Genomic DNA, 131,435 nt, shown 5'->3' with positions numbered 1-131,435 from the left:
AAGTGCTTGTTTAGCCTGTTCATCTACTGCCTCGTTCCCCTCCACCCCCACATGGGCTGGAACCCAAGTAAATCTTATCTGAATACCCATCTGTTTAATCCTGCCATGGGTTTGTAGCACCTCATAAAGCAGGTCTTATCTGCTACGTGAGCTAAAGGACTGGAGGCTCATTAACACTGCACATGAGTCAGAGCAAATAACTATTCTATCTGGCTTAACTTCCTCCACCCACTGCAAGGCCAACAGTATGGCCATCAGCTCCGCCGTATATACAGCCAGATGATCTGTAATACGTTTCCTGACTTCCACCCCACACTCCTGCACTACAAATGCTGCCCCAGTACGTCCTGTCCTTGGATCATTTGAACCATCAGTGTAAATGGCCACAAAATCCTGATAGACAGTTTCCAGGTGTCTCTTAAAGCAATCAACTGGATCAACCCCCTCCCTATCTTTCTGTAGTCTCTCCAACACTTCTAGATCAACTACTGGAGGTCGGGAGTAGCCATGGTGGATTTACAGGAATAACTACCGTTGGACTAAACTCCCTTCCATACAGTCCCATCTCCTTCGCCTGGGTATTACCCACCCACCCAAAGCTCGTGTTCGGTCTTCGCTCATGTTCCCAGCATGCCTGTAAAATCCCTTTCGCAGGATGAGACACCCCTGGGGGCGGGGTAATAATCAAGAAATCCACTTTGTGGGAAATACCCTCCCCATCTGCAGAGCATTTCCTGACCCTGACCATACTATTAACTCTTTGAGGCTCACCCTCCTCTGTGTCCACATAGAGACTGCAGGGGTGCAGGACGTGACAAATAAACTCGAAACTGGGAATGTTTACTGGTTGCTCATGAGGTCAAGGGGAAGTCAATGTGTGGAATAAATTTAACTAGTTGTGGAAAATATTATACATTATAAGCGTACCAGAGCGTTTGTTGTAACATTTTTTTACTAAGCCTTTATTACAGCAAAGACTAAAAACTGTCACATTCATTTGTGAATGCAATTTCTGAAATGTAACGGCTTATTGTTTAAGCTAATTATTCTAAGCTCGCTTTATTTTATTTTAAAACTAACATGCTTGATTGCATTTCAAATCATGAATGACTCATATGCTGTGTGATGACATGAACGAATGAAAGATTGATTGATACAGTAGCCTATATAAGCATTGAAATATAGGCCTAAATAAGTTACAGTATTAAGACTAAACAGGATATGCTCTTAGGCCTACAGCTCGGGCTGCTATACTAAGCCTACTAATGATAATGGCAGTACTTATTATAATGATGATCATAATAATATTAGTAATAATAACAATAAGAAGGATATCAAGAAAAAAGCAGGGTTATTATTATTATCATTATTATTAATTCTGACACTTTGGAACAATGTAAACAACACTAAATTAATTATAAAGATACCAGAGAGGCTGTTCTAACGAAAAAAAAGTGTAAAGCCTTTATTACAGCAAAGCAAAGATTAAAAACAGCCGAATTTGTGAAATCGTTTACTTGACATGTTGTTGTGTGAGCCTTGGTGCTCACCGAACCAGTAGGCTATTAAACAAACACTCAAACAGGCAACAGAAGCAGGATCTGACTTATTTCTGTAGATATACAGTTGAAGTCAGAAGTTTACATACACTTAGGTTGGAGTCATTAAAACTCGTTTTCAACCACTCCACAAATTTCTTGTTAACAAACTATAGTTTTGGCAAGTTGGTTAGGACATCTACTTTGTGCATGACACAAGTAATCTTTCCAACAATTGTTTACAGACAGATTATTTCACTTATAATTCACTGTATCACAATTCCAGTGGGTCAGAAGTTTACATACACTAAGTTGACTGTGCCTTTAAACAGCTTGGAAAATTCCAGAAAATGATGTCATGGCTTTAGAAGCTTCTGATAGGCTAATTGACATAATTTGAGTCAATTGGAGGTGTACCTGTGGATGTATTTCAAAGCCTACCTTCAAACTCAGTGCCTCTTTGCTTGACATCATGTGAAAATCAAAATAAATCAGCCAAGACCTCAGAAAATGTTCTTTAGACCTCCACAAGTCTGGTTCATTCTTGGAAGCAATTTCCAAACGCCTGAAGGTACCACGTTCATCTGTACAAACAATAGTACACAAGTATAAACACCATGGGACCACGCAGCCATCATCCCGTACATGAAGGAGGCGCGTTCTGTCTCCTAGAGATGAACGTACTTTGGTGCGAAAAGTGCAAATCAATCGCAGAACAACAGCAAAGGACCTTGTGAAGATGCTGGAGGAAACAGGTACAAAGGTATATATATCCACAGTAAAACGAGTCCTATATCGACATAACCTGAAAGGCCGCTCAGCAAGGAAGAAGCCACTGCTCCAAAACCGCCATAAAAATGCCAGGCTACGGTTTGCAACTGCACATGGGGACAAAGACTGTACTTTTTGGAGAAATGTCCTCTGGTCTGATGAAACAAAAATAGAACTGTTTGGCCATAATGACCATCGTTATGTTTGGAGGAAAAGGGGGGTCTTGCAAGCCGAAGAACACCATCCCAACCGTGAAGCACGGGGTGGCAGCATCATGCTGTGGGGGTACTTTGCTGCAGGAGGGACTGGTGCACTTCACAAAATAGATGGCATCATGAGGAAGGAAAATTATGTGGATATATTGAAGCAACATCTCAAGACATCAGTCAGGAAGTTAAAAGCTTGGTCGCAAATGGGTCTTCCAAATGGACAATGACCCCAAGCATACTTCCAAAGTTGTGGCAAAATGGCTTAAGAACAACAAAGTCAAGGTAATGGAGTGGCCATCACAAAGCCCTGACCTCAATCCTATAGAACATTTGTTGGCAGAACTGAAAAAGCGTGTGTGAGCAAGGAGGCCTACAAACCTGACTCAGTTACACCAGCTCTGTCAGGAGGAATGGGCCAAAATTCACCCAACTTATTGTGGGAAGCTTGTGGAAGGCTACCCGAAATGTTTGACCCAAGTTAAACAATTTAAAGGCAATGCTACCAAATACTAATTGAGTGTATGTAAACTTCTGACCCATTGGGAATGTGATGAAATAAATAAAAGCAGAAATAAATCATTCTCTCTACTATTATTCTGACATTTCACATTCTTAAAATAAAGTGGTGATCGTAACTGACCTAAGACAGGGAGTCTTCCCAGCCTGGTGCAGGTCTACAATTTAGTTTCTGGTGTCCTTTGACAGCTCTTTGGTCTTGGCCATAGTGGAGTTTGGAGTGTGACTGTTTGAGGTTGTGGACAGGTGTCTTTTATACTGATAACAAGTTCAAAAAGGTGCCATTAATACAGGTAACGAGTGGAGGACAGAGGAGCCTCTTAAAGAAGAAGTTACAGGTCTGTGAGAGCCAGAAATCTTGCTTGTTTGTAGGTGACCAAATATTTATTTTCCACCATAATTTGCAAATAAATTCATAAAAAATCCTACAATGTGATTTTCTGGAGAAAAAAATTCTCAATTTGTCTGTCATAGTTGACGTGTACCTATGATGAAAATTACAGGCCTCTCTCATCTTTTTAAGTGGGAAAACTTGCACAATTGGTGGCTGACTAAATACTTTATTTCCCCACTGTATGCTGGTTAAAAGTATAATTAAAGAAATGCACAAATTTTTTTGCCACGCATATATAGTCCATATATTTAGCTTTTTAATTGAACCATGTGTAGTACATCTAATAGAGACAATGAGAAATTCATGGTTCAACAAGACAACATAGCCATCAAAAGGGTAGAAATTTAGCATTGCACTTATGTCACAGTACTTTACAGCTTTGATTGGATACATAGAATATATGACAAAGGGTGATGTAATTATCTGAATTACTGTAGATTTGAATAGTTTAATCAGGAGTGAAGTATGGTTATAAGTCCAATGTGAAAATCTCAATTGAGGATTTCTTTATGAAGGATGTGTTATTCATATACCCTTCTCACAATAAATAATCAATATATTATACTGAACAAAAATATAAATGCAACATGTAAAGTGTTGGTCCCATGTTTCATGAGCTGAAATAAAAGATCCCAGAAATGTTCAGTTCGCACAAAAAGCTTATTTCTCTCAGAATTGGTGCACCAATTTGTTTACATCCCTGTTAGTGAGTATTTATCCTTTGCCAAGATAATCCATCCACCTGACAGGTGTGGCATATCAAGAAGCTGATTAAACAGCACACCTTGTGCTGGGGACAATAACAGGCCACTTTAAAATGTGCAGTTTTGTCACACGACACAATGTCACAGATGTCTCAAGTTTTGAGGGAGCGTGCAGTTGGCATGCTGACTGCAGGAATGGCCACCAGAGCTGTTGCAAGATAATTTAATGTTAATTTCTCTACCATAAGCCGCCTCCAATGTCGTTTTAGAGAATTTGGCCGTAAGTGCAACTGGCCTCACAACCGCAGACCACGTGTAACCACGCCAGCCCCTCCACATCCGGCTTCTTCACCTGCGGGATCGTCTGAGATCAGACACCTGGATAGCTGATGAAACTGTGGGATTGCACAACTGAAGAATATCTGCACACACTGTAAGAAAAAGTCGCAGGGAAGCCCATCTGTACTCACCAAGGTCTTGACCTGACTGCAGTTCGGCATCGTAACTGACTTCAGTGGGCAAATGCTCACCTTCGATGGATAAGTGTGCTCTTCACGGATGAATCTCGCGTTGCGTTGCCGAGTGGTTTGCTGATGTCAATGTTGTGAACAGAGTGCCCCATGGTGGCAGTGGGATTACGGTATGGGCAGGCATAAGCTACGGACAACAAACACAGTTGTATTTTATCGATGGCAATTTGAATGCACAGAGATACCGTGACGAGATCCTGAGGCCCATTGTTGTGCCATTCAACAGCTGCCATCACCTCATATTTCAGCATGATAATGCACAGTCCCATGTCGCAAGGATCTGTACACAATTCCTGGGAGCTGAAAATGTCACAATTCTTCCATGGCCTGCATATTCACAAGACATCTCACCCATTGAGCATGTTTGGAATGCTCTGGATCGACGTGCATGACAGCGTGTTCCAGTTCCTGCCAGTATCCAGCAACTTCGCAAAACCATCGAAGAGGAGTGGGTCAACATTCTACAGGCCTCAATCAACAGCTTGATCAACTCTATGCTAAGGAGATGTGTCCGCTGCATGAGGCAAATGGTGGTCACACCAGATACTGACTGGTTTTCTGATCCACGCACCTATCTTTATTTAAAAAGGTATCTGTGACCAACAGATTCACATCTGCATTCCCAGTCATGTTAAATCCATAGATTAGGGCCTAAATAATATATTTTAATTGACTGATTTCCTTATATGAACTGTAACACAGTAAATCTTTGAAATTGTTGGGTTTATATTTTTGTTCAGTGTAGATACATACTATTTATACACATATTGCCAGATTATTGCTATCAACTGCTGGCTGCAAGGTATATTACCCCGTTTGTATCTTTTGGAACAATGGTAGTCAAGTTTATAAAATGATGTAGAATATATGGGCTACCACAGGTGTCACAGGCATCCACAGGTCTTGACCACCATGTTACGATGCTTCTTTAGGATCACATTGTAGTTGTCGTCGTAGAAGAGTACGGAGATGGGACTGAGCTTGGTGGGTGCGCAGCACGCTTTGGGAACCTCGTCCGGCTTCAGAAGGTGAACCTGCCATGAAAAAAGGTCAATCAGACTTATTCATACATTCACTTTTATATAATCAATGATACTATCCTGTTTATAAAAGAGATATGGATTATTATTATGCAGATACTTCAGTGCTCTCCTACCTCAGTGGGCTGTGGCTTTGCCCCCCTTGTCTGAATTTGGTCAATATATTTTAAACCGGGTTGTCTGTGCTCCACAATACTTTATTATCCACTGAGTCAAAGCCTAGACTTTCAGAAGTTCAACAACAACTTCCATGAAACATGCTAAAACATTTCAATGGGCCATTGACCTAGCTAGTGACTTAAAAAGAACATTTGGTATTTTTGTTTTATTTTATACCAACAACATAGGAAATCCTCTGGTGACAAAATAGGGTCAATAGAATTAGAATGATGAGTAGGAATGGAATTGTTATAGAATTATAATGGTAAGCATAGAGTTCCAAACTCATTTCTATGGCAACACAGCTGTCAATTTTGTAAACAACAATTTTCAAAAATATGTGTTGCCAAGAGACATCGAACCGATAGAACATCTCGGCGTTCTATTGAAGTTTTCTGTTCGAAAACAACAACAACTTCAGTTTGCTGTTCAACAACAACAAACATGACAGATTTTTGAGACCTGAGACTGAAAGATCGACTGGAAAATGCCTGGGTGCTTTTCAAAATTGGTGGAGAGAGTGCGTGTACGTCGGCGGTCTACTGCGTCGACAGGTTGTTCAAATTCATTTGTGGGTTGTTTTTGTTGTCTTTTTCCGTTTTGCAGGGTTCGCAATCGTCGGGAGGTGGACAGCGACACCGACTTCGAAGAGGGTATGTTGAGTTTAAACTTATTATCTTACCACATTTAACAATATAAATGTAATTTGTGAAATGTTGTGTATTTCTGTAATCCATACTTGCAAGCTAACGTTGACTTTAGTGACTTTTGCTAAGAGATGCACTTTTGAACTAGTAGTACTAGCTAGCTCGCTACGTTTTACATCCTAACATTTGTTTGTTTGTATTCCAATGTTCCTAATTTTAGAATCAACTGTCCTGGATGAGGTCCAGTTGGTTGTGCCATTGGATGATGTGCCGGATGTACCTCTGCTGCCAGCCATCCTTGAGGAGGTGCCAGATGTGCCGACTATCCTTGAGGTACAATTTTCAGAAAGTTTAATGTTTGAAAAGTATCCCAGATATTCAATTTGTGTCACTTTGACATTCTAAAAATCTTTGTTGTCTGCTTTCTGCTTTAGGAGGCCACTGGTAATTGGCAGTTGATACCGATTAGGTTTAGCTCCCTGTACTGTGGGCCTGTTGTGATCAGGGTAAGAGACCCACACACACAGTCACATCACTGTTGCAATGTTTGCTGTTTCTAACCTGAATGTATTGTAATGTCAACCCCCTCTTGTGCAGAACAATGCCGGTCCGGTGGCTAAAGCTTGGAGAACTTTCCAGTTCATCAGCCCCATTATCACCTACATGCGTGGGGGATCCCAGGTATGTGTCTTTGTCACTACCTAATCCTAATCTACATCGTCAGTGTCATGTGATCTTGATGGAAATATGTTACAGCGATGGCTGATGTTGTTTTGTTGATGTTGTCTTGTTGTTTCACTCCACAGCAGGTGGTGGTGAGGATGCACCATGCGAGTAGGGTTCGAGGCCTGGAGACTCAACTGGTGTGGGCCATCTCCAAGGAGACACACAGACTTAGTCCAGAGGGCATCCCCTACTGTGCCACCAAGGTGCAGTCCATCTCTTGGATCCAGGTAAGATGTAAATACTACTGAATTAGTATTAGATTAGGCTTTTCTTCACTTATTCCGTTTGGCCTTAACATGTCGTTTCTCTCTGTCAGTATGTGGCTGGCAGGGTGACCCAGTATGCGTCTCACCTCCGCCACGAGACGTCTGTGGCCGTGACGCATGGCTGCTACCAGGTAAATAAACAATTTCCTATGTGTATAGAATAGAAATTACAGGGCATTTTCCATTAGATATGGTCTGTTTTCTATTAACGTGTGTTGTGTGTGTGTGTTTTGAGCAGCAAACTGATGTCTCGGTGGTGTACGCCACTCTCCACATGGGGCTGGATGGGCTGCTCTCCTCCTCGGCGTGGTCGGAGGCTGCCTCCGTCTCTACGCCCACCACTCAGCAGTTCACTGAGCCAGAGCCTGAGGGCCACAACTGCTATGAGGTCAGATGTTACACACACACATACTATTGACTAGTAGCATTAAGATCCTTCGATTTACCCATTGTTTGTCATGTCATTACATTGGTCACTGATGTTGAATAATTGTTCTGTTATTGTAGGGCTGGGAGGAGGACCTGCTGCCTGAGGAGAGGGAGGTTCCTCTGCTAAAGTGAGTCTAAATGTGTGTGTAGTCTGAGCTTGTCAGATGCTGAAGGATAGTGGTCACAATGCTGTTATCCCCCATTGACATGCTCCATTCCCTCTCTTCCACAGCCTCTACCTTACAACCAAGAGAGTGGAGGACATCGGCCTGAGGCTCGTCTCCCTGCGCCAGGCCTTTACTGTGAGTGGACCCACTTTTCTTTGACTCTCTGTGTCTTCCTGTTCTGTCTGTCTCCTAGAGTAAGATGGGTGTCTCACCCTAACTCTTCCCTCTTCTCTAGACCCTGCTCGGTTCCACCCTGAGTAGGAACCATCTGTTTGTGGCGGGAAAGGTCCTACTGGGCGCACTGGTTCAGGTCCACCAGATGGTAGCTCACTAACTCATTGTCCTTCAAGTGAAAGAGAGCGTCCTCGGTGGGAAATGTGTTCTGTGCACTAACATCACTGCTCTTTGCTTTGTGATAGGACGAGGCCGAATTCATCCGTGCCTATAACGACTTTGTGGACTACCTGAGTGACCCCTCCAAGCAGATTGATATTGAGAGGGAGCTGGCTGAGGCAAATGTGAGTTAATTAACTCTTTCAAGTCTCACTTTGAGTTCTTCCACATGCATGTCTTTTATACGGCACAGTAGCTGATCTATTTGAAATCATTCCTATTTTCTCCAAACCTGTTTTCTTGTCCTAGATCCATCATGTTAACCTGATAGATGTCCTTTTTGAGCTGGTGCTGTTTGGGATGATGACAGCTCAGAAATCCCTGATGGTGGTAAGTAGCATCTCGCTGGTAAATGTTTAGATGTCTGTCTATTAGCAATTTCACTTCAATTTCTCTTCTCTCCTCCTCTGTTTACTTTAGCAACCTGGTGGGTTCATGGAGCGTCTGTACGCTCTCCTGTACTCCTTCCTGCCCACTGTTGCCAGCATTGAGCCAAAGGCTGAGAGATACCTGTTGCTGCTCAATGTAAGAGTCAAGAGTTTACTTCCTGTTTTCTTCCTTATTACTAGTTTACTTCCTCTTTACTCGTTCCTGGTTAACAGGGTTTCAATGCCGTTTTAGGGGGAGTAACTCTCATTGTCTCTCTCCTCTTGATAAGCTAGTAGCTCAGAGCCATTTTATATGTGTTGTGTGGTGTTCCCTTCAGGGGCGGGCTGATGGCTCTGCTAGATGACATGTTTGGGCAGCAGCTGGCCTGGTATTTTAACCGAGAGTCTCTGGTCACTGAGCTCTCCAGCCTCCTCGAGTACCACCTCGAGTACCTCATGGCCAGCATGTAGTCCTACTGCAGAGACCTGAAGGGCCACACTCCTTCTCTCTCTCTCTCTCTCTCTCTCTCTCTCTCTCTCTCTCTCTCTCTCTCTCTCTCTCTCATTGAGGACTTGAAGTGCTTCGTTGAACCCTGATTAGTTCACACCTATTAAATTCATGTATTCTCTTGTTTTCTCTCCCCACAGGATTCTTCTGACACTTTGCTCTGAATTTTACATTTTTAAATAAAATAAATAGTAGTTCAAAAGCATTTGTCTCTGTCTTTTCATTTATTTGATTATTTCATCACTATTTCCTATTCCTGGAGTTGTTATGAGGCTAATATTACATTATTACATGAACAATTATGCTTTATTCTTTGCATATGGAAATAAAAACCAACTTTAAGTTGATTTACATGTACTACAGGCCCACGCTTTATGGCATTGTACTGTGATGTGTGATACTGTACTATTTAAAAACATGGAGGCCTACATACACTGAGTGTACAAAACATTAAGAACACCTTGCTAATATTGAGTTGCACCCCCTGTTGCTCAGAACAGCCTCAATTTGTCGGGGCATGGACTCTACAAGGTGTCGAAAGCGTTCCAAAGGGATTCTGGCCCATGTTGACTCCAATGCTTCCCACAGTTGTGTCAAGTTGGCTGAATGACCTTTGGGTGGTGGACAATTCTTGATACACCTACTACCATACCCCGTTCAAAGGATCATAGCTTTCACCTGAATTTACCTGGTCAGTCTATGTCATGGAAAGAGCAGGTGTTCCTAATGTTTTGTACACTCAGTGTATGTTAGTTGTGTAGTAACCTGGTACAGTATAAAGTCCACCACTATAGGGCACAATTGCTTCTGTCTTGAAAGGTACTTCTCACTATCCGTACTCTATTTTAAGACTGCCATTGTAGACTCAGGTAAATTGGTTATTTTAGTTTCAGTTTGCCATAAATGTCTGAGCCATTTACCGTCATATTAAACCAAAGAGTTCATGTAAGCCCTGGTTCACCCAAGTGAATTGTCGTATGAAATGACAGCCCCGCGATAAATTTTCAGGGAAGTCAGGAACCATAAAAATCAGTAGGAAGCAAAGGCTAGCTTAAGAGTGATTTTAGCATAATAAATTTTGAATGTAAAGTCATGGAGAATAAGAGCACCTCCTCCCAGCTACCCACTGCACTGAGGCTAGGAAACACTGTCACCACCGATAAATCTACGATAATCGAGAATATCAATAAGCGGCTGGCCATGCTTTCCACTTGGCTACCCCTACCCGGCCACCAGCTCTGCACCCTCCGCTGCAACTGCCCATCCCCCCACATCTCCTTCACCCAAATACAGATAGCTGATGTCCTGAAAGAGCTGCTAAATCTGGACCCACTGAAATTGTCGCAACCCCTATTACTAGCCTGTTCAACCTGTCTTTCGTATCGTCTGAGATCCCCAGAGATTTGGAAAGCTGCCGCGGTCATCCCCCTCTTCGAGCTGGTCATGGGTGCACCTCAGCCAAGCTCAATGTCCTAAACGATATGATAACCGCGATCGATAAAAGACAGTAATGTGCAGCCGTCTTCATCGACCTGGCCAAGGCTTTTGACTCTGTCAATCACTGCATTCTTATTGGCAGACTAAATAGCCTTGGTTTCTCAAATGACTGCCTAACCTGGTTCACCAACTACTTCTCAGATAGAGTTCAATGTGTCAAATCGGAGGGCCTGTTGTCTGGACCTCTAGCAGTCTCTAAGGGGGTGCCACAGGGTTCAAATCTCGGGCCGACTCTATTCTCTGTGTATATCAATGATGTCGCTCTTGCTGCTGGTGACTCTCAGATCTACCTCAACGCAGACGACACCATTTTGTATACATCTGGCCCTTCACTGGACACTGTGTTAACAAACCTCCAAACGAGCTTCAATGCCATACAACACTCCTTCCGTGGCCTCCAACTGCTCTTAAACGCTATTAAAACTAAATGCATGCTCTTCAATCGAACGCTGCTTGCACCCGCCCGCCCGATTAGAATCACTACTCTCGGCGGGTCTGACTTAGAATATGTGGACAACTACAAATACCTAGGTGTCTGGTTAGACCGTAAACTCTCCTTCCAGACTCACATTAAGCATCTCCAATCCAAAGCTAAATCTAGAATCGGCTTCCTATTTCTCAACAAAGCCTCCTTCACTCATGCTGCTAAACATGCCCTCGTAAAACTGACTATCCTACCGATCCTTGACTTCGGTGATGTCATTTACAAAATAGCTTCCAACACTCTACTCAGCAAATTGGATGTAGTCTATCACAGTGCCATCTGTTTTGTCACCAAAGCCCCATATACTACCCACCATTGTGACCTGTACACTCTCGTTGGCTGGCCCTCACTACATATTCGTCGCCAAACCCACTGGCTCCAGGTCATCTATAAATCACTTCTAGGCAAATCCCCGCCTTATCTTAGATCATTGGTCACCATAGCAACACCCACCCATAGTATGCGTTCCAGCAGGTATATCTCACTGGTCATCCCCAAAGTCAACGCCTCCTTTGGCCGCCATTCCTTCCAGTTCTCTGCTGCATATAGCTGGAACGGACTGCAAACATCTCTGAAGCTGGAGACACTTATCTCCCTCACTAACTTTAAGCATCAGTTGTCAGAGCAGCTTACCGATCACTGCACCTGTACACAGCCCATCTGTAATTAGCCCACCCAACTACCTCATCCCCATATTGTGATTTACTTTGTTATTTATTTTGCTAATTGTGTGTTACAGCAAATAAGGTGATACAATGTTAGATCATGATATTATCTATTCAGTAGATTGAGTAGTTAAGGGAGACAGAAGCTCACCTTCCAGCCTAGGTCACTAAAGCTCACATATAATTCATGTCTCTTACAAGCCTGACGCCCACTGTTGACGTGGCTGTGATCTGAAAGGGATCAAAAAAGATGTTATGAGACAGGACAGACTGTAAAGCATGCTTTGGATGCATTGGATTTAAAATAAAGACACAATTAAATGTAAACGCAAGTTAAGTAATTTTGTAATTTGGATGAACTATCCCTTTAAACTCTGCATAAAACAAGCTTAACAACAACACCGAAAACCAGTGTTGTCCCCTGACCTTGTATGACCTCACCATGTATACTGGGCAGGGGACGGTCATATTTGGGCTTCTTCTTGCGGGGGTTGGGATTCAGGGTGTGACAGGGGGCCTGGCTGGCCCTGAAGAAGGTCACCATGAAGGGCTGTTTGGAGCAGGGGCCCCTTCGACCCACCAAGCCTACCCACCCAGCTGACAAGGACTGGTCTGATAGAGAGAAAACAATGTGTGTGTGTGTGTGTGTGTGTGCGTGTGCGTGTGCGTGTGTGTGTGTGTGTGTGTGTGTGAGAGAGAGAGAGTGATACAATCTTGAGGTACACCAAAACAGCATATCTCCATTTCTATGTATTTACTAAACAATTACAAATACTATATGACATTACATTGCTACTGCACAGGTATTGGTGTAGTATTCTGAGTTAACTTGCCTCTTTATTCAATGGTATAATAATCAAGAAATCCACTTTGTGGGAAATACCCTCCCCATCTGCAGAGCATTTCCTGACCCTGACAATAGTATTAACTCTTTGAGGCTCACCCTCCTCTGTGTCCACATAGAGACTGCAGGGGTGCAGGACGTGACAAATAAACTCGAAACTGGGAATGTTTACTGGTTGCTCATGAGGTCAAGGGGAAGTCAATGTGTGGAATAAATTTAACTAGTTGTGGAAAATATTCTAGATCAAGAAAAATAAGGTAAGGAACAAGCGCTGCATGCATATTATGTGTGCCAAACAGGTGCTGCGTAGATTACAATATAATTTTCGGACCTTTTGGAACAACGTAAACAACAATAACTACATTATAAGCGTACCAGAGAGTTTGTTATAATGTTTTTTTTGCTAAGCCTTTATCACAGCAAAGACTAAAAACAGTCACATTCATTTGTGAATGCAATTTCCGAAATGTAACGGCTTATTGTTTAAGCTAATTATTCTAAGCTCGCTTTATTTTATTTTAAAACTAACATGCTTGATTGCATTTCAAATCATGAATGACTCATATGCTGTGTGATGACATGAACGAATGAAAGATTGATTGATACAGTAGCCTATATAAGCATTGAAATATAGGCCTAAATAAGTTACAGTATTAAGACTAAACAGGATATGCTCTTAGGCCTACAGCTCGGGCTGCTATACTAAGCCTACTAGTGATAATGGCAGTACTTATTATAATGATGATCATAATAATATTAGTAATAATAACAATAAGAAGGATATCAAGAAAAAGCAGGGTTATTATTATTATCATTATTATTAATTCTGACACTTTGGAACAATGTAAACAACACTAAATTAATTATAAAGATACCAGAGAGGCTGTTCTAACGAAAAAAAAGTGTAAAGCCTTTATTACAGCAAAGCAAAGATTAAAAACAGCCGAATTTGTGAAATCGTTTACTTGACATGTTGTTGTGTGAGCCTTGGTGCTCACCGAACCAGTAGGCTATTAAACAAACACTCAAACAGGCAACAGAAGCAGGATCTGACTTATTTCTGTAGATATACAGTTGAAGTCAGAAGTTTACATACACTTAGGTTGGAGTCATTAAAACTCGTTTTTCAACCACTCCACAAATTTCTTGTTAACAAACTATAGTTTTGGCAAGTTGGTTAGGACATCTACTTTGTGCATGACACAAGTAATCTTTCCAACAATTGTTTACAGACAGATTATTTCACTTATAATTCACTGTATCACAATTCCAGTGGGTCAGAAGTTTACATACACTAAGTTGACTGTGCCTTTAAACAGCTTGGAAAATTCCAGAAAATGATGTCATGGCTTTAGAAGCTTCTGATAGGCTAATTGACATAATTTGAGTCAATTGGAGGTGTACCTGTGGATGTATTTCAAAGCCTACCTTCAAACTCAGTGCCTCTTTGCTTGACATCATGTGAAAATCAAAATAAATCAGCCAAGACCTCAGAAAATGTTCTTTAGACCTCCACAAGTCTGGTTCATTCTTGGAAGCAATTTCCAAACGCCTGAAGGTACCACGTTCATCTGTACAAACAATAGTACACAAGTATAAACACCATGGGACCACGCAGCCATCATCCCGTACATGAAGGAGGCGCGTTCTGTCTCCTAGAGATGAACGTACTTTGGTGCGAAAAGTGCAAATCAATCCCAGAACAACAGCAAAGGACCTTGTGAAGATGCTGGAGGAAACAGGTACAAAGGTATATATATCCACAGTAAAACGAGTCCTATATCGACATAACCTGAAAGGCTGCTCAGCAAGGAAGAAGCCACTGCTCCAAAACCGCCATAAAAATGCCAGGCTACGGTTTGCAACTGCACATGGGGACAAAGACTGTACTTTTTGGAGAAATGTCCTCTGGTCTGATGAAACAAAAATAGAACTGTTTGGCCATAATGACCATCGTTATGTTTGGAGGAAAAGGGGGGGTCTTGCAAGCCGAAGAACACCATCCCAACCGTGAAGCACGGGGTGGCAGCATCATGCTGTGGGGGTACTTTGCTGCAGGAGGGACTGGTGCACTTCACAAAATAGATGGCATCATGAGGAAGGAAAATTATGTGGATATATTGAAGCAACATCTCAAGACATCAGTCAGGAAGTTAAAGCTTGGTCGCAAATGGGTCTTCCAAATGGACAATGACCCCAAGCATACTTCCAAAGTTGTGGCAAAATGGCTTAAGAACAACAAAGTCAAGGTAATGGAGTGGCCATCACAAAGCCCTGACCTCAATCCTATAGAACATTTGTTGGCAGAACTGAAAAAGCGTGTGTGAGCAAGGAGGCCTACAAACCTGACTCAGTTACACCAGCTCTGTCAGGAGGAATGGGCCAAAATTCACCCAACTTATTGTGGGAAGCTTGTGGAAGGCTACCCGAAATGTTTGACCCAAGTTAAACAATTTAAAGGCAATGCTACCAAATACTAATTGAGTGTATATAAACTTCTGACCCATTGGGAATGTGGTGAAATAAATAAAAGCAGAAATAAATCATTCTCTCTACTATTATTCTGACATTTCACATTCTTAAAATAAAGTGGTGATCCTAACTGACCTAAGACAGGGAATTTATACTAGGATTAAATGTTAGTAATGGTGAAAAACTGAGTTTAAATGTATTTGCTAATGTGTATGTTAACTTCCGACTTCAACTGTATATGGATCATTTATAAAGCCAGGCACATTTAACAGTTAAGCTATTGATTATTGACCTAATTAAGTCGGGGTTTCCTCTCCTCACTTTTCTTAGACAATAAGGCAAGGGCTGTTTTCTCATCTCTTCATTCTGCTGCTGCCTCCGCCACATTGTTCTCAACAACAATATGCGGATTAAATGTGCTATTATGCACATAGCAACATGGTCTAGGAAAAGGCACCAATTCAACAGAGCACTGATGTGTTTCAGAACTGCAGACAGTGACCACTATCCAACGCGGGAGAAAGTGCATTTGTTATAAAATGATATTATTTTTATTCTTGCACCATTGTTCTTATGTAATATAACCATATGCAATTTCAGTAACACGTCTTAGAGTGATGGACTGTGCCATCCCCACGGCCTCCACAATGGATTAGTCCACTCAGACTGGCGCGAATCAGACAGGTGTTTTGTACACCATGATATTTGTACATTAATTTTTTGCTACTGCTCCGCTAAAGAAATATTGGTCGACCAACAGCCTATCGACCAAACAATCGACCAGTCGAATAAATGGGGTCAACCCTACTAGCTATATAATCTTCCAGAACGATGAGTAGGTGTGTCCAAACTTTTGACTGTTACTGTACATACAGTATATCTATATTGCATAGTTATAACCCTTAACTAATACTGTTTACATGTGTGCATATCTTTGTCTTATAGAACCACAACAATAAGATTCCAAGTTATTCGGATTACCACAATCATATAAACATCCTCAAATACAAACAGCTGTGTCTTTATGTGTGCGTGTGGTGGTGACCAAGTGTTTAGTATGGGCCTCAACATCAATGTTCTAACCGGACAGCACTATAGTGCGCAGAACCAAACCAATCAGTTATAAGTATATAGCGGGTGAGGGCATTCACAGCCAACCGCTCAGACGGGTGAGGGCATACTAGCCAGCTGTTTTACGTGGTCTTTCTAGCTGGATTTGTGACTAACAGTATTTTACATGGTCTGTCATTTCTTTAGCGACCAATAGTTTTTACAGTCATTGTGATAACTATAAACTTTTATACTAACATCACCAATCTGAGGTAAAATGGATGTGTAATTCCACTACATTTTATGGGGTGAAAATGCAGGCTTGTAGTAACACAAACTGTCCACAGTCCACATTCGGGAAATTAGCGGAATATACAATAATTTACTATGCCAAAATAATTCAACATGTCAACTTAAGATGATAGTATACAGTATGTTGCCCACTCACAAACTATTGCAACAATGACATCTATTTCTCACTCAGTTAACCATTTGGAGAGTAAAATAATGCTCTCAAACACAATTTAGTAGACTAGAGCCTCCATAGTCTGTGCAGCAGCCTGAACGTTTGACGTCCCTACCTTTTTAGGTTTATTTTCATGTCTAGTCCATTGTACTGGCCTGTGTGAGGTGTAGTAGTTTGATGCATCTTCTTGCTTTGCTTATTTTTTGTCACCTGAAAATTCAGTCTCAGCCAACAATTGTTGATATCCTTCATTCCTTACCTGACCCTTACAGACACAGATACCGGACCCAAAGACATTCAAGCAGCACTTTGACAGCAAGCATCCCAAGTCCCCAATACCTCCAGAGCTGGTTGCTGTTGAGGCTTAAAAGACCACACACACACACAATGGACCTACAGCTGGGATAAGATGCTCTCATCATTCAGACTCACAGTATACATGTTAGCAGCAAATTCTTGCCCTATGCTTCAACTGTATTTCATATGGCTCAATATGTGGAAATGTTGTCACTCATCGCCTTTCATGTTGTGATTCACAGACACACGATGACCACGATTTGAGCGCTGCAACTGGGACTGAATGGCGTCAAGGGAAAAACACTGAGACCCTGGACATGGGTGGGGGAATATTTGTGTTACAATGACCTAAAAGGGGGGGGGGCAGAAGCACACCAGCACCCCATCTTATATGTCCAACCACCCCCTCAACTTCAGACTCTATTGAAGCACCCATCTTACTTCTATGAGCCCACTCTACCTACATCCCTTTTCCCTATGCCGCTTCCTTCATTCATTCCTGATTCAATACCATCTGACTGTTACACGTCTAAAAGTTTCATGGTGTTACTTTTATCTCATCTGTGTACCGCTGTCCTACTTTTGCCCCCAACTATTTTCTATACCTCCTCCCATACACTCTTGTGCAAATCATTTCTGCTTTCTTTGACAATGGTGTCATAGTGGAAAGGATTTGTTAGTTGCCCAAGACTGAGCCTTGTTCTGCCTGTAAAAGGCCCTGGTCGAAACAATGCCAAAATCACTTTTGATAGTCTCCGGGTCCATGTTGTAACAATTGTTTTTTGCATTTGACCATTTACAATAAATGTAGCAATATATATGAAAGCATTCCTCTGCCTGTTTGATCCATTCTGAAGGAAAGCAGTGACTACGTTTTGTGTGTGAGAGAGAATATGTATGCCTTCTAATGCTAGCAGAAAATCGTTACTTCCGAATGCAAGTTAAACGCCATTCCGTCTATACTGATACCAGACAAATGTATACTTATAAGTATTTCCAATATACTGCAATTGTCACAGTTCCCTCAGCCAGAACCCAGAAGCAGACCAGGACAAGGAGAGTTGAACGAAGGTGAGGGTTTATTTAGATACAACCAAAGGTGCAGAATAATCCAGGGACAGAGCGGGCGGCGTGGATGAGTAGTTGGGGGTGCAGCACAAGGTCCAGTGATGGCTCGGCAGCCGCCGACCATCAGGCAGAGGTGGGGTGAAGGTTCCGGACGTGTGACTGCAGGTGGAACAAAAACGGAGGTAAGGACACAAAAACTCAACAAAGTACAAAACAACAAAACTCACGCAAGAAACTCTAAACTGATACACAGAACACCTACTGTTCATGGCTAACGATCCGGCAGGAACTGGATGTTTGGCCAGAACCTAAAAAGGGTGATGATGAGGGCCAGGTGTGCAGATTGCTGACGGGATGCAGGTGCGGAAAACCAGAGAGCTCCCCAGAGCGTTCCCGAACCCTCGGGAAACAGGAGACTACGAACCCAAAACACTGGTCACCAGACAGGACCCGACTCAGACTGCCGGGATCGTTACAGTACCCCCCCTCCGACGAACGCCACCGGGCGGACCTCCCGGAGCGCCAGGATGGAGGCGGTAGAAATCCCTGATGAGGTCAGCATCTAGGACCTGTCGCCGCGGAATCCAACTCCTCTCTTCAGGACCATACCCCTCTCTGATCCGGACCAGGTGATACGCATTGCGTAGGTCTAGCTTGGTGAACACCGTAGCACCCTGTAAGGAGTCGAAGGCAGAACTCATCAAGGGCAGGGGATACTTGTTCTTGACCGTGATGTCATTCAACCCCCGATAATCAATACACGGTCGAAGAGAGCCATCCTTCTTTCCCACAAAGAAGAATCCTGCCCCCAGGGGTGATGACGAGGGACGAACGAGACCAGCAGCTAGGGACTCCTTGATGTAGGTCTCCAACGCCTCACGTTCAGGTCGGGAGATACTGTATAACCTTCCCTTGGGGTAGACAGCTCCAGGAACCAGGTTGATGGCACAATCATATGGTCGGTGGGGAGGAAGTGACAGAGCCTTCTGCTTACTGAAAACTTCCCCAAATCGTGATATGTCTCGGGAACCAGGGACAAATCTGGGGGTTTAGCCTCAATCACCTGACTGGGAACCGAATGGGGGCAGGCAGTCTTGAGACAGTTAGCATGACAATCAAGGCTCCAACTCGTTACCTTGCCCGTCACCCAATCGAACGTGGGATTGTGTTCCTTCAGCCAGGGGTATCCAAGGACCAGAGGAACATGGGAAGACGGCAGAATGAAAAATGAAATCATCTCAGAATGATTCCCCGACAACCGCATCTTAACCGGTTCAGTCCTCATCGTGATACGTGCCAGACTACTGCCGTTCAGAGTGGTCGCTTCAATGGCTTCCGGCAATTGCTCCTTGGAAAGCCCCAGCTGTTCCACCAACTCGGCATCAAGAAAGCTTCCATCGGCACCTGAATCGATAAAAGCGTTAAGCGCTAAGCTCTGATTCCTGTTCACAAGGGTAGCCGGGAAGCGGGGTCTGACAGAGGTACTGAGAGGTTGAAACTGGCTCGCTAAAAGTCCTCCCAACTTTAGCGAGCCGGGCAGTTTGACGACCGCCGGGAACAAGTGGAGATGTAATGTCCCGGCGACCACAGTAGAGGCAGCAGTTGGTCTTACGTCTATGTTGACGCTCCTCCTTGGTTAACCCGTGCCGCCCCACTTGCATGGGTTCAGAATCGGGAGAGAGGTCCTCTCCACTAATCCTTAGTGGTGGAGAATGATCGACGTGTTCTGGTCCACCACCCGACCCGACTGGGAACTGAGAAGCTGATCGATTGGACGGACCCCATTGCTTCTCCCTCCTTCGCTCTCGGACTCGATTATCCACCCGAATAGACAAGGCTACCAAGCTGTCCAGGTCACTAGGCTCGGATAGGAGATCAACTCATCCTTGAGCTGCTCCGACAGGCCCTGGTAAAAGGCCGCTTGCAAAGACTCCTCGTTCCATCCACTCTCCACAGCCAACGTCTTGAACTCGATCACGAAGTCGGCCACGCTGCGAGTTCCTTGGTGAAGAGAAAACAGACGCCTAGCTGCGTCCCTCCCTCGGACGGAATGGTCGAAGAGCTTCCTCATCTCGGCCGTGAACCCCTGGTATGAAGCCATGCAGGGATCCTGTCGTTCCCAAACGGCTGAAGCCCACTCCAGCGCTCGACCACGCAGCAACTCAATCCAAAAAGGCTATCCTAGCCTTGTCAGTGGCATAAGAGTAGGGCTGTAGATCGAACACTAATCCACACTGCATAAGGAAGGAACGGCATCTTCCCAGCTCCCCCTCATACTTATCCGGCGTCGGAACCTTGGGCTCACGGAGGGACACAACTTCAGAAGCGGCAGGCGAGAAGGGTGAAACCGGTAGTGGGTCCTCCACCGGACACTGGCGTTGGTTCTGGACCTCCGTCAGGCCGGTAGAAAGGTTCCGAACTGACAACGCGATCTCCTGTAGTACCATGCTATGATGGCCCAACATCTTCTCCTGCTGGGTAATGGCATGGCGGAACAGAGTCCAGGTCCGCTGGGTTCATATTTGGCCGGATCGTTCTGTCACAGTTCCCTCAGCCAGAACCCAGAAGCAGACCAGGACAAGGAGAGTTGAACGAAGGTGAGGGTTTATTTAGATACAACCAAAGGTGCAGAATAATCCAGGGACAGAGCGGGCGGCGTGGATGAGTAGTTGGGGGTGCAGCACAAGGTCCAGTGATGGCTCGGCAGCCGCCCGACCATCAGGCAGAGGTGGGGTGAAGGTTCCGGACGTGTGACTGCAGGTGGAACAAAAACGGAGGTAAGGACACAAAAACTCAACAAAGTACAAAACAACAAAACTCACGCAAGAAACTCTAAACTGATACACAGAACACCTACTGTTCATGGCTAACGATCCGGCAGGAACTGGATGTTTGGCCAGAACCTAAAAAGGGTGATGATGAGGGCCAGGTGTGCAGATTGCTGACGGGATGCAGGTGCGGAAAACCAGAGAGCTCCCCAGAGCGTTCCCGAACCCTCGGGAAACAGGAGACTACGAACCCAAAACACTGGTCACCAGACAGGACCCGACTCAGACTGCCGGGATCGTTACAGCAATGCTATGTAGCTGAAGAGGGGTGACACTGTCTAGGATAGGAGTGTCGATCAGTTTCTGGAGGTCTGTGTTCACTGGCATTTACTCTCACATCTGCATCAAATCAACCTCTACAAGAAATATTCTAGTTTATATTTATTACATATTGGTACTCCTCAGAAGGACCAGTCCTCCATAGGAATTAATGTTATTCTTCCGTTCTAAAATTCTACTATATAAGTATATTGGTAGTAGCCAACATCCCTGTTAGCCACACAGGTGGGATTGCAAATGTTCATAAACGCATGCGAAATAAACAGCTTTCCAAACATTGATCTCTGTTTGGGTCTTTTGCCTTATAAGCAGCCAGGGGCATAGGCCTGGGTGAACACAGGTCCACCCACTGGGGAGCCAGGCCCTGCCAGGCCCACCCAATCAGATTGAGCAAAAACAAAAAAATAATTCATTTTTATTTCAAAAATACTCCTCAGCACTCATTGTGTTACCGGTGAGCACGGTAAGAACTATACAATATGCTCTCCATATCTTTGCTAAGAATTTAACTACAGGGTTTAACATACTACAAAGAACTCTGATTGTAAAACGTCTACTCTTTTTAGTCAATAGGCTATGGCTATCCATACCTGTGCATCCCTACTTCCTGGTCACCTGTGTGCCTCTAAATACACTACATGACCAAAAGTATGTGGACACCTGCTCGTCGAACATTTCATTCCAAAATCATGGGCATTAATATGGAGTTGGTCCCCCCTTTGCTGCTATAACAGCCTCCACTCTTCTGTGAAGGCTTTCCACTAGATGTTGGAACATTGCTGCTGGGACTTGCTTCAGTTCAGCCACAAGAGCATTAGTGAGATCGGGCACTGATGTTGGGCGATTAGGCTTGGCTCACAGTCGGCGTTCCATTTCATCCCAAAGGTGTTCGATGGGATTGAGATCAGGGCTCTGTGCAGGCAAGTCAAGTTCTTCCACACCGATCTCAACAAACCATTTCTGTATGGACCTCTCTTTGTGCACAGGGGCATTGTCATGCTGAAACAAGAAAGGGCCTTCCCCAAACTGTTGCCACAAAGTTGGAAGCACAGAATCGTCTAGAATGTCATTGTATGCTGTAGCGTTAAGATTTCCCTTCACTGGCCTAGCCCGAACCATGAAAAACAGCCCCAGACCATTATTCCTCCACCAAACTTAACAGTTGGCACTATGCATTGGGCCAGGTAGCGTTCTCCTGACATCTGCCAAACCCAGATTAGTGCATTGGACTGCCAGATGGTGATTCATCACTCCAGAAAATGCGTTTCCACTGCTCCAGAGTCCAATGGCGGCGAGCTTTACACCACTCCAGCAGACACTTGGCATTGCGCATGGTGTGCGGGTTGCTCGGCCATGGAAACCCATTTCATGAAGCTCCTGACGAACAGTTCTTGTGCTGATGTTGCTTCCAAAGGCAGCAACTCTTGCACATCTATCATTCCAGTGTTCATACTAATTGTAATTATTTTGCACTATAGCCTATTTATTGCCTTACCTCCATAACTTGCTACATTTGCACACACTGTATATATATTTTATGTTGTATTTTTGACTTTATGTTTTGTTTTACCCCATATGTAACTCTGTGTTGTTGTTTTTATCGCACTGCTTTGCTTTATCTTGGCCAGGTCGCAGTTGTAAATGAGAACTTGTTCTTAACTGGCTTACCTGGTTAAATAAAGGTGAAATACATTTTTTTTAAAGTGAGCGTTGCAACTGAGGACAGACGATTTTTATGCGCTACATGCTTCAGCACTCGGAGGTCCCGTTCTGTGAGCTTGTGAGGCCTATTACTTTGCAGCTGAGCCGTTGTTGCTCCTAGACGTTTCCACTTCACAATAACAGCACTTACAGTTGACCGGGGCAGCTCCAGCAGGATAGAAATTTGATGAACTGACTTGTTGGAAAGGTGGCATCCTATAACGGTGCCACGTTGAAAGTCACTGGGCTCTTCAGTAAGGCCATTCTACTGCCAATGTTTTGTCAAGCAGCTTTCATGTGGAATGCCTTATGTTCTGCATAGGAATGAAGAGGACCAAGTAAGTAAGTAAGTGCTTACGAAACGAAGAATAGACATGTTAAATTGATAACAGTTTACTCAGACCAATGATATCACACAGATTACTGACATCAACTCTTGTTTAAATGCATGAACAGTTGGAGACATTCCAAGTATTTGGACACAGTAGTGTAGTAAATAACTGTACAGTATAACCTTTGGAAAGAATCATTAACAGTCACACAACTGTACCCTATGTGGATTACTGTTCGAAATGACATTCATGTACAATTTCTAACCCAAAAGCATTTAAAAAATGACTTTTACAAGTTCCTGCTTTCTACCCTATTATCAAATCAAATTTTATTGGTCACATACGAATACAGTGTTTACAGATGTATTGCAGGTGCTGCTAAATGCTTATGCTTCTAGCTATGACAGCGCAGTAATACCTTACAAATTTAAAGAAAAAAATTCAGAAATATCAGAACGAGCAATGCTCTCTCTGCCATCTCCTGAAGTCCACGATCAGTTCCTTTGTTTTGTTGATGTTGAGGGAGCGGTTATTTTCCTGGCACCACTCCTCCAGGGCCCTCACCTCTTCCTTGTATTATTGATCAATGTAATCTTTTAAGATTCAGTCTAAACATGTATTCAGTTTCCCCCGAGTTTCCTGTCTGTCTTACCTGTGTGTAGAATTGGAGAATCTGTCAGGTGCAGAGTGGGTGGAAAGTGAAGGAGCTTATATAGAAGAGCACCTGGCCTGTGACACTCCCCTTGATTCCATCCTCCACTCTGCCCTTCCCTGTTCCCTCCTCTCAATCTCTCCTCACCCTCATCTCTCTCCACGCTACACCGTTCCTGCATGTCCCTGTGTGACCTGACCTTTCATGTAAGCTGCTTTAACAAATATAAAAATTGTCGATAGAATGCGCTGTCTAAAAAAGGTATTGTCTATATTAATAGCATCATCGTTAGCCTTAATAGGGTTTGTGTGATTAATAGTAGTAGTCTATACACTAGTGTTGCATAACATGCAACTCAAATGAATACAAAACATTCCTTGTCCTCTCTTACGCTTTTGTGAACAGTATGCCTTCATATATCATGCATGTATCATGCAACAACAACTGCTTATAGAGAGGATGGCAAATGGTTTAAGTTATGTAAGTTTATTGAAAGTCTATTTTCTATTACACTGTGAGTGGCATTTCATTGAATGGCAGGGTGTGTCCACGCTCACTTTGCCCTGCAGTAAATACTTGCATGCCAGATCAGGTTATACTTTAGTTGATCCTGTTTCTGGTTTGTTATAGTGGTGTCATTAGAAGCACAGCCTCTCTCTAACCGTAATTTAAAACAGGCATTTTGAAATTAAATCAAATTGTATTTGTCACATGCTTTGTAAACAACAGGTGTAGACTTACAGTGAAATGCTAAACGTTTAGCCCAGTGACTAAGAGAGTATGCGTTTATACTGTTGTTTTCATTATACAACAGTATAAATATGTACTCTTCTAAGTCACTTGGCTAAGTCATCTGAAGACCTGAAGGACTAATGTGACTTATGATAAACCTGCAAATACGACTGTGGAAATGTAACATGAGATTAAAAACCCTCATAATTACTCATCCCTATCTAAATGAAACCTACAGTTTTATTGCTTCTAATAAGTAGTAGCTAATCATTTTGTAACTTCGGTGAACTATCCCTTTAATATTTCAAATACTCACTGTGGACTCCCCCATAGCTGGATTCATGTAGTTGCACTTTTTCCCATTGTCAAATAAAATCACAAAATGGTTTTGTGCATTGTAAATACCTTTTAGACATACTCTCAGGTGGATGCTTCAATTTGACACATGTTTTTATGTATACTAATTTCACTTTTAATTTGATGATGATGATAAGGAGAATAAGGAAGATGGTAATGGTTCTTACATTTGGCACACCTGTAATAATAACACATGTATTGTTGGCATTTTGCCACTGGTGAGGTTCCTCCTGTGAGAAACAGTTCTAACATCTCATGACATTCTCATTTGAACGCTAGGCTCACTACACGAAGCAACTTGCCCTCAACTTTAGTTGCTTACAACAAGTGAGTTGCAAAAGAGATTTGATAAACACCATTACACAGCAAGTTAAATGTTTCTGCAAGGCACAAAACACTAGGAAAATCATGAGTTGCAAAAGGTTTTCATAGTATAAAAAGAAAGAAAGAAAGTTGCATGTGCACTGTATGTTCCCAACAATTGTCTAAACCTAATACCCAACGTTTCGGCAACGCAGTGCATTCTTCAGGTTTTATTATATCAAGTATTTTTCTTGGGTATGGGCAGTTTGGTTTTGCTGTTTCTCTCTCTCACTGACCCAGTAGATATTCAAGTTTAACTTGTTTGGTTGTGCAGTTTAGTTTCCTATCATATGAGTTATACAAATAGAGAACCCTCAAGCATGATAAGCAGCACAAAGGATCTCTATCTAAGGTTAAGCCATGGGTAGAAGAGCACGATGAGTCTCAAAGAGCCATTGAATGTCATATGTGAGTCATACACTGATGACGCGTAGAGAAATGAAGAATGGGAAAGAGTTCGACGTGGGACCTAAGCGAGATTTTGTGACAAATTACATGCAATTCTACTAATTTTGCCTCCTGGAGGTCAGGGCCCCTGGGCACGTGCCTTGCGTGCCTTGTCGGTATTCGGCCATGATTAGGCCTACTACAAATGTAGATAGCTGGCTAGACTTACTTACCTATCTAAAAACAAGAGAAACATTGCTGATGCAGAACCACATTTCAAACTTGCACCTTGTGTATTCTGCTATTCTAACTCTCAACAGTAAATTGAGACCCAGACTGAGTAAAAAGAAATACAAATCTTTTGGGGGGCCTGGGGCCCTAAGCGACCGCTTATGTCGTTTATGCCTGGAGCAAGTTGAGAGGGAAAAGGGTGTAGACCGAAAAGGGTGATTTTTTTTTATGAAGCTGGGTGTTGTCGCTAGGTGACCCTCCCTATATGCCCATGTCTTTTTGATCAGCAAATGATGTCATAATTTGGTCTGCAAATGATTTCAAACATGTTTATGCACACACACACACACACACACACACACACAAACCACCGATAAAAAGGGAGGGAGAGTCTGGTTAAGGGAAAAAGAAGGGAGAGGGGTGAGGGTTAGGACAGAGAAGCAAGACAGAGAAAATGAAAGGAATGAAATGGGAGAGATAAAGAGAACTCTGCCATTTCATCATCTTCCCCTCATCGCTGCAGTTCCAAACAACCACATTTAAAACTTTATTTAAATCTTTCACTTATAGTACAGTAATCTGTCATTACAAGGATATTCCACTAGAGGGCATAAAAACATGACTTTTATTGAAGAAATGGACCATCCAAAAGTTTTAATGTCACACAATAAAACTGCTGCACCCCTCCATTAGGACCACTTTACCCCTCCATTAGGACCACTTTACATCGTGGTTGTAGAGACAGATTGCTATTTGCTATTTAACCATACAGTGTTGATATGTGGTGCAGCCAGATATACACCACTGCTTTTCTCAAATGTATCTAAATGTACAGGAAAACATAAAAAAATGTGGCATAAGAATCTATTTTAAATTATTTTCATGAGAGCTTTCCATGAGCTAACCCGCTAATATAGAAAATGTGCTTTAGGCTACCGTTATAGACAGTGGAAAGATTTTTTGACAGGGGTGCAGGATTTGTTTTTGCCTGATTTAGATATTTATGCTTTTAATTTCCGACATTTTGGTAGAATATTTGTCAGTCAACTTGTCTATAATTAGATACATGCAGCTTCTCTTCTGTCATTATATGTTGCCCTAGAACCCTTGCTCACCAGATTAATGTCACAAATAGATAGAATGAATGCTTCAAACTAGTACAATTCTCTGTGATCTCTGCTTCTTTCATGAAGTAAAGACATTTAGGGACCGGGGAGAAAATGCAATAGCAAAATTTCCAAATCACATCAGTTTGTCCGGTTGTAAGGAAATAGAAAGCTGTGAAAACGACCCAACATGTTTCTGATAAGATTTCAGTTTGGCTTGGATGCATATCTGGTTGAATTGAAATACTATCTGCTTTTATGATGCTGATCAAGATAGCACCCCTACTGACAGTATCTGACTGTGCTTTCGCATTCTCTCAAGATGCTGAAATAAATAAGTCTTATTTCTCCACTAGAGTAAAAATGTTGCCTACATTTGGTGTATAATTTTACTGCAAGAAAGTATTAATATTAAGGCTATGTGAGAGGTTATAGACCAACAGTCAGTGTCTAGATTTCAGTTTCCAATGAATGGATCTGAACAGTAGGCTACAGTTCCCTTGATATGCCATAGGCCTATTTAAAGTCCCCATCTTGTGACTGTTGAATTTGTATGGCGCCTCACTATCATCAAGCATAACATAGTCACTGCTATCATCCTCTTTTACCACTTCACCAAATATTTCACAAACATAACTTTTCTGGCCCTCCCTTCTCTTTATTTTCAACTCTCCATTTCGCAGCTTTTCTTTTATTGAATTAAACTATGATAATGTCCTTTTTGCCTCTGTGGATGACATTAACTTTTTCTTGGCTTGTAGGTAGGCCTATTTGGCGTGCAAACAGTTAGGCCTTAAAGCTTATGCTTATGCAATAATGCCAGATAACCTAAAAGAATGAAAGATAATCCTCAATGTAGCCCAGAGGAGGCTGGTGGGAGGAGCTATAGGAGGACATGCTCATTGTAATGGCTGGAATGGAATCATTGGAATGCTACCAAACACATGGTTTGAATCCATTCCATTCAGTCCATTCTGGCCATTGCAATGAGCTTGTCCTCCTATGGCTCCTCCCACCAGCCTCCTCTGATGTAGCCTATAGATATAAATTGCACAAGAATGATACATTTATGGATTGTTTAAGGTATTGTTTTCTCTTTATTCAACCCGCCTATAACCCACCCGCCCTTCATCCACACAATATTTCATGATCCTAAACCCGCCCCACCCTGCGGGAACTGCGTGTTATGAGTCAACCCGCACATCATTCGTTTCCATACATTTCCACAAATTATATCTGAAGCAAAATAAATGATTTGATTCACTGTGTGCTGAGGATATCTGAATAAGCAAATTAGTATTATATCTTATTGATGATAAGAGCATAACTGTGTACTGTGGGTGACTTATTGGAGCAGCAGGTTGTAGCTGCTTCATATAAAAAAAACACCCAAATGCCATTAGCCATTCCATAGTGCACTACCTTTAACCAGGGCCCATAGGGCTCTGGTCAAAAGTAATGCACAATTTAGGGAATAGGGTGCCAATTGGGAGGTACCTATAGGTTTGGCCTCACACATCATCATGACCAGTCCCAGATTTATACAAATCACACAGGAAAAAGACACTACATGCAGTATCAGGGATGGTCACCATCATAAATACTGGCTACAACTGCCGGGCTAATTATTTACAACTGTAATGATAGTGCTTGCTCAAACAAGTTGTCTATTATTGTCATTACAATCGATTATCGTTTATCATGTCTATTTGTCTTTACCTCACTCTCAATTGTCACTATTAACCTATCTCGTTTATTCTGTGTATAAGTCGGATATTAATAAAACTTAGGGCTATTAATCGTTTATCAAATTAAAATTGGCCCTACTTGTAAATGAGTTAGTCATGTTAATACTTTTAATTACACCACGTAAAATATTCGTTGACTGTGTTTGCAAGGTTTACCAAGGTAACCTACTATCAAAGACCTACTACTATCTTGCTCAATATATCCACGGTATCATTACTTCACTCAAGGCAGCGCAAAGGCTATAGGGCGGCGCTTGTCTATAAATTCTCAGACGCAATATTTTTCTACTCTGCACAATTCAACCTCTTCTCAATCGCCAACTCCACACTCGTGAACGGTAAGAATTCAGCCTCTAATATGTATACTCCTGTTCTTGTCTGACTGGTAGTCAATTTATTTGTCTACGAATGTAAAAAGTCGCTTCAGGCTAAATAGTTATGTTAATCCTATCTGATCTCTTCCTCCAACTCAGGAACTAGTCTTGTGCGATTGGCTATGAAGTGCAGTTTTCTATGGGGTAGTTGTCATACTTTTCATATGTAAATATAAAAGTCTACTAACAGTCACTTTTTACAGTCCAGACTTACAGTATCCTTTTTGGCGTTCTGCGTTGATTAAGGATTTTAAAACTTCGTTTCATAACTAAAATAATCACATTTGTCAAAAGGGCAAAAGAGCATGGTCAACACATAGATATATAACCTATAATGTTTACTAAACAATTATAGCATTATAATTGTGTGCATTATAATTTTTTTGTCTAAAAGATCATCTGAGTTTTTTATAATATTTGACATGAAAGAAATTGACTGAAATAAGGGTGTGGCTCACTTTGAATGAATGGGTTAAGAGCTGACTGTGGAAGTACACACACTTATTTCCTCCGTGTTGGTGCAACCTCTCTTTCTCGAGTCTGGTTTGTCTTTCCTTCTACCCTACTTTCCTCGGTTTTTGACATTTTTTCCACGTTCAGTCATTTTCTCTCTTCTCTCATACCACACCCTTTTTCACTACCTCTCTTTTACGTTTTTCACTATACTCTCTGTATCTGACTGGTGTGTATGTGAATGTATTTTGTGGTCTGTATTTGAGAGAAAATAACTTAGTAGTGAATCTATGATCAACTTTTGTTGGTGGTTTTCTGGATTACTCATGTGAGCATTACTCATCGGAATAGGCAGGGCATATGGCACATGGTACTGATTTTCTTCAACATGGCCATTCCCACACACAAATACACACACACACACACACACACACACACACACACACACACACACACACACACTCACTCACTCACTCACTCACTCACTCACTCACTCACTCACACTCACACTCACACTCACACTCACACTCACACTCACACTCACACACACACACACACACACACACACACACACACAGAGAGATTACGAAATTCCCTCATGAAATATAGTTCCTTTAGCCAACATCTTGCAAAGTACAGTATCTGTAAAAAAAATTACAAAATAAAAAAGTATGCCAGAATAAAGATACATGTAGTTAGTCACATGAATGCTTTGCTACCCTGAGGGTCTCAAGCAACAAAAGTCAATATGTGTCTAAATCTTGTTTAGCTTTCCATATCAGTGGCAATATTCAGCATATGGAGGTTTTGATCGATCAATTCCAGAGAAAGAAACTGATATCCCTTACTGTCATTCAAAAAAAAAATCTCTCTCTCTCTCTCTCTCTCTCTCTCTCTCTCTCTCTCTCTCTCTCTCTCAGTGCAACCTAACTTAGACCTGCAACCATGCCATCAGAACTAGAACGTGCCATGGAGTCCATGATCACCGTGTTCCACAAGTATGCTGCTAAGGAGGGCAGTGGCAACACTCTGAGCCGCCGTGAGCTTAGGGACCTGATGGAGAACGAACTCTCTGGCTTCCTCAAGGTGGCCATCTCTACTACTATCTCTACTATGTCTGTGTATCAAATGGCACCCTATTCCCTATATAGTGCATTACTTTTGACCAGGGCCTATAGGGCTCTGGTTAAAAGTTGTGCACTGTTTAGGCAATAGGATGCCATTTGGGATGTATAGTATATTATCTCTATTACTATCTACTATTAGCTGTAGTAGCACTCCCTGTTAATTTGATACAGAAAACATGCACACTTTATGATTAGGGCCAGGAGTTTTTCCTGATCACGTGACTTGACCAGGAAAAACTCAGGGGCTTAGGTAATAGGGCCCAGAGTTTTCCTTGGTCAGGTGGTCCGCAAAAAAAATTGCCCTACTTGTCATGTATCTGCCCAATGAAGAGTAGCGACTTCAACTGTTGTCCCCTATTACTGTTAGTGAAACTACAGTATTTACATTTAGTAGTATTAAAACATCCCTGTCTTCCTTTCAGTCTCAGAAGGACCCAGCCACAGTAGACAAGATCATGAAGGATCTGGACTCTAATGGTGATGGAGAGGTGAACTTTGAGGAGTTTGTTTCTCTCGTTGTGGGTCTGTCCATCGCCTGTGAACAGTGCTACCAGATGCACAAGAAGAAGATGGGGAAGTGAGGAATGAAAAGAGGAGAGGAGGAAGGGGCACGGAGAAAAGAAGGGTTGTAATTTTCACTTTTGTAATGATCACACTGTCCATTAAACACAAAAACCAAGGAGTTGTTGTCATTATTTTGTGTGTGTGTGTGTGTGTGTGTGTGTGCTTGCGTGCATGCATTAGAGAGAAAGTAGTTATAGATGCAGGTCGTACATGTGTTATAGCTAGTCTATTGGAGTTAAATTAGAATACAAATATTGTAGATGTGTGTTGATATCTTTGTCTACAAAAAAAAGCATAATAGTCTTAGGGGTGGCTTCTTGGACACTGATTAGGCCACAGGAGGCTGGTGGCACCTTAATTGGGGCGAACGGGCTCGTGGTAATGACGAGCGGAATGAGTGGAATGGTAACAAATATATCAAACACATGGTTTCCAGATGTTATGTTATGAGCCGTTCTCCCATCAGCAGCCTCGTAGAGCAGCCTCCTGGAGTAAAAGCACTTTTAATGGAGAATCTCTGTTGAGCTTGCTTTTTTGTCCAGAACTAGGATTAATGTGTGTCTGGGAAACTGACCAATAAAGACCCCATATACCATGTCATTTCACAGCTTTACCTGTGATTTCAGTCTTGTACAGATTACATTTACATTTCAGTCATTTAGCAGACACTCTTATCCAGAGCGACTTACATACATTTTCATACTTATGATGTAAATCCCACCTGGATTTGACACAGAAGTAAGAGGGAGTTCCCTTGTGTTACTGATAAAGATTCACTTGGAACCACAGAGAGGAATGCTCAGAATGTTCTACATGACAGTACGCAGTACACACCCTCTGTCCTCATGCTCTTTGGCCAGACATCTGTCTATTCTTATTTTTATTGAGGAAATACACGATTAGGTTGAAAATTGTGCAACATTTTGATTTGGAAATACAATACAGTTTATACATTCTGGATTTTGTGTTTGATTTGATTGTACAGTGCATTCGGAAAGTATTCAGACCCCTTGACTTTTTCCACATTTTGTTATGGTACAGCCTTATTCTAACATTTATCAAATAAAAATTGTTCCTCATATGTAGTCCCCTGTAGCTCAGTTGGTAGAGCATGGCGCTTGCAACGCCAGGGTTGTGGGTTCGTTTCCCACGGGGGGCCAGTATGAAAAATGTATGCACTCACTAACTGTTAGTCGCTCTGGATAAGAGCGTCTGCTAAATGACTAAAATGTAAAATCAATCTACATACGATACCCTATAATGACAAAGTAAAAACTGGTTTTTAGACATTTTTGCAAACGTATTAAAAATAAAAAACAGAACATAAGTATTCATACCCTTTGCTATGAGACTCGAAATTGAGCTCAGGTGCATCCTGTTTCAATTGATCATCCTTGAGATGTTTCTACAACTTCATTGGAGTCCACCTGTGGTAAATTCAATTGAATGGACATGATTTGGAAAGGCACACACCTGTGTATATAAGGTCCCACAGTTGACAGTGCATTTCAGAGCAAAAACCAGCCATGGGGAAGGGTACCAAAACATTTCTGCAGCATTGAATGTCCCCAAGAACACAGTGGCCTCCATCATTCATAAATGGAAGAAGTTTGGAACCACCAAGACTCTTCCTAGAGCTGTCCGCCCGGCCAAACTGAGCAATCGGGGGAGAAGGGCCTTGGTCAGGGAGGTGACCAAGAACCCTATGGTCACTCTGACAGAGTTACTCTGTGGAAATGGGAGAACCTTCCAGAAGGACAACCATCTCTGCAGCACTCCACCAATCAGGCCTTTATGGTAGAGTGGCCAGACGGAAGCCACTCCTCAGTAAAAGGCACATGACAGCCCTCTTGGAGTTTGCCAAAAGGCACCTAAAGGACTCTCAGACCATGAGAAACAAGATTCTCTGGTCTGATGAAACCAAGATTGAACTCTTTGGCCTGAATGCCAAGCGTCTGGAGGAAACCTGGCACCATCCCTACGGTGAAGCATGGTGGTGGCAGCATCATGCTGTGGGGATGTTTTTCAGCGGCAGGGACTGGGAAACTAGTCAGGATCGAGGGAAAGATGAACGGAGCAAAGTACAGAGAGATCCTGGATGAAAACCTGCTCCAGAGCGCTCAGGACCTCAGACTGGGGGCGAAGGTTCACCTTCCAACAGGACAATGACCCTAAGCACACAGCCAAGACAACGCAGGAGTGGCTTCGGGACAAGTCTCTGAATGTCCTTGAGTGGCCCAGCCAGAGCCCGGACTTGAACCTGTTTTTGCTTTGTCATTATGGGGTATTGTGTGTAGATTGATGAGGGGAAAAAACAATTTAATCCATTTTAGAATAAGGCTGTAACGTAACAAAATGTGGAAAAAGTCAAGGGGTCTGAATACTTTCCGAATACACTGTATGTAACAGAGGCCATCAAAATAACTGTAGGGTGGTTGAATTATAGGACACATAGTGGGCTATATTTTCATATAATTATTTTCCAACAAGGCCTTTCTCATTGTGTGTCATAGTCTGGTGCAAGTTGGGTAACAGAAGCAGGGTCCGGATAAGCTGTTATTTCCTCTCTCTCTCTCTTTCTCTCTCTCTCGCTCTCTCTCTCTCGGTAGGGCCTACCCTCTCTCTCTCTCTTTCTCTCACTCTTGTTCTCTGAGTATACTTAGGTAGGGCCTACTTTGCTGCCAACCAATGTTATTGGTTACAAGGCAAACAGGGGCGTTGCTAGGTAACCGTGGGTGGAGGGGGAGGTTGCACAAATAGTATAAACAGTGTGTCCACATGAGTTACACGCCCATGTGACACACATAAGGGTTTTAGAATGGGGACTTCTCTCGGTATCATCTCATAACATCATTTCTACTCACTTTGTGCTATGTGCATTTTACAGAATACTGTAAAACTCTATAGTGGACTGTGTTAAATGAGACAACAACAAAAAACAGTAATTTAAGTGAGACAACACTAGATACGTTCCCACCTCCCTGGGCGCAAAACTGGTTAAAAATACATAATTTCAACCAGTTTTGCAATGTAAACAAAATATTTTCAACCAGTTTTGCTCACTGGGTTGGAAGTCATTGATCATTGATTTGAGAGTCTATATGTAAACTCATTCTCAGAAGAAATGTTTTCAGAGAATTTCGATTTCAACTATTTAGATACAATTTCCATTTTGGATAGTTCAATAAAACTAACACATGTAGTTCCATTTACAATGCCTGTCTCAAAGTATGTCTAATGTATTAAAAACAAGTACAAGGTTTGGCTCTGACCAAAGTTCTTATCTTCTGTTTCTGGAATAACTGTGATCAGGCCACAGTTCCATATTTGACCACTAGATGTCAGGAGAGTATGGCAATCCTACTGTTCAACTTGAGCTATGGCACCTCATGGTTATATGGAAGAAAACTGACTGAAAAAGGGAGGGACTACAAGAATGAGTGCAACGAGAAACTAGTTCTCATTTTCCGTTGCAGAAGGATTTGCTAAGATGTGCCTTAATAAATACAACCCAGGTCTACTTATTCTATGTGTTACTGTCAACCCTCACATACACAAACAACCACATCACCCTGCTGCTTACATTAACCTCTACTGTGTGCTCCTCCTTTTATATTTTCTCTCCTTTAAAGATAACAGCGTTTAGATTGAGAGAAGGAGTTGGGTACGATCACTTACTTTGTCTTGCTGACATTGATGGAGAGGTCTCTGCCAGGTCTCTGACCTCCTCCCTGTAGGCTGTCTCATCATCGTCAGTGAACAGGCCTACCAGCAAACTTGATGATGGTGTTGGAGTCATGCGTGGCCACACAGTCGTGGGTGAACAGGGACTACAGAAGGGGACTAAGCACACACCCCTGATGGGCCCCCGTTTTGAGGTTCAGCGTGGCAGATGTGTTGTTACCTACCCTCACCACCTAGGGGTGGCCCGTCAGAAAGTCCAGGATCCAGTTGCAGAGGGAGGTATTCAGTCCCAGGGTCCCGAGTGACTGATGTTTCAATTGTGTAAGATACTGTAGGAAACAACAGAGTCCCACTGACACACACGCATGCACACACACACACACACACACACACACACACACACACAACCCAGGCCTTTATTACCCAGTGCTCACATATAGGAGCAATAGCTAAATAAACAGCAGGCACACATCCACACATATATATATTACCAACGCATCATATGAGAACACAAACATCTTCACAGACAACTAAAATATGTTTGTGTCACCATGAGGGATGTAGCTCAGTGTCAAGGTCGAGGTAAGGAGTAGACCAAGGCGCAGCGTGATGAACAAACATGACTTTAATTAGTTAAAGCGTCAAAATACAAAACAAAACACGACTCGTGACGTCCACGGTATCAATGACCGAACACGGAACAAAAACCCACAACCACAAAGGGAAAACATACAGTTTAAATATGGCTCCCAATCAGAGACAACCAGCCAACAGCTGACACTCGTTGCCTCTGATTGGGAGTCACTCAGGCAAACATAGAATACAACAAACTAGAATGAACACCAACATAGAAATACACACATAGAAATGAACACACCCTGGCTCAACATAATGAGTCCCAGAGCCAGGGTGTGACACTCAGTTGGTAGAGCATGGCGTTTGCAACACCAGGGTTGTAGGTTCAATTCCCACGGGGGCCAGTATGAAAAATAAAAAATAAAAATAAATAATGTATGCACTCACTAACTGTAAGTCGCTCTGGATAAGAGTGTCTGCTAAATGACTAAAATGTAAATTATGAGATATAACATACGAGTACATATTGCGACATCCTAAGGTCAAGGGGATATTCAATGGTATTCTTATAGATACCAAACATAGGTGACATTTTGACCATTAAATTGGATCCTATTGTGTTGGAGGCTCATGCTATCTTGAAGACTTGTTGAATTAAGGACGAATTCCAAGGAGAAATATATACAATGTATACACGTACAGACAAATGCAGAAATCCAAGAAAGTGCACATAATGCATGCATACTTGATTAAACCATTGACCACACGCATGCACACATCCATGCACACAAACACATTTATGCACACACCCACACATACATACACACACACACACACACACACACACGATGACCACCAAGACTGCATTGGTTGCAATGGTGGAGATGGGCCTGACGCTCAGATGTTTATAATTATGTTCAGTCAGGCGCCTGTCTGACTCATCTGCTCATGGTCATGTCAACCTCAGAAATGTGGAATTAAATCACAGTGGAGGAAGAGTGGACCCACTCACTACCATAACACTCCCAGGTTTATCCAGTGAGTCAGGAGGAACTCTGTTTGCAGAACTTGACTGGAACTAGTATACACACACACATTCAGCTTCCTCACTGAGTCACACACACACACACACACACACACACACACACACACACACACACACACACACACACACACACACACACACACACACACATACACACATGAGTGATTTGAAGGAGAACCAGCCCCACACAGTAATCTAGATGCACATTTTTAAAAGCATGCAGGGAGTTATGGGAGTGGTACATAAAGCACATCTTTCTCTGTCTCCAATTCAAGCTTTACAGTAACAGAACCAAGCCTGACGAATTACTCTGACTCAAAATGTTGAACTCAACAAACTGTTGGAATCTTGCAACAGTGTGTGGGTCAGGGTTTCTATTCTTCTTCTTGCAAGCTTTAGAAGAGTATCACAAGATGAAGTTGATGATAATTTCTCAAAGCAACAAAGAAAGAGCACCGGACAGAGACTCTGCCTAGGCCTGTTTTGTGTGTGTGTGTGTGTGTGTCATATAATGTCATATATTTTAGTGCAAGTAAAACCAGAGATTAATGTGAAGAGCTACAATACAGAAATGATGTAATATGTGTTGGCGAGTAAAAGTGTTTTCTTCTCAGTAAATACAGTAGTATTATAGTACTGTAACTCAAGGTACAGTACATTACAGTTTACCTCAGTGGCACTAAACAAGTCCAGGCTTTACAGAGATTATGTTTATCCCATTACATTTGATGCAAATCACAATCAATTACGTCATTTATACATATTGTAAACTATTTATCCTCTAGTGAATACAGCCCATGCCTCCCAGTTGAAAGATGTTTGGTGAAGTTGTGAAGCAATTCCTTTAAATGCGTCTAAGAATCTAACTGGAGACTGAAGTTAATTGTGACCAAGGAAACCGCAGGCTTTTGGGACATGTTGTAATTATATAAATGATACTGCATGATTCACACAGACAAGCAGAGCTGTGAAGCTGTGTTCATTTCCCTCTGTTAAACACATATCCAGTCATAACCTGCATCCCAAATGGCACCTTATTCCCTTTATAGTGCTTTTGACCAGGGCCCATCAAAAGTATTGCACTATGTAGGGAATATGGTGCCGTTTGGGACGCAATCCTGAGTGAAATTTAATTATAGATCTGCTGCCTTACCACACTTAAATAAGTTGAATGTGTTCTCATATAGTCAACTTTGCAATGTGCTATCTTTACTGTTCGAATGGAACTCATATTATATGTACATCAGTATACTGTATCTACAGTATGACTGTCCTTATCCATAAGTACAATGTAATTCAAGTCTGTAGGACACTACACTGTATGTGAACTTTAAACCACCAGTGCACAGTATCAAGAACGTGTTGTCAATAACGCAGTATCAATAAGACATACTAGTTGGCAGATTCAATGTTAGCGTCACCCATTTGCATTACGAACAAGTTACAAAAGTAGGCCTGTTTGGCAGCCAATAATAAATTATGGGCTTTAATACTTTGCAATCAAAATAATTCTTAAGCAAATCCACTCTCTGGTCAACATACAATACAACCATAGGATGCTGGTCATAAGCTCAAAGTAAACTTTATCTAAATGCGTTGTTTTACCTATATTGTGAGAACGGCAGTGAATGTATTGTATTGCATCTAAAGTCTTGGGAATTAATGGTTGGATATAATGCAAGGATTTAGACCATGTCAGGTGCACCAAGCTAAACATCCACTATTATGCAATGTGATGTAAATTTCCAGACTGTTAACACTATCAGGTAACATGATAAATGAACGATAAATGAATGAATGAAGAGAAGAGTAAAATAGTTAATGTACCAGAGAGAGAAAGAGAGAGGGGGAAGAGAATTTAAGGAGCAAGATAGAGGGAGGGGTGGAGGGTGTGGTGATGTATGAAACACTCATTACATCCCTCTCTCCATCAGTCTCTCACTCTCTCCGTACACTAACTTTCTACTTTGCTTTGTCATTCTTCCTACATCTCGGTGAGTAGAAAATGTAATCTTAGTTTTCTTAACTAATGTTTAAACTTCAATGTTACTGCAGAGTTTTTAAATGTAATCCTCGGTTAGTATGTTTTGATTTGGGCACTTTCATTTTTCTCTTGATATTCGCTCACTTTAAAACGAAATGTCCTTCTTTGGTTCCTATTGTGGTTGTCTTATTACAATGCATAACTGAGGCTTGCAAACCAGTCATTCTGTAGTATTGTGTTTTACATTGCACGGGACAGGTTGGGTTTAACATATCACTGTGCACACTACTCAGTATGTATCATCTCCGGAAAGCGACAATATTTGGTTCTCCTGTTCTCATTCCCTTTTTCTTACTCTCCCTTCATTCATTCTTTAATTCCTTAATTTTTTCTCTGTTTCATCTGGCTATTGTTACCTTGGCTCTACCCTTTCCTCCCTCAGCCACACCCTAAATAGCAGGGGCACACACACACACACAAGAAGATTAAAGAAGACTCTCTTAGGGTAAACACACAGCATATGGAAAAATATGGTCGAGTGTTATTAAGTAGGAGAGTAATCCACAGATGGGATTTGCCCAGACCTTTACCTGTTTCCTCATCTGGAGTCATGTGAATTACCAGGAGAGCAGGGCGTTGCCGTAACAGTGCCTGTGTCTTTCACCATAGAACCTGTGGTAGAGACCATGGTTGCCTCCCAAATGGCACCCTATTCCCTATGTAGTGCACTACTTTGTTTTGACCAGGGATATGTAGGGAATATGGTGCTAACATGGGCTCTGCAGAAACCAGGGTTTATTTTTCTCCCTCTCCATGGAAAATACAGAGAAAAACACAAGAGACAGAAGCCATGATGCAACGCAACAACCATACGCTCTCAGTGAATTCATTTAAATGGTTTAATGCCCCACCGAATTGAGTTTTCATGCTTTGAGAGTGAAAGAATGCACAAAAAATATCTTTACCTATAGTGAGCTAGAACAATAATGTCCAGAAACTTTTTTATATAGTGCTTCTAATAGGTTATGTGTCCCTCTCTGTTTCCCCTTCAACTATAGTCACCATGTCTGGGATCCAGCAGGCCATGTCTCTCCTCATCGCCTCCTTCCACAAGTACTCTGGGAAGGAGGGGGACAAGTTCACCCTCAGCAAGATCGAGCTGAAAGAGCTGCTCGAGGCTGAACTAGGGGAGATGCTGGGGGTGAGTGAGACTGAGCAAGTCCTAATGATCTGGGATCAGATTTCTTGTTGCACTACAGCAGGTGTGTCAAGCTGAATTCCTGGAGGGCCGTCCCACTGGGCACAGACGTCAGTTCAACGTCTAGTTTTGATTTACATTTGGTTGAGTTGTCAACTAATGTGAATTCAGCGTGAAATCAACAAAAATTGTACCATGTCATTGGATTTAGGTTCAAAGTTGAGTGAAAAAAATATGAAATTCCCTTATGTTGCTAACTTTTTTTTTATCCAATCAGTTTTCCACGTTGATTCAACATCATCACATTTAATTTTGGGGTTGAAATGACATGGACACAACGTTGACTCAACCAGTTTTTGCCCAGTGGGGTGTGTCTGCTGATTTTTGTTATTTCCTTTCAATTTGTGTCGAGTGAAGACCTAGACAACTAGGTGAGGCCCTCCAGCAATTGAGTTTGAAACCCCTGCACTAGAGGCTGGATCAGTGCTCTCTCTTCTGAGATTCATTGGGCTGGGCAGAATAGGAAAGCTGGAAAGATGGGGTCCGTTTCTGAATACATCTCAAATAAACAATGCTTGCTAACTCCAGCAATGGCATCCCGAAATATTGAAACGGACCCCATCGGATAGAGAAATTATTAACCTCCCCCTTCTTTCTTCTGCATTCTCTCTGTTTGCAGAAAGCCAGTGACAAGTCAGCAGTGGACAGAATCTTCAAGGACCTGGACTCTAACAAAGACAACACTGTTGACTTCAAGGAGTATGTCACCCTGGTGTCCTGCCTCACGGTGATGTGCAATGACTTCTTCATAAAGAAGTAGAGCACTTACGCCACCTAGCGGCCATCATACAGAACTGCATGAAGAGACTTCAATTTTCTCTCAACTAAACAGAGAGATTTCACAGGAGGGAGATACACTTGGAGGACAATGACATGCAAACACAGTGAAGCAGTCTAGAGTAGTAATATTACAGTAATAGATAATAGTAATGTCCTTGTAATGCAAAGTCCATCGATAAACAAATTAGATGAGTATGTTCAGCCTGCCCTGGTCTGGTGTAATTTTTGTGTGCTGCTGTCACTTCTTCATATTACATGTTTCTTACTCAGGTTTTTCTGACTGAGGTTTTGTTTAAAGTTGTGATTATGATTCCTCAAGAACTCAATAGATTAGATCATTGATTTAATGAATTGTTCCTTCTCCCAAAAACAACCAAAAGTTGAGCAATTATGTCTTGATTGGATTGAAGTGAACTACTACCAAACGTGTGCCAGGAAAACAATTCCCCACACCATTACACCACCACCACCAGCCTGTACCGTTGACACCAGGCAGGATGGGGCCATGGACTCATGCTGCTTATGTTATTCCTGACTCTGCCATCAGCATAATTGGATTTATTAGGATCCCCATTAGCCGACGCCAATGGCGACAGCTAGTCTTACTGGGGTCCGACACATAACGAAAAAGACATTACAGACAAAAAAAAGACTTTACAATTTACATACATTTAAAAACATTAACATGTAGTGTGTGTGTGTGTGCATATATCAGTACACACATGTCAGCACATACACTTAACAAGTAGGTCACATGGGGGAGAGGCGTTGTGATGTGAGGTGTTGATTTATTTGTTTTTTGAAACCAGGTGTGCTGTTCACTTGCGCTACATAAGATGGAAGGGAGTTCCATGCACTCATTCATGGCTCTGTATAATACTGTACATCACCTTGAATTTGTTCTGGACCTGGGGACTGTGAAAAGACCCCTGGTGGCATGTCTGGTGGGGTAAGTGTGTATGTCAGTGCTGTTTATACAACAGGTGGGTCTAATCCTGAATGCTGATTGGTTAAAACCGCATTCCAGCCAGTGTCTATTCCACAAGTTACCACCGGCTAAATCTATTACATTAAAATGCCTATTTACTCTGTTCCATCTAACTGCGCAATCCACTGTCTCATCAGCCCAGCCAGGCAATTTATAAACTTGATCTCCACTATAAAAAGCATCTAGACATTATCTCACATTTCTTTTAGACTAACATTTAGTTTCCAACAGCAGAGATTTGTATAAACCTTGCTGTCTGTCTCTTCGACATTTGCAACATTGTTTCAATATTCAAATTCAATCTCCAGCTGTCCCATAGTAATGAACATGTCCGGAGTCAGGACGAGACAGAAAGGCAGGCAGCGTTTCTCAGCCAGTCGAAATCATGAATCAGCTGGCATCATTGTTATGGATATATACAAAAAAATGTCAATTGAAAAAAGGTAAAATGAAACGAAGTGCAGCTAGTTTGCAGTCTTTCCAGCTTCAGTTTGAAGTGATTGTGTTAGCTGTGCTGTTGGCTAGCTCCTCTGAACAACAGTGTCCTGACGAGAGAGTACATTTTCCATGCCAGGTGAAATGGCGCCTCATTAGCTCATTGTTATGGATGTATCCAAATAAATGTCACTAGAAAACAGCTTAAACAAATGCAAATGCAGCTACTCTTTTGTTATTCTGGCTGCACTGTTTGACGTGACTGTAAGTTAGCCGTAGTTGGCTAGCTAGCAAGCAAGGGATAAGAACATTGCCAGCCAGTATGGCAATGGAACATTTAGAACGAACGACTGGGTCGCGTCTTTGGCAACCGATCCGATAGAACAAACGAGCAGTCGGTTTAGGTAGCAACCCTAGATTTGTGTCGGGACTATATCTTGTGGAAGGAAGAAATAGTATGAATAAATTAATCAAAATAACGTTTTTAATGAAAATATGTATAAAAGTGATAATGCCCTCAAAGCTGGTGTTTGGAGGATATATTGGGACGGAGACTTCGTCTTGGGCCTAACAACATCCGTGCCAATATATCCTCCAAACACTGGCTTCTCGGGCATTATCACTTAAGTGTAAGTTGACTATGCAAACAATTAGGAATTTCCAACACATTAATGTTTCTTATAAAAACAAGAAGTGACGCAGTCAGTCTTTCCTCAACTCTCAGCCAAGAGAGACTGGCATGTGTAGTATTAATATTAGCCCTCTGATTACAATGAAGAGCAAGAAGTGCCGCTCTGTTCTGGGCCAGCTGCTGCTTAACTAGGTCTTTCTTTGCAGCACTTGACCATATGACTGGACAATAATCAAGATAAAATAAAACTAGAGCCTGCAGGACTTGCTTTGTGGAGTGTGGTGTCAAAAAAGCAGAGCATCTCTTTATTACGGAGAGACCTCTCCCCATCTTTACAACCATTGATGCAACAATGGTTTCTTGCATGTTAACATCAGAAGCCTGTACTATCGTCTAGGATTGATTTGCATTCCCGGTAATACACTCCCGTGGACCAGCTTGTACATAAAGCATCCTGCAAAGGCATACTTTTCTCCCGTGTAGCTCAGTTGGTAGAGCATGGCGTTTGCAACGTCAGGGTTGTGGGTTCGATTCCCACGGGGGGGCAGTATGAAAATGTATGCACTCACTAACTGTAAGTCGCTCTGGATAAGAGCGTCTGCTAAATGACTAAAATGTAAACTAGGTTTAATAGGAAAACAGGAATAATGTGTACTGTCTTCATAAAACATAATTTTCCACCACCATTTTTTGATTTTATGACAATTTAGGATGTTGCACACACTTGTCTGAACAAGGTGTGCATCATCCCAAATTGTCCGAAAATCCCCAAAAAGTGAATCCACGTCTCTAATTAAAAATCTCTCTCCCTCATTTCTGGATCACGCTTGTAACGTCAGTAGGCTACCACTACAGTAGCCTATGCTTCGGAGGGGAGGGGCAGGTAGCCTACACATGCACACACTGGCAAAGATTTTCAGCTGGCAGGCAGAGACACTATAATACGTTTCTGAGTGACAGATGGAGGGCTTTAAATAGGCACTTTGTTGTGGGGGGGGCTGTTCCTAATGTTTGGTATACTAAGTGTATATGGCCATTTGTTTTTTATTTATTTTTCAATTCCATAATCATAACACACAGCAAGTCAATACAAACACTGTCTATTCAGTAAATTAATATGAGATTAATTAATTACTGCAGTGAGTCTGGTTCAACTGATGCCCATGGGCAAACAATGCTTCCAAAGCCATTTTAGAGAACGTTAACATTGTGCACTCAATGTACCATGTATTCTCATAACAATATTATCTGTTGAATATGCTGTAGGTTAGTGGTTCTCAACCAGGGGTACTAGTACTACCCTGGTGATACTTGAGAAGACTCATGAGACCATAGGCCTAATGGTAAAATGCACATGAGGGGGTACTTCAGGGATACTCCAGGCAGAGCAAAATTCAGTTGGTGGTACAGCAACCAAAAAAGGTTGGGAACCACTGCTGTAGGTCATCTTTCATTTAAAAAGTGTTTTATTCAAATAACATGTCATTACAAAAACATTTGCGTTTCATTTTCTGCAAACCAAATGATATGACCTCAGTAGAAAAACGAATCATGAAAAGCTCACTGTGTGTGGCAGTCCCCAACTTGAAGCAGCTACTGGCCTACTTATGTGTAGAACGAGCATTCAACGAGCATAACCTCATGAGGGCGCACTTTAGCCTTTGATTGTGGCCACCTGTAACTTTCTATCAGTTCCTGTTGAGTGTGTTTTCCCATTTGTTTTCAGTTGACAGACAGATCCGCATGCTCTACCACCTGAATCCCCATGAGCAAAAATGTTACTAGTTATTACAGTAGGCCTATGAGAAGCTTATTTTAATCAATGTATGGAATGGTATCAAACTCATCAAACACATGGTTTCCATGTGTTTGATACCATTCTATGAACTCCATTCCAGACATTTTTATGAGTGGTCCTCCCCTCAGCAGCCTCATGTGGGGGTGATAAACGTATGCTTGTGTAGACTAAACCGGAATTCAATCGACAGAAAGCATCTGCATACACTGATAGACCTCTGTTCCCGCGATGCCTTCGGTTCTGTGAGTGGGGAAAGTGAAAAGCGGGGTCTCGTGATGCGATCAAGGGGCGGGCTAACAATTAACTGAGGGGATTCGATTATCTGGCCCGGGATATCCCGGTGAAGGAGTTTCCTCTGGGTGAAAAGTGAATGCATTCGTTTTGTAACCGGGCTGCCTCCCGGGCGTGCGTCAGTTGCCCCGTTCAAAGCACACGGCTGCGAAATCGGCTCAAAACAAAAGTAGCCTAGGCTAGATTAAGCACGTGGAGTAATCAAATCAAATTTTATTGGTCGCATACACATATTTAGCAGATGTTATTGCGGGTGTAGCGAAATGCTTGTGTTCCTAGCTCCAACAGTGCAATAATATCTAACAATTCACATCAATACACACAAATCTAAGAGTAAAATAATGGAATTAAGAAATATATAAATATTAGGATGAGCAATGCCGGAGTCCGCAGTATAAATATATATATATATATATATATATATATTGAACAAAAATATAAACGCAACATGCAACAATTTCAACGATTTTACTGAGTTACAGTTCATATAAGGAAATCAGTCAATTCAAATAAATAAATTAGGCCCTAATCTATGGATTTCACATGACTGGGCAGGGGAGCAGCCATGGGTGGCCATAGGCCCACCCACTTGGGAGCCAGGCCCAGCCAAGCAGAATGAGTTTTTCCCCACAAAAGGGCTTTTTTTCCCCACAACAGAAATACTCCTCAGTTTCATCAGCTGTCCGGGTGGCTGGTCTCATTCCATCCCGCAGGTGAAGAAGACGGATGTGGAGGTCCTAGGCTGGCGTGGTTACAAGTTGTCTGCAGTTGTGAGGCCGATTGGACGTACTGCCAAATTCTCTAAAACGACGTTGGAGGCGGTTTATGGTAGAGAAATTAACATTCAGTTCTCTGGCAACAGCTCTGGTGGACATTCCTACAGTCAGCATGCCAATTGCACGCTCCCTCAAAACTTAAGACATCTGTGGCAATATGTTGTGTGACAAAACTGCACATTTTAGAGTGGCCTTATATTGTTCCCAGCACAAGGCGAACCTGTGTAATGATCATTCTGTTTAATCAGCTTATTGATATGCCACACCTGTCAGGTGGATGGATTATCTTGGCAAAGGAGAAATACTAACAACAGGGATGTAAACAAATTTGTGCACAACATTTGAGAGAAATAAATTTTTTGTGTGTATGGAACATTTCTGGAATCTTTTATCTTCTAGCTCATGAAACATGGGACCAAAACTTCATGTTGCGTTTATATTTTTGCTCAGTATATACAGTGCATTTGGAAAGTATTCAGACCCCTTCCATTTTTCCACATTTTATTAAGTTTATTAAGAATGTATTAAATTAAATGTTTTCCTTATCAATCTACACACAGTACCCCATAATGACAAAGCGAAAACAGGGTTTTAGAAATGTTTGCAAATTTATTAAAAACAGAAATACCTTATTTACATAAGTATTCAGACCCTTTGCTATGACACACGAAATTGAGCTCAGGTGCATCCTGTTTCCATTGATCATCCTTGAGATGTTTCTACAACTTGATTGGAGTCCACCTGTGTTAAATTAAATTGATTGGACATGATTTGGAAAGGCACACACCTGTCTATATAAGGTCCCACAGTTGACAGTGCATGTCAGAGCAACAACCAAGCCATGAGGTCGAACAAATTGTCCGTAGAGCTCCGAGACAGGATTGTGTCGAGGCACAGATCCATGGGGAAGGGTACCAAAAAATGTCTGCAGCATTGAAGGTCCCCAAGAACACAGTGACCTCCATCATTCTTAAATGGAAGATGTATGGAACCACCAAGACTCTTTCTAGAGCTGGCCGGCCTGCCAAACTGAGCAATCGGGGGAGAAGGGCCTTGGTCAGGGAGGTGACCAAGAACCCAATGGTCACTTTGACAGAGCTCCAGAGTTCCTCTGTGGAGATGGGAGAACCTTCCAGAAGGACAACCATCTCTGCAGCACTCCACTAATCAGGCCTTTATGGAAGAGTGGCCAGATGGAAGCCACTCCTCAGTAAAAGGCACATGACAGCCCGCTTGGAGTTTGCCAAAAGACAACTAAAGCACTATCAGACCATGAGAAACAACATGCTCTGGTCTGATGAAACCAAGATTAAATTATTTGTCTTGAATGCCAAGCGTCACGTCTGGAGGAAACCTTGCACCATCCCTACGGTGAAGCATGGAGGTGGCAGCATCATGCTGTGGGGAGGTTTTCCAGCGGCAGTGACTGGGAGACTAGTCAGGATCGAGGGAAAGATGAACGGAGCAAAATACAGAGAGATCCTTGATGAAAACCTGCTCAGGACCTCAGACTGGGGCGAAAGTTCACCTTCCAACAGGACAACGACCCTAAAAACACAGCCAAGACAACGCAGGAGTGGGTTCGGGACAAGTCTCCGAATGTCCTTGAGTGGCCCAGCCAGAGCCCGAACTTGAACCCGATCTAACATCTCTGGAGACACCTGAAAATAGTTGTGCAGCGATGCTCCCCATCCAACCTGACAGCGCTTGAGAGGATCTGCAGAGAAGAATAGGAGAAACTCCCCAAATATAGGTGTGCCAAGTTTTTAGCGTCATACCCAAGAGGACTTGAGGCTGTAATCGCTGCCAAAGTTGCTTCAACAAAGTACTGAGTAAAGGGTCTGAATATTTATGTAATGTGATATTTTATTTTCTCATTTTTAATAAATGTTCCAACATTTTCTAAACCTGTTTTTGCTTTGTCATTATGGGGTATTGTGCGTAGATTGATGAGGGGAAAAAACAATTGAGTCAATTTTAGAATAAGGCTGTAACGTAACAAAATGTGGAAAAAGTAAAGGGGTCTGAATACTTTCCGAATGCATTGTATGTACAGCACCAGTCAAAAGTTTGGACACACCTACTCATTCAAGGGTTTTTCTTTATTTTTACTATTTTCTACATTGTACATTTTACATTTACGTCATTTAGCAGACACTCTTATCCAGAGCGACTTACAGTTAGTGAGTGCATACACTATTTATTTTTTATTTACTTTATTTAATTTTTTCATACTGGCCCCCCGTGGGAATCGAACCCACAACCCTGGCGTTGCAAACGCCATGCTCTACCAACTGAGCTACATCCCTGCCGGCCATTCCCTCCCCTACCCTGGACGACACTGGGCCAATTGTGCGCCGCCCCATGGGTCTCCCGGTCGCGGCCGGCTACGACAGAGCCTGGATTCGAACCAGGATCTCTAGTCATCCAGGGAAGGGGAGGGAATGGCCGGCAGGGATGTAGCTCAGTTGGTAGAGCATGGTGTTTGCAACACCAGGGTTGTGGGTTCGATTCCCACGGGGGGTATGAAAACAAACAAAAAAAATGTTATTCACTAACTGTAAGTCGCTCTGGATAAGAGTGTCTGCTAAATGACTAAAATGTAAAATGATGACAGCTTTGCATACTCTTGGCATTCTCTCAACCATCTTCATGAGGTAGTCACCTGGAATGCATTTCAATTAACAGGTGTGCCTTGTTAATGCGTTTAGCCAATCAGTTGTGTTGTGACAAGGTAGGGGGGTATACAGAAGATCGCCCTATTTGGTAAAAGATTAAGTCCATATTCTGTCAAGAACCGCTCAAATAAGCAAAGAGAAACGACAGTCCATCAATACTTTAAGACATGAAGGTCAGTCAATCCGGAAAATGTCAAGAACTTCAAAAGTTTCTTCAAGTGCAGTCGCAAAAACCATCAAGCGCTATTATGAAACTGGCTCTCTGAGGACCACCACAGGAAAGGAAGACCCAGAGTTTCCTCTGCTGCAGAGGATAAATTCATTAGAGTTACCAGCCTCAGATTGCAGCCCAAATAAATGCTTCACAGAGTTCAAGAAACAGACACATCTCAACATCAACTGTTCAGAGGAGACTGTGTGAATAAGACCTTCATGGTCGAATTGCTGCAAAGAAACCACAACTAAAGGACACCAGTAAGAAGAAGAAACTTGCTTGGGCCAAGAAACACAAGCAATGGACATTAGACCGGTGGAAATCTGTCCTTTAGTCTGGAGTCCAAATTTGAGATTTTTGGTTCCAACTGCCGTGTCTTTGTGTGACGAAGAGTAGGTGAACGGATGATCTCTGCATGTGTGGTTCCTACCGTGAAGGATGGAGGAGGAGGTGTTATGGTGTGGGGGTGCTTTGCTGGTGACACTGTCTGTGATTTATTTAGAATTCAAGGCACACTTAACCAGCATGGCTACCACAGCATTCTGCAGTGATACGCCATCCCATCTGGTTTGCACTTAGTGGGACTATCATTTGTTTTTCAACAGGACAATGACCCAAAACACACCTCCAGGCTGTGTAAGGGCTATTTGACCAAGAAGGAGAGTGATGGAGTGCTGCATCAGATGACCTGGCCTCCACAATCACGCGACCTCAACCCAATTGAGATGGTTTGGGATGAGTTGGACTGCAGAGTGAAGGGAAAGCAGCCACTCCTTCAAGATTATTGGAAAAGCATTCCTCATTAAACTGGTTGAGAGAATGCCAAGAGTGTGCAAAGCTGTCATCAAGGCTACTTTGAAGAATCTAAAATCTAAAATATATTTTGATTTGTTTAACACTTTTTTGGTTACTACATGATTCCATATGTGTTATTTAATTGTTTTGATGTCTTCACTATTATTGTATACACCGAGGAACTTTAAGCTTTTCACCTTCTCCACAGCGGCCCAGTTGATGTGGATGGGGGCGTGCTCCTTCTGCTGTCTCCTGAAGTCCACCATCAGCTCCGTTTTGTTGAAGTTGAGGGAGAGGTTATTTTCCTGGCACCACTCTGCCAGGGCCCTCACCTCCTCCCTGTAGGCTCTCTCCTCATTGCTGGTAATGAGTAGGACTCTGTGTTTTACCAATGCAAAAGTGATTGCTTTTGATAAAAACGCCTGATCTGCCTTACCAATCAAAACTAGTTAGAAAATTCGAACATATGTTTTGTGGAAAAAATATGTTGTATGTTTCTGGACGATGCACCATGCTGCCTTGTTGACAACATGACTGAGCAGCGCATTACTGTTGGATTTGAGAAGGGCGCTCCTTCTTCACCGTTTTTGCCCGTTCACGTCACGGGCCATAGACCGGTGCACCTTGGTTCATGTTAATAGAACTCCCTCTGAGTCGGTCTCGAGGAGTTAGTCTGAGCGTATTTCTTCTTGTTGTTTTAAAACCGCTAGACACCGACTGGAGGCATTGAGTAGAAGATGGCGGATGTTGAAAGCGATGAAATTCGGTCGGCTCTCCCTTCGGCTTCCCGCAATGGACCCGCTGCAGGTTCGGTAGTTGGTACTGGAGTCGAAAATGCTACCCAAGTGACGTCAGGTCCACGGATGGTTAGAATTGTAAAGTCGGAATCAGGATATGGATTCAACGTTCGTGGACAAGTTAGCGAAGGAGGACAACTGCGAAGCATCAATGGGGAATTGTACGCACCTCTTCAGCATGTCAGTGCTGTTTTGCCTGGAGGGGCAGCGGACCGAGCTGGCATATCAAAGGGTGACAGGATTCTGGAGGTGTAAGTCAGCTTTCTTTACCCGTAATAATAGCGGTCGGTAGCTAGTTGGCTAGCTAGTTACCTCTGGGGATGACTGATGCCGCGTTCAAAACAACTGGGAACTCGGAAATCTCCGACTTCAGCGCGTTCAGGCAACTGGGAACTCGGAAAAAACTACCTCCGACTGGGAAAAAATATATTTGAAAGGTCATACAACTCGGGATTCCTCATCATGCCGCGTTCAAAACAACTGGGATCTCAGAAAAATACGAGGTGAAATTATGACGTCAGTGGTCTTCAGATCGGAAAGTCGGAGCTCTAGAAAGAGGCCCGAGTTTCCGAGTTGGAATTCCGAGTTGGATGACCTTTCAAATCGATTTGAGTCGCAGCACCGAGTTGAGCCTGTTATTTTTTTTGGGGGGGGGAGGGGGTCCCGAATTCCAAGTTGGTTTGAACCCTTGGAAGTCAGAGAGTTCCGAGTTCCCAGTTGTTTTGAACGCGGCAATAACTAGGTAACTAGCTAAGTGGCTAACAAGTTGCTAGCTAGTTAACCTCACTGCAGTAATTGACTTAAATGTTATCTGTAGCTAGCTAGTAAACGTTAACTAGCAAGCATTTTAGTAAACAAATCCAGACCGACAATCATTGAACACATTTGTGAGTAGTGTGTGTTCAAAAATAATCGCACCACCACAACAAACAATATGATCTTTGCTAGCTAACTAGCTAATTTGGCAGAGGTACAGTACGTTTGAGCAGTCAGTGAGTGATCTTAACCCTGTGCTCATGAACTGAGAATGTCAGAGTTGTCATTGGTTTCTTGGTAACGTTAATAATTTGATTAAATGGGAGATTATAAAGACAGGGCTCTCTCCCAGTCTAGTGTCCTCATGACTGACAGGATAATGACAGTGAGTAGGTCAGTTATTGTCATCAACCAACTGTAGACAGACAGTTCACCAACTCAACTCAACTGTGTGAAAGGGGAGTTTTACTAAGTCTGACAGTCTACCATAACCAGGCTAATCACCCCCGTGACTGTATGTAGCTAGTCAATCATGCTTTGAAGTGTGTTTGTGTGTCATGGGTTGCTTGTAGTTGTGTTGGTCAGTGTGTTTTCCCATGCCATGGGCATTGTTATTGCCCTATTTCTGTGTGCATTTGTGTGCAAGTCAGTGTGTCTGGGTGGAGCAAGGCTGGACCCCAGTTTAAAAAAATGTTTGGGGAAAGGCCAGCACCTCAAGTCAGGAAAAGCTAATTTTAATCAGAACCTCAGAGGAGGGAATTAACTTTTCATACCTTCCTAAAAAAGTTGCAAATGATATGGTCTTCCTACACCACATTACTCAGTTTATGTAATTGCAGAAGCAGTACAGTCTGTTCAGGGCACTGATTTTTCTACTTTTAATTGAGTGTTAGTTTGCCTTACTCTTGAGGAACAAGAAAATGGAAACAATACCAAACTTTTCTTGGTCAATGACAAAACGAGAGAAAGAATGAGGAACGGTAGACAACTTGCTGAGGCATCAAAAGGGTATTTCTGCGTCCAAATGGCACCCTATTCCCTATGTAGTGCACTATGGGCCCTGGACAAAAAGAGGCATTATATAGGGAATAGGGTACCATTGGGAAAAAATATATTTGAAAGGTCATACAACTCGGGATTCCTCATCATGCCGCGTTCAAAACAACTGGGATCTCAGAAAAATACGAGGTGAAATTATGACGTCAGTGGTCTTCAGATCGGAAAGTCGGAGCTCTAGAAAGAGGCCCGAGTTTCCGAGTTGGAATTCCGAGTTGGATGACCTTTCAAATCGATTTGAGTCGCAACACCGAGTTGGAGCTGTTATTATTATCTTTTTTGGGGGGGGTCCCGAATTCCAAGTTGGTTTGAACCCTTGGAAGTCGGAGAGTTCCGAGTTCCCAGTTGTTTTGAACGCGGCAATAACTAGGTAACTAGCTAAGTTACTCAGTTTATGTAATTGCAGAAGCAGTACAGTCTGTTCAGGGCACTGATTTTTCTACTTTTATTTGAGTGTTAGTTTGCCTTACTCTTGAGGAACAAGAAAATGGAAACAATACCAAACTTTTCTCGGTCAATGACAAAACGAGAGAAAGAATGAGGAACGGTAGACAACTTGCTGAGGCATCAAAAGGGTATTTCTGTGTCCAAAGTGCACTACATAGGGAATAGGGTGCCATATGGGCCCTGGTCAAAAATAGTGCATTATATAGGGAATAGGGTACCATTGGGATGCAGCCTTTGCCTTCTTAACAGTATGTTTTTATCCATCAACTAGTGCAACTAGGCACTTTGTCTGTGTCGTATGATAAGTAGTGTTCATGTGACACATTAATCAGCCACTACTGCTTCCCCAGCAATTGGAAATAAACTTGATGTGTGTAGTCAAGTTATTCCCCCAGTGCCTACACCTCTAGCTCACGTCAGTGGATCAGGCTTGTAGGTTGACCAAAGTTAGTTTGTTTACGCATGCACACTCGCTGTTTTACTATATGGCTTTAGGCTGTTGTCAAACCCTCCTATTGATTGAGGGAAACTTAAAAGTTATGCAACATCTTATTTGCGATTTCAAATCATTTAGATCCACCCTTGTCAATGAGTGAAAAATGAAACATTCTCATGAAGTAGCCAGAAGTTGGGCAACTCTTTCTTGGTACTGTCCCTTTTTATTTTGACTTTATCCCTATTCAGTTCACCTACCTTCAAGTTTCTATATATGGTATTCATGAGATTAATTTGGCAGATGCTACAGATAATAGTTTTTCTGATTTGATAGAAGGATCAGGGCTACATCAAAGCTGTGCTGTGGAGAGGTGTTAGCCTACATCTCCCTCTAGCCCTTTTTTTGTCTCCCATTCTTTGTCACCCTGAAACAGCTTGTGAAAAGTTCCCAATACAGACTCATTTTCAGATTGCTACATTTTCCACTTTGTATTAAATAGGGTACTTTTCATTTAAATGTTTCAATTCGCTAGTCTGTCGAGCCCACTCCCTCTAGAATGAACGATATACATCTTCTAGCGATCTATTGATAGGATGGGCACCTGTCAGTCACGAAGCGAGTGATGACAGGGAAATGCATTAGAGAGGAAGAGGTGAAGCATTTCTATGGTCTTATTTTTTACCTAAGCTTGTCGCCTGCTTTCCCCCCTTTGAGACAACGGCTCCAATTGTTAGGGAGGAGACATGAGCATCTCATCATTATATACAGATCTCTAGATGCTTGTGAATTTGCATGTCCCATGCAATGTAATTGGTAACGATGAGTCAAAATCCACAATTTAGCCACGTGGCGTCGTGGCGCATAGTAGGCTATTTATTGTGTGTTGATTGACAACTGAACAGCAAGTGTTGACTAGTTTATAAAAGATGTCAAACTGACTGAATAAAGTCGATCTCCTATATCCCTTTGCCATTCCTAAATCATGCAACGTGGTTATATGTCCATGGTATCGTATCGGGACAAGTAAACCAAAGTATTTCCTACGTTTCCTTTCCTAGGATGTCTGAGCTTGCCAGAGAGTGATGCTAAAGTGAGTGACTCGTCAGTCAGTGTAGCCTACTGAATAGCATCGGTGGGAGAGCCTTTAATTTGGCTCCTTAATTTGCACAGGCTACTGGTAGGCTTTTTGGCGATTATCTGCAGATGAATTATGAAAAGAATTGATGACGATGGTGAATCATCATTGCAGGAATAATGGGTAGAGGAGAGCATCATTGAAAGAGAGCGACCCGGCTCTACGTATTTTACTGATTTGTGACCCACTGATACCGCCCCGGTTAGAAAGGGAATAAAGCAGCCCAAGAGTTCACACACATTAACTTTATTTAAACACACTGAAGAAGATGGGGGATGGTAGTGGTTCTGTAACAGAGGTAATGAATACACACATACCGAATGGATACACCAGGGCGCAAATGCGCAGATACAGAATCTTACAGAATAAATGGCAAAGGACTGTATAGATTGCATATGCTACCTGCAGAGTATTACACAGTAAACACAGAGGGGCAACATACAATAGGCAATAGTAGTAACTAACTATGAAGAACAATATACAAATGTCACACAACTCACTTTGGGCACACACACCATCCCACAAGTCCAGAGATATGAGTGAGTCCAGCTGTTGTTGTGCAGGACAGAGATGAGCTTGCTGCTCTCTCTGACTGCTTGAAGGAGACTGCAAGTATTGTGTGACCTGCAGAGTCAAGAGGATGGGCAGATGTCCGGTCCCTAGTAACCTCCCTAACAACCTATCAAGGCACAGGTCACACACGTCAGAGAGAGTTTGAGAGGCACCTGTATGGTACTCCCTAGACTCTCAGGCTTCGGTCGTGGGGAATGGGAAGTAGAGTGTGCAGCTCAGGGTTGTGAGGTGCTGATAAGTCACCGGCAGGGAATTCGTAACAGCCACCCCTAAATATGAGCAGCATACAAAATAAGTAATTCCCTACTGGAATGTCAGGCTGGAGCCCAATGGTCCCAAGGCAGGCCCCCCCCCCAACTGAGACAGGCAAGTCCCCCAATGCAGGAACCAGAGGAGGGCCCAGGGTAGGCCTTGGAGCAGGCCCCAACGGTAAACTCGGGGCCAGATCAGGAGGCAGTGCTGGTGATCCAGAGCAGATGGTGGATCAGCTCGGACCCCAGAAGCAGGAATAGGTAGTGCCCCTGGGACAGGAAACTGGGGGGCGAAGTCTGAGTGGTCGGCCCCGATGAGGTCTGGTGTGTCCCACACTGTCACATCTGGGTTTGAGTCCAGCGGTAGCAGGACTGGAGCTGGATCAGGTGGTGCACGCTGGGCAGGAGCATCCTGGACACAACGAATGGGACCAGGGCTATGGCTGGGTCAGGTGAAACTGTACTGTCCTTAACTGGTGACAGTGGTGTGGCTGGGTCTCCCTATGGGCCCAGGTCAGGGCTGGACCGGTCATCAGAGGTAGCAGCAGACAGGGCCGGTGCTTATGGAGGATCCCCTAGCTCAGGGACAGGCAGAGCGTTAGAGGCAAACGGGGCCTCTGCCGCTGGCGACGGCTCGCCGGGTAGCTTTGGCTGGTGATGATCTGGAGGCGGTGAGGAATAGGGTCTGGTCAGCAACAAGTTTACTACCGCGTGGGGATGCTGCTGGAGTCGCATAGGCTGCCCGAGCCAGGGAGAGGGTTCCCCCAGACTCCGCCGTGCCCGACAACTGTGCCGTTGCAAAAGAGGCAGAATAGTCTAACCCTAAAGTCAAAGTCGTAGACGGTAACGTTGCTGGGATTGGAGAGGCGGCGTCCTGCTACTGAACTCCATACGACTATCCCAAGGCCTCCACTGCAACCTGTTGAAGAAAGACAAAGACACGGCGGTTGGAACCAAAAATGGACTCCAGACCAAAGGACAAATTTCCACCGGTCTTAATGTTCATTGCTCGTGTTTCTTGGCCCAAGCAAGTCTCTTCTTCTTATTGGTGTCCTTTTAGTTGTGGTTTCTTTGCAGCAATTCGACCATGAAGGCCTGATTCACGCAGTCTCCTCTGAACAGTTGATGTTGAGATGTGTCTGTTACTTGAACTCTGAATTATTTATTTGGGCTGCAATTTCTGAGGCTGGTAACTCTAATGAACTTATCCTCTGCAGCAGAGGTAACTCTGGGTCTTCCATTCCTGTGGCAGTCCTCATGAGAGCCAGTTTCATCATAGCGCTTGATAGGTTTTGCGACTGCACTTGAAGAAACTTTCAAAGTTCTTGAAATGTTCTGTATTGACTGACCTTCATGTCTTAAAGTAATGATGGACTGTCGTTTCTCTTTGTTTATTGAGATGTTCTTGACAGAATATGGACTTCGTCTTTTACCAAATAGGGCTATCTTCTGTATACCACCCCTACCTTGTCACAACACAACTGATTGGCTCAAACGCACTAAGAAGGAAAGAAATTCCACAAATTAATTGAGATGCATTCCAGGAGACTACCTCATGAAGCTGATGAGAGAATGCCAAGAGTGTGCAAAGCTGGCAAGGCAAAGGGTCGCTATTCTCAAATATATTTTGATTTGTTTAACACTTTTTTGCTTACTACATAATTCCATATGTGTTATTTCATAGGTTTTATGTCTTCACTATTATTCTACAAATGTAGAAAATAGTAAAAATAAAGAAAAACCCTTGAATGAGTAGGTGTTCTAAAACTTTTGACCGGTAGTGTATATTCTGCTCCATACGAACCATATGTTCTTCCTGTACTTCACTCCCATAGGCTCCAGAGAAGGGGTATAATCCACATGATATTAGTCCACTGTATACCCCGGAGCCATACTCCACTGGACTGCAGGTAGGCAGTGTGGAAAGTACCCTGTGTGGTCTCTGTGTGACCTGCAGAGTCAAGAGGATGGGCAGATTTCCGGCCTCTTAGTAACCTAATCAGGGCACAGGTCACACAGGTCAGAGAGTTTGAGAAGCAGGTTTAGGGTACTCTCTAGACTCTCATGCTATGGTCCTGATGAATAAGGAGCAGAGTGTGCAGCTCAGGGTTGTGAGGTGCTGATAAGTCATCGGCAGGGAATTCGTAACCATCATTCTGATCCATATGGTAATTAGGGCCCTCATGGAATCCAGGCATTAAAACGGAATTCAACAATATAAAAGCATGTATTGACCTTAGTAGCGAATCCACTAAATGTATTGAAAATGTATTCATTTGCCCAAGTTTATCATAAGACATGAACATCAGTGATTCGTATTTCCTGCAACTTTCTGAAGAGGCAATGAGAATACCACTTTGTGTAGCTGTTAGCAATGATGCTAATGAAAACAGTCTTCTGGTAGATATAAAGGTTTTCCCAGAAACCTTCTCAATTAAATGTTAACTACAAAGTAGCCTGTGCTTACCTGGCAGAATGATTATTTTCATCAATCCAGTGGGTATTTGTTTTGCTAACTCTATCATATGTGCGCTACAAAAACACAGCTAAACAGCCTCTTGCTAGGTGTGCACTTCAATTAAAGGGTAACCACACCCAAAAGTCAAAATTTCTCAGATTATTCCCAGACCTCAAGTGGTCTCCTGATGTGGTTTAAGCATTGTTGTGGGCGTGTGATTTTTAAGAGCAAAAACCTGTAAAAAAACGGAAACCTGTAAAAACAAAAACTTAAATTTTTCAAGATAATGTGGGCTATTTCATTTTTCTGTTTTAATAAAATAATTTGAAGAACAAACATTGTGGCAATTTCATATCTTGCAGTAAAACTTTAATCTCAAGAGAAGAGGGGTTAAATGTTAAAGATGTTCATGTTCTCTTACATAGAAAATAGTCCTGATCATATAGAGGCATGGGGTGTCAAACATACGACCCTCGGGCCGGATCCAGCCCGCAGGTGGTTTGAGTAAAAAGTAAATACAAAAATCATCCAATTAAATCTAGATAGTCAGGGAGCATGGAAAAATCTGAAAACGATGGATGGAGGACAATTTGTTTAGCAAATTTTGACAGCGAGGAAATGTAACACATTTTCAGTGCGGCCCCGACCGACCTCGTTGACGACCGAATCCGGCCCTAACAACAACACTGAATTCATACATTTTCAATAATTTAAATTGTAAAGTCATGTCTTTCTACACAATACCACAACAAATCTTTACAATTTGGGAGGTAAACTCGATAAAGTATTAAATAATTTTGCTTTGTATTTCAGATGGTATCAAGGCATTAGAATGTACCGGAGGCCACCAAAATAGAGCTCCTTCGACAAAAAAAATGGCTGGCTGCTTTTTCTATTTGGCTGGTTACTATGTACTTGTGGAAAACACTGATTTTCCCCTCTAGTCTTGTTGCCTTTTGCTTTCTCTTCCATCTCCCTCCACCCCTCAGCCTTTGTTTGTCTCACTTTCTTGTTTGCTATTACTAAAATAAATAAGTAATGACGGGATCAGTGTGTGTGGTAGGCAGGCAGGCAGGCAGGCGCTCCCCTGCCCTCCCTCCCTCAACCCCCTTGGTTCTCAGAGGCAGATTAGCCGAGGCACCTGATGCTGCTGCCATCTGGCCTCTGCACCGTGTGTTAAGGAGGGAGGCATGTCACCACAGGGTAAACTTGTAGGCCGCCTTGTAGGGCGGCAGGTAGCCTAGTGGGCCAGTAACCGAAAGGTCGCTGGTTCGAATACTCGAGCCGACAAGGTGAAAAATCTGTCTGTGCCCTTGAGCAAGACACTTAACCCTAATTTGCTCCAGGGGCGCTGTACTACTACTATTGCTGACCCTGTAAAACAACATTTTCACTGCACCTATCCGGTGTATGTGACAGTAAAACATACAGTACCAGTCAAGTTTGGACAAACTTACTCATTCAAGGGTTTTTCTTTATTAAAAATAAATTAAATAATCAACATTGTAGAATAATAGTGAAGAAATCAAATGATGAAATAACACATATGGAACCAAAAAAGTGTTAAATCAAAATATATGTTTTCTTGAAATAGCCACCCTTTGCCTTAATGACAGCTTTGCACACTCTTAGCATTCTCTCAACCAGCTTCACCTGGAATGCTTTTCCAACAGTCTGGAAGGAGTTCCCACATATGCTGAGTACTTGTTGGCTGCTTTTCCTTCTCTCTGCGGTCCGACTTATCGCAAACCATCTCAATTTGGTTGAGGTCGGGGGATTGTGGAGGCCAGGTCATCTGATGCAGCACTCCATCACTCTCATTCTTGTTAAAATAGCCCTTATACAGCCTGGAGGTGTGTTGGGTCATTGTCCTGTTGAAAAACAAATGATAGTCCCACTAAGCCCAAACCAAATAGGATGGTGTATCGCTGCAGAATGCTGTGGTAGCCATGCTGGTTATGTGTGCCTTGAATTCTAAATAAATCACAGACAGTGTCACCAGCAAAGCACCCCCACACCATAACACCACCTCCTCCATGCATTCTGGTGGGAAATACACATGCGGAAATCATCCGTTCACCCAAAGTAGCCACCCTTTGCCTTGATGACAGCTTTGCACACTCTTGGCATTCTCTCAACCAGCTTCATGAGGTAGTCACCTGGAATGCGTTTCAGTTAACAGGTGTGCCTTGTTAAAAGTTAATTTGTGGAATTTCTTTCCTTAATGCGTTTGAGGCAATCAGTTGTGTTGTGACAAGGTAGGGGTGGTATACAGAAGATAGCCCTATTGGTAAAAGACCAAGTCCATATTATGGCAAGAACAGCTCAAATAAGCAAAGAGAAACAACAGTCCATCATTACTTTAAGACATGAAGGTCAGTCAATACGGAACATTTCAAGAACTTTGTGCAGTCGCAAAAACCATCAAGCGCTATGATGAAATTGGCATTCATGAGGACCGCCACAGGAAAGGAAGACCTGTGTTACCTCTGCTGCAGAGGATAAGTTCATTAGAGTTACCAGCCTCAGATTGCAGCCCAAATAAATGTTTCACAGAGTTCAAGTAACACACATCTCAACATTAGCTGTTCAGAGGAGACTGCATGAATCAGGCCTTCATGGTCGAATTGCTGCAAAGAAACCACTACTAAAGGACACCAATAAAAAGAAGAGACTTGCTTGGGCCAAGAAACATGAGCAATGGACATTAGACCGGTGGAAATCTGTCCTTTGGTCTGATGAGTCCAAATGTCAGATTTCTGGTTCCAACCGCTGTGTCTTTGTGTGACGCAGAGTAGGTGAACGGATGATATCTGCATGTGTGGTTCCCACTATGAAGCATGGAGGAGGAGGTGTGTGGGTGCTTTGCTGGTGACACTGTCAGTGATTTATTTAGAATTCAAGGCACACTTAACCAGCATGGCTACCACAGCGTTCTGCAACGATACGCCATCCCGTCTGGTGTGGGCTTAGTGGGACTATCATTTGTTTTTCAACAGGACAATGTTTTAACACTTTTTTTTGGCTACTACATGATTCCATATGTGTTATTTCATATTTCCTGTAGTAAATAGTACAAATAAATTAAAACCCTTGAATGAGTAGGTTTGTCCAAACTTTTGACTGGTACTGTACAGTCGTGGTCAAAAGTTTTGAGAATGACACAAGTATTGGTCTTCACAAAGTTTGCTGCTTCAGTGTTTTTAGATATTTTTGTCAGATGTTACTATGGTATAATGAAGTATAATTACAAGCATTCCATAAGTGTCAAAGGCTTTTATTGACAATTACATTAAGTTTATGCAAAGAGTCAATATTTGCAGTGTTGACCCTTCTTTTTCAAGACCTCTGCAATCCGCCCTGGCATGCTGTCAATTAACTTCTGGGCCACATCCTGACTGATGGCAGCACATTCTTGCATAATCAATGCTTGGAGTTTGTCAGAATTTGTGGGTTTTTGTTTGTCCACCCGTCTCTTGAGGATTGACCACAAAGTCTCAATGGGATTAAGGTCTGGGAAGTTTCCTGGCCATGGACCCAACACTTCGATGTTTTGTTCCCCGAGCCACTTAGTTATAACTTTTGCCTTATGGCAAGGTGCTCCATCATGCTGGAAAAGGCATTGTTCGTCACCAAACTGTTCTTGGATGGTTGGGAGAAGTTGCTCTCGGTGGATGTGTTGGTACCATTCTTTATTCATGGCTGTGTTCTTAGGCATAATTGTGAGTGAGCCCACTCCCTTGGCTGAGAAGCAACCCCACACATGCATGGTCTCAGGATACTTTACTGTTGGCATGACACAGGACTGATGGTAGCGCTCACCTTGTCTTCTCCGGACAAGCTTTTTTCCGGATGCCCCAAACAATCGGAAAGGGGATTCATCAGAGAAAATGACTTTACCCCAATCCTCAGCAGTCTAATCCCTGTACCTTTTGCAGAATATCAGTCTGTCCCTGATGTTTTTCCTGGAGAGAAGTGGCTTCCTCGCTGCCCTTCTTGACACCAGGCCATCCTCCAAATGTCTTCGCCTCACACCTGCCTGCTGCCATTCCTGAGCAAGCTCTGCACTGTTGGTGCCCCGATCCCGCAGCTGAATCAACTTTAGGAGACGTTCCTGGCACTTGCTGGACTTTCTTGGGCGCCCTGAAGCCTTCTTCACAACAATTTAACCTCTCTCCTTGAAGTTCTTGATGATCCGATAAATGGTTGATTTTAGGTGCATTCTTACTAGCAGCAATATCCTTGCCTGTGAAGCCCTTTTTGTGCAAAGCAATGATGACGGCACGTGTTACCTTGCAGGTAACTATGGTTAACAGAGGAAGAACAATGATTTCAAGCACCACCCTCCTTTTAAAGCTTCCAATCTGTTAATCTAACTCAATCAGCATGACAGAGTGATCTCCAGCCTCGTCAACACTCTCACCTGTGTTAATGAGAGAATCACTGACATGATGTCAGCTGGTCCTTTTGTGGCAGGGCTGAAATGCAGTGGAATTGTTTTTTGGGATTAAGTTCATTTTCATGGCAAAGAGGGACTTTGCAATTAATTGCAATTCATCTGATCACTCTTCATAACATTCTGGAGTATATGCAAATTGCGATCATAAAAACTGAGGCAGCAGACTTAGTGAAAATTAATATTTGTGTCATTCTCAAAACTTTTGACAACGACTGTATATCAATGGTAAAAGTTTAGCAGGTTACTGAGTTATACCATGGAGTGTTGTCACTAGTCACTCTAACTAGACAGAATAAGGCAACCGTGTATAATTTCGAGGAAGGTGTTGGAGGATAGGCCTAACCAAAAACTACCACCATTAATGGGCATAACATGAGCACCGACTGATCCCATCCCGCCATCTCTCACTCTGCGTCCCACAGTAATGGTGTGAGCGTGGAGGGGGCCACCCACAAGCAGGTGGTGGATCTGATCCGGGCCGGGGCGAGGGAGCTGTTGCTTTCTGTGCTGTCTGTGCCGCCCCAGGAGGCAGATGGCCTTGAGGCCGTGGACGAGAGCGCGGCCCAGCTCAGCTATGACTACAGCGACAAGCAGGCCGTGCCCATCTCCATCCCCACCTTCAAGCACGTGGAGCAGCATGCCGAGAGGTTTGTGGTGAGTAAAAAATTAAAAGTTTGGTGAGGTTTCTGGCAGGCCTAGTTTACTAGAGAATGGGCTTTTAGAAAAGTTTAGTCTGTGTCTTTTGCAGTGCAGAGTTCTGCCATACCAAAATGTGTAGGCCTTTGTCAGTTATCACATATACAATGCGACCTCCACTGAGTATACCAAACATTAGGAACACCTTCCTAATATTAAGTTGCACCCCCCCCTTTGCACTCAGAACTCCCTCAATATGTCGTTGCATGGACTCTACAAGGTGTTGAAAGCGTTCCACAGGGATGCTGGCCAATGTTGACTCCAATGCTTCCCACAGTTGTGTGACATAAACTGGTGCGCCTGGCACCTACTACCATACCCAGTTCAAAGTCACTTACATTTTTTGTCTTGCCCATTCACTGTCTGAATGGCACACATACATAATCCATGTCTCAGTTGTCTTAAAAATCCATCTTTAACCTCTCCTCCCCTTTTTATCTACACTGATTTTAAAGTGGATTTAACAAGTGATCATAGCTTTCGCCTGGATTCACCTGGTCAGTCTATGTCATGGAAAGAGCAGATGTTCTTTATGTTTTGTATACAGGGAGTACCAGTACCAGATCAATGTGCAGGGGTATGAGGTATTTGAGGTAGATGTGTACATGAAGGCAGGGTAAAGTGACAAGCCATCAGGATAGATAATAATTCGTGTAAAATAAAGAACAGAGTAGCAACAGCAAATGGTGTGTGTGTGTGTGTGTGTGTGGTGAATGTGTGTGGGTTTTGTGTTGGAGTGTCAATTTTGTGTTACAGCATGAATTCAAAATTGATTAAATATTTTTTTTTTCTCACCCATCTACACACAATACCCTATAATGCCAAAGTTACAACATGTTTTTAGAAATGTTTGCTAATTTATTGAAATTGAAATACAGAAATATCTAATTCACACCCCTGAGTCAATATATGTTAGAATCACGTTTGGCAACGAAATACAGCTGTAAGTCTCTAAGAGATTGTAAAAGTTTTGCACATTATTCTTTTAAAAATCTTCAAGTTCTGTCAAGTTGGTTGTTGATCATTGCTAGACAGCCATTTTCAAGTCTTGCTAGAGATTTTCAATCCGATTTAAGTCAAAACTAACTAGGCCACTCAGGAAAATTAAATGTCCTCTTGTTAAGCAACTCCCAGTGTATATTTGGCCTTCTTTTTTAGGTTATTGTCCTGCTGAAAGGTGAATTTGTCTCTGTGTCTGTTGGAAAGCAGACTGAATCAGATTTTCTTCTAGGATTTTGCCTGTGCTTAGCTCCATTCTGTTTTTTTATAAAAAATAAAAATAAATCCCTAGTCCTTGCCAATGACAAGCAAACCCATAACATGATGCAGCCACTACCATACTTAAAAATATGAAGAGTTGTAAATGCTGTCATTTAGGTTAGTATTGTGGAGTGACTACAATGTTGTTGATCCACCCTCAGTTTTCTCCTATCACAGCCATTGTTTTAAAGTCACCAATTCCTGAGCAGTTTCCTTCCTCTCCGGCAACTGAGTTAGGAAGGACGCCTGTATCTTTGTAGTGACTGGGTGTATTGATACACCATCCAAAGGGTAATTAATAACTTCACCATGCTCAAAGGGATATATATATATATATCAATATTTTTTACCAATCTACCAATAGGTGCCCTTCTTTGCGAGGCATTGGAAAACCTCCCTGGTCTTTGTGGTTGAATCTGTGTTTGAAATTCACTCCTCGACTGAGGGACCTTCCAATTATCTGTATGTGTGGGCTACAGAGATAAGGTATTCATTAAAAATCATGTTAACCACTATTATTGAACATGGAATGAGTCCATGCAACTGATGAGATTTGTTAAGCAAATTCTTACCCCTGAACTTATTTAGGCTTGCCATAACAAAGGGGTTCAAATCAAATCAAATTTTATTGGCCACATGCGCCGAATACAACAGGTGCAGACATTACAGTGAAATGCTTACTTACAGCCCTTAACCAACAGTGCATTTCATTTTAACAAAAAAAGTAAAAATAAAACAACAAAAAAAGTGTTAAGAAAAAAAGAGCAGAAGTAAAATGAAATAACAGTAGGGAGGCTATATATACAGGGGGGTACCGGTGCAGAGTCAATGTGCGGGGGCACCGGCTAGTTGAGGTAGTTGAAGTAATATGTACATGTGGGTAGAGTTAAAGTGACTATGCATAAATAATTAACAGAGTAGCAGCAGCGTAAAAGGATGGGGTGGGGGGGCAGTGCAAATAGTCTGGGTAGCCATGATTAGCTGTTCAGGAGTCTTATGGCTTGGGGGTAGAAGCTGTTGAGAAGTCTTTTGGACCTAGACTTGGCACTCCGGTACCGCTTGCCGTGCGGTAGCAGAGAGAACAGTCTATGACTAGGGTGGCTGGAGTCTTTGACAATTTTGAGGGCCTTCCTCTGACACCGCCTGGTATAGAGGTCCTGGATGGCAGGAAGCTTGGCCCCAGTGATGTACTGGGCCGTACGCACTACCCTCTGTAGTGCCTTGCGGTCGGAGGCCAAGCAATTGCCATACCAGGCGGTGATGCAACCAGTCAGGATGCTCTCGATGGTGCAGCTGTAGAATTTTTTGAGGATCTGAGGACCCATGCCAAATCTTTTCAGTCTCCTGAGGGGGAATAGGCTTTGTCGTGCCCTCTTCACGACTGTCTTGGTGTGTTTGGACCATGATAGTTCGTTGGTGATGTGGACACCAAGGAACTTGAAGCTCTCAACCTGTTCCACTACAGCCCCGTCGATGAGAATGGGGGCGTGCTCAGTCCTCTTTTTTTTCCTGTAGTCCACAATCATCTCCTTTGTCTTGGTCACGTTGAGGGAGAGGTTGTTGTCCTGGCACCACACGGCCAGGTCTCTGACCTCCTCCCTATAGGCTGTCTCATCGTTGTCGGTGATCAGGCCTACCACTGTTGTGTCGTCGGCAAACTTAATGATGGTGTTGGAGTTGTGCCTGGCCATGCAGTCATGGGTGAACAGGGAGTACAGGAGGGGACTGAGCACGCACCCCTGAGGGGCCCCCGTGTTGAGGATCAGTGTGGCAGATGTGTTGTTACAAGACATTTCAGATTTCATTTTTTATTAATTTGTAAAAAATATCTGAAAATATAATTCCACTTTGACATTATAGGGTATTGTGTGTAGGTCAGTGACACTAAATATATAAATTCAATCTATTTTAAATTCAGGCCACAACACAACAAAATGTGGAAAAAGTCAAGGGGTTTGAATACTTTCTGATGGTGAATGTGCGTAGGGTCAGTGCAAGATAGTGCCGGTAACCATTAATTGTCACGATCGTCTGAGGAAACGGACCAATACGCAGCGCGTGGAGTGAACATGATGACTTTATTTATAAAAGCAACCACGAAAACAACAAACAAATGACGATAGTGAAGTCCTACAGTGACTATGACTGAACCTGGAACAAAAACCCACAAACACACAGTGAAACCACAACAGTTTAAATATGGCTCCCAATCAGAGATAACGAGCCGACAGCTGTCACTCGTTACCTCCGATTGGGAGTCACATGAATAATCAAGAACCACCACAAACATAGAAATGAACACCTAGAAAACCAACATAGAAATACACCCAAAAGAAAATGAACAACCCTGGCTCAATAATCAAAGTTCATGGAGCCAGAGTGTCACAGTACCCCCCCCTAAAGGTGCGAACTCCGGGCGCACCAGCATACAGTCTAGGGGAGGGTCTGGGTGGGCGTCTGTCCATGGTGGCGGCTCTGGCACTGGTCGTGGTCCCCACCCCACCATAGTCACTACCCGCCCACGTAGCCTCCTCCAAATGACCACCCTCCCATTCAACCCCACTGGATTAAGGGGCAGCACCGGACTAAGAGGCAGCACCGGACTAAGGGGCAGCACTGGACTAAGGGGCAGCACCGGACTAAGGGGCAGCACCGGACTAAGGGGCAGCACCGGACTAAGGGGCAGCACCGGACTAAGGGGCAGCACGCAGGGGCAGCACCAGGATAAGGGACAGCACCAGGATAAGGGGCAGCACCAGGATAAGGGACAGCACCGGGCTAAGGGGCAGTACCGGACTAAATGGCGGATCCTGGCTGGCTGGCTCTGGCGGATCCTGGCTGGCTGGCGGATCCAGGCTGGACGGCTCTGGCGGATCCTGGCTGGACGGCTCTGGCGGATCCTGGCTGGACGGCTCTGGCGGATCCTGGCTGGACGGCTCTGGCGGATCCTGGCTGGACGGCTCTGGCGGATCCTGGCTGGACGGCTCTGGCGGATCCTGGCTGGACGGCTCTGGCGGATCCTGGCTGGACGGCTCTGGCGGATCCTGGCTGGACGGCTCATGGCTGGCTGACGGATCTGGCTGCTCATGGCTGGCTGACGGATCTGGCTGCTCATGGCTGGCTGAAGGATCTGGCTGCTCATGGCTGGCTGACGGATCTGGCTGCTCATGGCTGACTGACGGATCTGGCTGCTCATGGCTGGCGGAAGGCTCTGGCTGATCCTGTCTGACGGAAGGCTCTGGCTGATCCTGTCTGGCGGAAGGCTCTGGCTGATCCTGTCTGGCGGAAGGCTCTGGCTGATCCTGTCTGGCGGAAGGCTCTGGCTCCTGTCTGGCGGAAGACCTCGGCTGCTCCTGTCTGGCGGAAGGCTCTAGCGGCTCCTGTCTGGCGGAAGGCTCTAGCGGCTCCGGTCTGGCGGACGGCTCTGAAGGCTCATGGCAGACGGGCGGCTTTGCAGGCTCAGTACAGACGGGCGGCTTTAGCGCCGTTGGGCAGACGGGCAGTTCAAGCGCCGTTGGGCAGACGGGCAGTTCAGGCGCCGTTGGGCAGACGGGCAGTTCAGGCGCCGTTGGGCAGACGGCAGACTCTGGCCGGCTGAGGCGCACTGTAGGCCTGATGCGTGGTGCCGGAACTGGAGGTACCGGGCTGAGGACACGCATCTCAGGGCTAGTGCGGGGAGAAGGAACAGGGCATGCTGGGCCCTGGGGACGCACCATAGGCCTGATGCGTGGTGCCGGAACTGGAGGTACCGGGCTGAGGACACGCATCTCAGGGCTAGTGCGGGGAGCAGGAACAGGCCGGGCTGGGCTGGCGACGCGCACCGTATCCCTGGTGCGAGTGGCCGGAACAGGCCGGGCCGGGCTGGCGAAGCGCACCATATCCCTGGTGCGTGGAGCAGGAACAGGCCGGGCTGGGCTGGCGACGCGCACCGTATCCCTGGTGCGAGTGGCCGGAACAGGCCGGGCCGGGCTGGCGAAGCGCACCATATCCCTGGTGCGTGGAGCAGGAACAGGCCGGGCTGGACTGGCGACGCACACCGTATCCCTGGTGCGTGGAGCAGGAACAGGCCGGGCTGGGCTGGCGACGCACATCGTGGACCTGGTGCGTGGAGTAGGAACAGGCCGGTCCGTACCGGGAACACACACCACTGGCCTTAACTGGGGATCAGGAACGGGCCGGACCGGACTGGTAACACACTTCAGTCTCTCACGCCGTGCCACAACAACTTCCCTCCCTCTACTCGCCAATGGCTCCCGTAATCCGAAAGCCTTCTCTCCATATCTCCCTGTGGCAGCTTCCTGCTGCCCAGCCGCCCAAGCCATGTGCCCCCCCCCAAAATTTTTTTGGGGTTGCCTCCCGTCCTTCCGACGATAGCCCTGCCGACGCTGTTGCTCCTCTCGCCGTCGCCTCTCCACCGTTTCGCTCCATGGACGGCGATCCATCCCATCCAGGATCTCCTCCCACGTCCAGGACCCTTTTCCGTCCAACAGCTCCTCCCATGTCCAGACCCTTTGCTCCTGGACGCGCTGCTTGGTCCTTTTTGTGGTGGGTTTTTCTGTCACGATCGTCTGAGAAACGGACCAATACGCAGCGGCGTGGAGTGAACATGATGACTTTATTTATAAAAGCAACCACGAAAACAACAAACAAATGACGATAGTGAAGTCCTACAGTGACTATGACTGAACCTGGAACAAAAACCCACAAACACACAGTGAAACCACAACAGTTTAAATATGGCTCCCAATCAGAGATAACGAGCCGACAGCTGTCACTCGTTACCTCCGATTGGGAGTCACATGAATAATCAAGAACCACCACAAACATAGAAATGAACACCTAGAAAACCAACATAGAAATACACCCAAAAGAAAATGAACAACCCTGGCTCAATAATCAAAGTTCATGGAGCCAGAGTGTCACATTAATGAACTATTTAGCATTCTTATGGCTTGGGGGTAGAAGCTGGCTCTGAGCCTGTTAGTCCAAGAGCCGATGCTCCGGTACCGTTTGCCGGACGGTAGCAGAGTGAACTGTCTATTGTTTGGGTGGCTGGAGTCTTTGGCCATTTTTCAGTCCTTCCTCTGATACCGCCTGATTATAGAGATCCTGGATGGCAGGGACCTCGGCCCCAGTAATGTACTGGGCTGTTCGCACCACACTCTTTAGCGCTTTGCGGTCGATGGCGGTGCATTTGCAATACCAAGCGGGGATGCAGCCAGTCAAGATGTTCTCGATGGTGCAGCTGTAGAACTTTATGAGGATCAGAGGGCCCATGCCAAATACTTTCAGCCTCCTGAGAGGGAAGATGCGCTGCCGTGCCGTCTTCACGACTGTGTGGGTTTCTGTGGACTAAGGCTGTTACGATGACCACACCGGCAGTCACGAGTCATGACCACAGTCAAATTCCACGTGACCGTTTAGTAACAGTAACTAGGCTTCTCCAAAACTGCGCTCTGATGCTGCTGATGGTCATTAGTAGCCTACCAAACTTTCTAACTGCCAGTCGCTAATGTAGCCTAGCCCATTGTCTTATATGTTTTGATAATGTTTTTATCACAACTAAAGTGGCCAAGTTACTCAAAACGTAGCCCATAGGCCTAGGACCCCTGGAACACGGTTAGAGAGCACATAGCCTACAGAGCCTAGTGAAACGTGTTCTTATAAGCCCAGTCATTACGGAATCGCAGTAGTGGAAAAAGTACCCAATTCTCATACCTGAGTAAAAGTAAAGATACCTTTAGTAGAAAATGACTCAAGTGAAAGTCGCCCAGTAAACTACATTTTTCGTATGTTTCGGGTAGCCTTCCACAAGCTTCCCACAATAAGTTGGGTGAATTTTGGCCCATTCCTCCTGACAGAGCTGGTGTAACTGAGTCAGGTTTGTAGGCCTCCTTGCTCGCACATGCTTTTTCAGTTCTGCCCACAAATGTTCCATAGGATTGAGGTCAGGCTTTGTGATGGCCACTCCAATACCTTCACTTTGTTGTCCTTAAGCCATTTTGCCACAACTTTGAAAGTATGCTTGGGGTCATTGTCCATTTGGAAGACCCATTTGCGACCAAGCTTTAACTTCCTGACTGATGTCTTGAGATGTTGCTTCAATATATCCACATCATTTTCCTTCCTCATGATGCCATCTATTTTGTGAAGTGCACCAGTCCCTCCTGCAGCACAGCACCCCCACAGCATGATGCTGCCACCCCCGTGCTTCACGGTTGGGAATGGTGTTCTTCGGCTTGCAAGTTACCCCCTTTTTCCTCCAAACATAACAATGGTCATTATGGCCAAACAGTTCTATTTTTGTTTCATCAGACCAGAGGACATTTCTCCAAAAAGTACGATCTTTGTCCCCATGTGCAGTTGCAAACTGTAGTCTGGCGGTTTTGGAGCAGTAGCATCTTCCTTGAAGAGCGGCCTTTCAGGTTATGTCGATATAGGACTCGTTTTACTGTGGATATAGATACTTTTGTACCTGTTTCTTCCAACATCTTCACAAAGGTCCTTTGCTGTTGTTCTGGGATTGATTTGCACTTTTCGCAACAAAGTACGTTCATCTCTAGGAGACAGAACGCATCTCCTTCCTGAGCGGTATGACGGCTGCGTGGTCCCATGGTGTTTATACTTGCGTACTATTGTTTGTACAGATGAACGTGTTACCTTCAGGCGTTTGGAAATTGCTCCCAAGGATGAGCCAGACTTGTGGAGGTCTACAATTTTTTTTCTGAGGTCTTGGCTGATTTCTTTTGATTTTACCATGATGTCAAGCAAAGAGGCACTGAGTTTGAAGGTAGGCCTTGAAATACATCCACAGGTACACCTCAAATTGACTCTAATGATGTCAGTTAGCCTATCAGAAGCTTCTAAAGCCATGACATCATTTTCTGGAATTTTCCAAGCTGTTTAAAGGCACAGTCAACTTAGTGTATGTAAACTTCTGACCCACTGGAATTGTGATACAGTGAATTATAAGTGAAATAATCTGTCTGTAAACAATTGTTGGAAAAATTACTTGTGTCATGCACAACGTAGATGTCCTAACCGACTTGCCAAAACTATAGTTTGTTAACAAGAAATTTGTGGAGTGGTTGAAAAACGAGTTTTAATGACTCCAACCTAAGTGTATGTAAAATTCCGACTTCAACTGTATTAAGATAACATGATGGCAGAATTGGATTTGTATTTACTTTTTATATATTTTTACTGCTAGCCAGAGGCACACTCCAACACTCAGACACCATTTACAAATGAAGCATTTATGTTTAGTGAGTCCGCCATATCTGAGGCAGTAAGGATGACCAGGGAGGTTCTCTTGATAAGTGCGTGAATTGAAAATGTTTTCTGTCTTGTTAAGCATTCGAAATGTAACGAGTACTTTTGGCTGTGAGGGGAAAATGTATGGAGTGAAAAGTAATTATTTTCTTTAGGAATATAGTAAAGTAAAAGTTGTCATAAAGTACAGATGCCCCCCAAAAAACATTTTTTACTTAAGTACTTTGTTTTCACATGCGATTGCACAGTGGTGTAGAGTTTTGATTGGCCACTATTTAAAAGAGGATCTCAGCTTTCTCGTGCTGCTATATTTATTGCTCAATTCTTAAAATTAAGCACATTAATCCGCTTTACTGGCATACATAGGCGCCACGTGAGTTTCAAGTTTGGGGAAGCTAATATTCACCATAAAAATGCACCTTTTTATATACTGAAAAAATATAAATGCAACAATTTCAAAGGCTGTAACGTAACAGAATGTGGAAAAAGTCAAGGGGTCTGAATACTTTACGAATGCACTGTGTATGTATTTCTAAAAACAGGTTTTTAGAAATTGTTCAGACCCTTTACTCAGTACTTTGTTGAAGCACCTTTGGCAGCGATTACAGCCTCGAGTCTTCTTGGGTATGACGCTACAAGCTTGGCACATCTGTATTTGGAGTTTCTCCCATTCTTCTCTGCAGATCCTCTCAAGCTCTGTCATGTTGGATGGGGAGCATCGCTGCACAGCTATTTTCAGGTCTCTGCAGAGATGTTCGATCGGTTTCAAGTCTGGGCCACTCAAGGACATTCAAAGACTTGTCCCGAAGCCACTCCTGCGTTCTCTTGGCTGTGTACTTAGGTTCGTTGTCCTGTTGGAAGGTGAACCTTCGCCCTAGTCTGGAGCAGGTTTTCATCAAGGATCTCTCTGTACTTGGCTCCATTCATCTTTCCCTAGATCCTGACTAGTCTCCCAGTCCCTGCCGCTGAAAAACATCCCCACAGCATGATGCTGCCATCACCATATTTCACCGTAGGGATGGTGCCAGGTTTCCTCCAGACGTGATTTACATTTTTACATTTTTAGTCATTTAGCAGACGCTCTTATCCAGAGCGACTTACAGGAGCAATTAGGGTTAAGTGCCTTGCTCAAGGGCACATCGACAGCTTTTTCACCTAGTCGGCTCGGGGATTAGAACCAGCGACCTTTCGGTTACTGGCACAACGCTCTTACCCACTAAGCTACCTGCCGCCCTGTGATGCTTGGCATTCAGGCCAAAGAGTTCAATCTTGGTTTCATCAGACCAGAGAATCTTGTTTCTCATGGTCTGAGAGCCTTTAGGTGCCTTTTGACAAACTCCAAGCAGGCTGTCATGTGCCTTTTTACTGAGGAGTGGCTTCCTTCTGGCCACTCTACCATAAAGGCCTGATTGGTGGGGTGCTGCAGAGATGGTTGTCCTTCTGGACAGTTCTCCCATCTCCACAGAGTAACTCTGGAGTTACCTCCCTAACCAAGGCCCTTCTGCCCCGATTGCGCAGTTTGGCCGAGCGGCCAGCTCTAGGAGTCTTGGTTGTTCCAAACTTCTTCCATTTAAGAATGGAGGCCGCTGTGTAATTGGGGACCTTCAATGCTTGTGGAGAAGTACAGATCAGGGTTGGGTTATAAAAAAATATCAGAAACTTTGAACATCCCACAGAGCACCATTTAAATCCATTATTAAAAAATTAATCAGAGAGGCAACAAAGAGACCAAAGATAACCCTGAAGGAGCTGCAAAGCTCCACAGCGGAGATTGGAGTATCTGTCCATAGGACCACTTTTAGCCATACACTCCACAGAGCTGGCCTTTATGGAGGAGTGGCCAGAAAAAGCCATTGCTTAAAGAAAAAAATAAGCAAACATGTTTGGTGTTCGCCAAATGGCATGTGGGAGACTCCCCAAACATATGGAAGAAGGTACTCTGGTCAGATGAGACCAAAATTGAGCTTTTTGGCCATCAAGGAAAACGCTATTTCTGGCGCAAACCCAACACCTCTCATCACCCCGAGAACTCCATCCCCACAGTGAAGCATGGTGGTGGCAGCATCATGCTGTGGGGATGTTTTTCATTGGCAGGGACTGGGAAACTGGTCAGAATTGAAGGAATGATGGATGGCGCTAAATACAGGGAAATTCTTGAGGGAAACCTGTTTCAGCCATCCAGAAATTTGAGACTGGGACGGAGGTTCACCTTCCAGCAGGACAATGACCCTAAGCATACTGCTAAAGCAACATTAGTGGATTAAGGGGAAACATTTAAATGTCTTGGAATGGCCTAGTCAAAGCCCAGACCTCAATCCAATTGAGAATCTGTTGTATGACTTAAAGATTGCTGTACACCAGCGGAACCCATTTAACTTGAAGGAGCTGGAGCACTTTTGCCTTGAAGAATGGGCAAAAATCCCAGTGGCTCGATGTGCCAAGCTTATAGAGACATACCCCAAGAGACTTGCAGCTGTAATTGCTGCAAAAGGTGACACTACAAAGTATTGACTTTGGGGGGGTGAATAGTTATGCACGCTCAAGTTTTCCGTTTTTTTGTCTTATTTCTTGTTTGTTTCACAATAAAAAATGTTGCATCTTCAAAGTGGTAGGCATGTTGTGTAAATCAAATGATACAAACCCCAATAAAATCCATTTGAATTCCAGGTTGTAAGGCAACAAAATAGGAAAAATGCCAAGGGGGGTGAATACTTTCGCAAGCCACTGTATAGGGGATTGGAAAGGATGCTGACAATTACATTGATGGAAGCTACAATCTATCTGCAATATTAAAGCTGATCTACCAGGCACACTGGTGCTCCCAAATTAAAAGTCCAGGTCGCACAGCAAAATATTTAGGAGCATATGCAACCAAAATGGTCGCACTTTAGAGCCCTGTGTACATGTCTCATCTTTTACAAGTGAATACTGTGCATCATTTCCCAGTTTTCTGTCATTGCGCCTTCCCACTCACCTCGGTCTGTCCCCTACAGGTGTACAATGTGTACATTTCGGGCAGGCAGCTGTGCTCCAAGCGCTACCGGGAGTTTGCTATCCTGAACCAGAACCTGAAGAGGGAGTTTGCCAGTTACACCTTCCCCAAGATCCCAGGGAAGTGGCCCTTCTCCCTGTCTGAGCAGCAGCTGGACACACGCCGCAGGGGCCTGGAGGAGTACCTGGAGAGAGGTGAGCGAGAGGAGAAGGAAGCAAAGGTAGAGAATGAGGTAGAAAAGAGTAGAGCATACCTGTAGGGAATTGAGGAGAGGTAAATAAGGAAAATACTCACAGAAGGTTCAGGATGGCAACCTCAATTCCCTTCAATAATTTGCAATGCTGACATGCAGATAGTGCCTATAGCTCCAACACCACAGGCATCATATTACACATACAGTGGGGGAAAAAAGTATTTAGTCAGCCACCAATTGTGCAAGTTCTTCCACTTAAAAAGATGAGAGAGGCCTGTAATTTTCATCATAGGTACACGTCAACTATGACAGACAAATTGAGGAAAAAATTCCAGAAAATCACATTGTAGGATTTTTAATGAATTTATTTGCAAATTATGGTGGAAAATAAGTATTTGGTCACCTACAAACAAGCAAGATTTCTGGCTCTCACAGACCTGTAACTTCTTCTTTAAGAGGCTCCTCTGTCCTCCACTCGTTACCTGTATTAATGGCACCTGTTTGAACTTGTTATCAGTATAAAAGACACCTGTCCACAACCTCAAACAGTCACACTCCAAACTCCACTATGGCCAAGACCAAAGAGCTGTCAAAGGACACCAGAAACAAAATTGTAGACCTGCACCAGGCTGGGAAGACTGAATCTGCAATAGGTAAGCAGCTTGGTTTGAAGAAATCAACTGTGGGAGCAATTATTAGGAAATGGAAGACATACAAGACCACTGATAATCTCCCTCGATCTGGGGCTCCACGCAAGATCTCACCCCGTGGGGTCAAAATGATCACAAGAACAGTGAGCAAAAATCCCAGAACCACACGGGGGGACCTAGTGAATGACCTACAGAGAGCTGGGACCAAAGTAACAAAGCCTACCATCAGTAACACACTACGCCGCCAGGGACTCAAATCCTGCAGTGCCAGACGTGTCCCCCTGCTTAAGCCAGTACATGTCCAGGCCCGTCTGAAGTTTGCTAGAGTGCATTTGGATGATCCAGAAGAGGATTGGGAGAATGTCATATGGTCAGATGAAACCAAAATAGAACTTTTTGGTAAAAACTCAACTTGTCGTGTTTGGAGGACAAAGAATGCTGAGTTGCATCCAAAGAACACCATACCTACTGTGAAGCATGGGGGTGGAAACATCATGCTTTGGGGCTGTTTTTCTGCAAAGGGACCAGGACGACTGATCTGTGTAAAGCAAAGAATGAATGGGGCCATGTATCGTGAGATTTTGAGTGAAAACCTCCTTCCATCAGGAAGGGCATTGAAGATGAAACGTGGCTGGGTCTTTCAGCATGACAATGATCCCAAACACACCGCCCGGGCAATGAACGAGTGGCTTCGTAAGAAGCATTTCAAGGTCCTGGAGTGGCCTAGCCAGTCTCCAGATCTCAACCCCATAGAAAATCTTTGGAGGGAGTTGAAAGTCTGTGTTGCCCAGCGACAGCCCCAAAACATCACTGCTCTAGAGGAGATCTACATGGAGGAATGGGCCAAAATACCAGCAACAGTGTGTGAAAACCTTGTGAAGACTTACAGAAAACGTTTGACCTGTGTCATTGCCAACAAAGGGTATATAACAAAGTATTGAGAAACTTTTGTTATTGACCAAATACTTATTTTCCACCATAATTTGCAAATAAATTCATAAAAAACCTACAATGTGATTTTCTGGATTTTTTTTCCTCATTTTGTCTGTCATAGTTGACGTGTACCTATGATGAAAATTACAGGCCTCTCTCATCTTTTTAAGTGGGAGAACTTGCACAATTGGTGGCTGACTAAATACTTTTTTCCCCCACTGTAGATGTATTTTTTTACATATATATTACTATTATTAAGTTCTATTTAATTCTGTGGTATTAGACCCCTTCCATATGTCAGTGTTGGAGGAGATGAAAAACAGCACGTGCCTTATTTTTGGAATGCCTGTGTGAGTTCATTGGAGGAACAAGTAGCACAGAAATCTGAGCGTTTGGAGAAGTGAGAAACCACGTATGCTGTAATGCAGTGTGTCGAATTCCGAGATGGAGAGCTATCTCCTGCAGACAGATAGCAAATCATTGGAATACTTGTGGAATGCCCTGGAATGTGTATGTACCGCTAATATAACTGCAGTACACATTTTGTCGAACTTCAAAGTGTCCACGTGAATGCCAATATGGTAAGATTACCTTTTGTTCTCTATCTTATTTTCTCCTTCTGTAGTTTGTTCAGTACGGGTGATTGGGGAGAGTGACATCATGCAGGAATTCCTTTCTGAATCAGATGAGGTACGTTTGTGCGGACAGTTTCCGTAGCAGCAGGAGAGCATCTTAAAACAAACCGATACTCACCCTTCCTTTCTCTGTTTGTCAGAATTACAATGGAGTTTCAGACGTGGAGCTGCGGATAGCCCTGCCAGACAAGACCACCATCTCTGTCAGAGTGCGCAAGAACAGCACGACCGACCAAGTCTACCAGGTATAGAACCATTTATAGAGCAGTTCCTCACTTGTTGTCCTAGAGGCAGGGCTCTAAAGTGTGACCATTTTGGTTGTATATGCTCCTAAATATTTTGCTGTGTGACCTGACATTTTATTTGGTCCTCTGTAGCTCAATTGGTAGAGCATGGCGCTTGTAACGCCAGGATAGTGGGTTCGATCCCCGGGACCACCCATACGTAAAAATGTATGCGCACATGACTGTAAGTCGCTTTGGATAACAGCGTCTGCTAAATGGCATATTATTATTATTTTGGGAGCACCGGGGCACCTAGATAATAATTGTTGTAATGATTAGGCTTCGCTGTACCGTTGTTACCGAGTACCCTAGAGAAATTGATCTCGTCCTAGAAAACTCATTGAACTAGCCTATTATTCAAGCCATTATTGGAGGGACACCACAAAGCACGAACAAGGCAGAGAGGGAGAGGAGTTGGCAGCCACCGATGGTACCACTGGACACCGGTGCTATGGTGCGTGCATTTTTCCAGCTCTCAAAACATACTGCTAATAAAGTTAACAAAGCATTACCTAGTTTAGCTAGCTACTGTTATGAATAGCTACAGTGCCTTCAGAAAGTATTCACACCCCTTGACTTTTTCCACATTTTGTTGTTACAGCCTGAATTAAAAAATATATAATTGACCTTTTGTGTCACTGGCCTACACACAATACCCCATAATGTAAGTGGGATTATGTTTTGTTTTTTACAGTGAGGGAAAAAAGTATTTGATCCCCTGCTGATTTTGTACGTTTGCCCACTGACAAAGAAATGATCAGTCTATAATTTTAATGGTAGGTTTATTTGAACAGTGAGAGACAGAATAACAACAAAAAAATCCAGAAAAACGCATGTCAAAAAGGTTATAAATTGATTTGCATTTTAATGAGGGAAATATGTATTTGACCCCCTCTGCAAAACATGACTTAGTACTTGGTGGCAAAACCCTTGTTGGCAATCACAGAGGTCAGACGTTTCTTGTAGTTGGCCACCAGGTTTGCACACATCTCAGGAGGGATTTTGTCCCACTCCTCTTTGCAGATCTTCTCCAAGTCATTAAGGTTTTGAGGCTGACGTTTGGCAACTCGAACCTTCAGCTCCCTCCACAGATTTTCTATGGGATTAAGGTCTGGAGACTGGCTAGGCCACTCCAGGACCTTAATGTGCTTCTTCTTGAGCCACTCCTTTGTTGCCTTGGCCTTGTGTTTTGGGTCATTGTCATGCTGGAATACCCATCCACGACCCATTTTCAATGCCCTGGCTGAGGGAAGGAGGTTCTCACCCAAGATTTGACGGTACATGGCCCCGTCCATCGTCCCTTTGATGCGGTGAAGTTGTCCTGTCCCCTTAGCAGAAAAACACCCCCAAAGCATAATGTTTCCACCTCCATGTTTGACGGTGGGGATGGTGTTCTTGGGGTCATAGGCAGCATTCCTCCTCCTCCAAACACGGCGAGTTGAGTTGATGCCAAAGAGCTCAATTTTGGTCTCATCTGACCACAACACTTTCACCCAGTTCTCCTCTGAATCATTCAGATGTTCATTGGCAAACTTCAGACGGGCCTGTATATGTGCTTTCTTGAGAAGGGGGACCTTGCGGGCGCTGCAGGATTTCAGTCCTTTACGGCGTAGTGTGTTACCAATTGTTTTCTTGGTGACTATGGTCCCAGCTGCCTTGAGATCATTGACAAGATCCTCCCGTGTAGTTCTGGGCTGATTCCTCACCGTTCTCATGATCATTGCAACTCCACGAGGTGAGATCTTGCATGGAGCCCAAGGCCGAGGGAGATTGACAGTTATTTTGTGTTTCTTCCATTTGCGAATAATCACACCAACTGTTGTCACCTTCTCACCAAGCTGCTTGGCGATGGTCTTGTAGCCCATTCCAGCCTTGTGTAGGTCTACAATCTTGTCCCTGACATCCTTGGAGAGCTCTTTGGTCTTGGCCATGGTGGAGAGTTTGGAATCTGATTGATTGATTGATTGCTTCTGTGGACAGGTGTCTTTTATACAGGTAACAAGCTGAGATTAGGAGCACTCAGTTTAAGAGTGTGCTCCTAATCTCAGCTCAATACCTGTATAAAAGACACCTGGGAGCCAGAAATCTTTCTGATTGAGAGGGGGTCAAATACTTATTTCCCTCATTAAAATGCAAATCAATTTATAACATTTTTCACATGCGTTTTTCTGGATTTTTTTTTTGTTATTCTGTCTCTCACTGTTCAAATAAACCTACCATTAAAATTATAGACTGATCATTTCTTTGTCAGTCTATGATTTTTATTTTATTTAGAGCCCTGCCTAGAGGGCAACAGTGTTTGCTGGCTTTCGTTACACCCCAGCGCTGCAATACCTGGGGCCTGCTGGGCCTGTATTCACAAAGCATCTTAAAGTAGGTGTGCTGATCTAGGATCAGGTCCCCCCTGTCTTATTAATTATGATAGAAAAGGCTAAACTGATCCTAGATCAGCATTCTTACTCTAAGACACTATGTAAATATGGGCTCTGTTCAGGAGGATGTAACATTACAGAACATAGAAATTGTACTAAATATATGATTGCTGTGTCAGATATGATAGGGAATCATCAGCTCTTCATTCCATTTATTTGCAACATTCAGTACACCACTGACTACACCCCTGATATAATCAATTTCTATATTATTAATAATAATAATAGTACGTTTTGTTTTTTAAGCGCTTTTCAAGATGGCAGCAGGATAAAAAGCAATACAATCACACATTAAAAGAAGTATATAAAAGTACACTAAACAGGATCGATTAGCCATGGAGATATTCATCAAGACCCTGGTTAGTTGAATCATCAGTTGGGTTAATGCTGGGCTGGGACAAAGGCTTGCACTCCCAGGACCAGAGTGTATAACACTAGATCAATATCAATGCATGGCTCTTATGTGACTGAATGGTGCTTAAATATCAATAACTGATAGGCTTCCACTGTGTTTTCCCTCTCTCCATTCCCCAGGCTTTAGTGATGAAAGTTGGTATGGACAGCATCATGGCCAGCTACTTTGCCCTCTTTGAAGTCATCAACCACTCCTTTGGTAAGACCATCCATCCATCCATCCATTCATCTGTTTATTCATTCATTCTTTTGTAGTCCACAGCTACTCCATGTACCGACCCATTTACCTTACACCTTTACTCTTCTGATCAGTACAGTTGCATCTCGGTGGTCTAAAGTGGCTTCCTCACCCTGTCTCCTTCCATTCAACTGCACCGATCTGAAACGAGTGGAAGGAGACGAGGAAGCGAAACCTCTCTAGTCTATTGAGATGCACCCTCCAGTCAGTTTGTAGACAACTATATTGTTTTAGGGGTATGGAAGTAACTAGACTGCCCCTCTCCTCTTCACCTGCTTTCCCTAGTGCGAAAACTGGCTCCCAACGAGTTCCCCCACAAGCTGTATGTGCAGAACTACACGTCGGCCGTGCCGGGCACCTGCCTGGCCCTCCGCAAGTGGCTTTTCACCTCTCAGGAGGAGGAGCTGCTCAGGGACAACACGCTGGCCGTCCACTACTGCTTCCACCAGGTAAGGGCTCCCTTTTGATTGTCGCTCCAACTATCTTTTACACATACAGTACCAGTCAGTTTGGACTCATTCAAGGGTTTTTCTTTATTTTTACTATTTTCTACATTGTAGAATAATAGTGAAGACATCAAAACTATGAAATCACACATCTCCCCTAACTGTAAGTCGCTCTTGATAAGAGCGTCTGCTAAATGATTTAAATGTAAATGTAAACAGTTGATGTTGATCTGTCTGTTACTTGAACTCTGTGAAGTATTTATTTGGGCTGCAATCTGCGGTGCAGTTAACTCTAATGAATGTATTATCTGCAGCAGAGGTAACTCTGGGTCTTCCTTTGCTGTGGCGGTCCTCATGAGAACCAGTTTCATAATAGCGGTTGATGGTTTTGTGACTGCACTTGAAGAAACTTTCCAAGTTCTTGACATTTTCCGGATTGACTGACCTTCATGTCTTAAAGTAAAGATTGGCTGTCGTTTCTCTTTGCTTATTTGAGCTGTTCTTGCCATAATATGGAGTTGGTCTTTTACCAAATAGGGCTATCTTCTGTATACCCCCCTACCTTGTCACAACACAACTGATTGGCTCAAACGCATTAAGAAGGAAAGAAATTCCACAAATTAATTGAAATGCATTCCAGATGACTACCTCATGAAGCTGGTTGAGAGAATGCCAAGAGTGTGCAAAGCTGTCATCAAGGAAAAGGGTGGCTACTTTGAAGAATCTCAATTTGTTTAACACTTTTTTAGTCAATATATGATTCCATATGTGTTATTTCATAGTTTTGATGTCTTCACTATTATTTGACAATGTAGAAAATAGTAAAAATAAAGAAAAACCCTGGAATGAGTAGGTGTCCAAACTTTTGACTGGTACTGTAAATATATCTACTCATTCCAGGGTTTTTCTTTATTTTTACTATTTTCTACAGTCGAAATAACACATGGAATCATGTAGTAACCCAAAAAGTGTTAAACACTTCTTTCTGTAATGAAAAGAGCTATAAAAGTTGAATCAATTATTATTACCTGGGTTACTGTATTCAGGGCCTAAAAGGAACTTTTTGGTCTACCAGCCACTCAGATGTTTTTTTACCAGCCAAAATACTTTTAATCAAACTGTCAGATGAGACAAAATATTCAGCTGCCCCTTTAAGTGCGGGGGGTTCCCATGGTAACGGGGCCACTCAAGTTGTGTCAAGTGTGTGTCTGAGATTTGGGATCTGATTAGGCTGAAGCAGCAGACTCAGTTGAAGCAGAAGACTCAAACTAACATTGAAATACAACCGAGCTTGTGAACAAAACCAATGTAAATAGCCAAGAAAGCTACCCAGCCAGGGAGTGTTGCTGCGTGAGGTGGGATATAGGATTTGTATTTCTTTGTGCATTTAGCAGCTACTGTATGAAACGAAACAGCAGAAATACTTTAAAAACATCTACTGCAGCATTTTCTTGCTAGAAAATCGCAACTCGCACATGTGCTCATACTTGACTTTTGTGACTCTATTTGTATTCGTTATGCGAATGTAATGCTCGCAGTTTAGAGCCCTTCAAGTTGGCTGGTGAAAGCCAACGTGGCTGGTGAAAGACATTCTTACCCGCCAATACCTAAATCTATCCGCATTTGGCAGGTGTTAATTTTATGCTCTGCTGTATTACTGGTCCTGAGTCAGTGGTAGGCTACTGTACAATACTGATCCGTGGTCTGTTCCAATGAGATTACCGCCCACTACTTCCACATCTGCGTCCCAGTGCCACTGCTCTGAGGTCAGTGCTAGATTAGATGAAATGTGGTCTCTAACAAAGCCCCTTTCTCACTATCTCTCTGTCTGCTAAGGCATTGGATGACGTGAAGAAGGGATTCATCAAAACAGAAGACAATTCTTACCAGCTGACGAAACTGGCAGAGCAGCGCAAGATGGCCATGGTTAGTCCCTTTTCTATTCTCTTCCATTGCAAGTGGTCCTCTGTAGCTCAGTTGGTAGAGCACGGGTTCCGTACGTCAAATGTATGCACGCATGACTAAGCCGCTTTCGATTAAAGCGTCTGCTAAAAATGGCATATATTAGATTATTATAACTCATGTGCATGTGCCTAACATACAGTATGAGAATGTGTGGGTCAATGATGTACAAGGTTTTCAAAAGTGAAAAATGTGAAAAGGGAAAACGATTTAATTTGAAACACTTTATGTTCCCTTGAGTGTTACCTATGCACTTTCAGGATTTGTTGCAAAGAATAGTTGTTAAAAACTATTTATTTTTTTATGCGATTGTTAAATTGTCCTCCTAAAAAAAGTCATTCAGTGGGACCATGAAGAACAGTTAAAAAAAAAAAAATGTTTTCTGACCATTATTTCAAACAAAGAAGAGTAAAATATGAATATATACAGTTGAAGTCGGAAGTTTACATACACCTTAGCCAAATACATTTAAACTCAGTTCTTCACCTGTTAGGATCACCACTTTATTTTAAGAATGAAGTTTACATACACTCAATTAGTATTTGGTAGCATTGCCTTTAAATTGTTTAACTTATGTCAAACATTTTGGGTAGCCTTCCACAAGCTCCCACAATAAGTTGGGTGAATTCTGGCCCATTCCTCCTGACAGAGCTGGTGTAACTGAGTCAGGTTTGTAGGCCTCCTTGCTCGCCCATGCTTTTTCAGTTCTGCCCACACATTTTTTTATAGGATTGAGGTCATGGCTTTGTGATGGCCGCTCCAATATCTTGATTTTGTTGGAAGTATGCTTGGGGTCATTGTCCATTTAGAAGACCCATTTGCGACCAAGCTTTAACTTCCTGACTGATGTCTTGAGATGTTGCTTCAATATATCCACATAATTTTCCTTCCTCATGATGCCATCTATTTTGTGAAGTGCACCAGTCCCTCCTGCAGCAAAGCACCCCCCACCGCATGATGCTGCCACCCTCGTGCTTGCAAGGTACCCCCTTTTTCCTCCAAACATAACAATGGTCAATATGGCCAAACAGTTAGATTTTTGTTTCATCAGACCAGAGGACATTTCTCCAAAAAGTACGATCTTTGTCCCCATGTGCAGTTGCAAACCGTAGTCTGGCTTTTTTATGGTGGTTTTGGAGCAGTGGCTTCTTCCTTGCTGAGTGGCCTTTCAAGTTATGTCGATATAGGACTCGTTTTACTGTCAATATAGATACTTTTGTACCTGTTTCCTCCAGCATCTTCACAAGGTCCTTTGCTGTTCTGTGATTTGATTTGCACTTTTCGCAACAAAGTACGTTCATCTCTAGGAGACAGAACGCATCTCCTTCCTGAGCGGGATTACGGATGCGTGGTCCCATGGTGTTTATACTTGCGTACTATTGTTTGTACAGATGAACGTGGTACCTTCAGGCGTTTAGAAATTGCTCCCAAGGAAGAACCAGAGTTGTGGAGGTCTACAAATTTTTTTCTGAGGTCTTGGCTGATTTCTTTTGATTTTCCCATGATGTCAAGCAAAGAGGCACTGAGTTTGAAGGTAGGCCTTGAAATACATCCACATGTACACCTCCAATTGACTAAAATGATGTCAATTAGCCTATCAGAAGCTTCTAAAGCCATGACATCTTTTTCTGAACATTTCCAAGCTGTTTAAAGGCACAGTCAACTTAGTGTATGTAAACTTCTGACCCACTGGAATTGTGATACAGTGAAATAATCTGTCTGTAAACAATTGTTGGAAAAATTACTTGTCATGCACAAAGTAGATGTCCTAACCGACTTGCCAAAACTATAGTTTGTTAACAAGAAACTTGTGGATTGGTTGAAAAACTAGTTTTAATGACTCCAACCTAAACTTCTGATTTCAACTGTACATGGTCTCAAATATTCAACATTAACAGTATAATAAATATATAAATATATATTTCACTTTTCACTGTACAACCCCTCATTTTGAATGACTGTCAACTACAACTTCTGTTAAATAAATGAAAACCATATAACATTTTACAAAAATGAATTTTTTTCTCTTATAGACTGAGCTTCTCTCTGCATTTTTGAAACAATAACATATTAATTGTTTTTTTTAACTCTAAAAACACTGGTTGTACCGAATGGTCATTGCTGGTCGCACCGCATTACTATTTTGTTATGGTGTCATTTTTTAGGCAGATCTCTCTCTCTGTTTCCCTCTTAATCAAACACACACACATTAAGAGTAAACATGGTTTCTTATTAAACAACAATGATGCCTTTTAATGCTTAATAAAATACAAAAAATGTGACTCATGATTATCACGCAGAAACATTTCATCATGAACATGACAATGAACTTCTAAAAACAGGATTAAAATGATGCATTATGATGATTTTTTGTACAATGTTAAACAATGTTAAGAATCATTATAATAAAAAATATATAAAATGCATAAAAAACAGTATTCTACATTACAATTTTAAGAAAAGTAAAATGTTTCTGTGCCATATCTTTTAAAAACATGAATCTCCACATTGCGTAGACAGTTTTTCTAATTCCAATATTAAAACATCAACAGATGTGATTAAGTTTGTGCAGAACAGTGCAAGATTAAATGTTTATGCAAACAATTCATGAGATTCAAACATAAAGACAAAGAAATTAGCACTTTCTAGCAAAAGTTATAACACAAACTCATTGAAGTTGACAATAATCAAACTTGCATTCTTAAAACAGCGTGTTTTGATGTTGTTGCGCTAGTGTGACACGAAAGCAGCCTAGTCTGTGTCGGACAACCGAGATGCTACTGAGCTGAAGGGCTCGGGCTCACTAATTATTCACTTCACATCTCCTTCATAGTAGAAGGTAATGAATGGCACAGAGGGCCAGACAAACATTCCTCACTCCATGCTGCTGCAAACAAGTGATCTGCACTTCCTCCCAATCACCTTCAGCACCTGGCCCACAAAGGGGCGGTCTTCGTAGCTGACGATGACAAATCTGCCTAGACTTTTCAGCAAGTGTTGACTTGGCCGCAGCTTCATCTTGCTGTGCCTCTGATGGTGTTCTCCTGATGGTGTTCTTCATTGAAGTTCATTTCCACAGCACAGAAATAGGTGTTGCAGATGCTTGGTCTGCTGCAGAAGCAAGACTTCTCGTTTGAGGGACAGAAAGCCACAACAGCACCTCCATGTAGGAGAAGAACAAAGATTTTGCTGCCAGTCATTAAATATAGGGTGGTAATGAATTAATTAAACAATATCTTGTTCGTCATTTGGTAAGAATCTGCTATTTTTCCGCTTGATTTCGCTAGCTAGCGACAAAATCTCGCCTGCAACTTCTCGTTTGAGGGACAGAAAGCCATAACAGCAACTCCATGTGGGAGAATAACAGCGATTTTGTCACCAGTAATTTTTAAGAAATAGTGTGGTTATTAAGTAATGAAACAACAATACCTTGCTCTTCGTTTGGCAAGAATCGCCTCTCTTGCAAGTGGGTCAGCATTTATCCGTGCTCTGAAACGTGCAGTCTTTGCTTGATAAAGGCATCTGCAAATGAAATACAGTTAAAATGCTGGGCGTATTTAAAAAAAATCAAGACTATCAAGATTAAAAGGATAGTATGTAATATTACTCGTGCGATTCTATTCGATTTTAAGAGAATCTACAAAATGTTCACTTACCTTTTTTAAGTCAATCGTGATGTGCCCCAGGCAGCACCTTCACTGTTTTGTGTAAAACTGAGTGAAACACAGCTGGATCTCTGAAGGTATTTTGCAAAGAGGCGAAGACAGGAAATTGAAGTAACACAAAATAATCACCTATCCCTTGCAACTGAGTCCGCAGTAATCTGTGTCCTGACAATAAAGGCATTTACTTGATAAACACATCTGCAAATTGACCCTCAATTAATATAGATAGATTGATTGATAGGATAGTTGTTATTTACATAAACAAATGTTCAGTATTAGCAGCTTGATGTGCACTACTATAAAACGGACAAAACACCCTTATCCTACAAAAACTGGTGTTTTTACTTAAAAGTAAACTCTGCAAAAAAAGAAACGTCCTCTCACTGTCAACTGCGTTTATTTTCAGCAAACTTAACATATGTAAATATTTGTATGAACATAACAAGATTCAACAACTGAGACATAAACTGAACAAGTTCCACAGACATGTGACTAACAGAAATTGAATAATGTGTCCCTGAACAAAGGGGGGGGAACAGTCAGAAGTAACAGTCAGTATCTGGTGTGGCCACCAGCTGCATTAAGTACTGCAGTGCATCTCCTCCTCATGGACTGCACCAGATTTGCCAGTTCTTGCTGTGAGATGTTACCCCACTCTTCCACCAAGGCACCTGCAAGTTCCCGGACATTTCTGGGGGGAATGGCCCTAGCCCTCACCCTCCAATCCAACAGGTCCCAGACGTGCTCAATGGGATTGAGATCCGTGCTCTTTGCTGGCCATGGCAGAACACTGACATTCCTGTCTTGCAGGAAATCACGCACAGAACGAGCAGTATGGCTGGTGGCATTGTCATGCTGGAGGGTCATGTCAGGATGAGCCTGCAGGAAGGGTACCACATGAGTGAGGAGGATGTCTTCCCTGTAACGCACAGCGTTGAGATTGCCTGCAATGACAACAAGCTCAGTCCGATGATGCTGTGACACACCGCCCCAGACCATGACTGACCCTCCACCTCTAAATCGATCCCGCTCCAGAGTACAGGCCTTGGTGTAACGCTCATTCCTTCAACAATAAACGCGACTCCGACCATCACCCCTGGTGAGACAAAACCGCGGCTCGTCAGTGAAGAGCACTTTTTGCCAGTCCTGTCTGGTCCAGCGACGGTGGGTTTGTGCCCATAGGCGACATTGTTGCCGGTGATGTCTGGTGAGGACCTGCCTTCCAACAGGCCTACAAGCCCTCAGTCCAGCCTCTCTCAGCCTATTGCGGACAGTCTGAACACTGATGGAGGGATTGTGCGTTCCTGGTGTAACTCGGGCAATTGTTGTTGCCATCCTGTACCTGTCCCGCAGGTGTGATGTTCGGATGTACAGATCCTTTGCAGGTGTTGTTACACGTGGTCTGTCCGTCCTGTCTCCCTGTAGCGCTGTCTTAGGCGTCTCACAGTACGGACATTGCAATTTATCGCCCTGGCCACATCTGCAGTCCTCATGCCTCCTTGCAGCATGCCTAAGGCACGTTCACGCAGATGAGCAGGGACCCTGAGCATCTTTCTTTTGGTGTTTTTCAGAGTCAGTAGAAAGGCCTCTTTAGTGTCCTAAGTTTTCATAACTGTGACCTTAATTGCCTACCGTCTGTAAGCTGTTAGTGTCTTAATAACCGTTCCACAGGTACATGTTCATTAATTGTTTATGGTTCATTGAACAAGCATGGGAAACAGTGTTTAAACCAGGGGTGTCAAACGTACGGCCCGCGGGCCGGATCAGGCCCGCAAACGGGTTTAATCCGGCCCGCGAGATGATTTTTTTTATTATTATTTTTTGTTTCTTTTTTAGTATAAAAATGCGCTGCAATTTTTCAATAAAATAAACTGCTGTTCCAATTGCGTCCACTGGATGGCGCAATAGCAATTGTGTTAAGCAAGCAAACTGTTTATACCGGGGCAGAGCAAGTAGGTCAAGCACGTGCAGCCAATGAGCTACTTTGTTTTGCCCGCGATATTTATTACGGCTTCTACTTTTAACATTATGTGCTTTGGCACCCTCATTGCCCCAATATGTCTCTGTCAAAAAAGAGAAAAGTGGACGCAGAGTGCAGAGTGTTCCAAGAAAAATGGTCATCCTATTTAATCACGGAATTGAATGGGAAAGCTGTATGTTTGGTGTGTTCAGAGCATGTTGCAGTGCTGAAAGAATATAACCTTCGTCGCCACTATGTGAGTCTTCATGCCGACAAATATGACAACTTTCAAGGACAGCGGAGATGAGAGAAGGAGAATGAACTGTTGGCGGGTCTGAAGAAACAGCAGTCTGTGTTTACTCACAGCCGAGACATCAGTGACGCTGCAGTGAAAGCTAGCTACCTCATTGCTAATGAAATCGCAGTGGCTTCAAAACCATTTAGTGAGGGTGAATTTGTAAAAACATGCATGATGAAGGCAGCGGAGATTGTGTGCCCTGAAAAGCGGCAGGCTTTTACAAATATCAGCCTGACAAGAAACACAGTTGCAGACAGGATTTCTGATCTTTCAGTGGATTTGGACAGCCAGTTGAAGCAAAAAGTAAAGTAATTTATTACGTTTTCGGTTGCAATTGATGAAAGCACGGACATTACAGATGTTGCACAACTGGCCATTTTTTCATCCGCGGAGTTGATGACACATTGACCGTCACCGAGGAGTTCGTGGAGTTGGTGCCGATGACAGATACAACGACAGCAGCTGATATTTTTACCGCACTCGTCGGCGCGCTGGACAGGGTCGGAGTGGACTGGTCCCGCGCTGTCAGCCTGGCTACAGATGGTGCGCCCTCAATGATCGGGAAAAAGGCAGGCGTTGTGACAAAGTTCAGAGAGAATCAATCTGCAAATGGAGGACGTGATTTTTTTGACTTTTCACTGTATTTTGCACCAGGAGGCTTTGTGTTGCAAGTCATTAAAGATGGATAACGTCATGAAGGTGGTCATCCAAACTGTTAATTTCATCCGATCCAGAAGCCTGAATCACCGTCAGTTTGACAGCCTTCTCAGAGAGAAAGACCACATCTATGGCCTGCCATACCACACTGAGGTAAGATGGTTAAGCCGAGGTGCTGTGCTGAGGCGTTTCTTTGATTTACGAGAAGAAATTGAACAGTTCATGGAAGAAAAGGGCAAACCAGTGTTAGAATTTCATTCCGCAGAATGGATGCCGGACCATGCATTTATGGTGGATGTTACAGAGCACCTGAATAACTTGAACAAACAGCTGTAAGGGCGCAACAAAGTTGTCACGCAGTATTATGACAGCATACGTTCTTTCAAGTTGAAGCTGTCATTGTGGGAGACGCAACTTGCCGGTGGTGATGCAGCTCACTTCCCCTGTCTGAAAAATGTGTGCGCGACCCAACATGTGGCAGACATGAAGCGGTTCAAAGATAAAATAACTGGACTGTTACGGGAGTTTGAGCAACGCTTTCAGATTTATGTTTATATGTTTTTATGTTGATGTGCTATTGTTTTTAATTGATTTTATTTTATTTGTATATTTAACCTATTCTTGACTCTGTGGTTCTTGCACTTGTTTGGGGAACAGGATTTCATTATTTTTATCTACATTTCTGCCTGAGAAATGACACCCTGATATAGTTATGTGATCTGTGATATACTTATGTGAATCACTGAGGCATTGTGTGTTTGTGTGTTCTTTGTCCTCAGAACTTTCAAATAACTTGAGGTGTTTTATGATTAATAGTGATGTTGTGCTTTTGGACACTGTCCTCAGGCTCCAGCTTTATGTTTATATGTTTTTATGTTGATGTGCTATTGTTTTTAATTGATTTTATTTTATTTGTATATTTAACCTATTCTTGACTCTGTGGTTCTTGCACTTGTTTGGGGAACAGGATTTCATTATTTTTATCTACATTTCTGCCTGAGAAATGACACCCTGATATAGTTCTGTGATCTGTGAAACAGTTCTGTTAATCACTGAGGCATTGTGTGTTCTTTTTCTTTAGAATTTTCAAATAAACTTGACGTGTTTTATGATTAATAGTGATGTTGTGCTTGTACTATTTTGGACACACTGTCCTCAGGCTCCAGCTTTATGTTGTATGTTGATCGTATTAAAACAAAGAAAACAATCTGAAGTTGTTGTTTTTAAGTTATATATACCATGATTTTTCCGGTCCGGCCCACTTGGGAATAGATTTTCCTCCATGTGGCCCCTGAGCTAAAATTAGTTTGACACCCCTGGTTTAAACCCTTTACAACAGGGTTCTTCAATTCCGGTCCTGGAGGGCCGAAACACTGTTTTTTATTTCTACCTGGTAGTTAATTGCACTCACCGGGTCCTGAAAAAGGGACATTTCTTTTTTTGCTGAGTTTAGATATGATGTATTTGTGTGTACACTAAAACATATAGATGAATAGATAACTTAATACAAAGACAAACATATTGACATCATTTAGGACAACTTCTTAATCAAATTGTGTAACCGGAATATCTAATGATCATGTTGGTTACACCGTATGACTTTTCTAATATAAACATATTTTAGAGGCAACTGCTTGTGTACCCATGTGAACACTTGACTTTGACATGAAGTATGTATCTAGAGTATCGAAATAAAATATAAGCTTTTCAGATCATTCTATATTTCTACTGGTTTTTAGCAGTCGCACCGAATGATCCGATTTTTTTAGGTAAAACCTGACAGTGGAAATGTCAACTTGTCAAACATTTACGAGAGACTTGCTAACCTTTTATTCTTAACCGAAGGGTATCTCACAGGCATCTTAATGATATCACATTCTGTCACATGAGTACCATCATGCGATTTGATCCAAAATGGTGACTTTGTCAGTCGCACCGAATGATAATCATGAAGGCAATTTTTCAAGGCAAAAGTATTTAAAACCTTTCTGCCTAAACTGTCTTACCCATACATACGTATAATGCAATAAACCCTTTAAAAAATCATGCCAGAATAATTATTCGACTGTTTTGTTATGATTTCAGATGTTTTATTAACATTTATATAGATTGCATTTGTCTTTGGACATGACTTTTTAAAAAACTTTACAGCACCGAAAGTGAGTTTTTTTTCACATTTAATCATTAACTCTTTTAGGACTCAATAAAAGAGAAAGGGCATAGTTACATAACATAAAATGTGTATAAATTGGTTGTTGATTTAGGAAAATATTTCATTTGGACACCAAAATATGCACATCACGTCATTGACCCGTGTATTGTACGTGCCTTTCTTGTCGCCGTTATCTGTCCAGTGCAGACATAATATGTAGCTAAGCAGGGTTGGTTCCTGGTCGGTCCCTGCATGGGAGACCAGATGCTGCTGGAAGTGGTGTTAGCGGGCCAGTAGGAGACACTCTCTTCCTCTGGTCTAAAAACAGATCACTTGGGGACATTGCCCTGTGTAGGGTGCCGTCTTTCAGGCGGGAGGTGGGATGTTAAACGGGTGTCGTGATTCTCTGTGGTCACTAAAGATCCCATGGCACTTATCGTAAGAGTAGTGTCCTGACTAAATTCCCAATCTGGCGCTCATACCATCATGGCCACCTAATCATTCATCCCCAGCTTCCAATTGGCTCATTCAGCCCCCTCCTCACCCCTTCAACTATTCCCCAGGTCGTTGCTGTACATGAGAATGTGTTCCAAGTCAATTTACCAGTTAAAATATGGGTTAAATAAATAAAAAATACATTAATGTGTATATTGAATGTGTGCGTGCCTGTTTTGGTGCCTACCTGTGTGGTTGATGGCAGTCTGTCTCATGTCTGTCAGTACCTGAGTCTGCTTCGCTCCTGTGAGGGCTACAACGAGGTCATGTTCCCCCACTGCGCCTGTGACTCCCGGAGGAAGGGCCACGTCATCACGGCCATCAGCATGCACCACTTCAAACTGCACGCCTGCACAGAGGATGGCACGCTTGAGGTGAGTGAGATTGGAGTGTGTGTGTGTGTGTGTGTGTGTGTGTGTGTGTGTGTGTGTGTGTGTGTACACTGACTTTTACTGTGTGTGTGTGTGTGTGTGTCCCATGGTTCTCTCACATACAGAACAAAAGGAAAATTATTTGAGTGTGTGTCTGTGTACACGCTGGCTCATACTCTGTGCATGTACTGACCATTCTCTCTCCCGCCCCATCAGAACCAGGTGATAGCATTTGAGTGGGTGGAGATGCAGCGCTGGGACACTGACGAGGAAGGCATGGCGTTTTGCTTTGAGTATGCCAAGGGGGAGAAGAAACCTCGCTGGGTCAAGATCTTCACACCATACGTGAGTCTACAATACACAATAAACAGACAAAACACACTAGGACAGCTCACATAGATCGCTGCGTTAAGATAGCCAACCATCAATGGAATATAACAGGATGTAGAAATTGAGGGTGTGGAGTCTGTCCCAAATGGCGTACTACTTTTGACCAGGGCTTTGGGAATAGGGTGCCATTTTGGACGTAGACATCGTTGATAAAAATCTATACTGACAAAAATATAAACGCAACATGTAAAGTGTTGGTCCCATGTATCATGAGCTTAAATAAAATTACCCAGAAATGTTCCATATGCACATAAAGCTTATTTATCTCAAATGTTGTGCACAAATTTGTTTACATCCCTGTTCGTGAGCATTTCTCCTTTGCCAATTTAATCCATCCACCTGACAGGAGTGGCATATCAAGAAGCTAATTAAACAGCATGATCATTACACAGGTGCACCTTGTGCTGGGGACAATAAAATATTTGCAGTTTTGTCTCACAACACAATGCCACAGATGTCTCAAGTTTTGAGGGAGCATGCAATTGTCATGCCGACTAAAGGAATGTCCACGAGCTGTTGCGAGATAATTAATGTTCACTTCTCTACCATAAGCCGCCTCCGTTGTTTTAGAGAATTTGGCAGTACGTCCAACCGACATCACAACCGCAGACCATGTGTAACCACGCCAGCCCAGGATCTCCACATCCAGCTTCTTCACCTGCAGGACCATCTGAGACCAGCCACCCAGACAGCTGATGAAACTGTGGGTTTGAACAAACAAAGAATTTCAGCACAAACTGTCAGAAACTGTCAGGGAAGCTCGTCTGCGTGCTCGTCATCCTCACCAGGGTCTTAACCTGACTGCAGTTAGATGTTGTAACCGACTTCAGTGGGCAAATGCTCACCTTCGATGGCCACTGGCATGCTGGAGAAGTGTGCTCTTCACGGATGAATCCCGGTTTCAACTGTATCAGGCAGATGGCAGACAGCGTATGTATATGGCGTCGTGTGGGCGAGCGGTTTGCTGATGTCAACGTTGTGAACAGAGTGCCCCATGGTGGCGGTGGGGTCATGGTATGGGCAGGCATAAGCTACGGACAACAAACACAATTGCATTTTATCGATGCAATTTGAATGCACAGAGATACCGTGACGAGATCCTGAGGCCCATTGTCGTCCCATTCTTCCGCCGCCATCACCTCATGTTTCAGCATGATAATGCACAGCAGGATCTGTACACAATTTCTGTAAGCTGAAAATGTCCAAGTTCTTCCATGGCCAGCATACTCACCAGGCATGTCACCCATTGAGCATGTTTGGGGTGCTCTGGATCGACCTGTACGACAGCGTGTTCCAGTTCCCGCCAATATCCAGCAACTTCGCACAGCCATTGAAGAGGAGTGGGACAACATTCCAAAGGCCACAATCAACAGCCTCTATGCGAAGGAGATGTGTCGCGCTGCATGAGGCAAATGGTGGTCACACTAGATACTGACTGGTTTTCTGATCCACGCCCCTACATTTTAAAAAAGGTATCTGTGACTAACAGATACCTTTTTAAGTAATGTGAAATCCATAGATAAGGGCCTAATTAATTAATTTAAATTGACGGATTTCCTTATATGAACTGTAACTCAGTAAAATCTTTGAAATTGTTGAATGTTGCATTTTTAATATTTTTGTTCAGTGTATTTGGAACAGTTCCTTCTAACAGTGTGTTTGTCGTCTCTCCCCAGTTCAACTACATGCACGAGTGTTTCGAGAGGGTCTTCTGTGAGCTCAAGTGGAGGAAACAGGTAAGAGTCACACCCTTCCTTCTCCTCCAATACACAACTAATTGGCTGTATCTCAAATGGCACCTTATTCTCTTTATAGTGCACTACATTTGACAAGGGCCCTCATTAACCGGTCAACAAATGGTTAAATTTTTTCCAAACAGTAGAATTATGTGACCAACTGGAAATACTATGCATGCATACAAGGAACAGATTTTTTTCATTACGAGCTTAATGGAAACATGCAACAATAGCATGCCTATTGTCTTACAGTCAAAAGTCTATAGACTATTATTGAACATGCAACTCCTGTAATGAAGCAGCTAATAAAACGTCATTTTCAAACATTTGCCAAAATGCAATTCTAAATAGCGTACCTAATGTGAGCTGTTCCATATGTGACAGTTTGAAACTTAGAAAGCTGGGGAATCTAATAGCAACACCTAGGATAAGTTGCTAATATGACTAGGATTGTGCCTTTTTGCTTCTGGACAACAAGAGAAAGTTGATATGAAAACCAATAGAACAGTAGTGTCTTTATAAATGAATTGGAGGCGCGCTTGAATTAAGAGTTGAATAAAAATAGTAGCTATTTATAATCGTGCCATCCCCAGACATTTTTGCACACGATTGCATTTACAATTACTATTTTTTGTGCAATGCACAATGACTGGGTTTATAAAAGCATGTTTCAGTACCAGCTTTTTGAGGTGCTCTCACGCTGGCTGACTGGTGGTAAGCTATTCCACTCCTCAAATTAGGCTCTCTGTATGCTGTGTGCGTGTGATGAATAAGATGCATGACGACTAACAAAAATACACACGCACCAATTTAATTCCACAAATTATGCAAATGTACCTACAGTTGAAGTCGGAAGTTTACATATACACCTTAGCCTAATACATTTAAACTCAGTTTTTCACAATTCCTGACATTTAATCCTAGTGAAAAATCCCTGTCTTAGGCCAGTTAGGATCGCCACTTTATTTTAAGAATGTGGAATGTCAGAATAATAGTAGAGAGGATGATTTATTTCAGCTTTTATTTCTTTCATCACATTCCCAGGGGGTAAGAAGTTTACATACTCAATTAGTATTTGGTAGCATTGCCTTTAAATTGTTTAACTTGGGTCAAACGTTTCGGGTAGCCTTCCACAAGCTTCCCACAATAAGTTGGGTGAATTTTGGCCCATTCCTCCTGACAGAGCTGGTGTAACTGAGTCAAGTTTGTAGGCCTCCTTGCTCGCATACGCTTTTTCAGTTCTGCCCACACATTTTCTATAGGATTGAGGTCAGGGCTTTGTGATGGCCACTCCAATACCTTGACTTTGTTGTCCTTAAGCCATTTTGCCACAACTTTGGAAGTATGCTCCGGGTCATTGTCCATTTGGAAGACCCATTTGCGACCAAGCTTTAACTTCCTGACTGATGTCTTGAGATGTTGCTTCAATATATCCACATAATTTTCCTTCCTCATGATGCCACCTATTTTTTTATGGCGGTTTTGGAACAGTGGCTTCTTCCTTGCTGAGCGGCCTTTCAGGTTATTTCGATATAGGACTTGTTTTACTGTGGATATAGATACTTTTGTACCTGTTTCCTCCAGCATCTTCACAAGGTCCTTTGCTGTTGTTCTGGGATTGATTTGCACTTTTCGCACCAAAGTACGTTCATCTCTAGGAGACAGAACGCATCTCCTTCCTGAGCGGTATGACTGCTGCGTGGTCCCATGGTGTTTATACTTGCGTACTATTGTTTGTACAGATGAACGTGGTACCTTCAGGCATTTGGAAATTGCTCCCAAGGATGAACTAGATCTTGGCTGATTTCTTTTGATTTTCCCATGATGTAAAGCAAAGAGGCACTGAGTTTGAAGGTAGGCCTTGAAATACATCCACAGGTACACCTCCAATTGACTCAAATGATGTCAATTAGCCTATCAGAAGCTTCTAAAGCCATGACATCATTTTCTGGAATTTTCCAAGCTGTTTTAAGGCACAGTCAACTTAGTGTATGTAAACTTCTGACCCACTGGAATTGTGATACAGTGAATTATAAGTGAAAATAATCTGTCTGTAAACAATTGTTGGAAAAATTACTTGTCATGCACAAAGTAGATGTCCTAAACGACTTGCCAAAACTTTTTGTTAACAAGAAATTTGTGGAGTGGTTGAAAAACTAGTTTTAATGACTCCAACCTAAGTGTATGTAAACTTCCGACTTCAACTGTATATAGACCCATAAGCATGACCGGTCAACCATTAGTATCCCTAGTTTTAAAGCTAGTTTCCTGCAATTCTATGCATTTTGCCATGGCTAATGCAGTGTTCTTTTGATCAAACATAATAACAAAGTTAATACTGCTAAATTCATTGTTATTTTTTATTATTCTCCCTGACTGTCTAGATTTTTTGTTGGTGATTATTAGTTCTCAAAGATTCTAGTGTAAAAAAATCTATAGGTCCATTATCTTTTCTACATACTTTATATCTGGTTTAAGTTTACTGAAAAAGTTTTTAATTTTTTCACACTGTTTAGACTTAGGCAACCTGAAAAAAGGGACTTAAGCGACCCACCCAAAGATTACAATGGCAGAAATATTCCTGAATAGGATGCGTGCCATTGTCTTACAATGTTAAATAAAATAATAATAAATGTTTTATTGTCATACACCGGATAGGTGCGTTGAAATGTTGTTTTACAGAGTCAGCCATAGTAGTATGGCGCCCCTGGAGCAAATTAGGGATAAGTGCCTTGCTCAAGGAGACATTGACAGATTTTTACCTTGTCGGCTCAGGTATTCGAACCAGCAACCTTACAGTTACTGGCCTAACGCTCTAACTGCTTGGCTACCTACCGCCCTCACCATTGTATATCATCACCATTGTAAGAGTTTTAGACAATGGATTTTACAACATTAGGCACACTGTCTATTTCCCTCTCTCTCCGCCGATGGTTCTTTTCTCACACTCTTCCTCCTTTCCCTATCCACATGTTAGGTTGAAGAGGAGGCCTCTGACAAAGACAACCAGAACTGCAGTAACAATGGTAAGTGTGCTCTGGAAAGCCTTGTTGTCCAACATAAACCACATGAACCTTTCACAATGCTGCTGTTTCCAGTACAGAGTGGATGTGAGAGAAATACTGATTTTACGAGTTGTAACAGTCCACTATACTTAGTGACATGAAAGCTTAAAGCACCCCCGTCCAACATTCCCAGTAGGTAAGAATGAGTGAGAACAGAACAAAGTTGATCATCTCCTGAGGTGAGGTGTACAGGAGCACATATACAGGTGTATTCTTATGAGCATAAAAGAACAGCAGCCATGTGATCCACATCAAGGTCACTTCCTTCCCAGGTACAAAGTTGAATAGACACAGACTGACAGGTATTTACCCTGTGGGAGACTGTCATACAGCAAAGGCAAATTAACAGTAAAGACAAGTGAACAGCAAAATAATGTGAATAGCAAAGGAAAGTGAACAGCAAATTAACAGGAAAGGTAAAGAGCAGCAAAGGCAAGTAACCAGCAAAAGCAGAAGTGTAGAGTGGACACTGTCTTCACTGTCAGGAAGTGAAAGCGTTTGAGTTTGGTGTCTTGAACCTCCTCTCTATTCTAGAATATCTCCCTGCTCTGGAGACACAGAAGGGATGGCGCCATCTAGGGGGCGAGATCGCCACATCCTAAATACTCCACCACCAGAACAAGAATCGGTCCACTCACGCCATCACAGCCACAACCGAGAATGCCATCTGCAAAAGAAACTAAAAAAAACTAAAAACGACAAGCTGACAAAAAGATAACTGAGGTGATCCACTCCCCAAATGACAACTGGAAACTGATTTTAAAATCACACAAACCCAGGAATTCTCAGATAGACGACGAGCAATGAAGGAAAAAAACATTGTCATTACTAGATGTTCATAGAATAGCATATAATTTTTCCTCCATGCATCACCCCTCCGACATGGGGCGGGACACTAGCTGAGTTCTGCCACCCCACTGGTTGAGGAAACAGAACAGTACAGTTCGATTGGTCAAGGTTCACAGCAGCCTGCGACACCATTGGACGAAGGGAACTCTTTGACGCGATCAACCGATGAAACGCCAGCGAGGAAGCCAGCCGACATCTGCGATGAGATTGTGACAGCCAGTTCTGCAACACGTTTGGCCCGGGCCAATGCCTTCAATGTGCCTGTGGTCTACTGAACTGCAAGCTGACATGCAGGGAAACAAGATAGGTGGGCGGGACACCATTGTCACTGGCAATTCTAAAATGGGAGAGACCATGGTTTTCTCTGATGCTGGACATTATCAGATTGATTATGTTTTCTGGGTAAGGGGGTTAAGAAACAGAAGGTTATCTGTCAAAAGCTGTAGGCTATAAAAAATTGTTTTGCACTCTATAAGCTCCCAGTAATTAATTGTGTGGTTTACCTAAGAAATTACTGGGAGCTTATACGATGCTATGAAAAGGTATTTGCCCCCTTTCTAATTTTCTCTACTTTTGCCTATTTGTGATACTGAATGTTATCAGATCTTCAACCAAAACCTAATATTAGATTAAGGGAACATAAGTGAACAAATAACACAACAATTACATATTTATTTCATAAACAAAGTTATGCAACACCCAATTCCCCTGTGTGAAAAAGTAATTGCCCCCTTACACTCAATAACTGGTTGTGCCACCTTTAGCTGCAATGACTCCAACCAAATGGTGTGGCAGGACTTGAAACGAGCAGTTCATGCTTGAAAACCCACTCTTCCAAGCAGTTCTGCCTGGAAGAGTGGGCCAAAATTCCTCCACAGCGACTGATCAACAACTACAGGAAGCATTTGGTTGGAGTCATTGCAGCTAAAGGTGGCACAACCAGTTATTGAGTGTAAGGGGGCAATTACTTTTTCACACAGGGGAATTGGGTGTTGCATAACTTTGTTCATGAAATAAATATGTAATTGTTGTTATTTGTTCACTTATGTTCCCTTTATCTAATATTAGGTTTTGGTTGAAGATCTGATAACATTCAGTATCACAAATATGCAAAAGTAGAGAAAATTAGAAAGGGGGCAAATACTTTTTCATAGCACTGTATATGTGTGCATCTGTCTTTATTTTTATAGCCTACAGTTTACTCGCTGTTAGTCAGCAGCTAACTAACTTTTTGGGGTCTGCGCCAGCTCATGCTTTTCAAAAGCATAGGAAACAAAAGTAAACTGACTGGAGATGCAAGGGTTTATTGTGTTTGTTCATAAAAACATTACGGCTATGTTTTTGAAAAACCTGCTGAAGTGATAGATTAATATAAGAAGAGCTCAACTAATTCCTTTCTTATTCTAACCGTGTGGAAAGCTTCCTTGGCTTCTCATCCTTGCTCTATTTTTCACATTTTCTAACCTATCTAACACACTCTTGTCTAGAATGATGTCTGTTGGCAGTTCACCACCGAAAGAGTGAACATTTATCCCCTTAAAATGTTTGTGGTGATTCAGCAGAATCTCTAAGTTCGGAGGTAAAATTGTGTTTTTCGTCAAAGTGTTGTTGCCATCTATTGAATGAAGTCGGGGCTTGACCTTGTGAACTAAACGTTCAGAGAAACTAGAAACCAGCTAATATTTCCCCCACTCCGAGTATTGATCAACATACAGACAGGAATGGAAGTACAGTGTGTTGCTGTGCGTGTTTGGGTGCAGTGCCTATCGCAGCCAGCAGAGAGCGGTAGAGTACTACTAGAGTACTACACTGTACTACTGAGTCGAGTCAGTATTGAGCAGACATAGAGAAAGAGGTCTTCCAGGACACTCCATAGAGATTGCTCAGCTGGGCTCTGTAAATCAACCACTAAGTACTGCTCTACAGTTTGTCTATTAACCGTGTCAGGAGGACAGATGGTGTGTGTGCACCTGTGCGTATAAGTGGGGCCATGGCCACAGTTATGATGCAGGTTGTCTCTCTGCCCCTCATTGCTCCAGTATTAGGGTGGTGTGAGCATGCGTGTCCAGGGGCATATTCATTACGCCGATTCTGTTGCAAAACCTGTCGCAAACGGAATGAAACTGGGAGGGACCTACCTGAATTTGTTATATATATATATATACCGTACCAGTCAAATGTTTGGACACACCTACTCATTCAAGGGTTTTTCTTTATTTTCACTATTTTCTACATAGTAGAATAATAGTGAAGACATCAAAACTATTAAATAACACATGGAATCATGTAGTAACCAAAAAAGTGTTAAACAAATCAAAATATATTTTATATTTGAGATTCTTCAACAACAAAAAAACTTTGCCTTGATGACAGCTTGGCACACTCTTGGCATTCTCTCAACCAGCTTCACCTGGAATTATTTTCCAACAGTCTTGAAGGAGTTCCCACATATGCTGAGCACTTATTGGCTGCTTTTCCTTCACTCTGGGGTCCGACTCATTTCAAACCATCTCAATTGGGTTGAGGTTGGTGGATTGTGGAGGCCAGGTCATCTGATGCAGCACTCCATCACTCTCCTTCTTGGTAAAATAGCCCTTACACAGCCTGGAGGTGTGTTGGGTCATTGTCCTGTTGAAAAACTAATGATAGTCCCACTAAGCCCAAACCAGATGGGATGGCGTATCGCTGCAGAATGCTGTGGTAACCATGCTGGTTAAGTGTGCCTTGAATTCTAAATAGATCACAGACAGTGTCACCAGCAAAGCACCCCCACACCATAACACCTCCTCCTCCATCCTTCACGGTAGGAACTACACATGCAGAGAGCATCCGTTCACCCACAACGCATCTCACAAAGACACAGCGGTTGGAACCAAAAATCTCCAATTTGGACTCCAGACCAAAGGCCACATTTCCACCACGTCCATTGCTCATGTTTCTTGGCCCAAGCAGGTCTCTTCTTATTATTGGTGTCCTTTAGTAGTGGTTTCTTTGCAGCAATTCGACCATGAAGCCCTGATTCACACAGTCCCCTCTGAACAGTTGATGTTGAGATGTGTCTACGACTTGAACTCTGTGAAGCATTTATTTGGGCTGCAATTTCTGAGGCTGGTAACTCTAATGAACTTATCCTCTGCAGCAGAGGTAACTCTGGGTCTTCCATTCCTATGGTGGTTCTCATGAGAGCCAGTTTCATCATAGCGCTTGCTGGTTTTTGCGACTGCACTTGAAGAAACGTTCAAAGTTCCTTCATGTCTTAAAGTAATGTCTCTGCTTATTTGATCTGTTCTTGCCATAATATGGACTTGGTCTTTTACCAAATAGGGGTATCTTCTGTATACCCCCCCTACCTCGTCACAACACAACTAATTGACTGAAACGCATTAAGAAGGAAATAAATTCCACAAATTAACTTTTAAGAAGGAACACCTGTTAATTGAAATGCATTCCAGGTGACTACCTCATGAAGCTGGTTGAGAGTGCCAAGAGTGTGCAAAGCTGTCATCAAGGCAAAGGGTGGCTATTTTGAAGAATCTCAAATATAAAAAATATTTTGATTTGTTTAACACTTTTTTGTTCAATATATGATTTATATATGTGTTATTTCATAGTGTTGATGTCTTCACTATTATTCTACAATGTAGGAAATAGTAAAAATAAAGAAAAACCCTGGAATGAGAAGCTGTGTCCCAAATTTTGACTGGTAATATATATATATATATATATATATATATATATATATATATATATATATATATATATATATATATATATATATATATATATATATATATCCTGATGTAGTGCACTTCTTTTGACTATGGGCTCCGGTCAAAAGTAGTGCACTACATAGGCAATAGGGTCCCACTTGGAACGTAACCTAGAGAGGGTTGTGCAGGGTGACAGCTTTGCAGATAGATTGATGGGAGGCATTTCCCCACCCCTAGCGAGCGCTGCCTTGCAGCCTGTTCAGGCTGTGTAAGGTTAGCTCACACCCCTCCCATGCCTCAGCCGCTCTCTCCTCCTCCCTCTCTGTAGCAGAAACTGTTGAAATGAAGGATATTACTAAAGTTTGACAGGTGTAAGATATTACCATTCTTAATTGCATGGTTCTGCACTGCTTGCCTCCCGAGAGAATGACCAATGACAAAACGATACACTAGCATTTCCATTATAAACACCACCGCTGCATTCTGAAAGAAATGCTGAAGATGTGCAATTGAGGTGCTGCCTATTCGTTTTGACAGCCGGAGTAATAGCCAATTTAGAGATGGATGACCTAAAGATAGCAGATGCTCTACCAAAACGTGTGTGTTTTTGAGAGAGGGGAGAGCGACAACGAGCAGGTGTGTGTGTGTAAGTGTGTGCATCCGTTCTGCGTGCCAGTGTTCCGTTCCTCCACTCCAGATTAGTCTGCCATCAGACTAGATGTGGTTGCCTTAGCAGCACCACGCTGTCTGAGCATGCCCAGTCTAGCCTCGCCCCAGACCACGTAACAAAACTGACTCACTCACCTTTATAACATATTCATGTTAATGTTCTTTAATGTTTTGATGTCGTCGCGATGGTATGTGTTCTTGTGAAAAAGCATTTGACAGTCTACGTCCCTAGGCTGTAGCAGGTGCTGTCTGTTGGCTCTCATACCCTGGAAATACAGGGGCACATGCATACAAATTCACATACACAGGTGCACACACTTGTATGTAGAGTGGAGTGGGGTGTCCTAGTTGTCAGCGGTCCGTCGTCATGGTTACAGGGAGTAGGAGCCAGTGAGATGCCAGGGATGCTGTCTTTGTGACTAATTTGCTCCGAGCTATAATAACGCTAGTCACCTGTGCTTACTTTGCTGCATCTCTATAATGTCAGTTTACGTCCGTTCTAAGAGAATAATCATGTCTCCCCGATCGAATGTATTTCAAAAGGTCTTTCACCCCTCTACCTTTTGTTGCGGTATTATTAAAAGGTCAGTGTCCTCCTCTGATAGCAGCTTGACACTGTTGTTGTAGATTCAGCCACCACTACATTACCATAAGCGTGGAAAACGCCACCCTTTTGAACGCAACAACGCCACTCCAGGGCCACGGTCAGTAGCCAAACGGTGTTGAACATTGTGGATAGAAATGTCATAAATAGAGCCGTTATGACTCCTTATTCTACATTTCAGGGAGGGGTGTTTGTTCTACATACTGTGTTTATATCTGAACGTTCCAAAATGTTTTGCCCTGCTGAAAACACCCCAGCATTAAAGGATATCACATGCTTCTTTCCACTTGAGCTAGGCGTTCTAAACGACTAATCTAACATGGAGATGTAAGTGCTGTTTTCTGAGTGTTAGCCTTCTTTGTGTAGGTAAAACATGGATTTCTGTACTTTACGTTTCAGATGAGCAGGGCTTTTGTTCTATGGCAGGTACAGTAGGCAACATTAAAACCTAGATGTGTTCAGCATAACTTGTAAATGATTGCAAAAAATGTCCTTTGGATAAAAATGCACTCTTTCTCTCGATTTGAAAACTTAAAATTATTTCAGCAAATGATTAAAGATGTGGGAAATCATAGTGTAGTGTGCTAGTGCCACTGTTGGTCATTTATTTTGTGTGGGGTATTTGGGGAAGCAAGAGCTAACTTAAATATACATCGAGTCAAGTTATGGAAGTTATGCAGTGCTGCATTTACTCATCAAACTAAAGGCATGAATAAACAACTGATACTGAAACACAAAATGGAAAGTTTTATATCTTGAAATATATGAAGGTTTAATAACCAATTTAAAAAGGAAAAAAAATAACAGGTTTGGAAATGTCATGTAGAGTAAAACATTGTAACATTATTTTAAATAAAATTATATATTGAAGAAAAATGTTTTGAAAATGTTTTGTTTACTGTACTTTTATTCCTGTTCATCCCTAGGGTAAAGACCATCATTGATTGTGGTCACACACACGCACACGCACTTGCATGCTGAATGGTAAATTGGCAATTAGCTCAATTTGTTGTTGGAACGACTCATTACCTCCTACTGTCATTTTGATAAAGTACTCAGGTGGTGCTTATCAATGCATGGATCGTTATTCACCACAGGGACATCACTGATGTCTGGGTTCTGCTCCTGTGAAGTCTTCATTACCCTCCTGGGCAGGGATGGACTGGCCAAAGGTCAATTCTGGAAAATGCCAGATGGGCTGGTCCATCTTTAGCCCAGTAGACCTATCTAAATATATGTATTTTTTGTGGGTCGGTGTGGGGGCCTCAAAGGGATAAAATGGGCCGATATGTTAGAAATGCCCAGGCCGATTTCTGGTCCCAGTCTATCCCTGCTGCTGGGGTGATCAGTAACTTTTCTGACTGTTGATCGCTCTTTCAAAAAGTCAGATTTATCAAACCTGTCAGAATAGTGCCCAAAAACACCTGTAGTAGGGAACACTGACAAAGATTCAAGTTTCGATGGGCACTCCCTGCAAAGGTCTTTATTATAATGTAATTGTGCTGTCAGTCAGTCATACATTACCATGCTTCTGTGATGGCACTATGACTTAAGGCAGCTTGTTAGGCATAGCACAGGTGAAATGGAGTCTTATCTGAGAAAAAAAACTGTTACACAAATTATCCAGAATTGCTCATGTGATCCTTGATCGCTCACTCCCCCTTAGCCTTAACAAATGGCTTATTTGGATTTCTCATTATGGTAGAGGAATTTGGTTTGTTCAGGTAGATTATATAGGGCTCAGGGGCCAATCGAAGATTAGAGCAGTCAGCAGTGCAGCTCTGATCGAGAGGCTGCAGCTGTATGTCAAACCTGGCACCCCAGTGGTAATGGTCCCCAATGAAGTCCCCGCTGAGTCTCAAATGGCACCCTATTCCCTACAAAGGCTGTGTTTACACAGGCAGGCCAATTCTGATCTTTTGACAATAATTGGACAAAAGATCAGAATTGGGTTGCCTGTCTAAACATTTACATTTACATTTTAGTAATTTAGCTGACGCTCTTATCCAGAGCGACTTACAGTTAGTGAGTGCATACATTTTCATACCGGCCCCCTGTGGGAATCGAACCCACAACCCTGGCGTTGCAAGCGCCATGCTCTACCAACTGAGCCAAACACAGCCATTTTGCACTACTTTTGACCAGAGCCCAAATGGGCCCTTGTAAAAAGTAGTGTACTATATAGGGAATTACGTAGTTAACATTTACCTAACAGTACATTTTAGGTTGTCAGTGATAAATAGTGCTGAGCGATTAGTGCTTTTTGAGGTCGTTATAATCAAAAAAAATATATATATATTTACAGATTACGGTTTCAATTTGTATTTATTTTATTAAATGCACTATGCATCATGTGGGTTGAATGCTGTAACACATAATACAACTATTAATACAGGTCCCATGATGGTAGTGACTTTTAATTAAATATTTTAGTTGTGTATATTATCATCTAATTTCTATAGACCTGCTGCCTATATCTGACAAAATTACTATTTTAGTAGTTCTTCAAAGTAAATAATGCATACTTTTATGACTGCTGAATACCAACAATCAATCACTTAGATAATGTATTTTCAGCTAGAGATACCTCACGAAGCAACTGCTCACTATCCCTCTGGATCTGGATGGCGCATTCTTCTCCCTTTTATGTAGTAGACGCAAAAGAAACAAGTTGGCGCGCAATGGATTATGGTCAGTGTAGTTAATTACCACGTTTTCTGCGCTAAACTATATAGAATATTGGCCTGTTGGAAACTACAACTCCCTACAACATCGCACAGTTTGGGCTTGATCTGATTTATCTCTAGAGAAGTCTGAGCTACAATTTAATTCAACCCACATGCACTTTGAACTCTGACCAACCTAGCTGTTCCAGGTGACTCTCCAAGTCAATTTCTAACTAAAAATTGATGTTCCGGACTTACTCAATAAAGACACAGTATAAAAGTAAACTGACCCATGTTTCAGTCTGCCTCAGAAACTGTCCAACCTTGATTTACGGCCAGACTAGAGTCCCCTCATTGGCCCACTAAACACCCACGACCAGCTGGCCACTTAACCTTGTGACCGCAGAGGTTTGGGACAGCTTAATGACGGTCAGCACGGTGAGTGAATGTGGCTTGGCAGGCTTAGTCTAAATCCTGAATGGCACCCTGTTCCCTATATGATGCACCACTTTTGACCAGAGCCATATGGGCCTAAATAGGGTGTAGGGTACCATTTGGGACGCATCTTTAATCAAGGCTGGCGATGCGTCCCCAGGTGGGACCGGGCAGGTACGGGCATCAATCACGGTCCGGAGCAGGTCTCCCCCTCTCTCTGCCTCTCGCTCTTTCTCTTCTCTCTCTCTCTCTGCTTCACGTCAGCTCTATCGACCAGCGCTCCCGGCTGGCCGGTAATTAAAAGGCATTGATCGGCCGCACATCAGGAATATGAGAGCAAACGGTAGGGGTGGGGGGTTCTGAGAGGGTGTATTGTTTTATAAGGATGTTGACCTACAAGCCTTGTGGTTTCAGTGTGTGTAATGGATGTTTGTGTGCTATGTAAATGGTGTGTGCAGTATTAACAGATGTGTGTGACTGGTCTTTTATGTAAGTATGTCTGCTGCAGGCATGTGTTTGAGGTCTCAATTCGAGCTGTAGGTTTTCATTCCGCCTGTGCTCTGCAGTAATGTGCCTTTTAATGCAAAATTGCAGTGCCCATTCACACATACTCAAACAGTCTGAGGGGTAATGTTTCCAGGCGGGTACTCTTCAATTGGCCATCTGGAGAGATGTCTCTCACCGCAGAGAGTGCATTGGCTCCACACTCGCTCATTAACTGAGAGAGAGAGAAAACAACCGATTGATTCGAAGCATACACATGCACGCACGCATTCCTCTGCACACACAAACAACAGCACGGACACACACTCTCCCCTTATCTACTCTCTTCTTTTTCCATCTGAGTGAACCCAGTACATTTGAGATCTCCAAGTGCCAACGCTGCACATTTGCTAACCCCAGGGCCTCGGAAAGAGAGAAAGAGAGAGAGGATTGAAAAAGAGAGAATTACCCAGTCAGACAGCCTGCAATACAAGAACAGCCTCTATAAGTATAGCCCCTCCATCCGTCTGACACACTGATTGAGTAACACTGAAGCTCAAACACTGACCACACACACTGAGAGAGAGGGAGATGTAAGAAAGAAAAGTAGATATATACTGAACAAAAATATAAACGCAACATGTAAAGTGTTGGTCCCATGTTTCATGAGCTGAAATAAAAGATCCCAGAAATGTTCCATATGCAAATGTTGTGCACATATTTGTTTACATCCCTGTTAGTGATCATTTCTCTTTTCCCAAGATAATCCATCTACCTGACAGGTGTGGAATATCAAGAAGCTGATTAAACAGCATGATCATTACACAGGTGCACCTTGTGCTGGGGCCACTCTAAAATGTGCAGTTTTGTCAAACAACATGCCACAGATTCCTCAAGTTTTGAGGGAGCGTGCAATTGGCATCCTGATAGCAGGAATGTCCACCAGAGCTGTTGCCAGATAATTTAATGTTCATTTCTCTACCATAAGCCACCTCCAACGTCATTTAGAGAATTTGGCAGTACGTCCAACCGGTCTCACAACCGCAGACCACGTGTAACCACGCCAGCCAGGACCTCCACATCCCGCTTCTTCACCTGCGGGATCACCTGAGACCAGCCACCCGGATATGTCTGTATTAAAGCCCTTTTGTGGGGAAAAACTCATTCTGATTGGCTGGGCCTGGCTCCCCAGTGGCTGCGCCTCTGCCCAGGCATGTGAAATCCATAGATTAGGGCCTAATGAATTTATTTAAATTGACTGATTTCCTTATATGAACTGTAACTCAGTAAAATCGTAGACATTTTGTTGGATGTTGTGTTTATATTTTTGTTCAGTATAATTTCCTGCAATTCTATGTATTTTTGCCATGGATAATGCTGTTGTTTTGCTCAAACCATAATAAAATGAATACTGCTAAATTAATTGCTTTTGGAATGTTCAATTCTCGCTGACTGTATAGCTTTTATTTTGGTGATTGTTAGTTCTCAAAGATTATATTATAAAAAAATATATAGGTCCATTATCTTTTTACATACTTTATATCTGGTTTTAGTCGTTTAAGTTTACACTATTTGGAATTAGGCGACCAGAAAAAAAATACACTTAGGTGGTCCACCCTGTAATATTTTGCATTGTGGTGTATTGCAGTATTTCCCAACCCTGGTCCTCGAGTACCCCCAACAGTACACAGTTTCGTTGTAGCCCTTAACAAACACACCTCATTCAACTCATTGAGGGCTTGATGATTAGTTGACAAGTTGAATCAGGTGTGCTTGTTCTGGGTTACAATAAAACAGTCGTGCTGTTGGGGGTACTCAAGGACCAGGGTTGGGAAACACTGGTGCATTGTGTGACTGAGTTATGCTTTGTCGAGCCGCTATCCCCTGGTCCTCTCTCATAAATCCAGTGAATTACCGAGCATGGCCTCTCTCTCCTCCATTAACCCCCCTCCTCCTTCCCTTCCCTCTCTTCCTGAACGCGTGATCAATTAAAACCCTGGCGCGCGCTGCGTGTCAGCACTTTCTCTGCCCCTCTGTCATTTTTCTCTTATGTACACTACCATTCAAAAGTTTGGGGTCACTTAGAAATGTCCTTGTTTTCGAAAGAAAAGCAATTTTTTTGTCCATTAAAATAACATCAAATTGATCAGAAATACAGTGTAGACATTGTTGATGCTGTAAATGGCTATTGTAGCTGGAAAACGGCTGATTTTTCATGGAATATCTACATAGGCGTACAGAGGCCCATTATCAGCAACCATCAGTCCTGTGTTTCAATGGAACGTTGTGTTTGCTAATCCAGGTTTGTCATTTTAAAAGGCTATTTGATCATTAGAAAACCCTTTTGCAATTATGTTAGCACAGCTGAAAACTGTTGTGCTGATTAAAGAAGTAAAAAAACTGGCCTTCTTGAGACTAGTTGAGTATCTGGAGCATCAGCAATTGTGGGTTCAATTACAGGCTCAAAATGGCCAGAAACAAATAACTTTCTTCTGAAACTCGTCAGTCTATTCTTGTTCTGAGAAATGAAGGCTATCCCATTCGAGAAATTGCCAAGAAACTGAAGATCTCGTACAACGCGGTGTACTACTCCCTTCACAGAACAGTGCAAACTTGCTCTAACCAGAATAAAAAGAGGAGTGGGAGGCCCCGGTGCACAACTGAGCAAGAGGACAAATACATTAGAGTGTCTAGGTTTAGAAACAGACGCCTCATAGGTCCTCAACTGGCAGCTTCATTAAATAGTACCCGCAAAACACCAGTCTCAACGTCAACAGTGAAGAGGCGACTCCGGGATGCTGACCTTCTAGGCAGAGTTGCAAAGAAAAAGCCATATCTCAGACTGGCCAATAAAAAGAAAAGATTCAGATGGGCAAAAGAACACAGACACTGGACAGAGGAAGATTGGAAAAAAGTGTTATGGACAGACGAATCAAGGTTTGAGGTGTTCGGATCACAAAGAAGAACATTTGTGAGACGCAGACCAAATGAAAAGATGCTGGAGGAGTGCTTGATGCCATCTGTCAAACATGGTGGAGGCAATGTGATGGTCTGGGGGTGCTTTGGTGGTGGTAAAGTGGAAGATTTGTACAGGGTAAAAGGGATCTTGAAGCAGGAAGGCTATCACTCCATTTTGCAACACCATGCCATACCCTGTGGACGGCGCTTAATTGGAGCCAATTTCCTCCTACAACAGGACAATGACCCAAAGCACAGCTCCAAACTATGCAAGAACTATTTAGGGAAGAAGCAGTCAGCTGGTATTCTGTCTATAATGGAGTGGCCAGCACAGTCACCGGATCTCATCCCTATTGAGCTGTTGTGGGAGCAGCTTGACCGTATGGTACGTAAGAAGAAGTGCCCATCAAGCCAATCCAACTTGTGGGAGATGCTTCAGGAAGCATGGGGTGAAATCTCTTCAGATAACCTCAACAAATTGACAACTAGAATGCCAAAGGTCTGGAAGGCTGTAATTGCTGCAAATTGAGGATTCTTTGACGGACACAATTATTATTTCAATAAAAAATAATTATTTCTAACCCTAGACAATGAGAGAGAGAGTCTCTGTGGTCTTTTAAAATCAATTATCCATAAATTCTCAACCATATTGTAGAATATAAAAATGACAATAGTGTTATTCCAATCAAGTCATTTGTGTGTTCATCTTGAGGTTTGAGGCTCACTCTTTCCTTCACGTTCCTCACATACAGTATATTATAGGAAAAATCCACTCAAACTATATTTTGGTATTGTTTTCATGAGTCTGTTGACACAATGTTTTGCATGTCAGCAGTCAAGTTTTCAACATATTGGACTTTCAAGAAGCAAAGTGTCACTTGCATCATCATGATGATGTGACTGTTTCTTGAAAATCATATATCTTGAAAACTTGACTGCTGACATGCAAAACATTTTGAGAATGTGTCAACAGTAGACTAATGAAAAAAAAAAATAATCCTTTAAGCTTTCACTTTGGAGCCAATGAGATCAGCCTTCTCTATTAGGACCTGCCAAATTCTATTAGGTGACTGTTTGATGGGTCATTATTGGATCAACCCTCCACTGTAACACAATTACTGGCAATTACACTGATGATTACGCACTAATGCAGTTGCCCAATCACAAGCAGTGCTGCACTCTGAAGGAGATAATCTGGAGATTGGTAGACACTGGCAACCCACTGACAGACAGGGCCTGGGGAAGAAAATGGGACTTAATTTAGTGCTTCAACCGATCGAAAAATACCCGATGTTATTTAAGGCCTTTCAATTTGATGCCCATGAGACAGAATGAAAGATGAGATTATTTTCATTCCTCTCATCTGATGTGTTCTTCTGTTTATCTCAGAGATCTAAGTGTTCCCTTTAACACAGCCCAGTTCAGTTTGTTGGACCCGCCCTCCTTCGCTGTCATCAGAGAATACCTCTGTCTGTTCACACACACACTCATTCCTTGTTGTCTCTCCTTGTAAAAGTCAGTCTCTCCCCCTTCCTCCCAGTCCCCCGTTTCAGTAAATGATGCAGTCTTTCTTTGCCTTTTCTGGGACTTGAGGGTGAAGGGTTATCTTCTCTCTGCCGGTAAATCAGACAACCCTATCTATCTGTCTCTTCCTCTGTCTCTCTTTATCTCTCTCCCTCTGTAAGGACTGCAATCTTCTCAATCTCAGGTTGAATTATCCCATACTCCACTTTTCTTCTTGCCCTTCCTGCTCACCTTGACTTCTTATAGGTCTTTGAGAAAGCCTTATAGTTCAATATAATTTACTTCACCCTCTACAGTCCTTGAACCATGCCTTTTTGGATTCTTTTTTAAACTCATCCCTGTTCCATTTCATCAGAGGTCATTGATAGAGAGACTTCAATAGACCATCTTGAGATGTACTATAGGCATCTCCAAAGAACCCCCCTCATCTTGACAGGAGGGTCTGTTGTCCCTGACAATAGCCCTCTTGGACTGAGCCCCAAATAATTCCACATCCTGCTCTTTCTCTCCTACTTCTCTTCTCCCTCTTTCTCTCTCCTCCTCCTCTGCTCCGTCCTCTTCTTCCTCAGAAGAAGTCCTTGGAGGCGGCCTCCACAAAGTTGGGAGCGGACATGAGGATGGCGATGGTGCAGATGATGTTGAACACACTGAAGGCCACCAGGCAAAGCCGGTCGATGACTGCTGCCGCAAACTTCCACTGGTCAGCCACGCTCTCCGTCTCATCCTGCTCACGGAAGCGGTCTGCCATGTAACGCACTTCCTCCAGAATAGCCTGGAGCTGGGGGTCGCCTATACCCCCTGCCGAGTACTGTCCTCCGCCCCCCATTCCGAAGCCCCCGCCACTGGAAACGGTGCTAGGGCAGCCCACGGTGTCCGCATTGGGGGTGGGGGGTGGCGGAGGGCTGCAGAATGGAGGGGGCAGATTGGGAGGGGGGCTGCCTGCTACTCGAGGAGGCCCGGCCGAGATGCTGTAACTCTGGATGTGATCTGGGAGCAGTGGGGGTTCGTCCAGGTTCTGGAAGCCGATGTAGAGCAGGTTTCCATTGTTGTTGGCGCTGGACTGGGCGTGAAGGTGGGGGTGACCCGCGTGCAGGGGGCCAGCCTGGAGAGGGGCCAGGTTCTGGGGGTGGAGCGGGTGGAGTGTGGGGTCTGGAGGGTTAGGGATGCTACCACTTTGGGAGCTTGAGGAGCAGCGCCGTAGGTGGGGGGCACAGGGTGGTCGCTCTGGGTCATCACTCTCCCCTGGGCGCTTCATACGTAGGAACCATGCTACCCACTGCAGTAGGACCACATTAACCTGAAAGGAAGAGAAAGAGAGAAGTGAGAATCAATCAGAGAAGGATGTTATAATATATACTGAGTGTACAAAATATTAAGAACACCTCTTTCCATGACAGACTGACCAGGTAAAAGCTATGATCCCTTATTGATGTCACTTGTTAAATCCACTTCAATCAGTGTCGATGAAGGGGAGGAGACAGGTTAAAGAAGGATTTAAGCCTTGAGACAATTGAGAAATGTATTATGTATGTGTGCCATTCAGAGGGTGAATGGGCAAGACAAAATATTTTAAGTGCCTTTGAACGGGGTATGGTAGTAGGTGCCAGGCGTACGGGTTTGTGGCAAGAACTGCAACGGTGCGTTTTTTCCTGCTCAAGGGGGGGGTTCAACTCAATATTAGGAAGGTGTTCTTAATGTTTTGTACACTCAGTGTAGATACATAGCAAGGGAGGTTAACACATCTAGTGAGGAATAGACCTACAGCTTAAAAGGGAAGTGCACTTGAAAATACACTAGGTGGAAAACCTTTCAGCTGGTAAAAGCTTGACACACAGTGGGTGGTGTGTGCGGATGCTGGTACATTCAACTTGACCTTTTGTATTCAACACGACTTTCATGAGCACAAGAATTAGAAAATTGCCGAAGGCAGGAAACCTTTTGGGGGATATAAAGCTTAATTTAAATTCTAACCACGGAATTAAAGTTAGACACAGGCATTTGTCTCCCCCTTAGGTATCTTTTATCCCTTTTATATATAGACAAAAACCATACCGTATTCTTTATACCGTCTTTTCTTTATATCTGAAAGGGGTAGGGGGTAAAAAACGCGGTACATTAAAATCCGCCAAGAGATAATTTCACTAGTAATTTCTCCTCACATGTAAATCATTTGAAGATGTTATCTTAAAAGATTCTGCCTACGGCTCTGTAAAAACCGAGCCATTCACCAAGTCCCGGCTTTGGGACGACGCTCACTTTGGTGAACCGATCACAAAACTTCAAAGTAATACTTTGACATGTATTCTCTCCATTCGCTTGCTCTTCATCACTTGATAATTTCACTCGTAATTTCTCCTCACATGTAAATCATTTGAAGATGTTTTCTAGCAAGCTATCAATGTGCATAATATCTAACAAGCGGAGAGAGGCTAGGAAAAAAAGAGGAAATGCCGATCTGCGTTCTGAATGAGTTACAGCAGATCATCTGCCCACTGCAAGTTTTGAGGACACAAACACAGACACACTCAAGTCCACTGCTTCTGGTCTGCGCTGCTACCTTGGTTTAACTATCTAAAGTTATCTACATTTTATTAATGATTAAATTGGCTACATTTATTTAAATTGACAATTCTGTGAACTGTCTTGTGCAAGTTTTAAATTGACACAGTACCTGTTAGCGAAGGTGTCAGAGATGACGTGCAGGAGCTTGCAGAGATTTGTAGTCTTGCATGATGTCTACAGTGCATTCGGAAAGTATTCAGACCCCTCGACTTTTTCCACATTTTGTTACGTTACAGCCTTATTCTAAAATGGATTAAATCGTTTTTTCCCCCTCATGAATCTACACACACAATAACCCATAATGACATGTCAAACGCACGTTTTTAGACATTTTAGCAAATGTATTAAACATTTAAATTAAATATCACATTTACATAAGTATTCAGACCCTTTACTCAGTACTTTGTTGAAGCACCTTTGGCAGCGATTACAGCCTCAAGTCTTCTTGGGTATGACGCTACAAGCTTGGCACACCTGTATTTCGGGAGTTTCTCCTATTCTTCTCTGCAGATCCTCTCATGCTCTGTCAGGTTGGATGGGGAGCGTCGCTGCACAGCTATTTTCAGGTCTCTCCAGGCTCTGTCGCAGCCGGCCGCGACCGGGAGACTCATGGGCGGCGCACAATTGGCCCAGCGTCGTCCAGGGTAGGGGAGGGAATGGCCGGCAGGGATGTAGCTCAGTTGATAGAGCATGGTGTTTGCAACGCCAGGGTTGTGGGTTCGTTTCCCAGGGGGGGGGCAGTATAAAAAATATATATATGTATTCACTAACTGTAAGTCGCTCTGGATAAGAGCGTCTGCTAAATGACTAAAATGTATGTAAATGTAAATGTTCGATCAGGTTCAAGTCTGGGCTCTGGCTGGGCCACTCAAGGACATTCAGAGACATGTCCCGAAGCCACTCCTGCATTGTCTTGGCTGTGTGCTTAGGGTTGTTGTCCTATTGGAAGGTGAACCATCGCCCCAGTCTGAGGTTCTGAGCGCTCTGGAGCAGGTTTTCATCAAGGATCTCTCTGTACTTTGCTACGTTCATCTTTCCCTCGATCCTGACTAGTCTCTCAGTCCCTGCCGCTGAAAAACATCCCCACAGCATGATGCTGCCACCACCATGCTTCATCGTAGGGATGGTGCCAGGTTTCCTCCAGACATGAAGATTGTCATTCAGGCAAAATAGTTCAATTTTTGTTTCATCAGACCAGAGAATCTTGTTTCTCATGTTCTGAGAGTGCTGTTTTCACTTTGTCATTGTGGGGTATTGATGAGGAAACATTTTTATTTTAATCAATTTTAGAATAAGGCTGTAACGTAACAAAATGTGGAAGAAGTCAAGGGGTCTGAATATTTCCGAATGCACTGTACTAAATGCTAAATAGCATTTTCGAATTTGAGAGTAAATAGAGCAGAATATATTGATAAAAGTCAACTTGTCCGAGAGAGACTTACATGATTATCAAAACGTCACGCCAGGGTAAGCCTACATGAAACACAGCCCTTAATTTAAGTGTTTCTAAAATTCCCTATTGGAAAAATGAATGGTGGAAAAACGATTGGAACTATTTCGCAGTTTGACCATTAGGCTTTATGGGTATTGTGACACCTCCATCGTGGGGCGCTATAGTGTCTGTTGTTGTTGTGTGCAATTATGAACGTTGCCAGTTCGATGCCCTTCTCTGAACCCCAATCATTTACATTGCTAATTGGCCAGCTGACTACCCAAAGTGGGCCATTTATCAGTGGGAAGACCTTGCAGATTGCACCAATCTATAAAGCATCTGCAACCCATCCACTCTCCTTCACCAAAACCCATTCTCTGAGTTGATGATATCAATTAATCTGTAAATGCCATACCGCCAAACAGGGGAAGCTGAGAAATGCATTTGGAAAAGCTTCAAGGTATTGCACAAGGTGAGAGACTAGGGTAAGGCTAGAAACTGAGTAAGTCAAACACAAGCCTACAGACCCAATGTATTGTTGGGTCCAACAGAAAGGTATGGTACAGTTGATGCGAACTTGGACAGACTGTGAAGGAGTGAGGAGATATAGTGATTGTTAGTATAAGCGGTTTAGAAGGACAAATACAGAGGGATGTGAGAGATTGGAGGATGAAAAGATGGAGAAAATTCTAGAAAGAGACGTTGAAACAATAACCTAGGACAGTTGAAGTGAAGGGCAGATAAAGAGGGTAGCAATTAAGGTATCAAAGGTAGCGTGGCAACAAGTATTGCATGAGTCATTTTTGAATTGCAGTGGCATTTGCGTCTCTCGCCTTTGCAACCATAAAAAAAACACTTTAAAATGACAAATAGTTACACATCATACAGTGAGGGAAAAAAGTATTTGATCCCCTGCTGATTTTGTACGTTTGCCCACTGACAAAGAAATGATCAGTCTATAATTTTAATGGTAGGTTGATTTGAACAGTGAGAGACAGAATAACAACAACAAAATCCAGAAAAACGCATGTCAGAAATGTTATAAATTGATTTGCATTTTAATGAGGGAAATAAGTATTCAAAATTAGTATTCAAAATGTTGAACTAAAATGATTAATCATATCACTTTGGTCAATACTTTTTTAAGGGTTAATGACCTTAGATTTGAGCATCTGTGGCCTCCATTTAAGAAAATCTTAAATTACCTCAAATTTGTCATTGGTGTTACGTCATTGTTGTTACTACTCCTACTGGTGGTAAAATGTTATCATAGTAGTACAAATTATTTAAAGTCATTAAGCTACCATATTAGTTGATTTACAATGGGAAGATGTACCCAAATACATTTGAAATAAAATACAAAATCTAGAAATATTATTCCAAAATGCCAAGTGTTTTGCCAGTTGCAGCAAAGAGGAAATGGCTATACCAAAGGAGGGTGGCAAACCAAGAGGGTTGGCTTGTTAGCATTAGCCATAACGGGAAAAACTGTTGCATTGTGATATACCAGGAGACCAGCCACGGAGGGGTTGGTGGGTGAGCGCATAGAGCTGTTTTTCTATGGGAAATGTTAATAGTTAGTAATGACTGGTGGTAGACTAGCGGTTAATAGCGTTGAGCCAGTAACCGAAAGGTCTCTGGTTCGAATCCCCGAGCCGACTAGGTAAAAAAATATGTCTGTGCCCGTGAGCAAGGCACTTAACCCTAATTGCTCCTGTAAGTTGTTCTGGATAAGAGCGTCTGCTAAAATGTCATATGTAACTGTCTAGCTGGAGTGGACAGTATGAGCTCTGGCCTTACCCATTTGGGCATCTGTCCTCCGTTTGGGTCGTGGTGATGATACTGCAGCACCACCGTTGTAGCTATGACTGACATCCCAACAATGATCATAGTACTGGCAAAGTACTGTCCTGAAAGGTCGGCAAAAAAGCAGGAAAGAGAGAAAACAATTAGAGTAGAGAGAGGAAGCCATTTGTAATAACAATAATGCTTGCTGATCATGACTTGGCATTTTTCTTGGGCTTTAGTGGACTGGATTTGTGTTTTAGTAGCCATCTGTCTAGCTGCAGGGAGCTCACCGTACATAATTTCCAGCAGCGAATCTCTACGATTTATTTAGCCAATTACATTTAAGGACAACCAGATGGTTAGATCACCAGGGCCTGACCAACATTTGAGGCAATTATTTCAAGCACACACAAGCGCATACACACATTCTACACTCTAACACACACATAAGAACACACACACACCTATCAGAGGGATGGAGTCTGAAGTGGCTGGCATGATCTCTGCCACCAGCAACATGAAGACAGTGAGCGAGAGCAGCACAGTGATACCTGAAAAGAGAGAGGAAGATATTGAAAATGTATAAAACAGTGAGTGGATGCTGAGCACGATCTCCATTCTAACTGACTAGGCACTTGGGTTTTGAAATGTGTGTGTTACTCAGTACAACTAAATTTATAACACACACAACTCCCCACACTTATCACACATTTATTAACATCAGTGCCTCAGTTTTGATCCCGGACAAGCCTACAGAAATCCACATTTGTAAAGATAAACTTTCTTATAGGCATCTCGTTTGGCAAATACTTTATGGTCTTTACCAGTCAAGCCAACGGTTATTGATTTCAATTGAATATGATTCGATTTGGTTCGATCTGATGCAAATTGCAAAGTGTGGCAGCGTAATGTACCCAAAGTGAAATTACTTTTGTACATTCCTCTTCTTCAATTGCCCTTAGTAGAGCATTACTTCTAACCCACCCTATATTAGCAATCCATCTACCCCGGCTGTCTCTGCCCCCCCGACCCCCTCCCATCTCCATCTTCATTCATCAGATCTAATCTTCATCTCCTCCCATTACTTCTGTCCCACTTTTTTTTTTTTTTACCCAAGTGCTTTCTTGGCATAACTGGTACTGTCCAGAAGCAAGCCGATAAACCAAACATCTGTCAAGTGAGTCAGCCCTGTTCGCTCAATAGATAAAACAAATGTTCCTTCAAGGGTCATGAGGAAATTTGAAATTCACTTTTAAGAATGTCACAGTAAGAAATGGACAGTGGCGTTCATTTAAGCCATATGCTCATCTTGGCTAACCTGGTTGATACCAAACTCCAAGTCCTCCTTACTTAATTGTCTGGGGAGGCTCCTTTGATGTTGTCGGCACAATTAATGCATTTCAAATGGCACCCTGTTCCCCATATAGTGCACTACTTTTGACCAGAGCCCTGTGAGCCCTGGTCAAAAGTAGTACACTATAAAGGGAATAAGGTGCCATTTGGGACGCAGATAGTGCCTCTAATGAAGGTTGCTGTGCTTTTACACTGGTTGGTTCCCCTCTACGTCTCTCTCGCTGAAACACCCCACACACAAATAGGCCGCGAGCGCTGCCCCCTTGCTTTACAACTGTTTGTTTTCAAATCCAAACAGCAAGAGTTTTCAACGCCCCTCTGGTAATTTTTTGGGGTGATAACCAATCAGTGCCAAGGCACAAAACTGGGCGCATTTCTACCCTTAACATGAGACTCGATGAGAGTATATAAAAAACAGCCTCTCCACACTACGATGGGTATTGGGTACATAGCTTTTGTTGTACAACATAACCTGGTATCAGCCAGGCTGTATCTTGGCACTTAATTCCTTAAAACCTGTTCATCAAGCATGGTGTCAAGCTGAATTCATGGAAGGCTGTGTGTAAGCTCTCTCCCTAATCAATTCCTGGGCTTAATTACATCAATAGGTTAATTGGCTGTGGTGTGTGTAATACAATGCAGTGTAATGCATCCTCAAATTAGGTTAAAATGTTTTACATCCCCAAATTTCTTCTAGGTCTTCTTTGTTTTCCACCACTTTTTAGTTTTTCTAGAATCAATCTACTCTCCATCCCCTGTCATCTTTTCTTCCCTGTCACCATTATTCCCCTCCCATCCTCTTCTTATTCCTCCCTATACTCTCCTATGCCTTTCCACTTCTCCTCCTCTCCATGCTACTGTCCTCCATCCTCTCATCCTCTCCTCTCTAGGTTCCTTCTAGAAAAAGAAGGTTATTCTATTCTATCACTCTTGGATCATGTTCTCTCCTCTCTGCTCACCCAGAGAGATCTTCTCTCCAGAGTCAGCAGGCAGTAAGAAGATAAGCAGGGTCATGGAGGACAGCAGCACACAGGGGATGAGCAAGTTTAGAGCGTAGTAGAGAGTACGCCGGCGGATGGTCACAACGAACGTCACATCAGGGTAGGGCTCCTTACAGCAGTCATAGAACACCTCGCTACGAGTGCCTGGCACTCCTTGAGAGAGTGAGTGAGAGAGAAAAACAAAAGGAGAGAAGAAAGAGGAAGGAATTTTTATAAAAGTTTTAGTTGAGTTGACAAGGTAGTTGAGCAATTGATAACAGAAATGTAGGAGTGTGATTCCAACCCCACTCACCCACTAGGTCCCACTCCCCGTTGGACATGTACCCGGATATGTCGGCATCATTCATTTGTAGGTCCATCAGCCAGCCATCGTACGTCCATGAGCCAAACTTCATCTCACACTTTTGGATGTCGAAGGGGAACCAACGTACGTCCACGTTACATGTGCTCATGAAAATCCCTGACATACAGGGAAAGAGATTGATAAAAAGGGAGGCAAAGAGTGAAGTACAAGAGATATAGACACCCACCTGTGCACGGGGGGGATTTGAAGAGAGAATGAGACACATTTGACTTGTTGTCCACATACACACTCTAAGAAAATATGTACTTTGCACATACAGTGCATTCGGAAAGTATTCAGACCCCTTCACTTTTTCCACATTTTGTTATGTTACAGCCCTTTTCTGTAATTGATCAAATATTTGTTTTTTTCTCATCAATCTACACACAACACCCCATAATGACAAAGCGAAAACAGGTTTTTAGAAATTTTAGCTAGTTTATTAAAAGTAAAAAACAAATACCTTATTTACATAAGAATTCAGACCCTTTGCTATGAGACTCGAAATTTAGCTCAGGTTAATCCTGTTTCCATTGATCATCCTTGAGATGTTTCTACAACTTGTTTGGAGTCCACCTGTAGTAATTTCAATTGATTGGATATGATTTGGAAAGGCACACACCTGTCTATATAAAGTCCCACGGTTGACAGTGCAGTGTCGAGGCACAGATCTGGGGAAGGGTACGAAAAAATTTCTGCAGCATTGAAGGTCCCCAAGAACACAGTGGCCTCCATCAGGGAGGTGACCAAGAACCCAATGGTCACTCTGATAGAGCTCCAGAGTTCCTCTGTGGAGATGGGAGAACCTTCCAGAAGGACAACCATCTCTGCAGCACTCCACCAATCAGGCCTTTATGGTAGAGTGGCCAGACGGAATCCACTCCTCGGTAAAAAGGCACATGATAGCCCGCTTGGAGTTTGCCAAAAGGCACCTAAAGGACTCTCAAACCATGAGAAACAAGATTTTGGCCTGAATGCCATGTCTGGAAGAAAACTGGCACCATCCCTACGGTGAAGCATGGTGGTGGCAGCATCATGCTTTGGGGATGTTTTTCAGCGGCAGGGACTGGGAGACTAGTCAGGATCGAGGGAAAGATGAACGTAGCAAAGTACAGAGAGATCCTTGATGAAAACCTGCTCCAGAGCACTCAGGACCTCAGACTGGGGTGAAGGTTCACCTTCCAACAGGACAACGACCCTAAGCACACAGCCAAGACAAGTCTCTGAATGTCCTTGAGTGACCCAGCCAGAGCCCGGACTTGAACCCGATCGAAAATCTCTGGCGAGAACTGAAAATAGCTGTGCAGCAACGCTCCCCATCCAATCTGAAAGAGCTTGAGAGGATCTGCATAGAAGAACGGGAGAAACTCGAGACTGTAATCGCTGCCAAAGGTGCTTCAACAAAGTACTGAGTAAAGGGTCTGAATACTTATATAAATGTGATATTTCCGTTTTTTATTTTTAATAAATTTGCAAACATTTCTAAAAACCTGTTTTTGCTTTGTCATTATGGAGTATTGTGTCTAGATTGAGGGGGGGAAAAACAATTTTAATATATTTTAGAATAAGGCAGTAACGTAACAAAATGTGGAAAAAGTCAAGGGGTCTGAATACTTTCCGAATGCACTGTATCTTCTTGTTCTGGCACCTATCTTTAAGCACTCTGGAGGAGGGGTCAGTACACAGAAAAACAGTTCAAGAGTGAATGGCTACATCTCAATTATCTGTCCTTCCTTCCAAAGTGTGCACTTGTTCACTTCACTGATTTGAAAGGAAATGACTGGTGTAAATTCCTTATTTTCTGTCCGCTGCCTCCACCAATCCAATACTTTAAGATTTGTGTGAAGTAGTGAGGAGGAGAATCTCAATTGCACACTCCTCAGGTCCTCTCTCCTCTCCGCCTTCTCAAAACCCATTGGAGGAGAAGGTCAGATGGGAGGGACCTCTGGCTTTCTCATCCAGTGGGTTTTGAAAAGGAGGTGAGGAGAGAGGACGCGAGGAGTATGCAATTGAGATTCTCCCAATGAGTACACTTCAGGAGAAAGGAGATATAGTGCCATATAGAGAGTGACATTGATCTCTACTCTGCAGACAACTGATCAACCTTTTCATTATACAGAAACACACAGACACAGAGATGACACACAAAGTACTACATTATTAGTGCACACAGGGGGAAACACACACACACACACACACACACACAGAGATGACACACAAAGTACTACACGACTTATGCACACAGAGATCGCTGGCAAACTTAAGCAAAGCAATTACTGAAATGAACAAATTAACCCTATTGAGTTTTCCAGTAGAGCACACAACCAAAATGCCATAGTAGTCTTCCAAACAGCACTAAAAAACATTAATTATGAGTCAGAAGACATGCAAATGAGGCCTTCAAAAAACAAAAGGGCTGAAAAGCAATTTGAATGGATTAGCTGATTTTCCACTATGCAACCAGAAGTTAACGATCAAACCAATACTAAATTAAATCCAGTATTGATTATAAAACTTAGTCATCACATAAACATAAAATGTCTAATGCAAGATTTAAAATGGAGTTTCATTCTATCGTTTTTTGGGGAATCACACATAATGGCATCTCCAGAGTAGAGATCAGTGTCACTCTATATGGCACTCTCTGGGTGCGTCCCAATATATCCCCTTTCTCCTGAAATGTACAGTACTCATTGGGAGAATCTCAATTGCATACTTTGCTTGGTATGGCAACTGTTCAGCATCCGACCGCATCACCGCTTGGTACGGCAACTGCTCAGCATCCAACCGCAAGGCGCTACAGAGGGTAGTGCGTACAGCCCAGTACATCACTGGGGCCAAGCTTCCTGCCATCCAGGACCTCTATACCAGGCGGTGTCAGAGGAAGGCTAAAGAAATGGTCAAAGACTCCAGCCACCCAAGTCATAGACTGTTCTCTCTGCTACCGTACGGAAAGCTGTACCGGAGCACCAAGTCTAGGTCCAAAAGGCCCCTAATAGCTTCTAGCCTCAAGCCATAAGACATCTAAACAGTAAATCAATTGGCTACCCGGACTATTTACATTGACCCCCTTTTTATGCTGTTGCTACTCTCTGTTTATTATCTATGCATATTCACTTTACCCCTACCTACATGTACATAATACCTCAACTACCTCAACTAACCTGTACCCCCGCACATTGATTCGATCTGGTACCCCCTGTATATAGCTTTGTTATTTATTGTGTTATTTTTTTAGCAAATATTTTTTACTTTCAAATAAACTGCATTGTTGGTTAAGGGCTTGTAAGTAAGCATTTCACGGTAAGGTCTACACTTGTTGTATTCGGCGCATGTGACAAATACAATTTGATTTGATTTATAGTCTCCCGCTGAGCCGGAAAGGCATGTGGTCATGAAATTGTAAACAATGAACAGTCCAAAATACAACTTACAACTCTCAAACTCATGCAATTTCCTTACAACTGCACCTCTTTGCTCTGCGGCAAGGGCTTTGTAGTAACTCATTATTTTCTCTAGCTACATTTACCTCCATTTGCAATTCACTGCTCTCCTGCAGCTCTGTAACAGATCCTCTAAGCTAACAATTAGGTTACTCTAAAAGCTGATCCGACAAGCAACATTCCTTGACACAAAATGCCCTCAAACTGCAACTTATCTCAAGATTCTTTACTTCTAAAAATATATCTTAAAACTCTGGAGAATCCCTTGAAAAACAACCTCTGCACAGGAAACAAGATGGATCACTCCAGCCTTCAAAAACCTATTTCCTTCCTTTCCCTTAGTGTTTGTCCCAAACGGCACCCTATTTCCTATATAGTGCACTTTTGGGCTCTGGTCAAAAGTAGTGCACTATGTAGGGCAGGGGTAGCCAACCCTGTTCCTGGAGTACTGCAGGATTTTGTTCCAACTAGGCACCACACCTGACCAAATGAGCTAATTGATCAGTTCAATGGTTGCCTAAATTCAACACACCTGGTCTTCCCAATCGGTTAAATCCAAAACATGAAGTGCCTGCAGGACCAGGGTTGCCTACCCCTGATGTAAGATATAGGGTGCCATTTGGGACACCATCCTAGACACCATCCCACCAAAACACCATGCATCACATCTGAGCTATAAAAACTATTCCCAAACATTACCAACCACCCACACCTATTTCTTCCCTTTTCCTTTAAACACCATCCCACCAAAACACAATGTGTCACATCTGAGCTATACAGTGAGGGAAAAAAGTATTTGATCCCCTGCTGATTTTGTACGTTTGCCCACTGACAAAGAAATGATCAGTCTATAATTTTAATGGTAGGTTTATTTGAACAGTGAGAGACAGAATAACAACAACAAAATCCAGAAAAACGCATGTTATAAATTGATTTGCATTTTAATGAGGCAAATAAGTATTTGACCCCTCTGCAAAACATGACTTAGTACTTGGTGGCAAAACCCTTGTTGGCAATCACAGAGGTCAGACGTTTCTTGTAGTTGGCCACCAGGTTTGCACATATCTCAGGAGGGATTTTGTCCCACTCCTCTTTGCAGATCTTCTCCAAGTCATTAAGGTTTCGAGCCTGACGTTTGGCAACTCGAACCTACAGCTCCCTCCACAGATTTTCTATGGGATTAAGGTCTGGAGACTGGCTAGGCCACTCCAGGACCTTAATGTGCTTATTCTTGAGCCACTCCTTTGTTGCCTTGGCCGTGTGTTTTGGGTCATTTTCATGCTGGAATACCCATCCACGAGGGAAGAAGGTTCTCACCCAAGATTTGACGGTACATGGCCCCATCCATCGTCCCTTTGATGCGGTGAAGTTGTCCTGTCCCCTTAGCAGAAAAACACCCCCAAAGCATAATGTTTCCACCTCCATGTTTGACGGTGGGGATGGTGTTCTTGGGGTCATAGGCAGCATTCCTCCTCCTCCAAACACGGCGAGTTGAGTTGATGCCAAAGTGCTCCATTTTGGTCTCATCTGACCACCACTTTCACCCAGTTCTCCTCTGAATCATTCAGATGTTCATTAGCAAACTTCAGACGGGCATGTATATGTGCTTTCTTGAGCAGGGGGACCTTGCGGGCGCTGCAGGATTTCAGTCCTTCACGGCGTAGTGTGTTACCAATTGTTTTCTTGGTGACTATGGTCCCAGCTGCCTTGAGATCATTGACAAGATCCTCCCGTGTAGTTCTGGGCTGATTCCTCACCGTTCTCATGATCATTGCAACTCCACGAGGTGAGATCTTGCATGGAGCCCCAGGTCGAGGGAGATTGACAGTTATTTTGTGTTTCTTCCATTTGCGAATAATCGTACCAACTGTTGTCACCTTCTCACCAAGCTGCTTGGCGATGGTCTTGTAGCCCATTCCAGCCTTGTGAAAGTCTACAATATTGTCCCTGACATCCTTGGAGAGCTCTTTGGTCTTGGCCATGGTGGAGAGTTTGGAATCTGATTGATTGATTGCTTCTGCGGACAGGTGTCTTTTATACAGGTAACAAGCTGAGAGTAGGAGCATTAAGAGTGTGCTCCTAATCTCAGCTCGTTTCCTGTATAAAAGACACCTGGGAGCCAGAAATCTTTCTGATTGAGAGGGGATCAAATACTTATTTCCCTCATTAAAATGCAAATCAATTTATAACATTTTTGACATGCGTCTTTCTGGATTTTTTTGTTGTTATTCTGTCTCTCACTGTTCAAATAAACCTACCATTAAAATTATAGACTGATAATTTCTTTGTCAGTGGGCAAACGTACAACATCAGCAGGGGATCAAATACTTTTTTCCCTCACTGATATATATATATATATATATATATATATATATATATATATATATATATATATATATATATATATATATATATATATATACAGAAAGAGAAAGGGACTCACCTGGAGGGAGATACTCTGCAAAGCCACTGGAGTTGACCAGCACATTGGTCTTGAAGGCAGAGTCAAAGTCATCGTCTGCACTGAGAAAGGAGAAAGGAAAGGGTGGATCGAACTCTGGACAGTAGTGTTTTAAAAGCAGAAAAGACATGCATGTAAATGTGAGGCATGACAACGTGATATGACTATAGGTGTATTACCTGTTATAGAGGAGGATGTCTGGCGTCCACACCTGGTCAGTTGTGAACCGAAGGTTTTTCACTCCAGGGTATTTAGACTGGTTCCACTGAAGATAATGATCAAACCAGCTCTGGAAGACAGACTCAAACTGGATATATTGGACAAGGCAATTGAATTCAACGTGAACTGAATATACACTGAGTGTACAAAACATTAAGGACACCTTCCTAATATTGAGTTGCACCCCCCCACTTTTTCCCTCAGAACAACCTAAATTCATCAGGGCATGGACTCTACAAGGACACCTACTACCATACCCCATTCAAAGGTACTTAAATATTTTGTCTTGCTCATTCACCCTCTGAATGGCACACATACACAATCCATTTCTCAATTGTCTCAAGGCTTAAAAATCCATCTTTAGCCTGTCTCCTCCCCTTTATCTACGCTGATTGAAGTGGGTTTAACAAGTGACATCAATAAGGGATCATAGCTTTCACCTGGATTCATGTGGTCAGTCTGTCATGGGAAGAGCAAGTGTCCTTAATGTTTTGTACACTCAGTGTATAACTGAGAAGGTCCCCTGAGAGCGATACAATACATTCACTCTCACTTCGACAGCTGTATACTCTTACTTGAAGCTGTGCTGTGCTTACCATCCGAAGCCAGATGTTAGTGGTGAGGACCTGATTCTTCTCATCCTGTAAGATGTGAATCTTTTTAAGTAAATTCTTATTCTGACGACCTACTGTATATTGAGAGACCTGACTCAAAATAATTGTTTTTTTTAGGTGCAGTGGAATATTTACTTTTACAGATCAGGCAGGCGGCACAGGTATAGACGAAGGCACCAACAGATAGGTAGGCAAACAGATAAAATAACGTAAATGGAATCTGAACATTGAACCCTACCACATCCATGATCTGCATCAGACTGATAGTGAAGAAGACGGTGAGGGAGTGTGAATCGTTGCCCACCGGCCTCTCCATACGATTGTAGTCCTTCAATAGGTTCTTCAACAGGGTCCTCTGGTGAGGGCCCTGCACCGACACTGAGAGAAGAACGGAGGAGAGGGAGATGGAAGAAAAGGAGAGCAGGAGATTTCAGAAGAGAGGCGATAGAAACATTAGGTATCAAAAAAACATTTTAAAGTTTGAATGGCATTTCTAGCTTAGCGACCATAATTTTTCCCATTCAAGTCAATGGCTCCTAAAATGCATTTAAATGTATGCAAATATGGTTGTAGTGTGAAAAGTCTCATTAGTATCAACGTTTTTTTCAAGCAACAGTACCAGGACCAGTCTGCATGCTATAAAGTTGTTTTGGTGTTGGTAGCTTTAACGGTTCAGGAGCAGTGGTGTATCCAAATACTTCCTATTCAAGCCTATGGAGCTTTTATGCATATTTGAAACAGTTATTATTCAAAAAGTGTAAATTGTATCAAAAGCTGTTGACAAGCACACCATTCCAGACTGGTCAGCAAATTTTAAAGTTTAAACAATGTTTCTAGCTTAAACGGTTTAAGACTAGTTACGGTCCAAACTTCTCCCATGTTAACCTATGGCCATTGAAATGCATTGGAATTTATGCAAATGTTGTTGTAGTGTGAAAAGTATCAGTAGTATCAACAAGTTTCTTTCAAGCACAGTCAGCTTGCACGTTTTAAAGTTGTTTTGGTGTTGGTAGCTTTTATGAGAGCGGAAGGAGAATAATAATAAGTATGAATAGTTTCTAAAGTTGTGCTTTGTTTTCAGCAAGAACACCTAATTAATGAATAATCAAGCAGTTTTGTAAGTGTAAAATCCCTGAAGCACTACAAATTTAAACAAGAATGCAGTGTGAATCATTAAATAAGGCATGGTAAGGATTTGTTTCAAGAAAGTGTTGTGACTCATTTAGAAATGTAGAATTTTACTGACAATTATATCTTGGATGTGTTTCTATTTTGTTACTCAAATTAGGAGGACGAGCTGAAAGTAATGGCGGGAATGGAATTAATGGAATGGTATCAAACACATCAAGCATGGTGTCACACTCTGGCTCCAGGACTTGTGTATTTGAGCCAGGGTGTATGTTGTTTTGTTGGGTTTTGGGTGATTGTTTATGTTTGCATGTCTGTCACGTTTATTTCTAGGTTGGGAGTTCTGGGTGTCTATTTCTAGGTCGTTGATTGGTGTCGTGTGACTCCCAATCGGAGGTAACGAGTGTCAGCTGTCGGCTCGTTATCTCTGATTGGGAGCCATATTTAAACTGTTGTGTTTCACTGTTTGTTTGTGGGTTTTTGTTCCATGTTTCTGTCAGTGTTACAGAGGACTTCACTATCGTCATTTGTTGTTTTTTCGTGGTTGCTTTATTAAATAAAGTCATTATGTTCACTCCACGCGCTGCGTATTGGTCCGCTTCTTCAGACGATCGTGACAGAAAAAACCCACCATCAAAGGACCAAGCGGCGTGTCAAGCGGCAACAGTATCCACCTGTAAAGGATTCATGGACATGGGAGGAGATACTGGCTGGAGAGGGTCCTTGGGCACAACCGGGAGAATATCGCCTCCCTCGTGAAGAGCTGGAGGCAGCTAAAGCCGAGAGGAGGCGATATGAGGAGGCAGCACGGAGGCAAGGCTGGAAGCCCGGGAGTACTACCCAAAAAATTTTTGGGGGGGGGCACATGGCTTGGGCGCCTGGGCAGCAGGAGGCTGCCACAGGGAGATGTGGAGAGAAGGCTATCGGATTACGGGAGCCATTGGCGAGTAGAGGGAGGGAAGTTGTTGTCGCACGGCATGAGAGACTGAAGTGTGTTACCAGTCCGGTCCGGCCCGTTCCTGATCCCCAGTTAAGGCCAGTGGTGTGTGTTCCCGGCACGGACCGGCCTGTTCCTGCTCCTAGCACGTATCCTACGGGTGCGTCACCAGCCCAGCCCGGCCTGTTCCTTCAGAGCCGTCCGCCAGACCGGAGCCGCTAGAGCCTTCCGCCAGACAGAATCATACACCTGCTATGGAATCAGCAGGAGCCGACGCAGCCTATGCTGGACTGGAGGCTCGGGTTCGTGACGGGCAGGAGCGGCTCATGCGGATGGGAGCCGCCCTGCTGGAGGTGATGACTGCAATCCGAGGCTGGGGTCCGCCTCCACCGCTAGCCGCCCAGCCAGCACCATCAGCCAGCCATGAGCAGCCAGACCCGTCAGCCAGCCATGAGCAGCCAGATCCGTCAGCCAGCCATGAGCAGCCAGATCCGTCAGCCAGCCATGAGCAGCCAGATCCGTCAGCCAGCCATGAGCAGCCAGATCCGTCAGCTAGCCATGAGCAGCCAGATCCGTCAGCCAGCCATGAGCAGCCAGATCCGTCAGCCAGCCATGAGCAGCCAGATCCGTCAGCCAGCCATGAGCAGCCAGATCCGTTAGCCAGCCATGAGCAGCCAGATCCGTCAGCCAGCCATGAGCAGCCAGATCCGTCAGCCAGCCATGAGCAGCCAGATCCGTCAGCCAGCCATGAGCAGCCAGACCCGTCAGCCAGCCATGAGCAGCCAGATCCGTCAGCCAGCCATGAGCAGCCAGATCCGTCCAGCTAGCCACGAGCAGCCAGATCCGTCAGCCAGCCATGAGCAGCCAGATCCGTCAGCCAGCCATGAGCAGCCAGATCCGTCAGCCAGCCATGAGCAGCCAGATCCGTTAGCCAGCCATGAGCCGTCCAGCCAGGATCCGCCAGAGCCGTCCAGCCAGGATCCGCCAGAGCCGTCCAGCCAGGATCCGCCAGAGCCGTCCAGCCAGGATCCGCCAGAGCCGTCCAGCCAGGATCCGCCAGAGCCGTCCAGCCAGGATCCGCCAGAGCCAGCCAGCCAGGATCCGCCAGAGCCGTCCAGCCAGGATCCGTCAGCCAGCCATGAGCCGTCCAGCCAGGATCCGCCAGAGCCGTCCAGCCAGGATCCGCCAGAGCCGTCCAGCCAGGATCCGCCAGAGCCGTCCAGCCAGGATCCGCCAGAGCCGTCCAGCCAGGATCCGCCAGAGCCAGCCAGCCAGGATCCGCCAGAGCCGGCCAGCCAGGATCCGCCAGAGCCGTCCAGCCGGGATCCGCCAGAGCCGTCCAGCAGGGGATCCGCCAGAGCCGTCCAGCCGGGATCCGCCAGTGCCGCCCAGCCGGGATCCGCCAGAGCCGTCCAGCCGGGATCCGCCAGAGCCGTCCAGCCGGGATCCGCCAGAGCCGCCCAGCCGGGATCCGCCAGAGCTGTCCAGCCAGGATCCGCCAGCCAGCCAGGATCCGCCAGAGCCAGCCAGCCAGGATCCGCCAGAGCCGTCCAGCCGGGATCCGCCAGAGCCGTCCAGCCGGGATCCGCCAGAGCCGTCCAGCCGGGATCCGCCAGAGCCGTCCAGCCGGGATCCGCCAGAGCCGTCCAGCCAGGATCCGGCAGAGCCGTCCAGCCAGGATCTGCCAGAGCTGTCCAGCCAGGATCCGCCAGCCAGCCAGGATCCGCCAGAGCCGTCCAGCCAGGATCCGCCAGAGCCGTCCAGCCGGGATCCGCCAGAGCCGCCCAGCCGGGATCCGCCAGAGTCGTCCAGCCGGGACCCGCCAGAGCCGTCCAGCCGGGATCCGCCAGTGCCGTCCAGCCGGGATCCGCCAGAGCCGCCCAGCCGGGATCCGCCAGAGCCGTCCAGCCGGGATCCGCCAGAGCCGTCCAGCCGGGATCCGCCAGAGCCGTCCAGCCGGGATCCGCCAGAGCCGTCCAGCCGGGATCCGCCAGAGCCGACCAGCCAGGAGCCACCAGAGCCGTCCAGCCAGTATCCGCCATTCAGCCTGGTACTGCCCCTTAGTCCGGTACTGCCCCTTAGTCCGGTGCTGCCCCTTAGTCCGGTGCTGCCCCTTAGTCCGGTGCCGCCCCTTAACCCAGTGGGGTTTAGTTGGGGGGTGGTCATGTGGAGGAGGCTAGGGAAGCGGGTGGTGACTAAGGTGGGATGGGGACCACGACCAGGGGCAGAACCGCCACCGTGGACAGACGCCCACCCAGACCCTCCCCTAGACTGTATGCTGGTGCGCCCGGAGTTCGCACCTTTAGGGGGTACTGTCACACTCTGGCTCCAGGACTTGTGTATTTGAGCCAGGGTGTATGTTGTTTTGTTGGGTTTTGGGTGATTGTTTATGTTTGCATGTCTGTCACGTTTATTTCTAGGTTGGGAGTTCTGGGTGTCTATTTCTAGGTCGTTGATTGGTGTCGTGTGACTCCCAATCGGAGGTAACGAGTGTCAGCTGTCGGCTCGTTATCTCTGATTGGGAGCCATATTTAAACTGTTGTGTTTCACTGTTTGTTTGTGGGTTTTTGTTCCATGTTTCTGTCAGTGTTACAGAGGACTTCACTATCGTCATTTGTTGTTTTTTCGTGGTTGCTTTATTAAATAAAGTCATTATGTTCACTCCACGCGCTGCGTATTGGTCCGCTTCTTCAGACGATCGTGACACATGGTTTCCATCAGGTTGATACCATTCCATTTACTCCATTCCAGCCATTATTATGAATCGTCCTCCCCTCAGCAGCCTCCTGTGCTTTCAACTACTGTAGGACCACCATCTTGCACTGCCTTAGAACTTTCGTAATGATACATTACTGTTGTGCATGCTTCTAACTAAAGTCTGTGGGTTTTTAATATTTTTGATGTCAACTTAGCATCTTTTGTCAGCTTCTAGCTATTGTGTATGGTTTTGGCAGCTGTATTTGCTTTTAGCTTTTAACCTCATAGGCCCATAACTGTAGCTGTTATGTTGCCCGATATGTGTTTAACTGTTGTGTGTCATTTGGTGTACAAACAGACGTTAAGAGCGCTTTCAGTGGTCTGTGTACTTCTAGCTGTTGCTGTTATCCTTTACCACTGTGTGTCAATAGCCCAAGGAGAATCAGGTTTCACTGGGAAATTAACAAGAATCTCTACAAAAGGTTACGGTCTGGAAATTATTCACGATTTTGCATTGAGAGGAAAGTTCACTATCTCTTTACCTAGTCCCATGGCAAGCAGCCTCTGATATACTGTAGTAATACCTTTCCTTTCCCTTAGCAACATATCTCTTCTGCTGC

General features: G+C 43.4%; 5 protein-coding genes across 7 annotated transcripts; 4 read left to right on the top strand and 1 right to left on the bottom strand.

Annotated features, from left to right (window-relative positions):
- Positions 1 to 6,712: 6,712 nt before the first annotated feature.
- Positions 6,713 to 9,344, top strand: LOC121572767. The gene is made up of 13 exons (XM_045222235.1): positions 6,713 to 6,841; positions 6,943 to 7,014; positions 7,106 to 7,189; positions 7,315 to 7,461; positions 7,551 to 7,631; positions 7,739 to 7,888; positions 8,008 to 8,057; positions 8,162 to 8,231; positions 8,332 to 8,418; positions 8,516 to 8,614; positions 8,739 to 8,819; positions 8,910 to 9,014; positions 9,197 to 9,344. The coding sequence occupies exons 1-13, from the start codon at positions 6,713 to 6,715 to the stop codon at positions 9,326 to 9,328; spliced, it is 1,287 nt and encodes a 428-aa protein (XP_045078170.1). The 3' UTR covers positions 9,329 to 9,344.
- A 19,809-nt stretch (positions 9,345 to 29,153) lies between these two features.
- LOC121571407 (protein S100-A1) lies at positions 29,154 to 31,557 on the top strand. The gene is made up of 3 exons (XM_041882835.1): positions 29,154 to 29,262; positions 30,672 to 30,837; positions 31,301 to 31,557. Exons 2-3 carry the CDS (start codon positions 30,697 to 30,699, stop codon positions 31,457 to 31,459), a joined length of 300 nt encoding a protein of 99 aa, XP_041738769.1. The 5' UTR covers positions 29,154 to 29,262; positions 30,672 to 30,696; the 3' UTR covers positions 31,460 to 31,557.
- A 7,098-nt stretch (positions 31,558 to 38,655) lies between these two features.
- Positions 38,656 to 40,970, top strand: LOC121571408 (ictacalcin). Of its 2 annotated transcripts, none has more exons than XM_041882836.1 (3): positions 38,656 to 38,741; positions 39,790 to 39,932; positions 40,609 to 40,970. In XM_041882836.1, exons 2-3 carry the CDS (start codon positions 39,795 to 39,797, stop codon positions 40,747 to 40,749), a joined length of 279 nt encoding a protein of 92 aa, XP_041738770.1. In that variant the 5' UTR covers positions 38,656 to 38,741; positions 39,790 to 39,794; the 3' UTR covers positions 40,750 to 40,970. The 2 variants fall into 2 exon arrangements, with proteins under 2 accessions (XP_041738770.1, XP_041738771.1); XM_041882837.1 differs by having other exon boundaries at positions 38,665 to 38,754.
- A 9,034-nt stretch (positions 40,971 to 50,004) lies between these two features.
- LOC121571409 (sorting nexin-27) lies at positions 50,005 to 112,245 on the top strand. Of its 2 annotated transcripts, none has more exons than XM_041882838.2 (13): positions 50,005 to 50,423; positions 62,166 to 62,397; positions 73,965 to 74,157; positions 76,365 to 76,429; positions 76,515 to 76,619; positions 79,625 to 79,703; positions 80,028 to 80,191; positions 82,025 to 82,114; positions 91,602 to 91,751; positions 91,965 to 92,093; positions 93,815 to 93,874; positions 96,852 to 96,900; positions 111,410 to 112,245. In XM_041882838.2, exons 1-13 carry the CDS (start codon positions 50,113 to 50,115, stop codon positions 112,021 to 112,023), a joined length of 2,241 nt encoding a protein of 746 aa, XP_041738772.1. In that variant the 5' UTR covers positions 50,005 to 50,112; the 3' UTR covers positions 112,024 to 112,245. The 2 variants fall into 2 exon arrangements, with proteins under 2 accessions (XP_041738772.1, XP_041738773.1); XM_041882839.2 differs by lacking the exon at positions 111,410 to 112,245 and adding an exon at positions 97,474 to 97,646 and having other exon boundaries at positions 50,016 to 50,423.
- A 6,219-nt stretch (positions 112,246 to 118,464) lies between these two features.
- Positions 118,465 to 126,488, bottom strand: chrna11 (cholinergic receptor, nicotinic, alpha 11; the record flags this gene model as incomplete). The annotated part of the gene is given in 7 exon segments (XM_041882843.1): positions 118,465 to 119,126; positions 119,266 to 119,433; positions 125,203 to 125,282; positions 125,400 to 125,509; positions 126,036 to 126,080; positions 126,292 to 126,464; positions 126,467 to 126,488. Coding segments are annotated over 7 exon segments (828 nt in total), but the record flags the coding sequence as incomplete, so codon positions are not given.
- Between the last annotated feature and the right edge of the window lie 4,947 nt (positions 126,489 to 131,435).

This window comes from Coregonus clupeaformis, chromosome 8, assembly GCF_020615455.1.
Source record: "Coregonus clupeaformis isolate EN_2021a chromosome 8, ASM2061545v1, whole genome shotgun sequence".
Classification (NCBI taxonomy): Eukaryota; Metazoa; Chordata; class Actinopteri; order Salmoniformes; family Salmonidae; genus Coregonus; species Coregonus clupeaformis.
Note: the sequence above shows the minus strand (reverse complement) of the source record. Positions and strands in the feature narration are given on the sequence as shown.

Coding starts and splice junctions, on each gene's coding strand:
- LOC121572767 (XM_045222235.1), top strand. CDS start 6,713: ATGTTCCTAATTTTAGAATCAACTGTCCTGGATGAGGTCCAGTTGGTT. Junction 7,632..7,738: donor TGACGCATGGCTGCTACCAG/GTAAATAAACAA, acceptor TGTTTTGAGCAG/CAAACTGATGTCTCGGTGGT. Junction 8,058..8,161: donor AGGGAGGTTCCTCTGCTAAA/GTGAGTCTAAAT, acceptor TCTCTTCCACAG/CCTCTACCTTACAACCAAGA.
- LOC121571407 (XM_041882835.1), top strand. CDS start 30,697: ATGCCATCAGAACTAGAACGTGCCATGGAGTCCATGATCACCGTGTTC. Junction 30,838..31,300: donor AACTCTCTGGCTTCCTCAAG/GTGGCCATCTCT, acceptor TCTTCCTTTCAG/TCTCAGAAGGACCCAGCCAC.
- LOC121571408 (XM_041882836.1), top strand. CDS start 39,795: ATGTCTGGGATCCAGCAGGCCATGTCTCTCCTCATCGCCTCCTTCCAC. Junction 39,933..40,608: donor AACTAGGGGAGATGCTGGGG/GTGAGTGAGACT, acceptor CTCTGTTTGCAG/AAAGCCAGTGACAAGTCAGC.
- LOC121571409 (XM_041882838.2), top strand. CDS start 50,113: ATGGCGGATGTTGAAAGCGATGAAATTCGGTCGGCTCTCCCTTCGGCT. Junction 62,398..73,964: donor AGCATGCCGAGAGGTTTGTG/GTGAGTAAAAAA, acceptor TGTCCCCTACAG/GTGTACAATGTGTACATTTC. Junction 93,875..96,851: donor AGCTCAAGTGGAGGAAACAG/GTAAGAGTCACA, acceptor TCCACATGTTAG/GTTGAAGAGGAGGCCTCTGA.